Genomic DNA, 123,971 nt, shown 5'->3' on the forward strand with positions numbered 1-123,971 from the left:
ACGCTGTAGTTGGGCGTGGGGGAGCCGAGCGCCCCGCAGGAGGTACGCAACCTTCGCTGGTGGGCGGTGGTGGGACTCGGGCCGCCCTACGCAACCTTCGCTGGTGGGCGGTGGTGGGACTCGGGCCGCCCTAGTAGGTGGCTGCAGGAGGGGGACATGATGTGCTGCTCCCTGGGGCCAAGTCCTTCCCACGGCCACCCAGACCATTCGGAGGCTTTGCAGAAAAGGGGGTGAAGATGGGTGATATTTGGAAGAAAAAAAGTTAAATGTTGCTCTTACTTGGGCAAAGGCGGCTTCGTATTCACACCTGTGTCCTGGTCATCGGCAGGAAGGAGAAGACTGTCCGTGTCCCAGACAACGTGAAGGTAGCACCCTCCTCTCGCCCCGCTCAGGGCTGGGAGAGACCTTAAAAAAAAACCAAAAAAAACATTAAACCAACATTTGTGCTGGGTTACCTGATCCCAGTGCTGGGATGAATGTACGAACAGCCTGGATTCAGCCCCTCGCACTCCTGTTTTGGTCATTATCTCAAGAGGAGACACAATGCCCTCTTTTTCTTTCTATTACAGCTAGCTGAAAAATAACACTTAAAATTAATTTCATTCTCCCGGGGTCTTTAGATGAGCAACCACGAGGCGCAGACCTAGTCCTGCGCAGCGCCTGGCAATGAATCTGCTGTCCCCACTCAAAGCTTGTGACGCTGTAGTTATAAAGCCTCTAATAAACCCAGAAGTGATTCATTTTCCTCCAAAAGCCCAACGGCTGAAATCACCTGGGATCACCTTCCCATCTCCTCTAGGAGCCTGAGGGGCTTTCTTGGCTTTCCAAGGGAAGGAGACTGGCAGGGGCAGGCCGTCCGTCCGTCTGTCCCTCCCTCTGTCTTCTTGACCCCCATTGCTCAGCGCCCGCTCACGCACTTTGCTCATCCTCAGGCAAACATCAACAGCAACCCCCAAAATACTCATTTTCTACCAGTGAGCTGCAGGGGCTGGGGAGGAGACGACGCTGAGCTATGCCCCCACCCTGAGGAAGGGGCTCCCCTGAGCAGCCATGAGGGCACGGGAAGAGCCCCCAGAACTGCTTCTTATTACTCTCCCTCTACTAATTTCCATCAGACCAGGTTCAGGCAAGCTCCTGACCGTGGCTGCTCGCCGCAGCCCTACCGAGGGGTCAGCTCCACGCCAAAGGGCTTACCCTGGTCAGCCAACAAGGGCAGAGCAGCAGAGAACCAGAACCTCAGGAAGGGTGAGCGAGTGCCCCAGGATCAGTAGAGGGGAAAAAAAACCCATCGAACATCACAACAAAGAGAGCACAAGTCCCCTGATGGGGAAACCTCCCTTTCCACCAGCCCGTTTTATTTCTCGGTGGATCAGCTGCTGTCGCCTGCACGGCACAAACACCGTTGTCTCTTACTTCGGACGCCCGCGTCCCCAGATGCCGCTTGGCGAAGCGGCCGTGCCGTTTTCCCGGACCGCTTGCCGGGGCGCACCCGGCTGCGTGCAAGCCCTGGTCTCCCTTCTTCATCAACCGCTCCGTCACCTCTCGCCGTCGGCGTCGTCACCTCGAGGATGGACGCTTGCCAAGCTGGACGGGCGCGGGCAGGGGAGCAGGAGACGCGAGCCACCACGCCCACACCGCCGGCTTCTGCTGAACGTTAGCGGCGAGCAAATGCTGGTTTCGTAGGAAAGCGAGTCCCGAAGGGGATATCTTTCACCTCTTTGTGACTTCTTCCACAAATACATCATCCTTCAACACCTTTTTGTTGACAAAAGCCTCTGTCAACAGAGCCTGAACTTCAAACTTGATACCATCTCCGTACCAAGAGGAACCGGTTGCGCCAGAAGCGCTGCTGGAAGAGATGGAGGTGCGGACAGGCAGCCTGCTGCCCCCAGCCCCGCTAGCGGGGGGCTCGGCGCCGCGTCGCTCCGCGGAAGGGCGTTTCTCGCCGCGCACACGCGCAACTTCAACCAGCCTGGGCGCGGGGCGGCCGAGGCTCTCCGAAGCGGCGGGGGCTGTTGAGTCGCTCCGTGAGGGTATTTAACGCGAAACACCTTCCAAGCACCCCGTTTCTTCGATACGGCAGAGCTCGGAGAATAAGCCCGCGGCTTTGAAGGTCCTATTGCCACGGAGGTGCTTTGTATGGCCGCGGGACGGACGCTCGAGCCGTCAACGGCAGAGGCCAGCAGCGAGTTCAAATGCGTCCACGTAAAGGAGGAGGTAGCAGAAAGCTTATCCAGGGAAGAGCAGCCTTCGGTCCACCAAACGCACTGCAATACACTAAAAAAAAACAGGCTCTAACATGCTGCTTGAGACCGTTCCGGGACAAAAATACCCGTACACTGCAGCAGCTTCGTTCCCTGGACAAATCTGGGTAGTTTTAAGGGAGCCACAACCCAGGCAGTAGCAACAGGAGCCGGGAAAGTCACGGCTGACTGCAGCTACGTGCTACACGTCTGAAGTCTCGCACTGACCTCGGTGCACACCGCGGCCACGTACCCGTGGAGAAGGGCTTTCACCCAGCAAAGCGCATCCCTGTGCTGGATCCCAGCCTGTTTAGTCCAGTGGTGCGGGGGAAGCCTCGCTCATCACCCAGCCACAAGGTCGAACAGCCCTAGCTTGGTGCCCGGAGCCAAGATGACATTTTATGAACCATCGGACCCCAAGTTTCCCATCAAAGATTTGCCCAGGAAGCACCTCCAAGGAGCCGCGGGTGCTGTAAGAGGGACTTGCTCCCACCCTGCCCGCATTTTGTGGGAGGCAGAGCGCAGGCTGGAGGCAGCCGCGCGTCGCGGGGACCAGCTGACGGCGGCTGACCACCACAGCGAGCCCTCGAGGGACGGGAGCAGAGCCAAGGAAAAAGTCCACATGAGCAAAAAAAAAAAAAAAGTTGTTCGTTTCTTTAAACACTCAAAAATTTGATAAAAAAAAGCATATATATTTACATTAAAGCTTTTCTCTTTTTGGCAATGTTACTGGGTTTAAGGGGAAATGAAAAAAGCAGAGCCGAAGGAGGTACCTTATCTCGTCAGCCATCAGTTTTAGAAACGCAAGGGGCTGAAATTCAAAAAAAAGGAGATAAAACTCAGCGGGGTTTCTTTGGCAAAAATTAGAAACATTTACAGATTGTAAGCGCTACCTCCCCCACACACGTGCATTTTCAGCAAAGCTTTAAATTTTTAAAATAAGGGAGGGAACAGTAGTTTTTCTCAAAAAATAATTTCTCAGGTGGAAAAGTCTTGGGTCTGGGGGTTTTTGTTTGGGGAAGAGCCATTGGGATGGTACCAGCTCCGAGAGCTACGTTGTCTCTCCAAACACCTCCAGAGCAGGTCAGGGCACGCCGAGCGGGCTGTCAGAACTGGCTGGAATGTCTTCTGGACTGGGAAAGAGAGGGGAAAAAAATTAGAAAAAAGGAAGAAGTGGGCTCACAGCCTGGGCCGGGGCTCGCACAGCCCAGGGCTGTGCCAGCAGAGGCTCCCGCTAGTGCCGCTCCCCCAGAGGTGCCGGGCGGGCGCTGGGTACCGGGGATGCTCTCACCCGGCGTCTTGGAGCAGGAAAGCTTTCTTCAGGGGGGACTGTAAGCAGGCGTCACCCCGAGGCGCGTGCGGACACGACTGCTATTCCCTGCTGGTAACCTGCTCACGTCCACCCCGCAAAACTCCGTTTCATTGGCCCATTTCCAAGCTGGTGCAAGAAAAATCACCTGGACAAGACCCTGCAGGGCAGCCAGGGTCTTCCCCCGCTCCTCCCGATGACCCCAGGAAGCGACGGGCGGCATGGCTCGCGTCCAGCACCTACCTCCTGCCGTGGCCTGCGGCGATTCCAAGGAAGCGAGGGTGAAAAAAACCAGCCACAGGAAATGAGAGGTCCAAGCCCCGGGTTACGCACCGTGTTGCGTCCCCGTGTACTCGCCGGCGCACACAGACGCACTAGCTGTCGGATATTTGCCCAGGGAATCCGATCCAGTTCGTCTGCAAAGGGAGGCTGAAGCAAAGGAGAGGGGCTCACGCGTTGCAGTCGGCGCGAACCGCAGCCACCGCGAACCGCAGCCACCGCCTGCGCCGAAACGCAGGCAGCTCCGCTGATTTTCTTCTCCGAGACCCAAACCCAGCACAAGCAGAGTTCGTCGACGTCCCCCTCCCAGGGAGACTTTTACAGCCACCAAGAGCATCGTCTTGGAGCAAGGGACGGCCTGAGGTACCAAAGCACGAGCCCTCTAGACCACGGGCAAAAAGCATTTGTCCAGCAGGTCGGAGACGACCCCAGACCTTAAATCCGCTCCTCAGCCCCCCGAGATAAACACAACGGCGTCTGACCAGCGGGAAGAAGAAAATAAAGAACAACACGGGAGAGGGACGCCGAGGTCTCCCCGATGCCGCGGCAGCACCGTGCAGCTTCGCGGCGTGCCGGGAGATGGCAATCTTCATCTTCCCTCTCCCTCCGCACAGGAAGGGAGCTGCAGGCCTGCTACCGAAAACACGCAGGGAATAAAGCTCTTGAACTCCACAGCCCTGCGCAGGGAAACACCTCTTAAACGTTTTTTTAAATGAATGGGGATTTATTTTTGTATTTAAAGCAATAACGTGTATTTGCCTTGCGGCGCGTTATCTCCCTCTATGTTCCTGAATAAGCTACAGAAAATTAGAGTGTCTCCGTTATCTGTTTGCTATCTGCGGCGGGATTAGCGGCGTCATGAACTAAGCTTTGAATCAACAATGTTTTATTGGTTCATGTCACTGACGGCTGGTTACAGCCCAGCTAAATAAGACATCAAGCCTCCCTCCCTCCCGCAGGCAGCCCGGGCTGAAGCGCTGTGGACGCTCGCGCGGGCGGCCAAGGAGCCTCTTTTTGGGGAGGGGAGAGGGGAAAAGGGCTTTGCACCGTGATTCCCAGGATTGCCTCCTTCCCGCGGGGGCCGAAAGAGCGGACGGCGCTTCCTCTCCTTGCAACTGCCACGGCCAGGCTGGGAAAGCTCTCGTTCAATCACTGCTTCTCTATCACGTTTCTAGAAACAGACTTAAATACACACACACACACACACACAGAGGGACAAAACCAAGCGGCAACGTGGGAAGCCGCACGCCGCATCCCTCTCGCCTCTGGGAGACGGAGGAGAGGGAGACGTTGCGGACGCAACCGCTCCGCAGCGAAGCGGGAGGGCGAAGGGGTGGGTTTGGTGACCTCCGACCACGGGCAGCCGTCGGGGCCAAGTGCCAGGGCCGCGTGGCGAGCCCGTGTCCTCACCCTGCTCGAGTCAGAGCAAGCTTTGGCCATTTTGCTTACAGAGATGGCGAAAGGGTCGTCCCCGGGGCGGCAGCGGCCCCGAGCTGCCTTCAGCAGCCACAACTCCTAGGCGAGCTCCTCTTCTCCAGGCGACAAACTCCTGCTTGGTTTTAAATTACTGTTTCTAACCCCCCGGAAGCGGGGAGGTGGCCCCGAAGGAGGGGAAGAGGGAAAACTGAAGAGGGAGGAGACGTGCCCGACTACCCCGGTAACCCGGGCAGAGCTGCCGTGCCACCCTGGTCCCGCTTTCAGGCCAAAAGAGGACAAAGGACGCTCCCTTCCCAGCGGAACACCCCCCCTCGGCGAGACCCCAGCTCTCCCCTGCCCGTCCCCACGCCCCAGCCCTCGCAGCCGGAGGACCTCCCCCCCAGCAAAACGAGACCTACGGTGGTGGCAAGCGTCAGCTACACCTCCCTTCCCTGGCCGGTGAGGGGAAAGGGAGCACATTCCCAAAACCCTGGTCCCAAACGCCTTGGTGCGACTCTCTCTCCCTCCTTCCTGCTCTTTTTTCCCCCCCCCCCCCCTTTTAGTCGCAAAAACGCCGCTCCATCACCCCACAAGCCGCCCGGAGGGCAAACTCAACCGAGCGGCGAGAGTCACGCCCGAGAACCGCAGCGTTACAGCTTGGGCGTTTGCGCTCGGTGCGCGGCACTAGCCGGCGAGCCCGGCTTCGCGCTTAAATAACCTTTGCTTCTGTGCATATAAGAAATGCAGCCGGGCTGCTTCCTCAATAAGATGTCCTTACTTAGTTTTTCTATTACTGTTATCGGAGAGGATCAAAACAGACAGATGCATTTACTGTTTTCCATCAAAAGATAATAAAGAGAAACAGTTTATAAAATCAGATTATATGAAAAATTGCCTAATGATTATAATTTCTAAACCCATTGCTGAATAATGATGTATTCAAGAGTTGTCATCGAATGATGAAAGAAACCTAATATGAAAGATTTTCTCTCTGAAGAATGACTACAGATGAATTGCACAGAGATACAATCCTCTGATAAAGGACAATAAGAGCCTCTAGAACACTTAATAATAGACTACTCAGGATGAATTGAGTATTGCAATAAAAGCCCATAAATTAAAAAGTTTCAAAATGATTTCTGATAAAAGACATGCCAAGGTGAAATAAAAAAAAAATGCTTGAAATCAACAGATATACTGGCTACAGCACACTAGGGAATAGAAAATGCACTCTAGAAACTCAAAATAATTGGTTTTAAAGAGAACGCTATCGCACCTCATACACGGCAAGCTTTTCCTTGGAAAACCTGTGAAGTCAGATCGGGGTACGGTTGTACGGCGCTGACTGCCCGGGGGGTTCGGCCGCTCCCCTGGGTGGGAGCAGACGCATTTCTGCGGAGCTGCCGAGCCCCCGGCCCAGGCTGGGAGCTCCGGGTCCCTGCGAGGAAGAGCCCGAGGGCGAAGGTTAGATCTGCAAGCGAGGAGGAAAGCAGGGCTTAGGCACCTGCCAGCCCCTTCTCAGCCCAGGGCCCCCAGTACAGCTCTAACCTACCCTCAAATCACAGAGTCGTTAAGGTTGGAAGAGACTTTTAAGACCGGCGAGTCCAACCGCCAACCCAACACCGCCGTGCCCACCAACCCGCCGAAGCCCACGGGGCTTCTTCGGCTTTTAACGTCGAAGAGCATCCCCCACCGGCCATGGACCCTCCCGGCTGTGACGGCCACGCCGGGCGAGGAGGCAGAGCTGGGAGCCCACGCTCTTCGGTCTCGGAGGCAAAGAAACCCAAAGAACGGGACTGAATATTAACCCTTCCCTCGGGCATCTCCTGCCAGGCTGACGGGCTGAGCCCAGCACCGTGGGTCCGCGGGCACCCGGCCGCGACTCGGCTCACGCACCGCGCTCGGAGCCGGCGGGCCTGCCGGGAGGAAGGTAGAAAAAGGTTTTACGATGTTAGACGCGGTCTGTAATGCAGATGGCTGTACTTAAAATAGCCCTGCTCGCTCGCTGTTGCGCGGGGAAGCGAGATGATTTATTATAAGCTGTGCTGGCATATATTATTCATGTTGGAAGCAAGGAAAGGTCTTTGATATGTATCTGGAAAAGCTTCAAACCCATAAAAGAGATAAACTTGTATGAACAGTGTCACCCAGAGTAGATGAAACTCTCAGACACATCTTCATATCACGTAACGTGGTGTAGGACTACTATACTTATACAATCTGTGCATTAATTTCGCTTAGAAGGGAAATTCATTACCATATCTCCACAGAGGGAGAGCTGACCCAGCTGGGGTTTTCCAGCCATGTTATTAAGCCTTCGTTTGCTTTTGATGCACACCACAGCCCGTGTCGGTGTGCGCACCCCGGGAGCCTTGCTTACCGCAAACGCCCCTGTCAAACTCACCGTTTTTGGCACAAAATGACATCGGCCCGCCCCAGATCCCACGTCATTTAGACGGCGAGTGAGGGAATGACAGGATCTGTCGAGGAACCCCTTGCTCCAGACTGAGTAGCTGCGTTCCTGCAGGTCTCCTGCCAGCACTGGGATTAGACTGTGGCTAATTACGGCTTTATTTCCTTTAATAAAGAGACACCCAAGCGTTCAGCACAATCGCGGCAGAAAACAATCATCATAAAGTCTCCCGCTAAATGTCTGCAATTAGAGCATTCACTATTAATCGCGCTGATTAACCTCGCGCACAGAGCAGCTGGCGGCGCGGGCGCCGGGAAAAGCGGCTCCGGGGAGCTTCCCGGGCCGGCAGGAGCGCGGCGCACCGGGGCTGGCGGCGGCGCGTTCAATTAAAAGCAATTATTAGCAGGGGGGAAAAAAAAAAAACAGGCCTACAATACCTGAAAACGGGCTGGGGTCCTTACAGAAACCAAGCCCCAGAGGAAGAGGAGCAGGCCGGTGCATCTCCGTCCGGCACACCGCCACGTCAGACACCCTCCATCTTCCGCTGTCCCTTCTTAGCTTTGCTGTTGTTCAATTTTTGTTTGCTCGGGCTTTGTCAATTGCTCTCAAATTATTTCTATTTTTAACTTGCTAAGCTCCAGGAAAACCCTTTAACTTTCCTGTCGGCCCTCCAATTCTCACAGCTCATTCCCAGAGTACACAACGCAATAAAAAGACGACAAACGAAAGTCGGGGAGACCGAGAGCCTGAGCATCTCTCTCAGTGCTTCGAGTGAGGGCACAGCCCTGTTTCACCTGGCAGCCAGGGTCAGAATTAGAGGAAAAGGGAGCATTTCCTAATTTTTCCCGTCTCCAGAAGAGTCTAGCCTTATGTCACTTCGCTACTGCTCCCGCAAGAAACTGCTACAAAAAGCCCTCACGCTGAGCTGTAGGTGGGCAGAACAACACGGAAAGGGAACAAGAGAGCCCGTCGCATTTTCGTGCCAAACTTTCTGCCCTTGCTTGCACTGCCAGCCTTAATCCACCCACGGCACACGGCCACGGGATTTGCTCTAGCCAAACACTCTTGATCCAGGGGTGCCTGAGACATGGGTGCCCCCGCACCACCCAGCCCGCGGGCAACGGCGCTCTGCAAACAGTGCTGGGCACAGATTTCCCCTTTCCAGCCTGCGTCAAATCCACCACATCCCTCCCAAGCCCCCGATGCTCCAGGAGAGGGGCTGCCCCAGCTCTCCGGCTTTCGGTCGATCTCGGAGACATTTCTGGGAGAGGTTCAATCCCTTTCTGCTTGCCTTTCTCAGCCAGAATACTCATATTTTCCCATCTGTGACCTATTTTAAAGCCCTTTCTCTCCCTTCCTTCCTTTTTGACAGCAAATGTGATGCTTTTGTTCCCATTCTTTCTCTGGCCCTGATCCTGTGGAAAAAAAAAAATGCCACAGCATCTGAAGTGGCTGCACAGTGGGTGAAATCCTGGTTCCCTTGAAACCGAGAGTAAAACACCCATTCATTCCCCTCCGCCGTAGCACTCACCCCGTGACTTCAATGGGACAAACTCACAGGGCATAAAGTTGTTTGTTGTCCCTTAAATGGCTCCATTGTCTATTGTTGGGGCTCTTTCCTGAGCTCTAAATCTTCCTTTAGCTCTGCTCTCTGCCTGTCCGAGGGCCCTAAGAGGAGGGACACCCTCCCAACGCAGCAAGCGCCTTCGCAGGGTCCTGGCGTTGCTCTGAGCAAGAGGATATTTGTCCTCCTAAACGCAAGGGCCGTACAAAGGTCTCCCACCCTTTACTAATGGGGTTTTGTTGCAGCAATAATGACCGATTTATTTTTTTTCTTTTTGCCACCCCCCGCCAGAAGAACGAGGAGTCCATTTGGGCAGGCGGCGTGGCAGGAGGGCTGGCGGGGAACCGCTCTGCTCCTCAGCCCCCAAACCAGGCAGAGCTGAGCTTTACGGTGCCAAATCCTCGTGACTGGAAGGGGCTAAGGAGAAAGAGCCTTTTCTAAGAATACGTGTAGTTGAATACATTAGGCATGGTTCCTCTCCAGAGCCTCATGCCCGCTGAAATCAGAGATAAAAGGTCCCCGTCCATCAGGAATCAGCTTGTTTTTAAGAATGCGGCACTTGTGATTACTGCAAGATGGGGGAAGTAAAAATATCTCGGATCAGTGGAGGTGATCCAGGCAGGCCTTTCAGGGAAACGCCTGAATCCGATTCGTTTCGAGGGACCCGGCAATCTGGCAGGACCGTTTGCCGTCCAGCTGCAGGGGAGCGGGGAGAACGGGACCCGCACCCAGCACCGCACGCTCTGTCCCTCGGCTGGATGACACTTCGGAGTGGATTGAGTGACACCTGGAGAGGATTCGGGGTGGGGAGGGGGTTAAAGTCCCCGCTGCCGGGCCGCCGCGGAGATGCGGGGACCTGCCACACGGTGTCAGCGGAGATCGCCGCATCCGCCGGCCGCCCCGCACCGGCCTCCCCCGGAGCCCCGAGGGGCACCGTCGGCGGGTGCAAGAGGGTTTTCGCTTCTTTACCCTGCTCCCGATGAGCCTCCCGGCCCTATCGTGTCTCTTCACCGTCATTCCTTCAGCTTCATTCCGCCCGAGCTGAAAAATCCAGGCGTCCCACCCATGTCCCCCGCCGTGTCCGGAGGCAGGTGCTTCTGGCAGCCCAGGCAGCGCTCTGTCCCAAAACACAAAGGGTACGGCACCAGCAAGGCCGTCCCGGACACACAGAGGTTGTCGGTCCCAGCCTGTGCCACTGACAGGGGCCAACTGGCCCCAAATCGGGCAACAGGCAGGGAGCGATGCACAGGTAACCTCTGCCAGTATTGCCTCCCCTCTGGTGTTTCCCCCCTGCCTTCCCCTTTCTCTGCCCACTTTCTGTTCATCCCTTCTCCTCTGTGCTTCCTGTTCCACCCGCCTCCCGCTGCCGGCATCCCCAGAGCATCCCCGGCACCAAACAGGCTCCTCGGCGTGGGGACGCGGGCCACGCAGCGCGGCACAAGCTGTTTACTTGCCAGGCAGCCTTAATTCAGTGTTTCTGCTTTAATTCTTGGGTACTTACCTTTTTATCTGACCGGTCCCTTAGATCGAGCCAAACGATTTTAATGGTGCCGCACCAGCGCGGTGAAGTGCTGAAGATGTAGCCCTCTGTGTTTATATCACGACTGATTTACTCCGTGACGGCGTGGAGGTGCAGGCTGGAAACATAGCTTCCCAGTATTTGTCCTTGCCAGCCTCACGTTGAGAAACCACAAGAGACACTACCAAATCGACAGACCTCTTCAAGCAAAACGTTGCTTGATACCCTGGCTTTATTCTGGCACCACCGAGGCAGCGTTAAGAGAAAAAGATCAAATGGTACGCCGACACCTTTTTCTAGGCAGAAGAGACCACGCAGCTGGCAACGTGTGTTTCGGCGGATATTTCCATTAAATGAGATTTTTTAGTAGCACGGAGCGTTCACTACCACAAGCACTGACTCAAAGCAGCCCACCCAAAAACTCTGCCGATGCCTGCGGGATTCTGAAGATTCGCACCCGGTTTGAGCCTGGCTGGGCTGTCGGCGTGGTCTGACGCCCGCCGTCCAGCGCACTCACCCGGGTAGGTCAGGCTGCCGGCATGGTCTGACTCCCGTCGACCCACACCCTCACCGAGGTGGGTCGCGCTCACCGCCGAGCCCTGGGAACGATCCATGGAACACCCATGGAACATCCATCTCGGCCAAGGAGACAGCCTTGCTCCCGCCAGCAAAGTATTTCCCCTCGGCGGCCAGAAAGGGCTCCTCCCCAGGCTTCTGGTTTGTAACCGGCACCACGACCGAAACCACATTTTTCTCCCTCTTTAAGCCAGAGCAGAGATCGCACAAGAATGTAATAGCAAGAATCCAACAAATGAGGCTCTAAAACTAGATGTGTATTCTGGGGTTTCCAATAAAAGGGATCAATAAGCCCCAAGTATGATTTTATGGCCTTCTGGAGTATGAAACTGCTTGAGCTGGGGCATCTGAACCCTTTGCAATCATAGAGAGACAATTACTAAGAAGAGTTTGAGAGATTAAGTAAAGGCAATCGCTCCCTTCGGCCAGGACTGCTCCACTCCCAGCCCAGCAAGGTCCCACTTCATACCCGAGTTCTCAAGTATTGACAGATACAAAAGCCATCAGAGCAAACATGGTGACAAAGGGCAATCAGCAGCATCACCCTTCGCTTGCTATAATGAAGCGGCGTGATGCACACCAGGTAGTGTTTGGCGAACTTTTCTCAGAAGCTTGGAGTTTTCCTTCCATCCAAACTTCCCTTCCCCTGCGCTCCAGTCATTTTTGGAGGCTGGTATTGGCCAAAATGCTGTTTTTCCTGCAAAAGGAACCTGAACTGCCCTGTGAAAGAGTGCAATGCTGAGATCTCAGCCCACCCTTCATCAGCCTAGGAGAGACCAGGGCAGCACAGGCACTTGGAGAGTGCTGGGCACAAAACGTGCCGTACCGCATCAAACCTCACCAGCTCTTCCCCTCTCGTTACTGCTGTCCTGACCATCCTCTGGGGACCTCCCTTACGGAGGAAAGAAAAAGGTTGGTGTATCTTTCCAGAACAAGGAACAACTGTTTTGCAGAAAAACAATTCTGTTTCAACAAGAAAATATATTTTGGGGGGTTGGAAAAAGTTTTCTCCAGACAGAATTCCAGTGGGCTAAATTGGAATTTTCACCTTGGGGCAGACGAGCAGCTGGGATGGTGCGAAACGCCGCAAAGGGAAACGAGTGGAAAACCGGGCTAAGCCACGGCAGGATCATCTTTGCGTCTAAACGCTCTCAGAATCGAAATTGTTATAGCCCCACAAAAGCACCATCCAGAACATAATACCTGCTTATAGGGGGGCAAGAATTAAATGAAAGTGTGCTGCCTTTGCCTTGCAGAAAGCTGTTGAGATGCTGGAATTAAACCCACACGATCTCCCAGACAGCAAAACAGGATCTTCAGTTATTAAGGAAGAATACAGCTTTATAAAGCCTATATTTTGTACAACAGGGCACCGGGGCTAGGAGTGGGTCAGAGCCCACGGCAGGAGATTCATGCCATCTTCACGGACCCCGTACGGCTACTCACGGAGCCGTTACACAGGTAGTAAGGGGAAAAATTTAAACGTGCAGTAATTAACAGGCAGCAGGACTACCAGCGGTTTGCTCCCGTCTGAACGAGCAGGCTCCTGGTCGCATGCCACCCATCCTCTTCCTCCCACCCCAGCCCACATCTGAGCCCCCCACTGCCCCCCCCCTCCTTTTCCCCACCGCCGGGGACTTGCGGGGAACGCGTCAAAGCACGTTTCAGAGTAATACGGCTGGAGAGCCGCATTCAGATGGGCGCGTTGTAACGCGCCTGACAACTTTATATTCTGATCCAGCTCTTCACGTAACCTTCAATTTATTTCTAAGCCCCTGTGTTTATTTAACCGAATCTGCCTTCCGTCGTTGGGAGCGGTAGCACTCAACCTTTAAACAGCCCAAGAGCCACTTCAGCCTCGAACAGACGCGGAGAGCTCCCGAGTCAGGGAGTCACAAAAGAGCCCGGCGCATTGTGCCGCTGGCGCGCCGAGCCCCGGGTTATTCATCGTGCCGGCACCGGCACCTCGGCAGAGGTTGTGAACCGCACAGCTCCGCTCGGCGCGCGGGAAGGGAGCGGGCCTTTCAAGGCCGGGCGGCGCGCGGGGGCTCGGGTGGGCTCGGGCGCAGCGGCAGCCGGGCAGGGAGGTGCGGGACCCGGGCAGCCGGAGGGGTCTAAGGTTTGGGGCTTTGGTGCAGCGCCACGGGTCTCTCCCGCAGCCTCGGGGAAGCGACCCTCAGCGTTTCGGCACGCTAAGCCGTCCTTCGCGCGGTTACGGCTCCGGTCCCGCCGAGGCGCAGGCGACCGCCAGCACCGACCCGCAGGCAGCTTTTGCGGCGCTGAGCCTCAGCGGCGGGGAAAAAAAAAAAAAAAAAAAATCACTGCTTACTCAATTATTTGTGAGCATCATTGCATCCCTGCGACGCGTTCCTCTCCAGAAAGGTCCCCTTTCCCCAACCCTTTCCTTCTACTAGCCGGTACAGCCCAGCTACGAGGGTAACCCGAGTCTGAAGCCGGACCGGTGGGCGCAGCCCCAGGCGCGAGGGATGCCACGGCCTCAGCGCTGCCCCGACGTCCAGCAGCTCCCTCGTCCCACCGAGGCAGCCGGCACGGCCCCCGGCATCGGCACCCAGACCCAGCCCTTCAGGATTTGGCTCCTTTGCTGCTACGAAGGAGAGCACAGTCACCAAGAGGCCCCCAAAAGCTGGAAACCCTCCCCAAGTGCTTTCGAAAGCCAGCGGCTTCGGGCACCGGCACCAGCCCTTCCTTTGGCAGGGGACAGGAAAACTTCAGCTGTGACAAATCCGTCTGCCCCTGCCTGCACGCTTGTCACCCGGGGACCAAAAGCCCCGATGATGTCCTGCTGCTTTCTCTTTCAGTCCACTGGAGTTTTGTGCTGGCTTTGGGCTTGCCACCTATCATTTAGGAACCTAATGCAATTTATAGGGAAAAACCTTGGCTTGCTTCTCTGTTTACTGTACCGGAGCATAATGAAAATGTTAAAATGCTAAGTCACTTGACACTTGCTTTACTCTGTTGTACTTACAAGAGTTGGTGAATATATTTAAAGCTCTTCAATTTACTTAAGTCAAGAAAGACATGCTGCATATTCAATGAAATGCCACAGTTGTGACATGTTCCATACCCTCCGCTGTGTTAAGTCTCTTCATTTATTCTTTTACAGACAGTCACAGAACTTATCCTGTTATGAATAAAATTACCACCGATGTCCTTCAGAAAATAATGTAAGGCTTTTGACTGAATGCAGGAAGTTCAAGGAAAATATTCCAGGTGTCCAGGACACGAAGAACAAGTCATTGAACCTCTTTCATTGAGCTGTCATCTCTTCCTCTGGCTCGCACGCTGCACCCTTCTGCCTTAGTGAATAATGATTAACAGCACCAAAGCCTTTAGCGTGCCGAGTGCCAGCCCCGTGCACCACAGCGATGCGGGCTGTGCTAAAAAAAAACCCACAATAAAGTAATGCCTGGGGACCGAATTCTCCCCTGGTAGCACTGAAGCAAGTTGCAACCACAGGGATTTGCACAGGCAAAGCAAGCACCTCCGTTTGTTACCCCTGCACACGACGGCCAGCCTCTCGCACGAGCCCAGCGCTTTGGCTTGGCTCATTTCTCCTCCATCTTTTCAAGAGGCAGCCTGAGCTGCCTGCCCGCGGGTGGGAGCCGGCCACGCCGCGGCTTCACCCGACGTCTTCAGCTTTGGTTGGGCGCTGGCCAGGCTCCCCGAGGGCGATAGCCCCCGAGCTGCCGGCCTGCTCACCCAAAACCTAGGTCTTGCAAGAGGGAGGAGGCAGATTTGGGGTAGTTCTGCTTGGGTCAGCAGCTCTGGACCCTGCAAACCCGAACACAAGCGACTCGAGGCAGATAGGAACGGCGGTCTCCGCAGAGGGCGAGGGAAGCGATGGGTTTCCTCGGGGGGTTGGGGTTTTGATGGTGGGGGTTTTTTTAGGGGAGGGTGAAAGTGATGATTCTGATCCTGTTTGAGTTTGGTGACAGCCAGGAGGGTAGAGAAATTCCCCAACCAAGCACCTACACCCCCCAGGGTGTCCCCACTAGGGATGCGCTGGGTGAAACGGTGCCTAAATGTCTTTAAGCTTGGACCAGCTTTTTTAACGGGTACGTTTACCCTGATGACTACTGACCGCCCTCCACCTGCAGCTTCCGTTGAAGCCGCTGGCCACGCCAGCCTCTTGGAAGTCAGAGCAAGAGTGGCTGGAGAAATGGGAACCAAAGAGCCTGATTTTTCAGTCCTGTGCTTCAGAAACAGCGAGCATCTTTTGCCACTGCCTGAAGCATCCCCTTCTCCCAGATAGCTTCTGCTTTATACACTTGAAATCACACGCCCTCCTACCTGGGGTCACGAGTCCCACAGCGTTTCCAATTATTTAATGTGATTGCGTACTTCTGTCTTTTACAAAAATCTGAGCAAAAGTAGCCCAAGCAAAAGTTGATCATTGTATTAATTTGGAATACAGAGACATAGATGCTTTCTGAACAGCAGAATAAAGACGGGGATACGGACTCATTTTTCTGTGCCTCGCAATGTAATTTTTTTCCTCTATTGTCAGCGTCATTGTTGATCCTGAAATTATAGTGTCTGAGGAGTTATTCAACAGGGGATGTTTGACATGAGGAAGAGAGTCTCGGAAAATAACTGCAACGAGAACATTTAAATAAACCCAGAGATTACAGAGGCAAAATACAAAAATGACTCCAAGAAGCTCATTTGGTTTCATTCCACTACATTTGAGTGTTATCTGAGTGGGAGAAAAAAAAATCCCAAAGCGGCTAGGTACAATGAGAAAAAGCCCAGGCTTGCCGATGCCGCCCTCCTCCCAGCGGAGCCAAGCAACCAGCACCTCCGCACACCCGGCCAGCAGCATTTCAAAGGCACCCGGTTTTCTGAGGAACCCCTAAACCAAGGTCTCCAGCCTGGCCCATTTCTACCCAGCGGCGGTTTTGCTCCTCTCTGCCTCTCACTTGACGCAGGGTTTTTTTTTTTTTTTTTTAGACCGCAGAACACCCTCCGGTCTGCCACGGGGGAGGAAATCAGACTGCTGCTATTGGTGTGAATAATATTTAGTGATAAGTACATCTTTCAGGTTTACTTCCAATTTTTTTTTTTTTTAAACATCAGGCTTTTATCTGAAAAGGAATCAACATTTCTCTGCTTTTGAAGAGCAGAACCCTCCTGATATTCATTACTTGACTCAGCTGTTCACTCAGGTCTTTTCCTTTGATGAAAAACTTTGGTTTACAGGCAGCATTTAGCATCCTGATTAGTACATAATAATGTGACCTACTATTGGTATAAACAGGGCGTGTAGCACTCTCTCATAAGCAAAAGAGTTGACTTCGTTGTACTACGGGGAAACAAAGAAAACAAACCCTTGAGAATCGTCGTCTAAAATAATTACTTAAAAAAAAAAAGAGGAGGGAAAAAACTGCCAAAACTGGCACTTCCTCCTTCCCATGCTGCCTCAGAGAAACGGGGGATCACATCACAACTTATCCCCTGCCCAAGACCTGCCAGCTCGTGGCTTGTCCTACTTCCTCCTGGGCTTGCGGCCCCAGATACCTAAATCGGGGGGAGGAATGCAAATCAATAAAGACCTCTCTACAGCAAGAAAAGTCAGAAGCACCACCCAAAACGGGTTTTTAATTGTCGCTGTGGCAAACCCATGATCAGCGATAGCCGCAGCAACGCTCTTGGTTTCGCCGGGCGCAGAAGCGACAGCCAGGCAGCATCTCAAGCCTCCACCTTCATCCAGAGGAAGCAGCACAAGTTCCCCCCGCCGCTCCCAACTCCAGCGGCTCAGCGCCCGCCGCTCGCCCCAGGACGTGACCCCGCGGCCCAGGGCGGCCCAGCCGAGCACCAGTGTCTCGTCAGCCAGGTTTTAGCAGGAAAACAGAGCCGGTGCGAGCTGACGGCAGCACCCGAGCTCCCCGGGGATGCTTTATGCCCCCAAGGGAGCGTTTGGGGGTACTAGAAAACCATTTATCCATGCGGATTGCGAGCATCAAATACTCTCCCCGGCACATGCCACCTACCTCCACGGGCGCAGCCCTGGGCTGCCCTAGCTACTGGCACATCCTCGCGGAAGGGAGCAGCGAATACCCGGGATTACACATTAGCCAGAGCCGCCGCACCAAGGTCCCCGGTAATAGGAACGGTTAACGAGACAGAAGGAACAAGCAGTCGGTCACGCTGTTAATGTGTAACGTTCGTGCCGCCTTTACCTTGCCGTCCGCTCGCCAGCTTTTGGGTGTCAGCATCCGCCCGAAGCCCCAGGGAGAGAGCAGCCAAGCCTGAGGGAAGCCCCAGGCAGGGCTTATGTACCTCTGGGGGGTGTGTGGCTGGGCAGGGGCAGGGCAGGTGGTGAGGGAGGGGTGGGCGGCCTCGTTTGGCACCTGGCTGAGCCCCGCATGCAAGGAGGACCCTTTCCCCGGGCTCGGGAGGGGTCTTGATGAGGGAAACCTGGTGAAGTTTGCTCTCCGGAAAGGTCCTTCGGATGCTCTTCTCAGGACGGTCCTGACCGTGCAAACTCCTGCTGGGGCTGCCACAGGCCTCAGAGCCTCCTCTCTCCCTCTTCCCCCTGTTTGCAGACCCTTCTGCTCCCCGGCCCCTCCCCAGATCAGCTTTCCTAGTGTTGGGCTTCGAGGTGCAGAGCTGCAGGGAAGGGGGTTTGTCCGTCCCCCCGTCGGGGCAGCCCCCGCAAGAGCTGCACTGTTCCACCGGGGACAGAGCTCAACTTTTCCTATCTCTAGGTTTGTGTCCCGCTCCCACGGAAATGCAAGAAACCGGGCAGTAAGCCCCCTCCCAGCCCAGGGAAAACAACCTGAACAACCCTTTGAACAACCCTTTTTTGAAGGGGTTGAACAACCCTTTCTGAACAACCCTTGCAGTATTCTCTGTCCCGCTGTGGCTTCGGATGCGGCAGGTTTTTCCCAGGGAAGTCCTTGAAGCACGTGGCGCTGCTGACCTGCTCCGGCCGGGGAGCTGGACGTGCCCGGGAGGGTCGGCACTCGGCGCTTCCAGTGTCGCTGTGGGTTTGCGTCGGTAGCGTCGGTAGCGATGGGCAAGTTCATCTGAAAAGTGATGAAAACAGATCAAAAACGCGCTAAGCAGCACGGTATTTCGGCTCCCGGATCCTCCAGGGTAGCCCTGTCTCTTTGCCAGCGAGTCTCATCTCCATCACCATATTGAGGATAATTTCGGGTCGAATCCACCTCCGGGCACTTCCCGGGAAGCCGCTGAAATGGCGGATGCCACCCCCACCGTACCAGCCGCTCCTGCAATTTCTGGTTTGATGCCAGCCAGCACCGCAACCCGCGTCGGCAGCATCCCCACCAACAGCCTCCCTGATCCCCGCTGACAGTGACGCCGCAGCCGCGCTCCCGTCCGCTCCTGCCGCGCCGGGCTCCGGGCGCCTGGAGATGGACGAGTGATTGATGGGGCGCCCGCGATACGCCACGCTGCGCTCCTTATCTGTGGCTTCCCAGTAGGTTCCCACGTCGCTCGCGGGGTTTACGGCATCAATGTCACTTTCTTTTCCTTGGATTTCTTTTTTTTAAACCTGCTTTGGGTCTTTCACACCTATTCACACACCCGGGTGAATCTATTTCACCTCCAGGGTCAGTAAAATCGGGCAAACTATTCTAGGCCAGACCCATCTTTCCCGACTGTCAATGGGAAACATGAACAGACGGGTACCTATTTTTCATGGCAAGTCCGCTGAGAGCTGAATCCACCTAAAGCATCTTCCACAGGAATTCTGAGTCAAATTCTGATGGCAAATGTTGTAGAAAAACTTGGGTGCGCATAGAAAGACCAAGATCAGCCATAGAGGAAGCGGATGGATGGGCTTTTTTGAGAGGGGAGAGGAAAATCGGTCCCAGTGGAAGCACTATGGGTAGCACTGGGAGATCCCTCCCTCTCCCCCTTTTTGGGCTGGCAGCTCCTCCCCACCAGGGACATGGACCTTCACCTGAAAACACTGGGAAACTTCCCCCTCCAGGCGTGCTATGAACAGCACCGGCTTTGCCCACGGCATCCCCAGGGAGACCCCGGAGCTTGTGTAAAACCGCCGACGTTACGGGACGCCCCTGCTCCCCACCAGCCCCCCGGAACACCGTCTCCCATGGCTGAGGGCTGGTGTCTGAGCACAGACGTCACGACTTGAGGCTGCCGCGTCCCCACCAGCCTGCCAGCACCAGCCTCTGTGCCCCACCAGCTCCCACCGACGCTTGCTCCGGCTCCTCCCCGTTGCAACCCCCAGGAAAAAAAAAAAAAAAATAAAAAAAAAAAAAAGAAGAAAACGAAGAACGGATGCCCACTTCCAAATCAAACCTGGCCGAAAGGGGAGGCTCACATCTACCTCTCCACAGGCTTCGTCTTTCCCCTCCCTCTTCCAGCCAGCCAAGACGCCGTGAACGAGAGCCCCGGTCCCGGGGAGCGGGCTTGGCTGCTGCCAGACTGCGCTGTGTGCTCGGACCCGCAGGGACAACCCGCGGCCATCTGTTAACCCCGGGTGCGCGCACGCCGCGGCTCTGCCGGCAGAGACAGTCCTCTCCCGGCTCCTCAAACACAGCCGGCGCCGGACGCGGCGTGCGTGGGGGTTGTTAGAGCGCCGTGTGGGTGTGCTCCCCTCTCCCGTCTCCTCCGTCGCTGGCCCCGGCACCTTCAGGCTCTCTGGGGACTGGGGTTGAAGGCTTAGGTGGTGAACGGGTTGTCTTCATTACAAAAAACGGGTTGGAACAAGGGGAAACTCCAGACTTCATAGAAACTGTTCCTGCTCTTCACCAAGGGCTGATGTCTCCTAACACGCGGTGCCAAATGAGCACCTTCCCCCGGCTCTCGTCCTCTCCGGGGGGGGAAGGTCCTTCTGGTCGTTTTGAATTCCTCCACGTCTGTGAAAGGAGTGGCCGTGTGTGTGAGGAAAAGTGGAAATGTATTCCTTCAGCCAGGGAAGTCTCGGGTTTCTTTCACCCTACCACTCTGAGCATCCCAAGCCCCAGAACCAACCCTCAGCGTTTCCCTTTGATTTGCAAGGAAATATTTGTCCCCAGATTTAGGGCCCTCTTGGGAATGCTCGGGCTCACGTCTGCCCCGGCTTGTGCAGCCGGCCCAGGCTCCGCATCTGCTCTTAACCGGCACAGACGCCCTCACTCTCTGGAGACCGCAGCCTGAAGCTCGGCGCCCGCGAAGGGGTCTCCCCGGAGCCCGCAGGTTGCATGGCAGCAGCCCACGCGTCTTCAGGCCCCCTTGGCCATCCCTTGGCCCCTCCGTGTGCCATCGGACCAGTCTCCGGACAGTCCAAAGCAACATGGCCTGGCTCAGAAAGACTGGGAACGCGCCCGCAGGAGCACGAGTCCATCCTGCGTCTTGTGCCAGTGCCGTGCCCCAACTGCTTCAACCTAGCCTCCAGACGTTGCTTCCTGGGAAGCATCGGGATCGCGCACCTGAAATGCTGGGAGGGAGTTAGTAACAGGGCCAAGGTAGCCTGAACTGGCTCAAAATCAGCACCGGCAGTAGCCAAGGGTTGTCACCTTACCCTTTGAGGGGTGAGCAGGAGGGCAGGCAGCTCGGCCACCCCCTGCAGCTGGAAGAGCCTGCTGAGAAGTTGGCTAAGCCTTGAAACAGGAAAATCCCTTTTTCCTCCTCTGGGGGACAGGCAGACTGGTAACTCAGGGTCCCACGCAGAGCAGGGGCACAAAGAGGTGCCGGTGCCTCTGCACAAGAGAAGTGGAGGCTGCGACACCAGATACTTGGCAATAACCACCCTCTAACAAGGTGGAGCCCACCCCGACCTCTCCAAACCGGGGTCCAGACTGTCCACCTTGCTCCGCCACCTCTCTGAGAGACTCTGCGCAGGGTGTTTTTTAGGAGCCAGGTTTCCCACTCTCGATGATTCGAGATGGGCAGAGTATTGGGTGCTGGAAGGGAGGGTGACGGGGGTGGCTGGGGAAGCAGACATCTGCTGTCCCACAGAGCTGCCGAAGGAGGAGGAGGAGATGGGGAGGGCACCTGCCCACGGGTGCTGAGCAGCAGCTTTTCACCAGCTCGAGGTTATTTATTCTTTCCCTGGAGCTGGAAGGGATCCAGTAGCTCTTCCCAGTGCATCCTCACGGTTAGACAGTCCGTCCTGACAAAGCCATTACAATTATCGGAGCTGTTTAAGGAAGAGAGAACAAACCCATGTAGAAAAGGTACCCTGACCCCCCCTCTTCCACCTTTTTTCCTGAAGCAACATTTCCCGACGAACCTACAAACAAATAAATGTCTAAAAAGCCTCCCCCACCTGTGAAACATACCCTCCGATAAAACCTCCCACCCTGTTTTTACTCACCAACCCTCCAGACTTAAATTTCCACGACTGAGCGAAGCGAGGCCGTGGGGGTTTGGTGCGGACAGCCGCACCGTCCACTTGAATTGCGTCCCGGGCCCCGGCGGGCTGGCTCTCGGCAGTTCTCGGGGGCGGTGGGGCACACGCCGCAGGTCCCCAAGAAGCTTTCCGAAAAAGTTCACTTCCAGCAACGAATACAAAATGGGTTTATACACGAAATAGCAACTGCATGGTTTACAACACGGCCTGAGAAACGGCTTGTCACTGTCTCGGGGACACCGGCAGGACCCGGGCCCCTGCGGCCCATCAGGAGCCGCTTCGCCCCTGGGATGCCCCCGGTACAGCGGCTCCCGTGTCACCCAGCGCGGGGTGGGGGTCAGCGCCGCGTCTCGCCCGGAGCTTTGCCGTCAGCGACGGGGCAGGCTCAGCCGCCTGAAGGCACAGCTTGCTGCTCCTGTAGCTACGGACCGTCCTCGTCCTCTCCCCACCTCCAGCCCCATCTCTTCATCCCGCGGCTCCCAGCCTCACTCTCCCTCCTTCGGGCCCCAATATGCTCCCCTTTGACCCTCCCTCACCTGCCCCAAATCCAGCTGTTGCACCCTTGCCTTCCTTCCACACTCCTCCTCCTCCTGCTGTGCTGTGTGGATGCCGGGGAGGCAGGAGCCGCAGCTGGGGAGGTGGTGGGACCCGCTGCCGCAGCCCGGGGCACGGCAGGCGTCCTGCACAGGGTCCTGCATGCGTGGCGTGGCGGCAAGCGCTCGCCTCTCATACAGGTTTATAACCAAATGTATAGGAGTGCAAGCCCAGACCCCTCTGGGCAGCTTTACCTGGGGCTGTAGAAGACACGTCCCAGGCATCCAGACGGAGTTTCTTGCTGTGGAAGCTGAAGACTTGGCAGGTATGTAAATAAAGAGCTAACTATTTACGTTGGTATTTTTACATGGGCAACGGGAGATTTTTTTTTCCCTGTAATTTCACTCCTTCAGTCAGCAACCTGGGCCCTTTTTTATCCAAACGGAACAAGCTTGGCAAAGTTATTAATTGCTCAGAACAAGATCTTTATTGATTAGTATAAGGATCAATCACTTTATCTGCGGGCAGCTCTGTTAGAGCTGCCTGTGACCAGGGTATTTAGCTAAGAGATATCTGTCCTGGGCCCTGGGGAGTTTCACAAAGTCCAAGGTCTCTCCAGTGCTTTTAAAAATATGGCAGGTGGTGGAGAGGATTCGGATGAGGTGAGAGATGGAGAAGGGCCCCTGTGACCTTCCCTCTAGCCCCAGCAGTCCCCAGTGGTGCCCGTTCAAGAGGACTTCAGTGCTTTTTTGTGCTTCTTTGCAGAGAGGGATGGGGGGAGCTTCCCTGAGCACGTCCGAAGCATGCCTCAAGGGTCATGCCGTTGCAGACCCCGGCAGTTCCTCTGCGTGGGGCTTTGGGGAGCTGCCCTGACTTCACCCGGGGGGGCCCAGCGGCATGGATGGCTCCTCGGGCCGGGCAGTGGCCGCAGCAGGCCCACGGTGGTGGTGTTCGCCTTTGGGAGATGGGCGCCCAGGCTCAGAAAGCCCTCCTGGCCAGCTGTGGCCTGTTCATATTTCTGCCCCTGTTCGCAGGGGGTCGTACCTTTTGCAGCAGCCTCTTGCAACCAGGTACCACTTTCCATCCCCAGCTCCAGGGAAGTCAGACAGAGCCACCCTTCCGCCCCCAGACTCCATCACCTTTTCTTTGCCTCCCCTTAAAAAAAAAAAAAACAGAAAAAAAAAAACCACAACAACAACCCAAACATAAATAAATAAAATTACCACCAAAAAAAGAAAACCCAAAAGGGGCCGGGGAGGGGGACTGCAGCTGGAGCCGTCTCTGGCAACCCGGTTCTAATCTCTCGCAAGCCCCCGCTATCAAAGCTTGGATCAGCATATCTAATGTAAACGAGCTTTCACACATAAATAACGTGCCACATCTGGCTATTTGGGTTTTATAGCGTCTTAGCTACCGAGCGATTTATAGAGGGCGAGCTTGCTAAAGCGCAGCCGGGGCTGGGCCGGGGGAAGCTGCGGGGTGGGGGGGGCGAGGTGGGAGCGGGGGGCGAGGGGGGATTTGGGCAGCCCAGTGGGGGACGGAGTCCCCGCGCAGGCAGCGCGCGGCTCCTCCGCATCTTTGGGGAAGGGGGGCCAGGAGGAGGGCTCTGCCCCCCGAGGGGGGGGAAGAAGAGGGGCCGGCTCAACGGCGGGGCCGGAGCAGGCTTAAAAGAGCCATTCAGGAACCGGCGTGTTTGCGCTTATAACCAATTTATTGCCGCTGAACATATGGCCGGTATTTCTCCTGGCGTCACACGCCGGGGAGGAAAGCAAACAGGCGGCGCGATGTAAAGCCGGAGGAAGGAGCGGCCGCGCTGCGCACGGCGGAGACAATGTGAGAGGCGCGGAGCCGCCGCCGCGCTCCGCACCCCCCCGCCTAGGGACCCCGGCCCAGGTGAGCCCCGCTGGCGGCAGCGCGGGGAGGGCCCGCAGCAGAGCCGGAGCTGGGGGGAGCAGCAGGTGGGAAGGGGCTTGCGTGGCCTGGCGGAAGGGGGGGGGGCTCCGTGGGGGTCGCGGGTGGGTAGGAGTTGAGGCGGAGAGGCTGAGCGCTGCCCCCCGGCCCCGCCGTCGGGGCTCGGCTGGCCCGCCCACGCCCGCGGCCACGGGCGAGCGGCGGGGCCGGGGGCTGCGCTCCGCCCGCCGGCCCCGTGGAGGGGGGGCCGGGGCGCTGCCCCCCCGCCGCCCCGGCCGCGGGACACTTCTCGGCTGCGACGGCAGAGTCCGCCAGAGGACGGGGAATGCCGCGGCCCTGCCCGCCCCGCTCCCCCGCCCTGAGTCCTTCCCTTCGCCTCCCCCGCGTCGCCCACGCCGCGCGTGTGCGCCCCGACTCGGGCCCGAGCACCCGGGTCGAGTCCCTCCCCGGGTGGATCCTTCTCCATCCTTCTCCTGAAAACAGCCTGACACCCACCCCCCCCCGCCGCCGCCGCCCTGCGCGGGGCGTGCGGGCACCGGAGTCTTCCTCGGAGGCTCAGCGTGGACCCCCGGCACCCCCACTCGCGACACACGCTCACCAGGTACCTGCGCGCACAGCCGGGCTCCCCGCTAAGCCCTCCCCGTCGTGCGTGCGGGTGTGAGAAGTAAATCCAGATAAGAACGTGCTCGCAGCCGTAGACCCCGGGGGTCCCCACCCGAGGCGGACGCTCCTGCCCACGCGTAATCTCGCCGGGACACGTTTCACCATTAGAGAGACGGCGGCGGACAGAGCCGGGGGGCTCTCTGGGGCGGGGAGGGGGAGTTTTATTCGTCTGCCCGGCGAATAAAGCGGTTTCTAATAGACTGGAAGGGGAAGGGAGACCCCCGGGCCGAGCTCACGGCCCTCGCCGGGGGCGGAGAGGGGGGATTAAATAAAACAACCCCATAGCCGGGTCGGGGGGCTGCGGGGGGCTGCGGGCTCCCGGCTTTGTGCTCGCACGCACGGCCTTAACACCCTGCCTCCGCCACTATTGGCAATATTTTCAAAGATCTCATTAAAGTGCATTTATCAAAGCCCTAACATGTGCCCTCCGGCTCCGCCGTAACCCCGGTAGCCCCCGGGGAGGAAAGGGGAAAATCCCAATTTCTATTACAATTCGCCCCCTCGGGAGGCTGGTTGGAGGGCAGGCGAGATCGGGATCTACAGATTTATAAGGAATATCGGTGAATTGGAAGGATTTCTCCGCCTTTGAAGCTTCGGGGGGAAGGAGATAGAGTAATCGTGAGACTAGGAAAGCTCATTTAGATTCCTATGTCCTGGAGAAGATTTAATTGTCTCTGGGAGAAAGGCAGGGGTTTTGGGGGGGTGGCAGGGGCTTTCCCTTCACCCTCGCAGGGAAGGCTGGGGCCGGCTCCCTCCGTGTCTGCGGGGCAATCTTCCCCCTTTTTTTTTTCTTTTATTTTTTTCCCCAAAAAACGTCCTTAACGCCTTTGTTAATGCCATTTTTCCAGCCGTGAAAAGAGACCGGAATTTCACCCCGCAGAAACTCCGAGCCCCGCACGTTACAATTAAGTTCTTGAAGGCGACGGAGGGCGCAGAGGGCTCTGGTTCCCCCCGATTTCAGGAAATACGATTTAATTTTTATTTTTTTTAGGCTCCCCGCCCCGGCCAGGCTGCCGATGTGCAGGGTAATCCGACGGCGTGGGGTCCCCGTCCCCGCTCCCACGGCCTGGCGTGGCCGCATCTCTGCGAAGCTGCCGCTTTATGGCTGAAAAAAGCACTTTAAACCCCTCTGTGCGGGGCTGCCTGAGGGTATATTTCAAAGCGATAGGTTTTTTTTGGCTTTTGGCGGGGGTTGTTTTGTGGTTTCGTTTGGTTGTTTTTTTTTTTTAATCGCCGAGAAAAGATGTCTTCTTCAATGACGCGGCTCTCCTTTCCCCCGCCGCACCTTAAAACAAAGAGGGGGCTGCTTCCCGGGGGTGCTCCCCAGGGGAAACCCCAAAAGCAGGTACCCGCTCCCTTCTCCCTATTTTTTGCAAGCGCAGCTCGTTCTCAGAGATAAAATAAACCCGCCCGACAAAGGCTGAGCGCGGCCCCTTCAGCGGCGCGGTGCGGTCCTTCCTGCGGGTTTGTTTGCGGTCTGGAGGGAAGGAAAACAATAGCTCGGCCCTTGGGTCTAACCGAGCCATAAACTGACCCACCGGGCGGTGCGGGGCGGTGCGGACGGTGCGGGGCGGTTGCGGGGCCAGGGCGAGCCAACCGCACGGGGAGAGGGGGGTCGCCCTTTCCCTCCTTCATGTATACACGCTAGATGTCACGACATAGCAGCTATGTAGGCGATATTGCCCGGCAGAGAAGGGGATGAAGTCCGGTGGCTTGAAACAGAGAGGGGAGGCGCAGAGCTCGGCGGGGAGCGGAGAAACGCCACGGAACTCGCACCTCGCCGCCGATAAACGCAACCCACGGGCGCCCCGTGGCGTGGCGACACCCCTGCTCCGCCCGTCCTCGGGAACCTGATCGCTTTGCGGGTGCAGGACGGCGGGGCCGGGCCGCCCCTGCCACGCGCGACCGTGCGCCGCGGAGAGCCGCTCAGAAGGGCTCTTTCCTCTCGCACCTCCCCACCGAGTGCCTCTGCCCCGTCTTAAAAAAAAAAAAGGCAAAAAACAAACAAAAAAGGGGGAAAAAACCCAGTAAGCTTTAATGCCGCTAAAACCAGCACCCGCCGCCCGTGGGGTTGGGGGAGGGCTCCCCACGCAGCTCGGGGAGGGGGGGCGAGTGGCGGTTGTTTGAGCTGGCCCTGAAAGTAAACAGGTAAACGCTGCCCTGTTCGCAGCGGCGCTTCTCCTCCACTGCGGCCCCGCAGCCCGCGTACACGCACCGCGCCGCCGGCCCCCCGTGGGCTTCTGCCAATAGCCCCGCGGGACCGGGCTGAGAGGGCTCCCCCATGCCGCGCCAGCCCCTCGCCGTGGCGCTGGGGCATGCCCCCACACCCGGCTGGTCCCGCGCGTGTGGTGGGGGCAGCGCGGCCGTGGGTTCCCAGCGGGGTACTGGGAGGGGGACACAGCGGGGCAAAGGCACGAAGGGTGGTGGCAGCGGCAACCCCCTCCCCGCGGCTCTGCGCGATAGCCACCGGGTCGCTGTCGGCTTCCCCCGCCTCCACGCAGCGCGGCTGCGGGCACGGGTGGTGCGGGGCTGCGTCCTGGCCTCGCGACCCCCCCTGACGTCGAAGGGCCCGAGTGGCTCTCACGTCAACCCCCGCCAATGACGTCGCGGTGCGGAAAGAGAGCGGCCTCGCCCCGCAGCGTTGCCCGCGCCTGGGACCCCCCTGCCCGCGGCCGGGCGTGCGGAGGGGCCCCAAAAGGGACCATTGTTCCCCGTGGGCTAGTGGGTCGCCGGCTCGCCCCTGGGAGGGCCTTTGCCCGCGGCGACCCCCGTGGCCGTGGCCGTGGGCGTCCCGCCGCGGTCGGCCCCCACGCCGCGAGGGGTCTGCAGGGGACTCTGCCCGTCTTGTGGCGTCTGTTGGGGTTTGGGGGTTGGTATTTTATTATTGTTGTTGTTGTTGTTGTTGTTATTACTATTATCGTTGCTATTATTATTACTATTATTATTAACTGCTTATGGCAAGCCCGGCGGCTCAGCCCGGCCCGGGGAGCGGAGCTGGCACACGCCGCCCCGGCGATGCTCTGCCCGTCCCTCCCCGGCTCGGCTCCTGCTTTAAATCGGGACCCTGTCTCGTCGTCCTGCCGCTGTCGCGATTGTCGCGCTTATTACGGCTGGTTTTGGAGGTTGGTTTGGGTTTGTTTGGGGTTTTTTCCCTCTCTTGCCGCGGCGGGAAGGAATGAAAACCGCAGCCGGGGGGGGGAATAAATCAATGGCTAAACCCGAGATTTGCTGGAAATTAAAGCCCCGTCGCAAGCCCCTCCCCGGGGAAGGGGAGCGGGGCGGGGGGCGCCGGCCCGAGGGGGTTCCCTCGGTGTGGAGGAAGGACTCCGAAATGGATGAAGAGATAGGCATTGAGCGCGGCTGAATACCATGACAACTAGGAACAACCTCAGATTTATTCCCAACAGTTAGGACGCGTTGAAAGAGGGCGTCAATCACGTATTATTTCGCCACTGAAATAAATGCAAAAACTGCGCCCAGACAAAGGGTTCCAACAGAAGCCGGACATTTGTCTACATTGCGGACATTGTTTCCAGCTTAGCCATAGGGTTGTATTTGTGTTTGCGCCGGCCCGACCACCCAGGACGGGCTCAGGGGCTCGCTTAAAAATAAAAAAAAAGGGGGGGAAAAAAATCCCTGGGCATTGTCAGCCTCATCGCATACTTTATGGGAGGCAGGCGGGGGGCTGGGGGAGGAAAGATGGGGGCAGCGGAGAGGGAGAGGAGGGGAAGGTGCGAACGCGTTGGTCGGCGGACAGGAGGAAGACGGAGGGACCGTCTTCTTCCTCTCCCCGCCGCCGGCAGCCCCATTCCCGCTCCCTCCTCCTGGAAGAGGAACTCGGGCAACTTTCCGGGAAATAAAGGCGGTGGTGAGAAGCCCCTTCCCCGGTTGCAGCCCCCGCCGGGGCCCGACTGCAGCGGAAGGGGAAGAGGAAGAGGAAGGTGCGCACTGCCAAGGGTCCTCGGCGGGTGCAGGCAAGAGGAGGAAGGAGGATAATTGCAATAAAAGTCGGTGCCAGACAGAGAGAGAGGGCAGAAGTTGGGGATGGGGCCGGTCTGCGTCCCCGCGCCGGGCAGGGGGAGCCTCCGCGGCCGCGCAGCTCCGCGCCGCTCCCCCGGGACCCGCGGCCAGGGACGCTGCGGGGCTGCGCGGCCGCCGGCCCCGCTTGTCTTCCCAAACACCCTTTTGGGAAAACAACCCCCTTCCTTATCCGCCGCCCCCCCCTTCCCGGGTCCCGAGCAACCAAGAAAGAGGAAAAAAAAACACAAAAAAAGGCAAAGGCGGCGGTCACGTCCGAGAGCCCATGGGGCTCCGGCCCACGGAATCCACCGAACGCGCTGGGTTTTATTCCCCTGGAAGCAGGAGGCAAAATCAATGAGACCTCTTCAAATACACCCCCCCGCCCCCCTGGTAATCACGTCCCGGATCTCCCCGGGTCGTGACTGACGATCGCGTTTTGCCAGTTCGGTTAATTTCGGAGCAAACTAGAATCAATTACTTGCTGTTTAATTTCCAGCGTTCATCCCTAAGCCCCAACCAAAATATTGACCTAGGCGGTTTAGATAAGTTGGGCTCTTGCCATCTGAGCCGCCTCTCCTCTCGGCCCCGCGCAAAAAGCGCTGCCCCCGGCTTTGCGCGGGCGCGCAGGCTGCGCGGGAGGGGTGGGAAACCGCGCACGCAGCCTCCCTCCTTAGCGTGTTCCCCCCCGTAATTATATATATTTCCCGCCCCCCCCCCGCTTTCCAAGGCGATCGGTGGAAAAGTCGCTTCAGAGCGTGTGGAATATCGGGCTGGTGTGCGAGGCTCTTTGTATGTAAATACTGTGTTTAAAAAAAGAAAATCACACCCTCCCTCTCTCTCTCACACACACACACACACACACACGCGCGGAAGGGCCCTCCCCACGCCGGTAATTAACTGACACGTTATACCACTCATCACCAATGGTGGAAGCTCGGAGCTCGCCCAAAACCCGCAATTTCACATCTGCAAACACTGTCTTCATCCACTTGACTCCCAGGACCCGCCCACACGTGGCCAACCTTTCCCGGGTTTCATGGCTTTTTTTTCTCCCTCCTCTCGGCAGGTTCATGTGCGGGGACCAGCCTGACACGGACTCGTCGCTCCCGCAATGGCTCGCGTTTCTCAAGCGGCAGGCGCGGGCTCGGGGTGCTTAGGCAGGACCCAGAAGTGATTCTTTTTCCTTTTTTTTTCTTTTTTTTTTCTTTTTTTGCCTTTTTTTTTTTTTTTTTTTTTTTTTGGCGTGTCTTTCCCCCTTTCCCCTGGAGTTACAAACTATTTCCGAAGCCAGCTGCTGCTCCCGCTCGCTGAATTTCCCCCGTGGCAGAACGAGCCCGTGGAAACCACCGCCGCGGAGATCCAGCGCTGCGGCCGGGGCTCCGCTCCTCCTTTCGCACGAAACCCTTCGCTTCTTTTCCTAGAAATCCATATTACTCTATTTTTGGAGGGCTGGTTTTGGGGTTTTTTTTTTCCTCCCCCACGCGTGCCGCCGCCCCGCAGCCTCCCCCCACCCCCGCCCCGGGCTGCCGTGTGCGGTGTCGTTGTCGCCGTCCCGCGTGTGCGACACGGCGCCCGGACGAAGCCGCTCCTCCAACTTTCCTGCCTGAATTCAGCCGGAACATGTCCCTGACCAACACAAAGACGGGCTTTTCGGTGAAGGACATTTTGGACCTCCCCGACACCAACGATGAGGACGGCTCCGCCGCGGAGGGCGGCGAGGAGGAGAGCGAGGCGCCGGGGCCGCCCACGAAAGCGGGCGTTTTGGGGCAAAGCCCCGCGGACACTGTTCCCACGCTGCCTTTGAAGAACCCTTTCTACGATAATAGCGATAATCCCTACACGCGCTGGCTGGCGAGCGCCGAGGGCATCCAATACTCCCGTGAGTACCACGCAGCCCACGCGGGGACGGGGCAGCGCCCACGGGGGCTTCCCCCGCGGCGGGGCGGGGGGCGAGGGGGGGGGTCGACCGCTCGCCACGGCCGGCTGAGCCCCGGCCGGGGCCTCTGCCCCCCCCCGCCGCGGCGGGGGGTGCGCGGAGCGGCGGAGGGGCGCGGCGCGGAGCCCCGCACGCCGGCCCCGCTGACGGGGGTCTCTGGGCCGGGCTCTCCGCAGTGCACGGGCTGGCGGCGGGGGGAGGCGGCCCGGACCCCGCCGCCAAGTCGCCGGAGCCCTCGGCCGACGAGTCGCCCGACAACGAGAAAGAGACGGCGGGCGGCGGGGACGCGGGGAAGAAGAGGAAGAGGAGGGTGCTCTTCTCCAAGGCGCAGACCTACGAGCTGGAGCGGCGGTTCCGGCAGCAGCGGTACCTCTCGGCGCCGGAGCGGGAGCACCTGGCCAGCCTGATCCGCCTCACCCCCACGCAGGTGAAGATCTGGTTCCAGAACCACCGCTACAAGATGAAGCGGGCCCGGGCCGAGAAAGGTATGGAAGTGACTCCTCTTCCCTCCCCGCGGCGGGTGGCCGTGCCCGTCCTGGTTAGGGACGGCAAGCCCTGCCACACGCTCAAAGCCCAGGACTTGGCGGCCGCCACCTTCCAGACGGGAATCCCCTTCTCCGCCTATAGCGCCCAGTCCCTCCAGCATATGCAATACAACGCCCAGTACAGCGCTGCCAGCAACCCCCAGTACCCCACAGCACACCACTTGGTACAAGCTCAGCAGTGGACTTGGTGAAGGCTGGCGGGGAGCGCGCACGCACCGGCCCCGCGCACACACACACAACACACACACAAAAAAAAAGGAGGAAAAAAGAAAAATAATAAAGAGAGAGAGAGAAAGAGACAGACTGACGCTCCGAAAATAAAATCAAAACTGCGGAGGAAGGAATGGAGAGGGAAACGCTATTATTATTATTATTGCTATTATTATTATTATTGTTATTATTATTATTAATATTATTATGGTTCTTTTTCCCTCTCCCGTTTCTTTTCCCCTCCATTTTTTTTTTCCGGTGGGGGCTCGTTTTCATTTCGGGGGGAGGCGGGGGGGGGAAAGGGAGGGGAGGTGTTTTTGTGCGTCATTGTTTACAGAAATTTTTGCGCCATTCAGAGTGGTCCTGTCTACCTACAACTAAAATAAAAGGGAGTGGGGGGGGCGGGAAAGGAAATCGTCAGAATTAAAAAAAAAAAAGTTAAAAAAAAATAAAGGATAAACCCCCCCGCTGCTCCTGTGGTTTTGTGGGGAACGTGGGGAGCCCCACTGCTCCCCTTTCAATTTTCGGCCGCCTGTAGCCTCCGACAACGATTAGCGGGTGTATTTTTATATCTCGTTGCGATTATCGCTGCCGTCAGCCCCAGCCGGGGCTTTCAGTTTTGTTCTGCCGTGTTTGGGGGCTGCGCACGAGGAGCCCCGGCTACCGGCGAGCTGCCGAGAAAACAACGCGGGTTAAAGCCCCACTGCTCCCCGCCGCAGGGGAGCGGGAGCACCGGCCACAAACCCAGGCTTTCGGGGGTTTAATAAGGATTTTAATTAAAAAAAAAAAAAAAAAAAAGCTGTGTTTCGGCGAAAAAAAAAACAAACCAAACAAAAACAAACAAGAGAAGAGAAGGAACTGGTAACAACGACGAACCGGTTTTGTTTGACTTCTCGGCGATTCGGGGCCGTGGGGCCAGCGGGCCCCCACGGGTAGACACGGCCCAGCAGGGCCCTACGCCTCCCTGCCCCCCCGCAACTTCTTTTTTTCGGGGCAAAACGGCTTTTTTCGGGGCAACCGGCGCCGGCCCGGCTCCGCCGCAACACCCGGAGCTGGCGAAAAACGGCGCGGGGGGAAAAGAGAATTATTTTATACCTGTGATGGTGCTTTTATGCAGCCCACTGCCCCCCGTGCGGCCGGGCTCCCCCGGCTGCGGAGTTTTGGGTACCAGTATCATCTCCATGCCCCCCTCCCCGGGGGCTGGGGGCCGTTCGTCCGGGGGGGTAACGCGGAAACTCTGCGTTCAGCCCTCGGGGGTGCGCCGGTGGCTCAGGCGGGCCGGGGGGAAAGGGTTAACACCTGGGGCACCCCTCAAAAAAAAAAACAAACTGTGGGAAGGGAGGTGAGGGAGAGGAGAGGGGCGAGGCGGGGCTGGGGCGGGCGGGAGGCTCAGCCGGGGCCAAGCGGGCACCGAGGCCGGCCCGGATGAAGTGGCGGCCGGTTTCGGGCAGCCGTGTGGCTCCCTCGCCCTCCTCTGCGCTTTTTAGGCTGGTAAAGATGCTTTAAACTCCCCCCTCAAACGAAAGAAACGGGGGCTTGTCGGGTGGGATGGGCCCGCGGCCGCCCCGTCCCGCCGGGGCCGAGCCGGGCTCCGTCCAACGCCCGGGGCGAGGAGGCGATCGGCACCGGCCGGCGCACCGGGCACGGCCCCCGGCGGGGGTGTTTTCTTCCGTTTTCTTTCGTGGTTTTTTTTCCTTCCTTGTCCCTCCTTCCCCGCCTCCCCGCCGGGTGAGCCCTTGCCCGGGCCACCGCGGCTGGGGGCGGCTCGGCGGGGGCTGCGCACCGGCGGAGCCAGGCCGGCGGAGGCGGCGGCTTTCCAGCCTGTCGCGGGGGTGCGCGGACATGTGCAGGTTCTCCCCGGCGTGCGAGAAGGAAAATTGTCACTTATTTTCCCCCCCTTTTTTTTCCTTTTTCTTTTCTCCATTTTTTGTTCTTTTTTTCTCCACTCTTTTTTTCTCTCCCCCCTTTTTTTCCCCTTCCCTCCTCTTTTTTCCTTTTTTTTTTTAATTTCCCCCCCTTTTTTTTTTTATTTCCCCCTTTTTTTTTCCCCCCAGGCTCTGCTAAGTCTATAAAACCAGTTGTGTGGCCCTAACCCCCGCGGCCTTGCACCTCCCGTGCTGGCGGGCCGGCCCCGGGCAGTCTATCTTTGCACAATATACAGTAGACTTCAGAGAACAGCACAATGGGGGGGCAGGGAGGTGAGCATGTTAGAGGCGTGCATATTAAAGAGACGGAGGCAAAGGCAGCCCGGGCCGGGCCGGGGAAGGGGAGGCGGCTGCAGAAAAACCCACGAGAGACAGTTGGGGGGGGGGGGGTGAGCCCCCTCCCTGTGCCTTCCCTCGCTTCTTCTCCCCCTCCCCAACTTCTTTTTAGGGCCATTCAATTCATTTCTGGGAGGCAGTCCACCGCGGAGTCAGGGAGCAGTGTCCTCCGCGTTTTGTTAGGGCTGTCACTCGTGCTCATTGTTAGGCGTGTTCTACATGTTGTATCCCATATGGCCAGCTGGGCCGGGGGACCCCGCACAAAACCCAAATTGTGCCCAGCCTTCAAAACCAGCATTGTTGTCTGTGAAAGGAAGACGAATTAAAAATTCGTGCTATATCTATTCGGGGGAAAAAAAAAAGGAGGGGGGTGTAAACAAGGAAAAAGAAACCCTCTCTCTTTCTCTCCCTCTCCCCTCGCTCTCCCTCTCTCTTTGAAGACGAACAGGGGCCCTCCTCTTCTCCCAGTTCCCGCTGACAAGTTTCTCTCTCATTTCACAGGAAATTAGACTTCCCCCCCCCCCCCCCGCGCCCAAAGACCCAAGAGCATCTCCCCCGGTAAAACGCAAGGCGATGCCCGCTCCCGCGCCCCCGGCCCGCCAGCGGAGCTGCGCTGCCCGCGTTGCCCGCCCTGCCTGCCCTGCCCGCGCTGCGCGGAGGCTGCGGCGGGCAGCAGAACAAGGCTGCATTCAGCGCCGGTAATGTTATGCAGGCTGTCTCCCTGCGCGGCCCGGCCGTACCGCGCGGAGGGCTGGCACGTCCCGCTGCATCCCCGGAGAAACGGCTCTTTCTTGTCGTAGCTCCTCGTTGTGCAAGGCAGGCCGTCAGAGGGGGAGAGAAAGAGACAGGGAGGAGAAAATTAAAGAAAAAAAAAGAGAGAAAAAAGGCAAGAAGAAAAAGAAAAAAAGAAGAAAAAAGGAAAAAGGAAAAAAGGAAGAAAAAAGGAAAAAGAAAAAGAAGAGGAGAAGAAAGAGAAAAAGAAATAACGAAAAAGAAAAAAGAAATGAGGAAAAGAAAATACAAAAAAAAAGAAATAAGGAAAAAGAAAAAAGAAATAAAAAAGAAAGAAAGAAATAAGGAAAAAGAAAAAAGAAATGGCAAAAAGAAAAAGAAAAAGAAAAAAGAAATGGCAAAAAGAAATAAAGAAAAAAGAAATAACGAAAAAGAAAAAAGAAGACATAAAGAAAAATAAAAGAGAAAAAATAACGAAAAATAAAGAAAAAATAACGATAAAGACAAAACAACGAAAAAGACAAAACAGAAAAAGAAAAAAGAAAAGAGAAAAGGAAAAGAAAAAAAGGGGGCGACTCCCCCCCAACCCAGCCACCCTCGGCCTTTGCGGCACCCCAGCAGAGGCCGAGGGGATGCGCAGCGCTGCGCGGGCGCGCTGCTGTGCCCGGGAGCTGCTCGGTGTCGGAGAGGGGCCGCAGCGCAGCAACGAGGCTTCACCTGGGGGGGGGGCTCCGGCACCCCGCGTCCCCGCCCGCACCCCTCCTGCCCGCAGTTTGGGCAGTAGCCCCCCAGTTTGCCCCGGTGCTGCCCCCCCTCCCCGGCGCGCCCCTCTCCTCCGCCCCGGGAGCCGCACGCCGCCAAAGTCGCCCGTCGGGTTTGGATCGCGACAACGCTCGGCGGATCGCGATTTGGGGCGCAACCGGGCGCTTGCTCGGGGCGGGGGAGAAGCCGAGCCCGGCCTTCAGGCCCCTCCTCGCCCCGCTCCTGCGGCTCCGCTCCCTTTCCTGTTTATTTTTCCCCCATTTTTCCCCCCTTTCCTCCTTCCTCCGCCCTCTTGTCGGGAAGAGACTGTTCCGGCGCCTCAGATAACCTGATAATGGGCTGGAAGCCCCCTTAAGCCCTGGAAATAACTTACTTTCGTCACCTATTGACTGTTTGGCTTAGTTTGGAACCGGTGTGGGTTTTTCGGGTCTTCTCAAGAGAGCCGGTCAATGAAAAGCTAATCCAATATTTACAAAGTATAAGGGCAATTCTCGGCGGTGTTTCTGAAGGGGCCGGTGGGGAAGCGCTGCGGGGGCGGGGGGGGCTGCCCGGTGGGGCGAGGCCGGGCCCCGGGCGGTGTTTCAGGAAAGGTGCGGGAGGGGCGCGGGGCTTTCGCCGCCTCGGCGTCTCCTCCCGTTGTCCCGCAAATACACCCCCGCGCCCCCCCGCCCTAGCCAAGCGGCCCGCCGGTATCTCCCCACAACCGCAACGATTGAGGGAGTTTATTGCTTTTCTGCAGCGGGAGGAATTTATTTGATCCCCCCCATCTCCGCTCCCCGCCGTGCGGGGCCGGGCGGGCGGCCGCGGGGAGGCAGCAGAGCCCCGCGCAGCCCGGCGGAGGAGGGGGCGGTGGCCCGCAGCCCCTCCGCGCTCCCCCAGGGCCGGGGGGGAACCCGACGAGGGGGAGCCGAAGCGGTGGGCACCGGCTCCCGAGCCCCTCCGCCCCGTCGAGGCGGCCGCAGGGCGGCGCTACCGGATAAGGGACTCACCCCCGGGACACACACCACACACCCCGCCCCGGCGGGGGCCCGATCCCGACCGGGAGGCTGCTCACAGCCTCACCTCGGGGGAAGGGGCCCTCCCAGGCCCCCGGCGACACGGCAGCGGCCCCGAGAGGGCAGACGGAGCAGAGGGGCAGATGGGGGGCACTGCAGGGGTTAATGGGACCCTGCCCCTCGCCACTGTAGGAGGGGGTGTCTTGGGGCCTACAGGGATGGGACCCAAGCAATCGCTTTGAAACACGGTGCAGAGCCCAGGGTGTGAAAAGACCTGTCCTGTTATCCTTCTGTGGGGCAAGATCCGTGCAGAACGGGGCCTCCTGCTACCGAGGCTGGCGGCACTGCTGCTCCTTTTGTGCTCAGGTGGTCAAGCAGACCCTCAAGACCTAGGAACCCATTTTTGGGGCAAACGGTTTGTCTCCCCATCTTAGACAAGGTTTGGTGCAAAGCACTCGCCTTCTCTCAAAGACTTGTGAGCATCAACTGCGCCAGAAGAACAAACCAACCCAGCAGCAAGGGTAGAAGAACATTTTGGAGAGCCAAAGTGACACCACATGCCTGGGTCCCTCCCGGCACCCCATCTCCCCTCACCCTGCACAGAACATGGGCAGCAGCTGCCTTACTGCTTTTGAACACACTGAGGATGCTTACAGCTCGCACCCGCAAAGGCAGCGCAGCAGGTAGGTGCTTAAGGACATCCCTTTATTTTTTTTAATGTACTTTGGAAAAGACCAAATAAATAGTAGCCTCTGGCTCCCCTTGCTGTGCCTTTAGAAATTCCCCCCACCACCAGCACTGTGCAATAGCCACGGGGATGCTCAGCTGAGCTCTTCTCTTCCCTGTGCCATTCAGTTTGTATTAGCCAAAACAAGCTTTAAAAGAACGTTGATGCTCACATTTTGTGTCAAAAAACGAGAGTCCAAGCTATGGGTTTGTCCCCACTTCTGGCATTCAAAGAGTGTCCGAGCAGCAAGTTAAAGCTCATGGCAAGCAAGAATTCAATTCTGGGAAAGCGTCAGCTCTCGTTCCCGAGAGCCGCGTTGCGTGCTCACCTCTCCTTCCAGTGACCTCCCCAGGTTGACCCCATTAGGAAACGCTTCAGGAGAAACAGATACAGCCCTCACTAAGTTAAGCTGTGAGAACGAAGGCCTGGCACTGCTCACTCCCGTACGACAGCCCCGCCAAGGCACAGCCAGGGTTGGTCTGCCATTCTCTCTGGGGTGCAGCACAACGAGCGCTCTCCAAACCCAGAGGATCTCCATTCCTTCCCCAGGAAGATAACCCCTTTCCAGCCCCAGAAAGATCTGTTTTTCTTCACGGGCTTGTCCAGTCTGTGCTTATTTCTTCACCAGGTGATGCATCGCTAAATTTTGCGGTTAAATCAGTAAAGAGCAAGAATTTCATTCAGTCGATTCACTATCCAGCAATGCCAAATTTGCTGGGATTTGCAGAGTCTCATTAGTTAATGATAGTTTATATATATATATAAAGAGCCAATAATTCTGTGTCTTCATTTTTTTTTTGGATATGTATATATATACACCCACATATATAAGAGCACCTAGAAAAAAACTCAATGGTGCCAGATGGCTGGGGCCACTAGGGCAATGACCTCACGGTCCAGTCACCCACGGGAGGTGCACCCACCCACGCAGCACCGCTCCCACCTTGCACAGGCAGCCTGGCAGCCACTCCAGCATTTGTTCTCCTGCCGCTCCGGGGTGCTCGGACCTCACCTGAGGGGTGGCTGTCACCCCGCTTCCCAAGGCAAAAGGCTTCGGGGGCAGCTTCCAACGCCAGCTCGCCGCCCTGGGTTTCTTCCCTCTGTCCACACCAGCCGGCCCAGGGGGTTGGAGAAGAGGCACATCCCCTTCAGTTCCCCCACCTCCCTCCCTTCCCAGCCGTACTCATGGCTGGGATGGGTCAGTCCCCCCCAAAATGTTTGAAATGACCAGCAGGTTCAGAGCACCTGAGCGCAAAGGACAAGCATTTTGTTGGAAAAGAAAGGATTTAAGCCTGAAATGTCGGTCCTAGCTCTGCTGCAGCATCCTTCCCTCCTGCAGGCTGCCAGGCTGACCATACACTCCATGGTGCTCTGCAAGTCTGGCCAACCACAAAAATTAAAGTTTGTCCCATGGATAAAAAGTGAGCGTCAGTGTCCAAGTCCCTTGAGGCACCGCAGGGACATACAGGCATGCAAATCTGACAAAAAGTTATTTAAAAAAAAACTTTTTATGCATCAGGCAAAAAATAATTTAAAACATGAGTTACCACATCTGCATTTTAGCACTTAACGTATTTTATTATTTTACACAAATAAGAATTTGAGCAGTTTGAGGTAACTGGGGTGCATATAATTGGCCCTAGTTCCACTTACATATTTGGTACTTAATTGCTAGAAATCATGCCAATGCTATCAACAGATGACATTCGAAATGTGATGCAAAAATCCAGAAGTTCAGAGAAACTCGCCTTGAATTGTTGCAGATGCACTTAGAGTCCCTTGATTCTGCATAGAGAGCCGCTGTATTTCATGAGGTTTAGCACCATTTCAGGGAGAAAGTTATCCATGAGATAAAAACTACAAGCAAAGCTACTCAGAATAAATAGTGTAAAATCGTGTTATCACCAATCCGGTCAAACAGGCTGAACTATTTAAGGAAAGAAGAATTAAAAAAAAAAAAAGTATCTGTATTCTGATTGGGCATTTTTTGTGTGTGTGTGCAAAGAACACAAACTAAAAATATGCCAGTCTAACCCTAAGAAACAAACATACAAAGAATTCAAGCATCTTATCATACCGAAACCCACTGTGACCGCATGGAATATATAGGATGGGGAGCTTTGGGGGATTTAAAGCACAGGTTCCTCGCAGCGTCGAAGGTTGTATCTATACCAGTAAACTAAGCGGTACCGGCGCTCCGTCCTGGGAACAGGGTGCTCTACAGCACCCAGCTGGAGCCAGGAGAGTCCCTGCCTCTTTCCCCAGGTTACCAGAGCATGATTTTAGTGCCGCCCTCGATGCCGTGGCAGGAGCTGTCCCCCCAGCCCCCCGCCCCGCCGTCACGCTGCCGAAGTGAGCGCTCACCGAGGCTGGCGGAGACGCGCGGGTGGCAAACAGCGCCCCGGAGAGCTGCTCTCGCCCCGACACCTTCAGGATGCGTGGTACGCACCTTGCGGGAAAGAGCCCTTGGCAAGGTCGGGGGGGTGGGGGGGGAAAGAACTCATCTTCTGTTGTTCAAGACTGTCAAAAAAACCCCACTGAAAACCTGCCCCAGTCATGGAGCTTCCCAGCTATTTTCTTATTCAGGCATTTCCAGCGCCCCGGTTAAAGTCGTCCCACAAGAGTCTAAAGACCACTGACAACCCCTAAAAAAAAAAAAAAAGATAAACTACTCATGCCTTGCTAGCCGAGACCGGACTTCAATAATAATAGTAATTCAACTTCAATATACTTTCGATAAAAGTGGCCTTAACTCTCCCCATCCTCTATCCAAGACTCAGCCCCGCCTTCACCCTCTGCTGCACCGTGGAGAAGGACTTGGCACCGTATCTTGCAGCTTAAAACAAAGCTCCTGATCCTTCTTTGGTGCAGTTGTGACCTACCCCGCTCCGCGTTCAGCGAGAGGGGTACGGCGGGGTGCCGCTCCCAGCGGCGCGCGCGGAGCCGGGTAACGCGGCAGACGAGGGGGTGCGGCAGAAGCAGCGCCTGCGACGCACGCAACGGGAGAGCCGTGCCTTCTTCACACGCCTCGCCGCTGCCTGGGCACAGGGCAGACCCACTCCCAAGAGAAGCGTGGTGTCGGGGCGCGCGGCTCCGCGGTGCACCCGCCGTGACAACTCCCCCCGCTTCTCCGGCAAGGTGTCCTGCAGCGGCCGTCGCGTTCGCTTCTTCCTCTGCCTCCCCTTTACGTTTCTGCTTCCACACTGGTTCGGAAAGTCCGGTCCGTGGTGCTGCTTTCACTTCCACAACCTATGCACAAGCAGAAATATGCTTAGTTCAGAAAGCACGGCAGGAATCAGCCCGAAACATGTGCTTTCAAATAAAAGCTGCAGCAAAGCAACCCTTGAGGGTTTTTTTTCCCCCCAGGTATAGTCACACAAGTCAGCGACAGCTGTTAAGAACCCAGTTAAAAGCATGTTGTAGCCCTCTTGACTGAGCTGGGTGTAATTCACAGCCCGTGCAGTGACCCTAGAAGACTCATTTCTATACAAGTGACTTCTAACCTGACCTTATTTTGCCCTAGAAGCGAGAGGCGACCTTGCCTTCGCCGAGATGCACGCAGAGCTCAGCATGCACCACGCGTATCCAAAGATTTTTGGAATTCCCACGCCGCTGCCTCCCAGGTGGAGAAGGCGGTGGCTATGTGTCAGAGCCATCACCTTCGTGCTCGGGTACCATGATGACAAGCGAGGAAGGGAAGGGAATTACTGGTGGTTTCAGAGGTTGCCAGAGCCCAGACGAAGGGAATATCGTGCCAGCCCTTCCCTCTCTTGCACACCGCTTAGGCGTGCATGCCTGGTAACCACATCTTCAGCATCCCCCAGTAAACTGTTAGAGATGCTTGGGGGAAACCCTGGCTCTGCCAGAAACCAGCCCAAGTTTGGCAGAGTGGAGATCTCCTCCTTCCTTCAACCAATCTCCTGGGCATGTGTAACAGCTCGTGGAAAGAGGACGCTGGCTAGCACCGTCATCCTGCATCGCCACACTCAAGCTCATGTCACCAGCAGTGGCCCGAAGCCCCTGGAGAGCCAAACGCACCCTCCCAGGTAGGAGGTGGGAAAGGGCATCTTCAAACCCACGAAGTGGGCCAAGGGGAGAACGGTGGTGTGCGTTCACTGCCACCCATTCCACCCTCACAGGTCCTTTGCCCCACTGACGCTGCCTTCACGCACTCGTCCGTCATGACCACCAACAATCTAAATCAGCGTGCGCTTAAGTGTGCGGCACGCACAAGTTTACATGCGCATGTAAGGAAGGCAAGGAAAGTGGTGCTGGCAGCGCTAGGCATCTCAATAATTTACTCCTGCCACAGGGGCATTTCAGCCAGGAAAAAAATACGTTAGGTTCATGCAACTCTTACTGCTGATTTCCGAAGACAAAGTCTTTAAGGGTCAAAAGAAAGACTCACTCATGGCTTGTGGGATGCTTTTTGAAGTAATGGATAAATGTGAAACTTGCCTTTGATGGTCCCTTGCAGAGTTAGGCAACAGCTGGGTGAAAACCCACTACAAGAGAGAATTCAATGTTGTGATTAGCAGTGACTTTGGATAGCAGCTGTTTGCTGCGTTTTTCGGAAGACTACTTGATTTGTCCCTCTCAAGTGAGGCCACTTAAAACTCCCTGTTACAGACAAACCAGCAACTGAAACATCCCCAGCTTTTTGTATTTTGGCTCTCTTAAGGTAAGTGTTTCAGAATGAGGCAAAAATAAAACTCAGCCCAGCGTCAACAAAGAGCAGTCAAACCGGTTAAGATGAGGAGGGAAGGAGAAAGGAAGAAGGTATGGTCACCCAGTCAGTACCAGCAGGCATCCGACCGCTCTGTGCGCATTTCGTGCTGGGTACTGCCCACGTACACTAACTGTGCCTCCCCTGCCTTTCCAACATAAAGGTTCAACGAAAATTTAAAAAAAATTAAAAAAAATTCGATGATTACTAAATGGATGACAAAATTATTCTAAAATGACAGAGGAACGGTGATATTGAAAGTAATTTTGCCTTTTTGCAGTCCAGGACATTCAGGACTTCTTCTCCATTCTTCTTGAACCAAGTACTTGTGTTTGCAACCTGCGAATAACCCCCTGACTGTTAAACTGCAGCCTCAGTGCTGCGCGATCCAATTTGACAGAAACCTGGTCAAAATTTGGTCTGTCCAAACCCACTGTGGAACAAATTAGTAGCAGATTAGTGATTGCCAGCTGGTACGCATGACCGCAAAGTCATGATCTCATCATCTTCCATGTGAGCATAGGTTTTCAGAAGGGATTTAAAGAAGGAAAGGATTATGGCAGCGGTGTAGCAGCTCTGGGAAAACGCTTCAGCAAAGAGCGCATGAACGTCGAGCTCCATCTCCACCGATATGGATGGTCCATCTTCTGCTGATCCCAAACCCACCAAAGTCTGAAGACACCTCTTAACCTCATTAAAGAATGCTTTTGCCTTTGGAAGACTTAGACTTTGGAAAATATTTTTTCTGGACACCCCAGCATCTGTAAAGGAACAAATCAGCTCGATGGGATGTTTTAAGCCATCTGGCCTAACTTATCATCAGCTTTTTACCACTGTCACAAGAAACCTAAATTAGTCTAGACTTTCCATTCAGCTAAAACCATTGTGCAAGTATTCAAACAGGAACCTGAAAGCAACCACTGTTAAACTTCACCCCCCTTTTCAGCTCAAATGTAACGCTGAAGGCTCGGCAGTAAACAAGATGAGACTCTTTTTCCATAACCAGTCAATTTTGTTCGGCTTAAACTAAAATTCTAGGGCTGCCTTTTCATTTATCGCCACGCTTTGTATCTGGGTTAAGGACTTTAAAGTATGCTAAAGATGGGCTTTTGTTCTCCATCTACTTGCTTTTACCTCTCAGTAACTACTGAGGTCAGCTCTTCAGCTAGTGGAAACCAGCACCTCTCCGTTAGAGCCCATGGGGTGTAACGCGTGCTTCTGCTGAGAGCAAACTGCTACGCACGTGCTCTCTTCTTCACAAATCACCACAGGTCACAGCTCCAGAGGAGCTCCTGGACAACTTGCTGTATAATTCATGATCGCTTCCTGGAGTAAATAATGCTTTCTGCCCTCCCCACGTGCCTTCAGTTATCGTGCTCCTTCAAAGGCCCAGACAAATAAAAGTTTGACGTTTATTTTATTTTAAGAACGACTATTTACCCATCTTCCCTATTCTGCCTTTATCTTGTTTACCACCTCTTACAATAGCCAGAAGTCACTGCCAGGTAACCCCTTTCATCTCAGCCCTCTCCTTGGCGAGTGAGGACGCGTAGCCTTCGGTCGTGCCGTTTGCTCTGCAGCTGAGCTACGCGGTTTCACTGCAAGAAAAACGTGCCACGCTTGCTTCAATACTTCAGGCAGAGTGTTGACACCTGACCCTTGCCGTGTCTCCGGCTTTCCACCGGGTTGGGTCTGCCTTGAGTCGTATTCACTGCGTACACCAGTCAGGACTATTTGCCGAGCATCCTTCATCGGAGAGGGAGAACGTGGCTGGTCGTGGGCAGCAAGGATGCCGGGGCCAGCTTTGTGCTGGTGGTGGAGGTGACAGGCACCCGGGACACAGGGCTGGCTGCAGGTGCCAGCTGGGGAGCTGGGACCAGCTCACACCGAGAACAGTTCATCAGGTGAGGGCAGCTCCACCATCGCCGCTCACTCAACACGGGCATTATTTGGGTGCGTTTCGTGGGAGGTTAACATTAGCATAATTCAGAAACTGAAGCAAATGGGTCTTTGCATACATTTGAAACAAAGGTTTTGGAAACGCAAAGGACCTGGTTTTCAGTAGCACCACCAAAAAAAAAGTTTAAGCCGTTGCGTCTTCTGAAGAGACACTTGGCTGTGCAAAGCATGAGAAGTTTAGTCCCCAAGTCATCCTCGGCTCAACACTCTGGCTACATCAGGTAAACACAAACAGTGGTACCCACCTGGGTTTCCAGAGGTTCCTGTTCCATCTCGGAGATGAAGAACCTTGTTGTTCCTCCTCCGGAGCTAGGTCAGAGCCAAGCAGAGCTTGGGTTCACCCCCAAGGGCAGGTTTCTTGGCTGCCACTGTGACTTGTGGCTCTCACCCTGCCTCTTGGCATCACAAGAGCAGGATAAGCAACCTTGGCAGGATAAAGGCGATCTGCGTGTCTTTACAGCCCGCACCCAGACCCATCTTCAAAACATTTTTCTCAAAGCCTGTAGAACATATTAAAAAGCAATCAGGGAAAAAAACCAGCCCTTTCCTTGAGAGGAAGCACCCTAGTCAGCCCCACCGCAGAGGCGGACGGCGCTGTACCGTAACCCCTTGCTAGAAACGTGAGCGAAGCCGGTACGCAGCGGGAAGGGACCGGCAGTTTGTGCTGCCTTCTGAAGCGGAGGTCCTGGGGCTTCACAAGCTACCCAAGCCGCGAGGCGGGTCCCCCTGAGCGCGAGAGTCGGTTGTTTACAGAGCTTGGCTAGGCTGGGTGCGAGTATCCTTACCCAACTTGTGATAAGCCATTAACGGAGGGAGCCAGGCTGGGGGAGATCCCACATAGGCTCTTCCGTCAGCTCCTGCTGCCGGTCACCACCAGGGACAGTGGCAGGCTGTGGGGACCTCTGACGTGACTCGTGCAAACAGTAATTGTGCTCCTAAATACTCAGTCTCTACTTTCTTCAGCTTGATTTTAAAGGCAAACAACAGCTTTTCTAGTTTTCATCAATTATTCATGGACCACTTCAGATAGCCATCAAATATACAATCAAATTAAATTAACGTATCTTGAGTTTTGTAACCCAAGATTTCCTGTTTCAGCCCACAGGACGCCTGCTTCTGTTTGGGTTGCCACTTAATCATTGCATAATATTTGTTTTGGCTTGGTTGTGTGTGAGAAGAGATTTATACCATTCCATCTGGCTGCGGCATGTTAGTCAGAGGATAAAAGCTACCCTTAACTCCTCTACAGGCTGTGTTAGTGTAACACTCCGCTGCTTTATGAAGCTTTGGAAATGAACGCCAGAGCGGAGTAACTAGAAATACATACCGTTATCTAGTTCGCCACACTGTTTATCAACCTTATAGGTCTTTAACAAATACACGCCTCTTGAGTCTTCTCCCACCTCCTAAATTGCCTACACAAAAATACACACCTCAAAGAGGTAAGTTGCGGTTATAGCAATCCTAGTTTTGTCTATGTCCCTCCAAAAAAAAACCCCCAAAATATAAGATGGGGTGTGATACAAGGGTTTAATCTGAATTTATTTAGGATGACTTCACTGCCATTGTTAATATAGCTCTTCGAGGCCCCAAGATGAATACGGGTCCCATCGTACTAGGTGTACAACACTCAAAGCCGATTCAAAGACAGTGCCTGCCATCTCAGTCTAAAGAAGAGCTTGACTTGACATCCACTGGAATCAATGGAAAGACTCACATCGACTGCAGGAGACACTGAATCAGGCTCTCAAAGGAAGAGAAGCTACAAGTGACTGATGGGTATGGGCTTCACATCTATTGGCACTTGGAGATATAACAAGGAGTTCTGACAAGTCACAGATGTAAAAAAACCCCAAATCAACAATAAAACTCTACGACGTGATTTATAATCAAGTGTAAAATAAGTGGAAATAGCAGCACAAAGTACTTCCAGCGGTACTTGTTGCGGATCCGCTATCAACGCGCTGGGGTTACAAAGGATAAGAGCAGAGACATTCACACAGCAGCGCCGGATTTGCAATGATTCAGTCTTTGCAACAGCTCCTCGGGGAGGGGAAAAAAAAAAAAAAAATAAGAAGGAACGTGCCTTCCCGTTAATCCTACCTGCCACTCCTGACCGATGCCCTGCAGCCACCTCCCCAGCGTGACTGCCTTGCTACCAACACCACAACGGCCAGCTGGCACTCCTGTCGCCAAGGGGCTCTTCCGAAGACCCCCTCACGAGGTCCTTCAAACCCGGTGTGACCTGAGGGCGAGGGGTACACGTCCCTGGTTTCAGCAGGGTCGTTTTTCCTGCGTACCCATCATTAGCAGACGCCAGCCACGGCTGTGACACAAGGGAGAGGACGGACACCCATTAGCACGGCGTTCCTTCAAGCCAGTCCTCTTCTGACCGGTGGCAGCACTCCACCACCTCCCTGCTGTCAGCACAGAGCGCTTGCAGGACGCTTTCCCCCCCCACCACAACGCACACGTGGCCGCGGCTGCCCTACCCGTGACAGGACTCTGGTGTCACTTGAAGGCATCACGTCATCCTCGCCTGTTGCTGGCCAGAGAACCGTGGTGTTCGCCATCAGGTCTGGAGCAGCATGAACGTATTTTCCCTCCAGCTCCTGCCAAGGCAGGTCTGCAGGCACGCTCCTCCCGCCGATACCTGCTAGCGGCACGGTTGTGGAGTACTTTGGAGAGCATCTTCCTCCCAGCATCGGCTCTGCCTTCCCCCAGAGAGGCTCCTCAGATGTCAAGTCGAGCCCGGGAGCTTGCAGCCACCCGCAGAGGCCAGGACCTCCTCCTTCTAGCAGATCGCTGGCAGACTCCTGTAAGATAAACGTGTTCACTTTCCATGCAGCAAGCACCTGGAAAACCCTTTATCCTCAGTGTTCTTGCATGGGTCCTTCCAACCAGCACGTTACTTCCTGGGAGAGGAAAACAAGAAAGAGTCAATTTAAAATGTTATTTTAAAGACGGGGAAGTAGATACCATCAGGAGCCAATTCGCTGAGCTGAGCAACAGCTGAACAGGAGAAGCTGTTTTACTCATTGAGTGGCATTTTAGGCACAATGGTTTACATTTTAGATAATTCAGTGTATCAACTGTGCAACAAAAGTAATTCAATGATACCATTTCCAGCCTTTGAGCAGAACGGATCTTAATTGCCAAAGAGACGTTTTCCTTCATATCTGTGGATCTGTACTTCATGATTTTTGTACTTTGAGCCTCAGAAATTGCAGCTCTCTCCTGATTAAGTGCTTAATTGTGGTCAGTGCTTTTCAAAGTATTTTCAGCAGTTAGCTTAAGTTCCACTTCAGACACACACCGTTATCGACTTCTTTATCAACTTGCACAATTTCCCCCCATCAAATGCTCTCTGAAGCACACGCGGTGGGCCTTGATCACATCCCTGTTTCGCAGGGACTCAAGTGGAGAGCCAGCTGCCCGGAGAGCCGGATGGCACTCGCTAGCTTGGGCTCCAGCAAGACGTTCTCCTGCCTTCCTTCAAGGTCCTTTCTCACCTGAAGTGGCGGAGTCGCACTTCGCCCCGGGAAGCACAGGCGGAATTGGCAGGCAGCTGCCTGAAACGCTGCCTGCCCGGCACCCACCTCGCCTGCCCTCTGCACGCGCAGCGGCAGCAGCTGAATCCCAACTGTTTGGGATTCATCCCAAAAATGAATCCAAAAATCCCAAAAATCCATCCAATTTTCCTGGATTTGCCAGGAAACTAACGGAGTTTAACCGTGATTTTGAACTGGGAAGCACATGCTAACATGGGATGCGCTGGACCAGCAGCTGAAGTCCATGGGTGCAGCATTCCCCTCGTTTTAAGACCTTGCTCTACATTAGGAAGTAGAAGGGCTAAAACCCTTTTTTTCCCCTCAATGCCGAAGCAGGTGGCCAGTTAATACCGTCAGCTCCTCGCGGTGTGGGAGCTTTTGCAGATGCCCAGCGCGTCCACGCTCCAGCTGCCTGCTCCAAAAGGTCTACGCGGGCTCGGAGTGCCCTCGGGACAAAGGTATGGGTAACCCTCGCTTGAGGCACCCCCCTAAGATAAGCAGTGACTCTTTTTTCAGGGATCTCAGCTTCGGACCGAGGGAGGAGAGTAGGGCAGGTGGCATTTGTTTCAGTGTAAAAAGGTACCTACCCCTTTGGCCAGGGCTGCTCCCGGGGCCGTCCACCCCCTGCGATGAATACAGTCCTGCTGTCGCCGTCTTCGTTGTGACGGTAGACCACGGTAGACTGGGTTGCATCAATACTATCTCTATGGATGTCTTCTTCCACGGCAAAGATAAGCCACAGCCGCTTCCCGAACAGCGGCCAAGGACAGCTCGCGCTGCGCGCCCCGCGAGCGCCGACACGGGACCTCATCGCTGCTGAGCATCAGCAGGTGCCAACGAGGACCCACAACTTCATCCCTGCCTCTTCCCAGGCCGTGGGAAGGTGCTGGTGGGGGGTTTGAATGTCTGACTTCACAGCTCTAGGAAATGAAAGATGATGTTTGAAGTCTTTTCTAGAAACCTGGCATTAGGTCTCCACGGATCACTGTCACCTTTTAAAACTCCCATTGTGTGTTGTACCACTGTGAATATCAAGCGTAGGTTACCGTTGGGGTGTCACTCCCACACGATGTCCAGCCCTGTAGTTTTCACAGCTGTGTGGTAAAAAAAAAAAAAAAAAAATCACAGTGGCTGAAGCCAGGCCAGACCTTAAAACCAAAGAATATCTCAGCACAGTTTAGAAACACTTACGTTTGGGCAAGCGTATTACAAATTAGCCCAGATCCTCACCTCCGGACATGTGAGTAATCACCTTGCCACCGAGGGAAGTGAAAACAGCGCCTCATCTGCCCCGAATAATTCCCAGGAAACGGGACCTCTTCGGCGAGAAATTGTCCAGGTTATTTATTTATAATTTATTACAAATAAATTCGGTCATTTATTTTCACCACGAAAGCCAGTACTGGCATCTATTCCAAACACAGTATAAAGCCCGTCAGCTTTTTGCTCTCAAGCCGCGTGAAAGCCGTCGATGCGCAGGAACACACGACAGGGTCAAGCCTCGCACGGCCAGAACTTAAACCCCGCTTTAAGCTCAGTCCCGTGCCTCTGCTTTGCACGGGCAGCGGCTACGATTGCCGAGGTAAACTGATCGCTTGCCCATGCAAATGGCCAGCAAGGACCAGGGAGAGATTTTCTACTCGTTTAGATGGGCTTTGGCTCAGGAACGGCAGTGCCATTGACGTCTGGAAATACAACAGCTACTCACAGCCCCGGGCGAGACGTCGGGTCCCTGCAGCGTAGGGCTCATGCTGTAGCGGTGGCCGGCTGTACCCGAGCTCCACCTCGGCCAGGGACAGGTTGCTCCTCACGTCATCACGGGACCAACACCGTGCAGACAGGCACGCAACCGCCGGGAACGGCTCCAGTCCCGCCGCACGATTAATTGCCTTCTCTCCGTTTTATGTGAATCTGCAAGAAGGTCTTGAAAGGTTTAACGGCTCCTCTGCACTGCGGTTTTGAATTTAGTGGGTCAAGAAGCAGCCCCAGCTAAGATCAAGTCTCACTCCGGGCACCCTGGGGTGTCTCGAGGGTCTCAGTTCAACTGCACAGCCCTGAAGAGTTTTCCGTAAATTAGATGTCAGGAATGGAGTTAACCAGACCTCAGCTACATGTTCAGCCATGAAGTCTTGAAGAACCTCATCACTTCATGGACACTTCATTGTACTGGAGACAATTGTCACCTGCTAGGGAGAACTGTGCATCTCATACGTCGTGGTTCCTGAACGAGGACCACCCACAGCTCCCCAGAAAGTTTCCAGCTGTGGGAAAACTTGTGAGGTTTAAGTCTACAGAAGCAGCGGATGACGTTGCGAGTGGTGCCACCGGCCGACATTCAGACAATATTGCTGCTAACGGTTAATATAATAATATTTTCATTTCATCGTACATGAGAAAAGATAATTACTTTCCGGGTTTAAGAACCGAACGTGTTGATCCAAGTGTAATCTCTGTATTTTAGCATTTGATTATTACATTAGAAATACAAATGTCAATGGGCTATAGTAACCCAAGTTATCAGAAGAAAAAAAAAGAAAAAAGATGTGTTACTTAAACTACAGTACAGAGGGAAGAGCAGAAGCCAACAAGCAACTTGTAGCTTTTGTTAGTTTAAAAAAAAAAAAACCTACTTCAGAAAAGCATTTTGGGAGCTGAGAGGTTTTGTTTTTCCTAAATGATCCTTTTGCTACACCCAGAACAAATGGAAGCCAGGAGGATGCAACCAGAAGGGAGAACCGTGGATCATTTCCATTTCTTGATCACCCAGATCAGAGATGTGAAGACCTGAATGGCTCATCCTCCACAGCGAGGAAGATCCACGATTTATAGCCGTTTAGTGACAGCGTAGCCCTCGCCACCTATTCAGTTGTCCCGAGTTAATATGGGAATCCCAAAAAACACTCTTGGAGCTCAAGCTCTGAGCAATGCTTCATCCACACGAAGACTGAAGGTGCTTTTGTGTTTCCATTCCTTACCTTTCTTTGCAATCCAGCTGGCGTCTTGCTCTGGCATCTTCTTCCGTCTTTGTAAGCCCAGATGGGCTTGTTTGTCCCTCTTATCCTAAACCTGCTCTAATGAATCTGGCACGCAAAAAATTTTCTTTACACCCCAGGCTAATTCAACGCAAAACCGATGCAGAGTCTAACCAGCAGCCCCAGCAGAGCAAAGCCCATCTATTAAGCTAGTTTAGAAACGAATCGTTGTCCTCCAGGAAGGATCCCTATTCTGAACTTCTCGCTAAAAGCATCTAACACAAACGGGAAGCCAAGACTTTGTGTAATAGTTAATAACAGGCGTGCTGCCGAGAATTGATTCAAATTGTTATGATTTGCTGTTGAACAAGCTATTGCCTTGATTTCTCAGCAAAGTTCAAGTTTACAGCAGACTGATTAGTCCCGCTAACATTCCTGAAGCGCCTACGGTTGTATGAAATTTTATTAAATTGCGAGCACCGACGGCTGTTCAAAGTTTGTGTGCCTTATTGCAATTGATGACAGCAAAATAAGGAAATAAAGAAAGGGGGAGGGAGGGGAACTCTGTTTGTTAAGGTTTTTTCTTTTTCTTTTTCAATAAAATGTCAACTCCATTATATAGATGTCAACTCCATTACTGTAATGCTCCCTCTGTAACCTCAACATGTAACTATCTGCTAATAAAACAAGTTTCTCAAAGGGAGTGCTGAGGGCAAGCGCGCCTGCTGTAGGTTTCAATCTGTTTAAGAAAATGCCTGTTTATCCCCGTAGGCACAAAAGCCATTTTCATTTTTCTGTTTTCCCGGTCGTCTTTGTCGCCTGACAATAAAAACCTGCTCCTCATCCCGAGGAGCCTGCGGTGGTCACAGGTCTCTGCTTGTTACAGGAGAAGCCAGAAAGCCCGGAGGGCAGCGCCTGGCACGCCAGCGGGGCCGTAAGCAAGTGGCATTAGGCAGCAGCAGAGAGAGGAGAAGCAGAGGAGCGGCTGCCCCAGGGTCCCGCTCCAGGTAGGACACCCCCAATGCGCTCCCACACCCTCTGAGGGTTTTTTGGGGAGCAAGTGTCATCCGTGTCCCGTCCCCCCCCCGCCCAAAGCAGCAAGATCTGGAAGCCTGGGCTACCTTACGGGCAGGACGCAGCGTAGCCATCAGCCCACGAGCACTTTCGGCAAGGTGACCAAACCCCTCAAGGGGCTTAGACAGGTTTGGGTGTTCATGAGGTCAGGATGCGTTTGGGAAGAGAAGACGGGTGTGTGAAACCAGGGGCCGTTTGTAAGCACCGTTCCCCCAAATCTCCTTTTTTAAAAGATAAACAAACAAGAAGATGATGGGGAAGACCCTCACCCTTTCCCAGGCGATAGCTGGGAGAAGCCCGGAGGAGGACGGGTGGCCTCCTGCCGTCGCAGGTTTGTTGGCTGTACGCATCAATACCAAGACAAAGATGAGTACATATTTAGAAAAGAATAAAGAAATCCATTCCAGAAGGGGAGCTGTTTAGATAATTGATTTCCCTTGGACTTACAAGCACTAAATAACACCCACCGAGCCACATCTCCGAGATAACCTTTTCCTTCAAATCTCTCTTCCAAAGGATTGGCCTTTGACAGAGGCATCTTTCAAAGTGCAAATCTAGCAAGCTTTAAGCCAGCTCATAGGTAAGACCTTTCTGAAAGAACGCGATGATGATTCCTCAAGCAATTATTTTTCCTTAGTATCCTCTGCATAGAGAGAGCTAATTAACTGCCTGCCAGGTTCTGCAGATTCGCAGTGAAAAAATGAAGTAGTACAAATGTCATAATTAATTAGCAGTTTAATGCTAGAATGAACATAGCAAAGGTGCTTTAAATATTCAAGCGGCAGGACCTCCACACCAGCACGCGCTTGCTGTGCAAGCCTGCCCCGGCGGGGACGGTGTTGGGGATTTTTTGTGCGCCAGGACCAGGACCAGGACCAGGACCAGGACCAGGACCAGGACCAGGACCAGGACCAGGACCAGGACCACACAGCGGGGCCCAGACTGCCGTCCCTTGGCGGTGAGCTCAGCTGGAACCTCCCAGGCATGAGGAATAACTCGTCGTCTCCCACCTTTGTGCTGTCGGCCGCCTCGCACCCCTAAACCACCCCGGGCTCAGGCTGGCTTGCACAGCCCCCAGCCCCGCTGCTTTCCAGAGAGTAAGGTCAGTCCTACCTCTCCCCCCACCCTTCAGGACATTCTTCTTTTTCTGTGTTTGCGGTGAGCACTATCGCGACAGCCGACATCAGCCAGCTTCCCAGGGCCTCTTGCAACGCAGGTCCCACCTCGCATGGGGTAGATGTTTTTTTGCACGCAGACCTGCGACCCCCTCCTGCGGGTGGCAATCCCATCCCACAGATCGCAAAGGAGCGCATCGTCACGCAGCGTTGCCAGCTCCCCCGTGGGCCGACACGGCCAGCGGCTTTCAGACCTGGGTCGAACCCGTCGCCTTACACCCGACACGCAACGCGAATTAAAAAAAAAAAAAAAAAAAAATTTGAAATCATCAAGATCGGCTCTTGGCACGAGCAAAAAGCCAAGAACCCCCCCGGCCTCACCCTTGCCCCTTGAGCAGCTACGCCCAGAGCCTGGGGGCACTGGGGAGCCTACTCACCCGCAGCCGGAGCCCAGCACGGGACCCCTCTGCACGGGGCGCCCCGCGCCGGGCTCCGGACCAGCCCTCAAGCCTGCAAGGCACGCGGGAGCAGCCCAGGCACGGTTCTCACCCTAAAAATTAATGACCCTGGGGCTCAGGCTGACGGTTCCCACCCCGAATCGCCCAAGGGCTCTGGAGCCGAACAGGCTCCTGTAGAAAAAACAACAAAGCAAAACAAGAGGGGGATGACTTACGGGTGTCTGTGGCTCCTTTCACGTGCGGTGCCCGGGCACCCGCAGCTCCCCTCTCTTCCCCATCCACCTGCGGGAGATCCTCAGGGGCAAAGAGATAAATGAAGCCGCTCTGCCAGGCACCGCTCTCCGGCGCATCCCGGGCAGCCGCGCCGCCGCCGCCGGCTCCGCTTTGCTGGTGGCGGAGGCCAATGCTTCTTCTGAAGTCTTTCTTTTTTATTTTTGAATGCCGCCATCGCTTCGCAGGCTGCGACTCCATGGTGACAAGCGCCGCGGGGAAGCCGTGACACTCGCGGGTCGGAGCCCGCGCCGCGCGTGCGGCAGCGAGGGAAGAAAACAATGAACCGGAGCGGTAACCCAGGGTATGAAAAAAGAGGATAGCCTTGAGGAGGAGAAAACACGTAGCGGAGAAGAGAAGGCCCTTTTTTTAACACAGTCTGGAAGAGGCCAGCACCTCTTAAACATCTGCTTGGGTGCTTTGTTCAAGTATCAAACTTCTTTTTCTTTCGCCTCCACTGTTTTAACACGCCTGGCCTGTCAACGGCACATCTCAGCGCTTCAAAAATGTGACATTTCCAGGGGTTTTTTGTTTGTTTGTTTGTTTTTTCCCCCCCGCAAAGTGCTGCTTCCTGCAGGCGAGAGCCGTGAAATACTGGCTCGGTGACGTTCATCCCTCCTTGGGGTACCGCACACCGCGTGGCTCAGGCTGGGAACGCCACTCCTCGGGATGCGGCAGCCTATTCCGGGCGCTGGGAAGGCGTCAGCAGGGCACTCACCCCCTAACAGCCCTCCCAACCCCAAGGGCGATTTCCCAGTGCGACGTCTTTGGATCCAGGCAAAGGTGGCCACAGCGATGGGGATTTCTACGGAGGGAATCTGGGAGATGCCTTTCGCCACCGCTTCCTCGTTTGAGAGCGGAACTAGTCTCCTACAGGTTCCCATCATTCATAAAACCAGTTTAACCAGCTCCTCCGGTCTCAGTCTTGACCTGGGCCGTTACTCCCAGTAACTCCCAGTAACTCCCAGTGAGCTCCTGCTGCTCACCGCACCGCTCCGCTCGCCTGGATTGGGATCGCCCCCGTGACCAGGCTGCCCCGCAAACCTTCGTACGCATCGAGAGCCGCAAGACGCTAAACTACAGACTCGCTGGGTGTATAAATCAGATTTAAAGGCCCGCGTGGCCTTCGCCAGCCAGGGACAGCGTGGGGCGACCGCGCTGCCAGTCCTGGCTGAGCCGGGCAGGGCGGCGCAGCGGAGCGCGGCGAGACGGTAACGCGCCTGCCCGGCGCCCGAAGCAGAGCTGGCTTCACCCCGGTGGGATTTGTAAAGTTACTGCGGTACCTGGAGATGCTGAGGGGCACCCAGCAAGACAAAGGCGAGTCGGTACCCAACCGCAGAGCGCATGGGTGCCCTTGGGTGCGTCGGAGTGGCCCGGCAGCATGAGGTGGCAGCCCGAAGTGCCCGGTGCCCTCGCGGAAGCTACCTCCCGGTTCGGAGCACGAGCCCCGTTGGTTTTTTCACTAGGGTTTATGGTCCTTCGTGAGGTCTGAAAAACCCCGATCACATCACAACAAATTGTCGGGCAGCCTGGACACCCCCAGCAGGCACCAGGTAGCCTGAAGGGAAAGCCTCCCTCAGCACGAAAGGGCAGGGAAATGAGGGACCGGGGCACAGAGACCCCCTCTCCCAGCCCAAGACCGCCTCGCGCCCCACCACCGGCCCCCCGCTCCCACGCCAGCCCGGCTCCGCTCGGTCCCCGTGACAGCATTCGGACCCAGGCTCAGTTCAGTTAATTAATTTCGAGTGTTGCCTCTTGATTCCTGACAGCCAACACCCCAAGTCACCTTACACGCGTTGGCTTCCCCCGGGGTAAGCATTCTGTAATCTAATTAAAAGCAAAAGCTCGGACGTGATTTCTTCTTTAGAAAACTGTCTCGCTGGCGGCTGCGTTATCCCCTTCCGATTTGAGAGCGTTTGTTCTTCCGTGCTGCCTATCCCGGTCCTCCCGCCGCCGCAGGGAGCGTCACCGCTGGCCACTGCCCCACGCCAGCAGCCCCGGGGACCCAGGCGCAGCCGGCAGAGCTGGCTGGGGTGCCGGCGCGCCGGGCGCAAGCGCCCCGGCTGGAGGCGACCCAGCGGCAGAGCTGGCTGCCGCCTCCCCGCGAGGAAGCTCCGCCGTGCCGGCTCTCCGGCTCCGTCCGCAGCAGGGGAGAGGGCAGCGAGCCCCGAAGCTGCCGCGGGGGGGTACTGCTCCCCGGCGTGCAGACCCCGCCGCGTCCCGCCCCGTCCCCCCCAGGGCAGAGACGCACGGAGGGAGGGAAGAGAGAGGACAACAGTTGTCCCCTTTCACCCACTGCTTTTGGCAGTCAGTGATGACCCTGTTTGTAGCCCCCATCTCCCGTGGGGCAGCCCCACGGAACCGGCCACGTCCTCCTCAGCTCCCCTTCACCTCGTGGGGCCAGACGCGGTGAGCCTTCCCTTCGCAGGCACTTGGCAGGGCGATAAACAGCCCTCAAGCCCAGCGCCATCCAACACCCACGCCGCTGATGAACGAAGCCCCACGGAGCGGCTTCCCTCGCTCTCCGCATCACCGGGACACGAACCGTTTCCCCATGCCCCAGCCCGTGCCCGCTCCGGCACCCACGCGCCTACTCCACGGGGCTTGCACAGAAACTCTTCCGCCCACGCTCTCCCACCCAGGCTCGGTCTTTTCCATCAAGATTTGTTTTCTCCCCACTCTGGTCGCCACCACGCTCCGCTCAGCCTCCCGGAGCCAGGGCTCCAAGTAACTATGGTTACTTCTAATTGTAGAAGGAATATTCTTATGACTTCAAAGGTAACGGAGAGGATCCTTCAGGAGGTCTCTCTACTTTGTGGTTTCCTCACAGGGTGTCCAAATCTAACCTGAAGAGTCACCTTGACCACGCGCTGACATAAGGGTGCCAACAGACGAAATCAGGAAATGTCATCAAATGAGTATGGGAGCGGGTTTTTTTTTTTTAAACTTTGGTTTTTTAACCTTTCCAAGGAAAACCCATGTGTGGCTAAACGCTTACCTGGGGTTTTGGGTAGAGCCAACTCCGTGCCTGAAGACTAACTTCTCAAGCTACTGTCCAGGCTGGATACGGGCAGCCTTTGACTCTCTGAGCCTCCCTGTTAACACGGAGCCTTTTGTACGGTTTGCTAAATAAACCTTTTGCAACGGGGACTCCTGAGGGCACGTAGAGACCCGCATCTGAGGGCTTTCCTGCACTCCCGGAGAGCTTTGCCTCCTGAAGGCGAGGGCCCAGCAGGTCCAGCACACGCTGAGGGTCGGAGTTTCGCAAACCAGCAAGGCTGTCGGACCCGGCAAGGAGCTCAGTTCTCTGACCTGGGCACAGGAGCAAACGGGTCCAGGGAGACAAAAAATTGAACTAGTAACATACTTAAGGGGGCTTGGGGAAAACACGGAGCCTTCTTTAGCAGGGAGAAGCAGCCACGTGGATTTGGGCAGCCTCCACAGCTGCTGAAAGAGCTCTCCTGGATGAGAGAGCAGGACAGGAGAGGCACCATTAGAATTCACCCCAACGCCGGAGAAGCACGACAGAGCCCCGGCATCCCGTGCGCACATCTGCTCCAGCGGCCGGGGAGCACGACGACACTTGATAATCCCTCCGCCAGCGCCAAGCACAGCCCAGGCCCGGCGCCGTGCGGGGACAAAGAGGCACGTCCCGGGTGAAAGGGCTCTGCTTCCAAAGCCGGGGGCCCCGACGAGCCACGCACGTCGGGGAGAAATTTTAAACACTGACAGAAAACCACCTGAGCGGTAACTCGGGATTTCACCGGCGTCCCCTCGCAGAGAAGCCGCCGAGCCCCAGCGCTGCAGTAACAAGGAAAGCCAGCCTCGTTATTCAACCCTCCTAATTAAAAAGGAAGGGAAGACAATATGGAATAAAAGAACACTATATCAACAAAGAGAGGGGGGGAAGCTGGCCAGGAGGCTGTGGCACGGCACAAAGGAGCCAACGGCGGCACAAGCCCGCTGCTAGCCAGAAGCCGCGCAGGGTTCAGTGAACCTTGCAGAAAAGGCTGGGGTGCCAAATAAATGTTTACGTTCTGTTACCCGAGGAAAAGCTGGATGAGATGCCCCTGCCCCACAGCACTGCAATATTTTCTACTGCATCAATAATTCGGAAAAGGTTGAAAGCAGCTGTCGGATACGGCACTTAACTGGGAGGGCCGGTGCTCCCCACACCAGAGAGCCCCACAGGAGGCAGCTCCGTTCGCATCACCGCGCCCCACCACGTTTCTCCTGCCGGAAACATTTCCCGGCCAGACCCGAGGACACAACCCATTTACCTGGGATCTCTGCAGCTGGAAACATCCCTTCCCCAGGCAGGGGGAAAACCGGCTTATACTCCCACAGCCGCAGAAGCTGCCACCCAAGCCCCGCTCCAGGCGACGCAGAAGCGGGTCAGAGCCCACGGCAGCTCCTGGGGAGCACCTCACCCTCCCACGGGCCTTAATAAACTTGGGGGTCTCCACCCAGGAGTCAATCAAGGCTGCTAATTAGAGCCCACATCTGTGCGAGGCGCAAGCAGCCGGCTGCAGCCAACTCATCCCCGCGGGCTGCCGGCTCCACGGCAGGGCACGGGCCACTGGCAAGAAACGCGGGAATCGGGAGCTGGCAGCAGAGTCGGTGCCCGCTAACGCGCAAAACGCATCGGGGTGAGCGATCTCGTCATTATGTCAACGAGAGGAGGATGTGCTTGGCGGGAGGCAACTGCTGCTGTCACCTCACCCAGGCCCCGGGGGTTCAGGGAATACGGAAATACGTGAAATCAATGTAACCCTCGTTAACAGGATCAGGACCCGATCCCGGGCCGTAGCTGCATCTCCTGCCAACCTGCAGGGTGTTCCTGGAGGGGTCCTGTGCTGCTCAGCATCTTCTCCGGTGGCTCGGAAGAAAATCTGGAAGGACTGCTTAGTGTTTTCAGCTACCCGCACCCGGCACGGTGAACGGCCACAGGGGAGGGTTTACTCCCAAAGGGTGGCTGGGGCCGTGCGGCACCCAGCCGTGGCTGCGCACCGTGGGCTCACCGCACCCAGACGTGGCGTCCGCGTGCCGGGGCATCGAGGGCAGAGGAGGGGCGAACCCTCGGGGGCACGGCCAGCACCCACCCCGGCGACGGGGCAGGCGCTGCCCCAAGCCGTCGGCGAGGACGGGGCCGGCACAGCCAGCCAGATGCACACGTCCTGGCTCTGCGAGGCTGCGCCTCCGGGGAGCAGCGGGCGGTGGGGTGCATAGTCGGGGGCTCGGGAGGGGATTTCAGCCCGACACGCAGCATCTGAGAGGCACCGCGGACGCCCTGCCCGCTGCGGGTGCTGGGAAAGGTTCCGCAGGCAGAAAGCCCCAAGGGAAAAAACCCATCTAGCAAGCAGGACTGTCAGGGAAGGACTGGAGAAGTTCGATGTGTTTCGTGGGTTTTTTTCCCCGAAAAGTAACGCAAGGAGAACCTACAGTCAGAAAGAAAAATATTGTCAATGGTAACTGACGGTAACCGTCATGGCGTAAAGAGAGGCAGGATGAAAGGAACCCTGAGGGGGGAGAGATGTCAGGTGCAGTGAGAATAACACCCCCCCCCCGCCCCATAAGCCTGGTGTTGACTTTAGTGTAAGCAAAACCCCCGAATCTGCCGCAAGGTCTCCGCTGGCAATCACCCACCCTCCCGAACAAACACCCCCGCCATTAATTCCTGCCCACAATTACTTTTTAAGGGCTTGGTTTCCCCGGGAAAGGGAGACGCACGCCCACCCAGGCGCAGGCAGCGAGACCATCCTCTGCAGCAGGAGCAGAGATCTCTGTATGCCACATAAATATCTTTCTTTCCCTGCGAACAAGCCATTTAGTGACACTTAAAACTACTAAATCTGGGGTTTATGTGGAAATGATTTTAGAGTGCACTGGAAACCCCGGGTTCCTTTTTCAATCTAGCAACATCTTTAGAAAGCAATTCTTTAAGCCTCCATTTCCAAGACCCTTTTAATCTCTGCAAATTATTGGTAAGAGCTGAATCAAGGCAAACTGCCATCAACTGTGATCACAACACTGTAACTCCGCAATGAGCGACTATCGCTGATTATTTAGAAGAAACTATTGCTTTTAGGCAAGCTGCCACAGAAATAAATTAGCATTTATACTGGATTATTGAGAAACACCCCCCCCCCCCCCAAAAAAAAAAATCAGCCTCTATCTGTATGTCAATTGTGTCTTGCCAAGGTCAACATCTTTACTGTAACAGGCACGGTCTCAAATAGCAAGAGGAACTTATGTGTGGAAATGAGCACTGTACGGCCAGAATGTGTCATTATTATCAGAAAGACAAACTGATCTCTGAAATAACATCTGCACTCCCACAGCTTTAAATAGAGGTGACCTTCTGCGGAAGGTGTGCCATCGGGAAGCTAGGAAAACAATTCAAAAAAATTAAAACCTAATAGTTTGACTTCTAGGTAGGTTCTTTTCTATCACTGTCAGCCTTATTGCATTTGTTACCTCTTTTTTGAAAATCTCCTTTTGAAACTACTTTGCTTGAAATCTGCGGCTTGATCTTCCCGGGCTACGGAAGGCCACGGTCCGTCTTTGCATGGCACTTCCAGGTAACGACTGATTAAGTTAGAAAAACACACATCCTGTAAATGAGGAGGGGTTTAAGGGATTTTTTTGGGTCAAACATTTGCCATATCAATAGGATTTTCTTTACCCCCGGTCCAGCACGTCCTAACGAAATGAAACATCTTCTCCCCGTCAGAAAAGCCCGTCACTGAAGTTGAACTGGAACAAAGGAGCGCGTTGGGATCAAGAGGATCCCAAAAAGAGGGATCCTCTTGATCCCAAAAAAGAGCAAAGAGGAAGATCCCCTCAACACTTCATTTCAACGGGGACCAAGTATTTGATACCGTCCCTGCCAAAAGGCTCCGTTTCAGGAAAGTTAAAACACCCGGTTTAAGAAGCGACGAAAACCTTCGTTACAATGTCATGCCTTTCATTTAAAAAAAAAAAAAAAAAAAAAAGGTGCTACTGATGTGGGAAAAAATTCTGGGTTGTTTTCAGTGTCAAACAAACATGAGGGATTTTGCTGGCTGCATTTCTTCCAGCTCCCCCCGGGCTGTGCTTCCCTTTTGGCTCTGTAAGGGGATGCAGGGAGGAGCAGCCTCTGCCCCCGGGGAATCGGGGCGAGGGGTGTCCCCGGGCCTCTGGGGGAGCCAGCGGGCAGGAGACCGAGTCCGTCCCTGCTGCGCCCCAGGGGACCCGCCGCAGACCTCGAGAGCCCGTCCCAGCCCCGGCCACCGGTGAAACACCCCGCATCGCTCCTCATCCCGGCTCCTCTAACGGGGTTTTGGCCGCGGCTCTGGCCGTTGGGGTCGCTTTCCTACCGGCTGGGCCCTGCTGGGCTGCCCCTCCGCGCTGGGCAGACCCGTTGCGTTTCACTCCCCGTGCACAAGGTCCCCAGTTAAACGTCTCGGTGCGTAAGCGGAGGCCGCAGGTGCTGGAAACGCGCCCATAGCTCGGGTCCTTACGGACCACCTCGTTCCTGCCAGACCCCAAAAGCCCGGGTGACAGCTGCCAGGCTCACGTGCACGGGGCCAGTCCTGCTCATCCCCTCGCCTTATTCCCACCTGGTTTGTTACTGAGGCCTCAGCGAGATCCCAAACCTCCTCCCTGCCCCTGCGGCTCGCAGGGGATCATCCCCAGGACATCAGGAGCGGTCTCTCCCTCCCCAGAGAGGAGCAGGAACACGGATCACAACCTCTCCCCATCCATCCACCTCCTGGGGGTCCCACCTGCACGGAGCCGGGGCTGCTCTGGGGTCCTTGGTTTGCCAAGCCGCAGGTTGACCCCAGGGGTGTCCCCCTCCCTCCTCCTGCCTGGCCTGGGGGGGCTCAGGCCTGATCCCCATCGCCCGGGGAATGCCGCAACAGGGCAGCTCTACACGTGGGTGGATGGGGTTTCCAGCAGCTCCTTCCTGGAGTGTGACTCCCGGAGCCGAGGGGACGTGCTCCAACAGGGACAAAAAACCTCCCTTCAGGAAAATAAAATAAAAGTATAACTGTCAACCTTTCGAGGAAGACCCTGAGCTGAGCTCAGACGATGCCCAGCAGCGCGGAGCGCAGCGCAGCTGTAAGCGTCGGTGCCTGGAAATGCCGGGGTTGCCGGGCAAGGGCAGCGGGGGCTCTGCTGCAGGGCCCCGTCCCTCAGGGCGAGCGGGGAGAGCTGTGTGTCCCCCCCGGGGTGCCCTGATGGGCGGGTGGGTCTCACTGGTGGGTCACCTCCAGCCCCAGAGGGCTGGGGTGGCAGCAGCCCCCCCGTGCTGCTCCCAACGGCGGGCACCGACCGAGGCGGGGGCTAAAATGTAGGTTTGGCTTTTTTTTTTCAAGTGGGGAGGGGGAAACAGGGTCAGGAAAAAACAATGCAAGTGCCAGGCGTTCTGCCTGAACTGTGGGAAAATTGCAGCTGAATAAAGTGCTGCAGGTAAAATCGGTGGGCAGTGGGCATTTCGGGCAGACGAAGAGCAAGAGCGGTAACGCCCGTGGAGGTCTGGACACACTTACCTGCTGCCCTGCACCGGCAGTCTTCAGTTTAACGGGGGGAGCACAGCCGTTAGGAAGCAGAACTGTCCTCTCCCTGATTTTTTTACCCTTTATTTTTTCTTTGGTAATCCCCCCAGCGCTTTGGAGGTGCTTTGCCCAGCTGTTCTCACCGGAGGGATCAGGGGAGGATGGGTTTGGAGAGGGGATGGGACGGGAAGGGTCCGGTCCCGGGGTGCGGCGGCACCCCCGGCTCCCCAAAATGGGGCTCGGCCGCTCCCGGAGCGGGGCAGGGGAAGGCGGCGAGTGCCGGGGACACCGAGCTCGCCGCCCGCCGGCCCGCGCAGGCATATAGCGGTGCATAGGCGGAGCGCGCATATCCGCGCAGAGATGCGCGGAGCTCTGGCCGCCGCCCGCAGGTCGGCACCGCCCGGCCGCCCCGTCGCGTCGCGGTGGGGCAGAGCGAGCAGGGACCGCCTGCAGCACCCCACCGCCCCCCCCCCCCCCCCCACGGAGGGGGCAAGCACCCGGCCCGCCTGCGGAGCCCCGCAGCCTCGGCCCGGGGCGGGGCAGGGGAACGTTTGGCGGCGGGGTCTGACCGCGCCCCGTCCTTTCGGCCTGCAAAGGAGCGGTGGGGGACGAGCGGGAGGCAGCCCCGGCCGCTGCCCCTCGACGGCGCCGGGTCCCGCCGCGGGGGCCCCCGCAGCCGCAGCCCAGGGCGGGGGGAGCACGTCCCGCGACCGCCCCGGTCCCCATCGGGGGGCGCGGGTAGTCCCGAGGGAGCATTTCGTTGTCGCAAAACCAACGAACAAACGAGCAACGACCAAAGCCCAACCCGCAAACCAAGCTCCGTCCCTAACGGGGCGCCCGGCGCTGCGCGGGTCCCCGCCCGGCTCCGCACCCAGGCGGGAGCGGGGCCGAGCAGCAGAGGCCCCGGGGGCTCCGTCCCGCCGCCCCGAGGGGCCAGGGTCAGCCCGCTGCCTCGCCGCGGCTCGGAGCCCCCCGGCCGGGAGCCTCCCGGTAAACCGGGCCGGGAGAGGGGCTTCCCGGCTCCTGCCGTCGGGGCCGCGCCGCCGGGCTCGGAGCCGCGCCGCAGCCGTCCCACGGCCGCGGGTTCTTTTGGGACACACACACGCGTGGGGGAAGCGGGCAGGTACTTACGGGCGAGGGGCCGCTCGGAGCCGCTCCCGGCGCTGCCCCGGGGCCGCCGGGCTTAAGAGCCGTCCGTCGGGCGCAGGACAATGGCCGGGAGGAGGGGGCCAGGAGGGCGGCGGGAGGCGGGGAGGGGACGGGGCCGCCCGCCGCCGCTCTCCCCCGCCGGCCGCGCTCGCTCCGCCCCCCCGTGTCTGGCGTAAACCCGGCGCCGGGCTAAAAGAAACGGCGAGCTACCGGCGCCCGGGGCTGGTGGCCGCCGCGCCGCGCCTCGCCCGCGCACGGTTCGCCGGTGCCGGCGGCAGCGCCCGGCCCGGCCTGTCCCGTCCCGCCCCGCCGCGCCATGTCGCTGAGCCCCAAGCACACGACGCCCTTCTCGGTGACCGACATCCTCAGCCCGATGGAGGAGAGCTACAAGAAGTTCGGCGGCATGGACGGGGCGGGCGGGCTGGGCGCGCCCCTCGGGCCCTACCGCCAGCCACCGGGGTCCGCCGCCACCGCCGTGCCGCAGCACGTCGTGGCGGGCCCCACCGGGGCGGCCGCCTACCACATGCCCCACGGCGTCTCCCAGTTTCCGCACGGCGCCGTCGGGGGCTACTGCAACGGCGGGCTGGGCAACATGGGCGAGCTGCCCGCCTACCCCGAGGGGATGCGGAGCGGTGCGGCGGCGGGCGGCGGCTGGTACGGGGCCGGCGGCGACCCCCGCTACTCCAGCAGTAAGTGCGGGCGCGGGGCGGCTGGGGCGGCGGGGCGGCGGGCGGGGGGAGCCGCTTCCCCCGACGGGGCGGCCGCCGGCGCTGAGCCGCCTCTCCCGCTCAGTCTCCAGGTTCATGGGCCCGTCGGCGGGGATGAACGTGGCCGGGATGGGCGGCCTGAGCGGCATCGCCGAGGGCGCCAAGGCCATCGTGCCGCTCCACGCGGCCCCGCGGAGGAAGAGGAGGGTGCTCTTCTCCCAGGCGCAGGTCTACGAGCTGGAGCGGCGCTTCAAGCAGCAGAAATACCTCTCGGCGCCGGAGCGGGAGCACCTGGCCAGCCTGATCCACCTCACCCCCACGCAGGTGAAGATCTGGTTCCAGAACCACCGCTACAAGATGAAGCGCCAGGCCAAGGACAAGGCGGCCGCCCAGCAGCTGCACCCCGACGGCGGCGGCCTCTGCCAGCAGCACTCGCCGCGCCGCGTCGCCGTGCCGGTGCTGGTGAAGGACGGCAAGCCCTGCCCGCCGCCGGGCAGCGGCACCCCAGCCCCCGGGCAGCCCGCGCCCCCGGCCCCCGGCGCCGCCGCCCCCGCCGCCCACCCACACCCCGGCTCGCTGGGGCAGGCGGCCGACCTGGAGGAGCTCTCGCCCAGCCCGCCGGCGCTGCACGGCCAGGTGCCCGCCCTGGCCCCCCTGGACTCGGCCGGCGTCGACTACAACGGCGGCATGGTCAGCCCCAACCTGCTCTACGGCAGGACGTGGTAATGCCCCCCCTCCGCCCCCCACTCCCCCGCCCCTCCCCGGCACCGGGCCCTCCCGGCCCCGACGGCCGCCCCGGCGCGGCACCGGCCTGCGGGGAGGCCCGACGGCCGCCCGTGGGCTCCCGCCTCGCCCACGCCCCCCCTCCTGCCCGCCCCGGCCCTGCGACCCCGCGACCCCGCTTCGGCTTTTTCTAGACTTTCTGGGGTTTTGGAAACTTGGACCCGCGGGCAGAGCCGCAAAGCGGGGCGGGCGGCCGAGTGCGCGGACGCGCGTGGGCGCAGGGCTGCGGCCGCGTCTCTGCGCGGCTACTTGCGCGTGTGTGCGCGCCCGCGTGTGCGCGCCCGCGTGTTCGTGGCTCCGTGCCCCGCCGCCTTCGTGTCGGCGGGCGCGGCCGCCGCGGGCCCGCCCGGGAGAGCCGCCCCTACGGGGCGCCCGGCCGGAGGGGACAGTCGGGGGGCGACCGTGGGGGGCGCGGGGCTCCGCTCCCGGCCCGGCCCCGCTCTCCTGCGGCCGCGGACCGGTGGCCAAACCCGAGCGCACCCGGGAGCCCGTATATACTGGGAGCGCGTACATACCTTACAAGACCCACTGAACGCGAACAATAAATCTTCTGAAGTGCAACTTATCTCGGCAGAATTAATTTTATAAGGGTGCCCCTGAAGTGCAATTTCATTATTCTTTGATTGGAGGTAAATTGAATTGCAACCGGCCGTGGAGGAGGCGGCGGCAGCCGCTGCCGCTCGGAGACGGGCAGCGGCGGAGGGTGTCGTGGCAGCAGAGCTCGCCAACGCCGGGGCTCAGATTTGAGGGGGAAAAACGTTTTTTTGGTTTGTTTGTTTGTTTTCTGTTTTTTAATCGTTATTATTAATTATTGCTTAGTAAATGAATGTACGCGCGTGGAGCACGCTGCGCGTCCCGCGCAACCGCTGCGAAGACGGTGCCCGCAAACACACGCTGAGCTTCCGACGGGCTGCAGAAAATCACGGGGAGCTGCAGAAATAATCACGGGCAGCCCAGCAAAGCCCCGGGGGCGTCACGGCTGCCCCGCCGGGAGCGGCGGGGATCGGGCCCCGGCGGAGAGCGGCGCGACGGGTCGGGCGGCGGGGTTGTCCCCTCGCCTCTTCCCCGAGGAAGTCCAGCACACCGGGAAACACTTCTCGGAAGTTTCCGGCAATTTTGCTTTCTTTTATTTTTAATTTTTCAAATCTTTTTCTTTCTTTTTTTTTTTTTTTTTACTACAATAAAAAGAAACGTTGTTTTCAAGAGTTGGCTGCTTCCTTCTGGGTGTACGCACGGATGCGGTTTGACCGCCCCTCGACAATCCCTCCCACCTCCCCCCCAAAAAAACAACCCATTTTTCCTCCTCCGCGGCAGCCGCTGAGCGGATTTCGCCCCGCAGCCCCCGCCTCTGCGCGGGTCCGCCGAACCCCAGCCCCTCGGGGGCCGCGGCGTCGGGGACCGCCCCACGAGGGAGAGATTTCTGGGGCAGGAAAAAAACGGATTTTGGACCCCGCGAGCCCACGGACCGGCTCCCGGTCCCCCTCCCAAGAGAAGATCTCCCCCGGCAGCCGCTGCATGGGGACCCCCGCGGCTCTCCTTGCTTCCACGGCCGGGCTGCCACGGGGGACAGCTTGCAGGATGCGTCTCGGAGCGCCCTTGGGATGTGGGTGGGCCGGGTGGGGGGAGCCGGTCCTCCCCTCTGACCCTGCTAACGCGTCAGGCTCAGCTCTGCCTTGGAGAACACATGTATATATCTATACATATCCATCTATATGTACGTATGTATAGGTTGAGCAGGTCTAGGACGGCCACGGGGACCCCGCACCCCACGGCTGGCCCTGCACACAACCCAGCAGCTCTGGGTGCTGGAGAGCCCTGGGCTACAGCAAGGCCAAGCACCGGGGCAGGGTGCTGCCAAAGCAAACGGGGGGCTGCCACACAGCCAGGCCCTGCATCCCGTCCCTGCGGGTGGGCAATGCTTCTCCCAGGGCCAAGGGCAGGCTCCCCTTAGGAATGCCGACTCGTCAGCCCAGGGGCCAAAGAGCCGGGCAAGGGGCAACCTGTAGGGGTAAACCCTTCGCAAAGCAGCTCCCCAGAATGTTTACTCCAGCCTCATTTTTGTCTGTCCCCCCGCCATTCTCAGAGCAGACAAAAAGCCCACTTGCACCCCTGGCTCATCCTTGGGAGCAGGGCACTCCTTCGGCTGCTCCTCCCTCCAGCCTCACACTCCACCGCCGCATTTGCATGAAAATTCACATTGGCTGCCGGTTTTGTTCTGCTCGAAAAGCAAAATTACTTTTTTGAGACCCAAATATTTTCCCGGGAGAGGGAAAAGGCCCTTGGCAAGGGCTGATGGCGTTTCCCAGCTCCGGGCAGGATGGCAACTCTTTGCATTACAATGAAGGATTCTGCTCCACCCTCAATCACTTGAAAATAATGAATCCAGTTTCATGATTTCTTCCTCCCAAGGTTATTTCTTCCTCCCAAGGTTACAGCAGCCTGGTTCTTTTTCCTCGTTGCCGGTGATTAACATCTGGGCCCTCGAAGGAAGGGACTGAAAAAACTACTCCGGGGAGCGCCGTGCCTTGCAAGCTGGCATAGGGGCGACAGCAAAGAGTTGACGTTTACTGATGGATAGGATACGTGCATTTAACATCCAAGTCCAAGCATGGCACAAGGGAAAGGTGCGGTATCAGCATTAACACTGCTCATTTAACTTTAAATGGAGATTTTAAATGCTACTGTAGAGGCTGTGTGGAATTACTTGCCAAGAAATTAATATAAATGTGTGCACACAGGTAGAGATAAAAAGGTACAAATGCATTCTGGAGGGTGTTGGAAATAAACCACTCAATGCCACTTTATAACGCAAATAAAAATATTTACTGATTTGGTACACTCACACAGAAAATCCCTAGAAAGAGGGCTAAAAATGAATGGAAACTCTGTACTTTGCAGCTATTTTAAATTACATATCAAAACAGACAAATACACCTTCCGTGCTTCTTTATGTTACAATAACAAAGTCAAAAACAGGCACAAGTTGTAAAAGTTGAAATGTTTTACTTCAAAGTCCAAAAAAATCTCCTCTCTCTTGTGAGAAATTTGAGGAAGCATCTGACAAGGAATACTGACAGACGTGTCTTTAAACCCCGTGCTCCGCAGGCTGCCTGCTGGGTCTTCCCCGAGAGTTAATAAAATCCGATTTCTATGCATTCTTTAAAACTCCGTGTCCGTTTTCAGGCTCTTATGTGTGAAGTAAAGGATGTTTGGAGTTCAGATTGACAGGCACAGCTAAGCACAGCTTGTATATGTAATAAAGACAAAACAGCACTCCTCCCTCATCAAACGTCTCACAGGCAAATTAGCAAGTCTAGTTTACTCGTATTTTGCAATACGCTATTTCCAAGCGACATACCCCCCTCCCCCCCCAATTGGTTTGGTAAGAAATGTGTACATTTAAAACATAGTTTAAAAACTACAGGGATGTTTAAGGATTCCACCACACCCCCCCCCCCCCCAAATAATAAAAGAACAAAAACAAAAACCCCAGACATTTTCTATACTTAAAAAAAAAAAGTCGAGCTAATTCCAGCTGTATCTTCCCGAGGGAGGTGGTAGCGGGTAGGGCCTCCCGGGGCCGTATGCCTACAAACAAACAAACAAAAGCAAGCATTTATTTTTTGGATTAACATCACAGCAAACAAGTTAGCCAAGCTCCAGGCGCCATACAAAAATGAAACAATACATCCTTTGCCCAGAGAGGTACCGCGGGCAGAGCCGAACCTCTCTGAGTAGCGTTTACAGACTCTCTCCTGAAAACACGAGCTTCCACGTCCGCCCACGGAGCGCGGTTCTGTACAGCGCCGGCCCCAGCTGTACTGCGGGAGGGGCGATGCTTCCACATCAGAAATAAATTCGCCAAAAGGCAGCACTGAGGACAAGTCACTCCCAAGCTGTAACACCTCTGCGTGTTCTTTGCTTTCAGCAATGCGTAATAAATTGTATACGTAATAATGAATTGTATTCGTAATAAAATGGCTTTCAGCAATGCTGGAAGCAAAGAGGTACAAAATATTAAAGCCTCAGACACATTCACACACCTGAAGGGCAGATTCAAAATGCAAATTTTTAATTCCTACAGAAACGTGGGCTTTGCAGTATGTACGCTTATGCTTTTACACAGAGCAAAGATATAATTCTTGTGGGCTAACTAAAGTACCAGTTTGGGATGTGTGATGCTGTTTAACAGGATTTTTTTTTTTGTAGAAGAAAAAAAAATTTCCCTCAACTACCAGCTTTCTGTTCTAGTTGTAAGCAATCTTATGCCAAAGCAAGGCAGATATTTTTACAGATAAGTATTTTAAGGAAAAAAAAAAATCGTATTTGTTACAGAAACAGCATTTTTCAGCCCTCATTCATTTTAAATGCTGATGCCTAAATCCCACCTTGGAAACCACTGGAAATTAGATAGATTTTTGTATTTAAATTTAGATTATACATTCTGTACATTGACTATGCAGTGAAAAATCTGTCGGAGAGCTTCATAAAAAGTCCCTCTGAAACGTTTAAAATTATTTCAGAACCCGATATGCTGCAGAGACCAGAAAGTTAATTAACGTGATGCACTAACAACCGCTGTAGGGCTTTGTTTATTTGTTTCTTACTTGGAGGGTTTTTTGGTGGGTAGGGGAAGAGGGGCTTCCCTTCATTTCTTTAAATCCATCTTTACCCCATGCTCTGGGGGCTCAGAGAGAACCACAGGCACTGGAGATGGCGGGCAGACCTGGGACGTGGAGGTTTGCTTCAGCCTGCTTGCGTCAGGCGACCAAAACCGACTTTCTGCACAGAAACCCGTTTGTTACACCCCGTTTTTAAAGGCTCTGATAGAGGCGTGCAGAATACACTGTTTCCACCATCAGGAAGGCTTTATGTTTGCTTTTGGGTTTGATAGTAATCAATTAAAAAAAAAGGCACAAGCTGACCATATCGCTTGAAAAATCCTCCCACTTAGGTCAACAGCAGCAATCCCTGTACTGAACTACAATTTGGAGGTCTCCTAAGAACTGCACCAGACATTTATCTGGACATGCAGCTGTGTATTACTACAGACTAAAATAAAAACTGTCAAACACCTGCACAACACAATCAAGTTTATTCCTTGGTTTTCTGGAACAGCTGGAAGACACCAACAAATCCCCACTACCACAGAGCAACCCATATCCATGGCAGTTGCATTAATTTTGTAAGCACTTTGTAGCAGCGCGTTTATTAACCTCTTCAGCCCATGTTCTGTATGCTGTAAAAAAAGAATTCGGAGGTGAAAGGGACCAAAGATAATTATTTACACTGCTATGTGTCACCACTTCCACTTGAATCCCTTTTCAAGGCTTTAAAGCCTTGAAAATTTACAGGCAGCAATGTTAGATTCAATTATTGGTTTTGCACCCTAAACCCTTTAGCTTCTAATTTTACTGCAGTGCTGTCAGCCCTGAGGAAATAATGACATCTGAAGGTTCATTTAAAAATAACCAAAAAAGGAAAAAAAGAACTTTGGCAACAAAGATTTAAAAGGAGATTAAAAACAGCTGGAAAGAAACACAATTGCAAAGGAAATTTTTGAAGGAAGCAAATTTACTTGAGCTGAAAGATTTGTCCTTACTAACTGTCATGTATGTGAGTACAAACAAAACCGTTGCCACCACCCAGTTTTCACTTTGTTTCATGATCCAGCAGACATGTCCCGTGCTAGTGAGAAGCGAATTACGTTTCGGGCAAGACTGCAATATCACCAAACAGCCACGTGCCTCCCATTTAGTCATTCTGGGGGGCAAACAGCTGGACAGCTGCGAGGTTTTCTGTCACTGGCGGGCTGTAGATAGATGTCCACGATGCTCTGAGACCCCACGCTTAGAGACAGCTTTCCAAACGTCAACTAGCAAGGGATGCCCTCCCCCAGACCACACTGCAGCCGCTTCTGGAAGACAATTCCTGTTCACCTTTGTGATTCCAGCTGTAGCCGGTACACATGAAGATTTAAGGTCAGGAATGAACTAGTTTAAACACAGATTCCTTTTGCAAATATACCCACCTACACTACCCAGGATAAATGGTAGAGCAGAGAATGGCATAGCAGACAGACTTGTCAAGTATCTGTTTTCCAGCCCTAATTAAATACCACCCAGACTCCAGCAGCATCAAAATCTTCCACCGATTTTCCTACATTATTTCAGCAGCTCTGTTACGGATTAGTGCAATTACGCATTTATTCCTTCGTCTCCAAGTTTTTGCGTAACCCTCTGTAATACAAAATGAAAGGTTTTTGAAAACTGATCCTATCAATTTCACCTCATCCAAGTTTGAAATGTACTTAAAAAAAACACTGGGGACTAGTGGGGCAGCACAGCCAGGATTCAAGCCCCACTGTGTCCCCATTAAGTCTACTGTGGTCATAACCCACACTGGCTAGTTTTGCTTATAGCCAAAACCAGTCCTGGAAGGGTTTGTACTGGTGATGCCTCCCCCACTGTACTCGGAGCAAGCGTGCACGGCAGCTTGCTTGTCTCTCTTTTTCCCCTGCTTCTTGCTGTAACACCAATATGACAACTGAACAAGCTAAAGATAATTCTTCTCCAGTCTTAAAAGCCTCCTCCGCATTAAAAATGCTTCAGGGTAGGAGCTGGAGGGGGGAGAAGGGAGTCTCACTGCTGCTAACAAGGGTTCAGTGGAACAAGAGTTGAAGAGTTGGGAGCAGACTGCTTGGCTGGCTATAGATCTTTTCAGCAGTGCCGTGTAATCCCGCAGCCGGCAAACAATGCTGAGAACGGTATTAGCAGCTCACAGGCTGTTTCTGCTGGGCTTTGGTCCTGCGAGCTGAACCAGAGAAGCACACGGCACTCTGCAAAAAGCTTCCCTGGCAAAGGCCAAAGGCTCTTCTCTTACAAACTTGGTTTGACAGTATGTGCTTTTATTGCATGCGCTGCCTCAAAACCCCCACAAGCTAACAGTGTCACGGTGCAAAACTGGTTGTGATAAGATAGCGCTACCCGAGTCTCCCAACCACAACAGAAAAGAAAAATGTAAAGCAGACAAAGAATCAGAGAAGTGGTAAAAATGCTGTAAGAAGACATTCACATATGCTGTATGACATTACAATTTAAATGATTGTACTTGCAGTCCCTGCTGCATAAGCAAAGGAGACGGGGGTAATATCCAACACACACACACACACTGCAGGACAGAATTTATAGCTATGTGAAAAATGACTCTCATGCTGCCAATAGCACGGAGAAACAGTCCCAGAAACCAAGCACCAAGTTTGATTGTGTTGGTGCTGTACCGGGTAACACAAACGGTGTACTGGGGAGATGGGCAGACTGGGAAGAAGAAAAGAAAAACTAAGAGCGTACACAAAAAGTGATTTGTCTTGAGCACTTTTATGAGAAGTAGCTGAACCAGGTCCCGACAGAAGGCAAATTTCAAACAGTTTGTGCCTTGGTTTCCACATAAAGGACTGGGAAGTAGTGCTGTTACCAAGCAGCTGAGCGCTTTTCTTCCTTTTTCCCCATTACTGGTCAGTAACCTTCCCACAGCTGAGTAATAGTTCTGACTTACCAACACAGCAACAGAACTTAAACTTTAATATAGATATCTGAAATTTATTTTAAATTAGCATATAGCATTTTATACACTCAAATTTCTAGTACAAGAATACATGCAGATTATGTTTTTACTGGGAATGCGCACACACACACAGAAAAATCACATAAGCAAAATCACCTGCTGCTTTCAAGAAGCATTTTCATTCTGTGGCATTTTCATAACCCGATGACAAAGTCACCTATAACTTTGGATGAGGTTCTCCTGTCACGTTCACTTGTTTTCGTTTAACTCCACAGAGCTATTTTCACGTGTACTTTCAGAGACATCTTTATTCCTCTGGCTACTAGAATCTAACACTTGCATTAAAGCAGCCTTTCAGCTAAGAGAAAGCTGATAAACATTAGAGGGGGGGGAAAAATTTATGAAGTCACAAGAAACTACAGTTTAAAAACATGCTGGGAAGAAACCCTTCCATGCCTAAAGTGTGCAGCTGACAGACTTCCTTACAGAAGAGGAAGACTCTGGTTGAAATAATTGTTTTCAGCTTATGTTTTCTCAGGCTGCAAGAAGTGCGGGACTTGGTAGGATGCTTGATCTACTTTTAATGAAAAGCAGTGTCATGGCATGGGCCTTTTGCCAGGGGTGTACACAGAGGGGGCTGGACAAGGCAGGGAAGCTTACCTGTCGGTGCTGTCACTGGTGACACAGCTACCGGGCTAAAACCAGCGCAGGAATGCCTACCTATGCTGCCGTCAGTCTCCACAGCCACACATGAAGGAAGCCTCACGCAGGAGGAGCACAAAATGTGCAAAGTGGGGCCATGTTTTCATACCTGTCTTCCCCTGTCCATCCGATCTTCAGGTCTCTGTGGGTAACTCATTGGTCCGCCCAGCCCCTGGTACTGACTTGGCTGGTACTGATTTTGGGATTGCAGCATGCGGTTCCAGGCAAGAAGAGAAGCAGCCCCAGCAGTTCTGTGTAAAGAAGAAACACACCACAGCACAAACTTAGCTCCTAGAGAGAGCTTCACACCACAAAATCCGAATTTCTATAGTCTCCTATGATAAATGATCTGATTTGCCTCAGAGTTAAACAGTCACATCCAGCTATGCCTGCAGTGGTACTGCAGATGGCCAAGTGGTTAGAGATAAATCGAGGAGGGGGCAATATCTTCCAAGATTCTCCCACCAAAAGGCCACATTTGCTTACTGCTTCCTTCATCACAGCTTGAAAGCTACAGAACCAGGTACTGCCGCAAGCAGCAAATTCAATTTTACAAATCGGAGATTTTTCAAATTCCTTGGAAGGATTCTGTCCAATCTTTCTTTTTAGGGGCAAATTTGCCAGTTCACGCACTCTGATCTTGAACGTAGATTAAAACTCAGATATCACCAAGTTAGCTAAACGTAACACACCATCCAAAGAGTAAACATGTGCGATATAGGAGAATGAGGCTTTCTTTTCTAAACGTCCAGACTCTTTCTGGGAGTCCATTCTTTCTAGTTAATTGCAGGTTGCAAATGAATTCTTACTGCGAGTATTCTGAATCTAGGGTAGGGGCCTTGGCTGCTTTTTCCCATCCATTATTCTGCTCAATATGTCAGAAGGTCTGATCGGGAAGAAACCTTTTCAAGTTCTATTGATGCCGTTTTCAATTGACCACGGTGACCTAGCAACATAAGCACTAATTGGCATGGACTGACTGACATTTGGTGTACAGTTTATATGGGAACGCAAATTCAACATCCATTATAACCTAGTTTGCCATCCTAGATTACTAACAGCAAGAAATGTTTTAATTGCCTTCAAGTACCTATTCTAACATTACAATTATAAAGCAACAGGTGTAATACATCAAATCATTGTTTGATTAAAAATATTTAGAAAAATGATATAGCCGTGATACAGTCTTTAAAGCTGAGCACGGTTAAGGGTACAATTCCTTACAGAATTCATTGCAGCTGTGTTTTGCTGTACGATATATGGTTGTAAAGGAAAAACATTGGACGGTCGAGACAGTTAATCTTGTCTGACCCCGGCTTAAGAGTGAGTCAGCTGAAGAGTGCGCGGCCAGCCTGCTGAGAGACAGGAATAGCAGAGAGCACGAGCGCTGCGATTCATATTTACCTGCTGCACCGCTGAACTGAAAACTACTTTGTATGTTTTCAAAGAGCCTCTGCCTAGATTCGCTGGATTAAATTGGTGGGACTTCAGCCTTGGAGAAGTAACCCTACCCAGAGGCCGATCTATTCCTCCAAACAGACATGCAATTCAGGGAAGAGGTATGACTCTCATGACCAAGAGAGGATTCACAGCCAGCTGTACAATGTTAGGAAAAACTGAGCTTCGAGCAACCGAGGAAGCGATGCTGGGAGAAGAAGGACCTTTAAACATATTTTTCACCAGCAGGAACAGAGGCAAAGTTGGAATCAAGACAGGTAACCGTAAGATTAAAATGAATGAAAACAGGCATTTTGGACGTGAAGGCTTTCTGTTTTTGGACGCAAATTGTTTTTGGTTTCACACTGAAGCCTGCAGGACAGCTGCTCCACCGGGTCAGATTAAGACCTGCCTGAATTGCAGAAAGGCCAGAAAAACTCCTACCCTCTCTAGAAATGAAAGAATTTGATTCTTGTTTGCAAAAGTATGAGTCTTACCTGGTAAATATGCAGTTGTTAAATACAACGTGCAACATGTACTAAAAATGAACACGCACAAAAGCTAAGTGGTAATACTGAACTGTGTAGTTTTATTTTTAGCTTCAGAGGTATGTCTGGAAATGCACAATGTTACCTGAATAATTCAGTAGGAGGAGCAATACTATACTTGAAGTTAATAGCATGTTACACTTTCAGGGACCACACACTCAAAATCAGCATTTTAAGTACGATATTCCTTTTGATTAAGTATTTGGAGTACTAACCACCCCTCCACCCCCCCATTATTCCTAGAAAACAGCAGACTCTCCAGGAAGAATGCACTGCTCAGCCTTAAGGAAAACTGCAGGGAATTACCTATATAGCCCCAGCTCTAGGACTTTCATCAGTTCACTCTGTCTCTACAACTTTGCTAATGTGCTTGTGATAAATACCCTCAGTGACTGATGATCACAGGCCAACACTTGCTACATGCCTGGAACAGGAAGGTTTGACAAATTTCATTTGACCTTAGTACGTATTTGGCACAGAGTTTAAACTTATTTTTAGGAAGTGCTGCTTCGTGAAAAGTTGGGGTATTTAACAAATGAAACACACTAACGCTAGTATCACTACTATGTTGGGGAATTTTTGCTTCGAGGCCATCTGAAAGAGTGAAATTGGTGATTTTCAGTTAGAACCACTACATATTCTAGAGGATAAACCTAGTAGGAAACAAAACCAAAAAAGCTGCAATGCATTTTCTGACCTTAAAGCCAGAAAAGCAGCTTACACCTTTCTGCTGCTCTTAATTCATAGAGCTATGTACTATTTTTAAAGAACAAAATTTTAGATTTTCATCTGGTAAATGGAGATCAGCAAATTATAGTCCTCACAGCACTTGACTTCGTGTTCGTCTAGTGGATGTATTAATTGGTATTCAAATTACCTGAGGGTGGAGATTTGTACGCAGAAAAGCTGTGCCTCACAGGTAACAAAAAAAGACTTGTGCCACCCGGACTATCACAGCAGTACGCATTGGCAGAGTAACTCTGGACAGCGCATTTGAGTAATGTCAACTTACGATTAAACTAAAGCATATGCATACAGGATAGCTAAAATACAACTTCAGGAAACTTTATACAGTAAAACATTTCTGTGTTCCAACTTCAGCCTCTTTGGAAATCTATTCTATGAGCAGGTTAAGCAAAAGGGTTTGTACCACCAGATTACAAATTTCCATCAGCTAGGAAATGAGGTAGCAAATATATATATATATATATATAAAAAATATATATATATAAAAGAATATAAAAATAAATAACCTCTGAAACATATCAGATCACTAGGGCTGAAGGCAAGTGCATGAAAACAAATCTTCTGCAACCTCCAGTAACGCAGCCCAGTCAGACCAGGGACTGAACAGGACATGCTGAAAGGTGTCCTGTTCAACAGCAACGCCACAATTTTATTTTACTTACTGTGTGCTGAATTACATCACTAAATTTAAAATTAAGAAATTTTATGCAGGAGACGAGATCATCTAGATTATGAAGAAGCAGCTTTACGCTACCAGGTTTTTTTCCACCGAGGCCCATGAAGCAAGAGCTAGTTTAGCCCCCACTGCAATACTCTATATCCCTGAAGTAGCACAAAGGCTCAAAGCTTTCCCAGCAGGGACAGGGCTCATTGCTTGATGTCGCAAATCAAGGATATCGTAGGCTCCTGCCAACCCACTTCATCTGAAAAGGCTGGAGCAGGGGCTGGCCTCTCCCTCAATTACTTTCTTCCCAGGAGCAGAGGTGATGGAGAACAGCAATTCCTCGCTGCTCTCCCTGGTGACACCTTGTTGCTCCTGGAACACCTGAAGCCGCAGCAGCAAGCGGGGACAGCCTTGGGGGGAGTGGTATGGGAAACCGGCAGCTCCCAGGGAATGAACTGGGAAACTGAAAACCTCTGGAGGGGGTTTTAGTTCAACAGGTTCAGCCATTTTTTCCTGCACCAAGCCTATCTATCTTTTTCTTTCTTTTTAAACTTTTGCTTAAGTCTCCACGCTTATCACTGTACAGCAACTAACTCAACATCAGCCCTAGGCAACTGTTTGATTTGCTTCCCAAATCAAACACCTTCCAAGAACATGGCAAAATTACTTCTCCTCATCACTGAAACTGGCAAATTGGTGATTTTCATAAACCATCAGAGGTATAACAAAGCACCATCATCAAGGGAAAGCATTGTAAATATACTGTTGTCACTCACAAGCGAGAACAGCATTCTCTAAGCTTCTTTAAAGCTTATTTTCTAGGTGAAGAGGATACATCTTCAATTTAGAGTCACCTCAGGGAACAGCAGTTTCCTCAAGTTTGGGAACCGAGTAAGTGAGGTCAATACTGCAACACAAGAAGCACGCTGGCTGGGTCAGCGGATTGAATCACCAACACCATCTACCTGCAGAAATGCTCTGAAGTACTTGGGCAGTGTGTAGCCACTTCTAAAAATGTTAGCACAAACCAAGCACGGTAACCTGATGATAGGATTCTGATTAGAGACACAGTCTTTTATTACACTTGAAACGTGTATTTCAAGTGAGAAACAGAGACTTTCTGGCTGAAAGAAGTTAGTTATATGTGAGTTGAGAAACTCTTCCACTTTGCAAAGTGAACAATCTGGTAAAATGATAAAAAGCATAGCATTGTAAAAGTAATGACAAGTTGCAGACCTGTAGCAATTACTACATAAATTGGATTTAATTAAGGTGTGGGAGTAGCAACTCCCGTGGACAAAGTAATATTAAAGTTTGTAATGCAAGATTCATTTATAATGCAATATTCCACATTGACGTGGCACAGGACAAGGGAGCTGGACTTATTTCAATAGGGATCAAAATGGTTGCCATGGAAAGCGTGATTGCAGAGCGCTCAATAAGTTCTCCCAAAGCTGATATTTTCAATGGTTAACATTTGCAAATAAAACCATGGAAAAAAAAAAAGCATGCCTCAGAGCAGAAACTTCAAAGATCTCATATACGCTCTCATTCCTCCATAAATATAAATAAATATCATTATTCATAGCTTTCACAGGTACGCTGGAGTTTATAAAGTCCATCTGACTTAAGGACATACAACCTATCAATGAAGGAACGCATGTAAAACATCCCTTATTATCAAACCATGTCACATTCCTTCTATTCGATGGCACTTATTGGACTGCAGATTCCATAATCCTTCCCTGAGTCCCTTCTGCATTTAATTCAGTTCAGTCTTAAGTAGTTAAAGAAACTGTTTTCAGTGGCAACTAATAACTACTGACCTACAGTGACACTGCCCTACAATAGGCTTGTCAGGCCTGAAAAACTTGTACCAAAGAAGCTGATTAGGACTTCAAGAGGTTTGTAGCAAGAATCAATGGCTCGTCTGTACTAATGCTGCGGTTGCGGCACAGAAATGATAAGAGTGGAACACCATTAGTTATGCCTCATTAAGCTCCACAGCCCTCCTAAAAAGAAATTTGTTTAGCCTGTCCAAAATCTAATGCAGTTTTAAGCTCTCTGTGTTCAATTTCATAGTATCTCAAAAGCTTCAATAAGATAAAGGCCAAAGAACCAAGAACGGTACCAAAGCACCAACAGTAAAGTTAATTTTGAAGTCTGAGTTTTAATGGAAGGTGTTTTTGCCTGCTTTTTTTTTTAAATACAAAGTACTCAAGCCTTTTAAAGGATGAACACCATGTAGTGCACTCACAAAATATAAATAAATCATGGACATTCATTAACTTAAAAAAACCCAAAACAAACCCTGCTGTACAGCATGATTTCAACAAATGTAAGCAACAAAGTTCAAAAGAAAAGAGGGAAAAAAAGGTTGTGAAGCCTGGCAGAACCAAGTACATCCCTCTGGCCATATTTTACAAAACTTCAACCCCTCCTGCCTTACCTTTGTGGTGTCTGTTGAAACAAGGGCGTAGGACCTCGCCAAGACTCCTGGGGTCTAAGATCTAGAGGGTAAAACAAAACGTTAAAATAAAAAACAGCAAGTATACTTAAAGTTGAACTATGCTCCACTCACTCTTACACATGGCCGAGAACTTGTTTTAAAAAGTCAAACAGAAAAGCTCAAACTGGATAATACCACCAAATACATTTCACCAAGCTGTTGGTTACTATCACTAATTTTGATATAGCCCTTATGTCCATTGGTGGCAAGCTTAGTATTAATTAATAAAAGGCAACATATTTTTTTTTTTTATATGTCCAATGAAGTTTTTAGAAGAATGAACTTTAATTGCTAGAACTAGCATTGGTCAGTGCTTGGACATGTCACAGGTATCTTCTCTTGAATTTTTAAAAAAATGCAAAGCCATGTCTGCTACTGTAACAACCGAAGACCTCATTTAATTTTAACATTTCTTACAAGTACATCACTACGTTATACGAAAAAATATAGATACGTATATGCACATACACACCGCTGTGTCATCATCACAACACACCGTGTTTGTGAACTTCAAAATATGTGCACGTTTGTAGGCTACATTATTCTCTAAAGCAAACTAAAATGAGCAGAGCATGTACTAAAGTGAACAGTTCCACTTTATTCACGTTTAAATATGTGATATATGTAAAGATAATAAAAATATATTTAAAAGTTAACCTAGACAATGATAATTTAATAATAAAAATCTATTAATCACCTCTCAGATAATGTAATCAGACTGAATTAAACCTTTTTGGGTAAAAACTTGGCCAGAGACCTAGCACTACAGTTATAGGAAACCGCAGTGAAAAAGACCACCCACTTCTCAATTGTTTCTTCTACCCAAACTAACTCTTTACAAAAACGTAGCACTAACAACATTGCTTTAACAGGACCCGCAATTAAACGGTTGTTGTTCTTCTAAATAAACTGCTCAGTAAACAGGATAAAAGAAACAGCTAATCAATAGCTCCCCGGTCAGTTCACAACACTCAAATTGTGCATCAATCAAAAGCTTCAGTTTCAGTGACACCTTTGATTATTTTCAATGGTGTTTAAGTGTGACCTAATTTCAACAGCTGGTTCCAGAATTTGTCTAATGGACCTACTGCAAGGGGACAGTAACGCCCTGTTAAACTGCCAATATGCAAGTACACTAAAGCGTTGCAGTAATTTGAAAGAAAAGGAAAAAAAAAAAACCCCAAAACCACACACACGGACGGAGGAAAAATCTGTGCCTCTCTCCTAACTCTGGCTGGATTGTCTGCAGGCTGTAATGGTCCGACCCGGACAGAAACTTTTCACGGCAGCACTCGAGCGTGCAGGGGAGGGTGCAGCCCCCATTGAAGAGAACACCGTTTCGTCAGGGGAAATAAATTCTGATCCCCAGCGGCTCCGCTGCTCCGCCTGGGCCTCCTCTGGGCAGAGCTAATCCAGCCCACCAACAGCCTGAGCCGCAGAGGGGTACGCGCTGTGTTTTACTTATTTATGAAGCATTACATGTATACACCTCCCCCCCCCAAGCAATACATACACCTCTTTTTTAAATATATATGTTTTTACATATATTAAAAATATAAAACATATATGTGTTATACATATGTAAACACAAACTGACATATATATGGTTACCAACTGATGCTCATAATCAGGTATAACTAGTTATTTCATATACACTGTAGCCAAATCAGTCTAAAGCATCACGAGGACTTAAAGCTGGGTACGTAGCACTTCTATACTCATCAGCCTGTGAACTACAAGGGCTTTTACATGCATAAACAAGCTGTACTAACACGATGCTTTAGTGATGCTATGTTTGCTTTTGAATACAAGATTAGTGCAATGCAAGAAAACCCAGGTCCATAATGTTGCCTTCAGCTGCTTTGGGGGAAATGAGCGATTAAGACACAACGTTAAACCGAAGCTAAAAAAAAAAAGTACAAAGATGAAATTGCTAACAAAAAATAAAAATTAAAATTTGGTAAAGCCCAAGAATGTTACTATTTTCAGTCAAAAAATATCCTAAGATGACTTTATTTCTAATCAAAGTGTCACACTCACCAGCACCACAGAAATACATGCAATACAGGAGAAGTGTGTTCTGCTAAAAATGTTTTCAGATGCACAAAACCCTCCATCTGTCATTACTAACACCTGTAGTTCTCCACTTGCAGCCGCCAGGATGAAGGCTAGGTTTTGGCTCTGTCACCACAGCCGGACACCTGCAGGTCCCCTAGGCCTGGCTCAGTTCTCCTTTCGCTTGCTGGGAGACACGAAAGTCCAGGAAAAATTTAAAACAAAGCACCATATATTCCAGGAAGAATAATGGCCATGTTGCCCCCAGACCCTTCTCCTCTGTGCAGGCTGAGCTAAGCAAGAGACCCAAGTAGCTGGACCGATATACAGACTAATACAGTTTCTCCCTCCCCCTCCCTGGTCAGAACTTCACATTTTAATTGAAGTTTAACAACACGTTTCCCATTCCCCTGCCAGAGTCAAATGGTGCGCTAGTGAGAAACCCAGTGAGATGATGCTGGTACAGTGTTTCCCATTTATGCAGAGCCCTGCTTAAGGGCTAAAGACACGTGTCCTATTTAATCACGTTCTCTCCATCTGAAAAAGAAAGGACCCAGCTCTCCTGCTGTAACCACACCTTTTTGCAGCTCTAGGGAGCAGTTTAAGAAAGAGTATAATGAAATCATAATAAAAAACTTTAAAGCTACCTTATTATTATTCATTTGTGTGGCTCTGACAGAGAAAAAAAAAATCTTTGAGGGAAAAAGCTTGGAGCAGTGAATTGCACTTCAAAAAAGTACAAAATCGGAGAAGAAATGACAATTAATATTTTCTTTAGTCTTCAAAACTTAGGCATTTCCTAGAGCTATAAGGCCAAATAAACTGCCTTCTCTAGCAGCTCCTCAAGTAACAATTTATCTAATCAGTGCGGCAATCAAAGACAAGATTTTGTGTTTACTGATTGCACTAATCAAAATCACTTTTCAAATGCAGCTAATTGACAAGTTTACTGACTGAAATGAAAGTCATAAATCAGATACCCCGTGCTGCAGAAACCAAATATGCCATTCACAGAGTACCGCCATACTGCACTTGACTCCTCAAGTTATCAGCACAGACAATTATTCATCAAGTGAAAATTGGCACATCAAAGTCAAATCAGAGAACAACAGTAAGGAACACCCACAGAAGGCTCTTGAGGAAGAGACAGCACTTTGGTTGACCGCATTGCCCTTCTAGAGTCTAATTTTACTTCTTCATACATATAAAAACATAATACGTAAAATGAAAAGTTGCCCTGCATCAATCCACAAAATGGGGGAATTTTAACCACATCAGCTCTAGTTTTGCAGGAACGTGTGGGTTCCGGAACAACCCAATTATGCCACAACATACAGCTGTTCTCTCACAATTATATAGCTGATGAATGTGATTTTGACACAAGGGATAACCTGTCCTTTTAAAGAAAACTCCGCATATGCCTTCCCTTTCCTTCTAATTTGATTTTCTAGTTGAAGATATCTGTTGACAGAGACATTTGTGCTTGAATTGAAGGGAGTGACTGCAAAAACCAAGACGACAGCTGTGCTGCCCAACCTAGGAACACTTTCTAGTACTCCCTGACAGAACGCTGTCTGGGCGAAATCGAACCACGTGCTCAATTCTGACCACAGATTTCCATCGTAGCAAACGCACTGTCCACGCACGCTGTTCCTGTTCAGTAAGATGACCATCACCTCAACTGCAGCAAGGTTCAGAGAGTGGCTGACACAGTCTCATCTTGACAGGTTTGCTTCACACTCAACTCACACAATCCATAATCCAGTATGTGTTATGATGTCCAGGTGTGGTCCCATTTGCAACAGCATCCTTCAGTGTGTTGGAAAGACTGATTTCAGCTGAAATTTTGGGCTATGACACTTGGAGGTATTCTTCTAGCAAGGGTTTAAGCAAGAGTTTAACCCTTTTACCATGGTGCCTTCCTGGTAAATGAGGAGTTAATCGATACCAAGTGGCCACATGTCTTAAGTCAACCACTGCTGTAGTTAGCTGTATTAGTTGTAAAGACTTGACATTACAGTCAGTTTAAATCAGAAGTTCATTAGAGTTTAAGACTAATCTCCTAGGACAGCTTGGTAACATTAGTAGAAGAGGAGAAGAAACACAACAAAATTAACTGACAAAGAATACGTTTGCAGCATGTTGCACTGCGGTGTCCCACAAAAACAGAGTGTGCCAGGAACCAGCTTCTCGACTCTGGGATGAAGAGTCCCACAGACCAACAGTGGGCACACAACCCCTGCTTTGTGAAAAAGCTTTTGTACCATGACTGCTGGTGGCATGTGAAGCAGTGCGCTGCAACAGCAGCTGGAGGGACCAGCAGGTTGACCTGGCACCTCTTTTTGCTGCACAAACAGGAAAGCACAAGATCAACCTCTGCCTAATGGAAAAAGCAGCATTAAGTGAAGTGGCACAACAAGAGAAAGGAGGAAAAAACCCGAAAGCAAAAAAAAAAAAAAGCACCTTGCTTTCAGATTTGCCAGGCACACCTGCAGAACAGCAACTGGGGAGGCCTGAGGCAATTTGAGGGTGAGGAAGGGCAGAAGATGAGGGGAGGAAGAGATGCATGAAAGAAAGCCACCAGACAGTTTTTCTGAGGCCAACAGATGGACTGGGATTTCATATCGATCAGTGGATTCAAGCCTCCTCAATTTGAAAGAATGACGGCATTGGGGCGTATTTGCATGTGGAGTGCTTCCTATACAACATAAGGTGCTCAGATGCCATGAGGACGAGAGCTTTCCAAGTACCTAATTGGCAAGATCAGCTCCATGTACATAAGGCAGAGAAAACTGCTTTGAAATAAGTACTTCCCACAAAGCTTCAAGACTCGAGCTTCAGAAGACTTGAAAAGCAGTATAGGGACTGATGGGCTCGTGAATACCTTCTCGCTCCCCAAAACCACACAGACTTTCTTTTTCTGGAGATTAATTCAAAAATGTGATGCGCCTCTGGTAGTTCTGCCTTTCCCGTTCCCCACAATCTTCTTTTTAGATCATATTTCTTGTTTGTTTAAAAAACCCACATGTTTTCCTTTAATCAAAGTTAATAGCTCCAGGCTCTCATATTCAAGCCATCTCTCCACTTAAATCAGTCCGATTCCTCACACAAGAAAGCCTTTACACCCACTACTCAACTACGCTTCATCTACTTTGGGAATGGACAATAAGTTTAATTTAGAGTGGCCACTGATATTATTTATTTGCTGTTTCACATGCGGCAAAAGTGCAAGTCAAGTATAAAAAGGCTGACAGCTTCACTAGGTAGTGATCTGGTCTTCCATATGTGACAAAACGTTGGAGCTCAAACTTTATCTGTGTCAGCTGTTTAAACTTCAAACACTTGCATAATTCAATATTGCAAGAACTCACATGAACAGTGAGAACTTCTTACTTTAAAGCACCTTTTTAAGGCAGTTTGGCCAAGCTTCCTCCTGTCTCAATCCCACCATTACAGAAACGCAGCTCGTGATCACAGGCGAAGAGACAGGACTCTTAACTAGCGTCCTTTCTGGGAGCCCGTCGCACAATCAATTCCTTCCCAGGATGAAGCACTCCAGGATTTATCTTACCACTTCCAGTGACCCACTTGTTCACCAAGCCAACAGCAGTGGCATCCCTGACCTCCTGCCCATCTCCTTCCACCTCTTTGCCCGAAGTTGCAACACCTACCGCAGGCAGGAAAAGCCAATACAAGACGGTGAATTAGCAGTTTCGGTTCAGTCTGGCATCTCACCACCAACCACAGCTCTTCTGTCAGTCCTACAATATCTCCTGATCTGCCACCATGCCTTGTGCATTAATTATTTTCTGTGGCCAGCATCCTCCTCTTGTTCTCTTCAGACACAAAGCACCAAAGCTTCTATTAAGTCTGTTGATACTGGTGATGCTGAGATTCAGCCACATACTGAATACATTCCAGACAGACACCAGGAACCCTTAGTAGACAAAGTGCTATTTTTCCCACTGCATTTGAATACTGGGCACAGTATTTAAAATGGGATCCCACTTACAGGCACATAATTACATTTTAGTACATTTTACTCCATCAGTTCCATAAGCGAAGAGCAATAGACAAGAGCAACACAAGGTTAATGAAGATGTATTCCTGAACACACTTTTTATTTGTGATAGTGCACCAGACCAAAACAAAACCGTAATATTTTTCAAACTCTGCAATGTAGAGAGCAGAATCCACTTACTTGACAACAATTTAGGAATTTGCTGCTGCCCGCTCAGAAGCGGCCTGGTGTACGGGCTCCCATAAGTTCCGAGAGGTACTGCATTGGCATACATTCCTGGCATCCCTCTTTCCCTTGGCATCGTATGGCTATTATGTGTAGGAAATGGAAAGGAAAAAGAATAGGATGTTTTTACAAATGCCATCTTACAACACAGCTGCTACCCAGCCCATCAAACACCCCAGCTCTCTCCAGTGCATCAATGGAGACGTGCACAAGCACGACGCAGTGACTCGCTTACAGATCAGGGTCCCAGGCACACCACAAACAAAGCACGTGTTTTGTGAGCTGGTTCCAGCAAAAATTCTGAAGTCTCTATAGCAAGCCACGGTAAGCAGAAAAAACACCTATTTCCTGCAAGCTGTGTAAGAGTTCAGTAAAACTGAACTGCTGTCACATTTCCTAATAAGTGAGAGTTGACAGATGCGGGATCTGCAAATATTGATGTGTCAGCATTTGCCAGGCCTTTGCTGCTTTTCCTGTGCAGAGCTACATTCACATTAAGACTTTGATGCTTGTGGTGTCTGCCACCTGGGCAGCGATTTAATGAGACATCATATGCGATCAATAATGCATATATATAAAAAAAATATATCTCTATATCTATAACTATGACATGGAAGAACAGAAGATGGTTAAGTGTAGCACGGGAACAATTATGCTTTCCAACACATGAATGGAGGGAAGTGTGTTGCTTTTTCTTCTTCCAGCTCCTCCAGAGCTGTAAGATGAAGAAGAAGGTGTTTTCTCTTCCTAAAGAGACACTCGTGTTCACCTGCTCACAGACTTTAATTTTATTTGCTAGTATTACAGTCTCCTTTAAAACATTCTCTTTTCTGGATCTGATAAACATATAGCTCCTTGTACTCCCCAGTAAGGAAAAACATTTCATTTTATCTGTAATACATAATCCCGGCTCATTCTCTCACCCTGCACTCAGAACCACTCTCATAGTACACTGCAGCACCTAGGAAGGTTACTCAGGCTTTTGGAGAACTAATAAAAACTGACTGTGGCAATGCCTTGAAAAATTACAATCAAACAGACTGTATGGTGAACACGTGTGCTTCAAACAAGGGTTTATAAAACCCATTTTTAAAAGCATAAAAACCATTACTGTCTTCATAATAATCAATTATCACTTGTATGCAATATTCTCATTGTACCTTCTGTAATTCAAACAAGTATCTAGCAAACAAGTGGGAAAAACTTAACGGGAAAGTTAGTTAGAAATATTTAGTAGAAAAAACCAGCACACAAAACCAAAAAACAAAAATCAAGAAGAATGCAAGGCATTATGGTAAAATCATTGTAATATACAGCTTTAATCAAATACGGAATTTAAATATCACATGCCAAAGTTTCCAACATGGAACACCTGAACCTAATTTCTGACAGAACATCCCCACACCCTTTGGGTAGGTTTTTTTTGTTTTTAAATTAAAAAAGCAATAAAGTAGTACAGTCCTCTCAGCAAGACAGTCTGTAACAATGCTGCCAGTCTTACCCTAAAGTTCTGAACGCTGACTGGTCCAAATGGACTGGTTTTCTGTCTCGATTAAAACCAAGCTGTGGTCTCCAAGGCCTGCCATCATTGTTGGTTTTTTCCCAGTCTCCTGGCTTCAGAACGGGAGCAGGTTTCCTTAATATTAAAAATAGTTCCATGAATACTTATCAGAGCAAATACTCAGATTAATGAAAGAAAATGGAATTATTTGTAAGCTGACAATTGATACTTACTTAGCACCAGGTAACACTGTAGCTTTGAAAACAAAGTCTTCATCAAATTGTGGATCTTTGAAAGAGATACTAGGAGAAAAATATTTGAGGATTAGGTTTACATGATAATTAAGACAAGCAAGATTAAAAAGTAATTGCTGCTTTATTAACAGTGACATACATAACAGAAGAGGTAAGGTTCAAGAGCGACAATGACTCAAACTGCAAAGTGCATTTCTTGCACATGGATATACTGACTATATTGGACTTGAATGTCTCCATTTTCCACAGGGTGACCTTTTTCCTCCTCTGTATCAATAGCCAGTCCAAAAGAAAGTTCAATGTCTAGAAAACAGTTAGTCCTATGTATGGTAATGAAAGTATCTTCTGCAGATCCTTGAGAACAAATCCTCTAGTCAAAGCACTGATTGTACTTGATTAAGTTCAAAGGCTGCCACAGCACAGACAAGAAGGGTATCAGCTTGCTACGCAATCTTGTCAAAAGTGTACAAAACTTAGAAGTGTGATTTCCTGGGCCAGGGAGTTTTTATCCTGGAAGGCGGCTTTGCGGTTGCACGCAGCTCCCGTGGAGGGATATACACCTGTTTTCAGTGACAGCTCGCAGACTCTGCATTTTGAGCTGTCTAGTATTAGACAAACTAAATAGCAATAGAACAAAAAGTGGCTGAAAGCTTAATTTCTACTGGTTACAATGCATTCTGTAATAGTTTGCGTTTGCTCTAGGAAAATTAATCCACGCTCCTAGCAATTCCAGTCTTCTGGCGTAAGTATCCAGATCTCAAGGTAGGTCCCACCAGGGACATGTTTGAAGTGCAAGGCACCAACCTGCTCCCTGTTCTCTCACTACCTACCATTTGATAAAGAAGAATGCTTGGGATACCAAGAAACGGAAAAGCAAACTACTAAGCAGAATAATCTCACTCTTCCAGCTGAAATACATCTATTTTTCAGCAGAAAATGAATGAGACTTGAAGGAAAGAATAATGGTCCCTTGGAAAATTCAGCCAAAGTCACAAGAGCTGAAGAGCAGAATCATGACTGCTCATACTATCCCAAAAGACAGAAAGAAAAATCCTTGCAATAGAGAAATGGACAGAAGCATAAAACAATTCAAACCTCCTGACAGTGGCAGATGGAAAGCCAAAAGCTACCTTTAACTCATCGCTCAAAGTAACTAAATCCCCATTTCAGAACATCCTTTCTAAAATATCCTGACAAGTCACAAGTTAGCATTTCTTACTGCCTGTAGATAGTCGCTCTAGTTAAACTACATTATGCCTCCTTGGAGGAAAAACATATGCAGACAGATCACAAGTGATTTTCAATGTCTCAAGTATCTTTTGCGACTCAAGAAGTGAAAGGTTATCAGCTCAAGCATCGTATACTTAGTTTGGCACAGTATAATAGGTGAGAAGGACATTAAACACACTAGATCTAGAAAAATTTGCTGTCAAGTGCAAGAGTAATTAAAATCTTCTGTGGCCACAAGATTTACTCTTGGAAACTCTGCATTGTTTTTTATTCATGATGAATTTTCTTATTATTCTCCCAAACATCACATTCAGGCAAAGTTAGTGTTATTCCTTTACTTCTTAAGAACATGAAGCTTATATTCTCAGGCATCCTCTGGGAATTGCTAGGAATAAAAATGAATAAAAATCTAAGAGGCAAAAATCAAGAGCTGGGGGGCTTTCAATCAATACCCAGTTTTGTCTTGGAGGCTTGCTCTCATGAACGTTTGGTTTTCTTTCATTTAAAAGGCTTGATACAGAACTTGATCGTTTGTAGGTGTTGCTCTTTGCTTGCCAAAGAGACAGAAATCCCAACAGAAAGCAAGCAGAAAAGCAACAGCAGGAAAAGAGGTATTTCCAAAGGGATGAAACACTCTGGGTTTGATGCCCTGAGAAATGACCATTTCTGACATCTCTGCAGGGCATGCCACCACACGCTCTGCTTAACCACCCCAACCCAAGCCTGCTGTGTTACAGCCTAGTATCTTGGACTCAATTCTCACAGAAAACCAGAAACGTTTAAAGTAAAAGCTTCAATTTTATAAAGAGACAGATTCTGTTGCAAATTCAGCAACAAAAAACAACAGAATAAACCAAGTTTTGATTGCTGTATTTTGTACGCCATTGCATTAAAACCCAGAGTCTACTTACCTGACTGCAGAATTTTGTGCAAGATCACGCAGCATCGGAACAGGAGACTCCACTGTCCTGGTAAAGAGAAAAACCTCTGTCAAAATGTCATGTGACATATTTCTCACCACCTGCTCCGCTTTCTCTGTTGCTACCACTCATGTTCCTCTGTCAACTAAGTCTGTGACACATAAAATGGATTTCAAAATTAACTTGCCTTTCCCCTATATCAAGTACTTCTATAAGCAATGGAGTTACTGAACCCTTATTTTCTTAATGTCATTATTTTTGCAGCTGATCTGTTTGGATTCTCTAGTGTCTAACAGTGGGTTCACACACTTCCCACTACCCAGTGCTATTCTGCACCTTGGAGACTTCCAGGTACTGCCAGGGTTTGGTTATAACAAGCCAACAGGTTCTAGGAGGGCAGGGAGAAGACCAAAGACAGACACACGAGACACCGTGAAGATGCAAACCTGCTTCACTAGGAAGAAAAAGTCTTTGAAGTAAAAGAAAAAATAAAAATAATAATTTAGTAGCTCTTTTCCACAACACTTAAGGAGTCTCCTTTCTAACTGAAATTTAACAGGCTGAAATGCCGTTGCATTTTAACCCTTCCCTTCTTTCCTCCAGAAAACTTTACCCCTTCAATTCAAGCAGTCAAACAACACGCTCGAGAAAATTACTCTTATGAATCAGAAACCAGGTTTGTTTTGTCCCGCGCACAGCAGTCACATACTCATGTTACGCAGAGGTCACAAGCTATATGCATATTGGCTGAACTTGATCCAAACCTTTATAGCAAAGTAAGACTTATTTTGAAGTGGTGATATAAATACCTGCTCATCTTCACAGAATTCCTAGAAAACTACTTCTCTAGGTAAAAAGATACCCATTTCTCACACCATATCTAGGGAAGACAATACCAGAAGAGTTTTCTTTTTCCTGCCTTGCTATTCCCTCCAAGAACAGCTCTGACTTGCTCATACTCTGCGCAAGCCATGACAAGAATAGAGAAGTGTGTATTAGTGAGGGTGACCTAGGATACATTATCAGTCCAACAAAATCGGAGTGTTTGTGCATTTAATGCAAATGAGTTACTGAACACCTGCTTAGGCCTCTAAGCAAAGTTAGATAAATGAATGCATATCCTACAATGTGAAGATTACACTGATAATTTCTCAAACTAAATGCATTATCTAGAAAACAAAAAAATATTAGCATTCGTATGTGTAGCTGGTAACAGTCCTGAATTTAGTGCTATAGTCTAAATGGAAAATGGCAAAATACATCTCTATCTGGGTTTTTTTCTTTAATGCAATTAAGATTAGCATATAAAATGTAGAGTTACTGATTTTGTTTTTTTTCAAACAGCATACACTATTGGAAGTTACAGATTGCATTAAATTAACATCCACACAAAAGCACAGAGGCCAAAACAACATGACCTTATGGAATAAGGCTACTGTTGAGTACTACTTTTATTATATAGTGCCTGTTTACCAATTAAAAAGTTCAAGCATTACTAAATACATAAAAATCAGTCTTCCATAGACGAAATGCCAAACAAACAAAAAAAGGACTGACCAGCAATTAAATACAGACATTAGAGCTCTTTAAAGATTCCTGATGCTGCTTTAAAAGCCTAGCTCTGAAATAACAAAAAAAAAAATAGGATCATAGAATGAAAGTTTTACTTGCCTTTTTACATACACTGATAATAATAGACACCTACTATGAAACCTCACAGAAAGCATGTTTAGCCTCAGAACTAAATGCATTGCCTTGTCAGGAATTTTAGGTTTCTCATTGTGGGCACAAAAAGATTTTTATTTAAACCGCAGACTTAACTGAAGGACATATCCTTTAGCATCAAACAACCCATACCAAAAGCTATACTCACTGATCTGGAAGAACAGCATTTTCATTCAGTGTAAGTTTTCCCTGGATTCCATGGCATAGCTCTGGGGGTATATCCACTGGCTACGGAAAAAGTAATTTTTCAGCTGAAGCACTTTGTTAGACCTCCACCCTCACCATTTATACAATCCCTTAAGAACAAGTACAACCTACCTCTGTATTTTTGGTCTTGTACTGTTCTACAATAAAGTCACAAAGTGGATGGTGTTTTCCAACAAAGAGAACATCACCACCAAGGCTATTTCTTCTACCTAGAAAAGATGAAGTGAATGGCATAAGAGTTCAGAGCAAAGAGGGAAGGAAGAATGGAAGGAAGGAATACAGCAGACCAGTGTATCGTCCTGTTGACATCTCCACAAAAGGAAAGCATCGATGTGATTTTAGGAGAAAGCTCAGAACGTTCCTTGGGAGTGTTGGAAAGACAGTGTCTCTGTCCAGAACAGGGTATCTCTGGTCACAAGGGTAGCTGGCAGACAGTAAAACAATAGGAATCTTGTGTTCAGTGAGAAGAATGTTGAATTTAGAACAGAATAATGCTGAAGATACAGATAGGCTGGGGAAAACAACCCAAGCCCCAAAACCACACACCTCCCAAGCAGCTTACCTACAAGAACTAGCTATTGATTTTGTACAATGGAGAATGTAACTCATACATTTGCCTATATAAGCTGAGCACGAAGCTTCATGTATCATAACTGGACACAGCCAGCCTACGGTTCAGAGAACAGCCAATACACCTATCAAATTTTACCACCAACTCTAACCTTGGAGACAGAATTTATTCTTTTGACTGCAACATGTTCATCTAACAAGTACTTTGACAGTGTATACTGCTGATGCTTTTCATACAATTAAGCTGCCACCTAACTTTCAGGTTAAGTCTTATGCAGGTCTACTTCAGCAAAATAAAAGTGAAAGCTACAAAATCAAACCCATTGAGGATCATTCTAATATCCAGCACCATCCATGAAGAGGCTACAGCCAATCCAAGCAAACATCTATTATACCTTGCTCATTTAGGGTGAAACACAGTAATAATAACAAGTTGTAATTGTTATTACATTACAATTAAATATCACAATTCTTACTTTCTTCAGGAGTGAGGTCAGGGTAGACTTCCTCCAGGGCAGCTCTAAGGCGTCGCTCATCAACAAATGGCAATAATGCAACACCTAGTAAAAGCAAAACATTTTTTCTTCCACACTCGTCAAGGGAGACAGACACTAGCATGGAAAGCTCCAATAGATTATTTACCCAAGAAACAACTGTTGCATTAGTCACAGAAAAGAAAACCCTACATTTTCAGAGGTTGTGACTCTGCAGGCTGCTTAGAGAAAAATAGTTTAGTGGTAGTGCAGCTTGAAAAGGCAACCTTATCTCCAAGCTCCTCTCCATCCTCATCCTCCTCCCCAGTCCTGGGTAGGCACTGGGAAGTAGTAACTGCTACCCACACCTGCCTCATTTAGGAACAAGACGAGCTCAGTAAGACAGTCATTATTTGTCTCATTTGCTACAGATACTCCCCTGACAGGACTCAATGCCAACTTTATTCAAATTCATTTATTAAGAGACAACAATGGAAGAAATCACTCCAAGTTCGGCAGTGAGGTGATACACGTATTATCCATTAGGGACTATTCACACCAGCTATTAATTTTACTCTGAGATAACATGGAGGCTCCTCTCAGGAGGAGCCTCACTAAAATCCCTCACTAAGCAGCACATCTCAGAGACCACTCTTAATCATATTGGATGAAGCTGGAGAATAGCCTTCCCTGGTATGCTCCAGTATATGTTTTCTTCTACTATAAAACCTGAAAAAAACACTAAGAAATTTACTATGAAAATTCTTCAAAGATTTGCTTCTGTTACCCTTATAATTGGTTGGAATCTGAAGTAATTATTTTAGCTTTAATTTTATTTCCTTTACCAAGAACACTAGACTAGCTTTTCCCAACTAAGATGACAGCAAAGGCTTTCTACAAAACTGATGTTTGTAGTTTCGTATTTGTGCCTGTACCATGTCTACTGGCAGGCAGATATTGGACACGTTTGTCGTCATTCCAAAGGTACAACATTCACAGACACTTTGGAATTCCACGGAGTTAGATTCCCAATCTGAAACTTGGTCTTGTCTCAAACACTTTTCCTTCAGAAGTAGGATCTTTATGTGGCTTTATTAAAAGAAATACTATTGTCCTGGACCTGAAGGGGACAACCTAAAACTTTACCCGTAGTGTAATTACACCAGAAGCCCTCTCCTAACAAAACCAGTTTGGAATAAGCCACAAATAAAGTGCTAAATATGTCAGAAATTTAACTGAATCAGAATATTATTTAGCCTACTGTAAAACAATGAGGAGCAGAGCTGTACAGCTTGCTGTTGCCAACCACACCAAAAAAGAAATCTGCACTGTCCCTGCTTATGAAGTATGAAGATAATCTCCATGCAGACTGACTACTGCTTTATCAAAAGACAGCACCAGACCTCAGCCATGTTCAAATTTCAGCTGGAACATAACTACTTGTGAGGGGAAATGGTGATAAGTCTACCCAGGAAAACAAGCGATTTATTTTCAGCTTCACAACCCACTGGTGGAATGACAACAAAATGGGAAGCGTTCATAACCCAGGAGATTGCAAAAAGGATCAATGTCAAGCTTTCAGAAGCATAATCTTGTCTCTAAAATAAAGATCTTCAAACATTTCATTAGAAGGACAAGGTATACGAGATGCTTTTTAAGAGAGAGAGTCTGTACTTCCAGCTTAGAAAGTATTTCTTGTTTCACAACTACCTTTTAAGGAGGAGAATTCCAGGTGTTAATCCAGAACCAAGAATTTATAATGCAATTATACATTAAAATTAATCAAAAGTAATGTTACAGGCTGCTGAAAGCATGTGGGAGCTACCTAAACCATTACCACTTTAGACTGTGGCTTTGATAACTGGACAAAAGAACCATGGAAAGTTGCCAGAATTACAACAGAGGTTAGAAAGGGTTACAGAGAGAAAAGCCTGCTATGCAACACTTCTTATAATAGCTAGGAATATTCTCTTTGATTTTGGAACACTGTCCTGAGACTTGTGTGTCTAACTGTGGCTATTTCAAAACACAGGTGAGTGGGGGAACATAGCCTTGGGGGAAGAATCACAGAACCGCTGATGTCAGCGGGAACCTCTGGAGATCATCTATTCCACCCCCTCTGCTCCAGCATGGTCGTGGGCTGCTCAGGTTGCCCAGGACCATGTCCAGCTGGGTTTGGAATATCTCCAAGGATGGGAAATCCACAACCTCTCTGGGTAACATGTTGCAGTGTCTGACCACCCTCACGGTAAAAATGGGCTTTCTTATGCTCAGATGGAATTTCATGAGATTCATTTTGTGCCCAAGTAATTATTTATACCTATAATTGAGATGTTACATTATTGGCTGAATACTGGATACAAAATTTAGCAGAGCTTTAAAATTAATACTCTCTAAAGAAAGAAGCAGCTGCATTAAATACTGTATCTGTTTTTTCATTCTTTGTAAGCATCCAAATATTTCTATATTCCCCAAAGCATTTTTCACAAGGTACTAATGAGCCACTGATTGAACAGAACAAGATCCATTAATTAAATGCAAAAGAGACAAATGACAATTATACAGTAAGGCTGATAAAAACAGAAAAGTGATTAATCTAGTGCAGGACAAATTAACAAATCTAGAATGACTGCTGAAATTAGTAGTAATCATCGCCAATCCTAAATCAGTTACTGAACCATAATTTGTTCTTCATATGAATTTCTTTTCAAAAATATACCTTCTGCAAAATACTTCTCCCCAACACCAAATCACACAAGTTACTTGTGTGACTTGGTGCGTCATTATCTCACTAAGATAATTTTCCATTTTCTCTCTGTTTTTAAATAGATTCCTAAGACTTAGGTCAGTATACTATAGCTCAAAAAAAGAAAGTTAAAATTTCACCTTGCCAAGCGTATTTCTTCCCATTTAAATCAATAGCGAAATCTTCAGGGTAGAAGTCAATTATGCTCGATTCCTGTATTTGAGAAAATTACAAAAAATCATTAAAGCCAATTATGAAATTGATTCAGACTGCCATGTAGTACTGTACTTCACAGAAGGCAAGCAAACACAAACCTAAGGAGGATGCAAAGAACTTGGACTAATAGAAGCATCTTTTATTAGATGCCATTTTAACACAAAGTGTGGTAGGGCACTTCCATTACTTTGAGTATCAAAAGAAGAAATTAAGCAGGACAGAATAATTTCAGATAACTGGATTAAGGTATCTGCTCTGCAATTAAGCTTTGCAAGGTTTCTATAAGAAAGTAAACAATGTTATTAAAGCGTAAAAGAGTCAGGAAATAATTTTTCTCTTTGAAACACCTGAATTCAAAGAATCCCTTTTAAGGGTCTTTGAAAAATCTCTGCAATCGACCAAAAATGTTCCCTCCTGGTCTCCATTATTTTTCTGTCTGAAGCAAGAAGCAGCAAGTCATGCTTCTAATAAAACAAGGATTCTTACCGGATCTGTCATGAGCTTCCTCCACGTTGGTGGCAGGAAATTTCCACTTGCAGCTGGAAATACTCCCATAAGTTGTTCAAGAGGCTTAAACTGTTGAAATTAAACAAGCAGATGTAGGACACTTCTAATGAGCTCTTAAATCATAAATAAATAAATAAATAAATAAATAAATGAATGAATGAATGAATATGTCCTACCGGCTTTGAGCCCTTCTCAAAATCTGAAGGCATGTCTGCAATACCTTCAAAGTCAGAAGCAAACGGAGCATAGTGAAAAGGGTAATACCAGTTCCAGGATGCACAGCCCTAGGACAGAGAAACAAAAGAAATAAAATCAGAGAAATCAGAAAAGTAAAACAAAACATAACATCACGTAGCCCAGTCACTAAAGATGACAAAAATTTAGCCCAGCATCAACCGGGAGAAGGAGGAGTCCCCATGATTAGAAAAGAAAGAGCTCTTGCCTCTAAAGGTACTCTGGACTTCAGGTTGGGACTTAACTTTTCAGAGCCAGACTAGAGCGAGTGAGTTCACTGGACAGTGAATGGAGACCTCGGGCATTTCCTCGGCAGCACAGAACAGCAGATAGACTTCTATGCCAAAGTACTCTTGCTATGTGCTAGGTTTGAGTCACTAAGGGAGACAGCCAAAGAGACAGGACCTAGCACCAGAACGACACAAAAGACCTTACAGCAGAATCTTAACCTTAGCTTCAGGACACTGTAACGTACCTCATGCCTTTTTCCTCCCCCTCAAGAAAAAAAAACAACACACATAACCAAACACACACCAGCATGTGCATGAAGTCCAATAAAACCAAGCACAAAAGTTTCTTGCAAAGAGTAGGAAATCACAGTCTAGCCATACAGTTAACCGGTCCCTAGGGCTGAGGAGCCTGTAACAACTGGACACATTTTCAACTTGTGTAGAGTCGCTACCACATCGCGAACAGGGAAGTACACACAGATGACACAGAGGGGGAATTCCAAGTTCTCCGTAATTGTATAAATGGCAGAATCGTGCCAGTCTGAAAGCCATTACAGAGGTCTGAATCGGAACAGAAGAAGTATTTTTCTGGCAGCACACAGTTTGCTCTACTGTTTTTCAATGCAAAATCCCATCACTAACTTGGGACCAGAGAACCCTGATATGATACACTCTACAAGGTGTGAAAATGTGAACAATATTTGTTGCAGGCTGAAAAGTATTCCGGTTTTAACTGTTACTCTTCTATTCAGTACAAGCACTAATACACACTTTGAGTAACATTTTGCTTTTCTCCTCTTATTCTTGTCTTGAATATTGGGAAATACAAAGTGCATTCACTTGAAAGAGGCAAAATAATTCTCAAAAAGGAAAAAGTAAAGTAAACTCAAACACATCAGAACACAATGCACCCTGTAAAGGAAACGTGGCTCTAGAAGGTCCAAGTCAAGTTTTCACCTCCTCAGCTATTTTTCTTCGCAGTACCACTTGAAACAAAAGCCTACTATTTTGACTTCAAATTCTGAATAAGTAAATGTCAATGAGGCTCCTCCAGCAATATTTTTGGTATAAAATTAGAGACCATAATTATTAGATGCAATTCTTCAGCTGGTTTCAGTACATTTCAAAAACCAGGTGGATTGGTTTCTTTCTTTTCCCCTTTTTTTTTTTTTGGTCTTTCCTCTCCAAACAGATGTTCCCACTAGTGGGACATGTTCTGCCTTATTAGCTTTTTATAAGAATAGAAAAACCCATAATATATTCTGTCAAAAGTTTTATGGACAATGAACAGTAGTTACTGGAAGCACTTCTTACTATGGTAAAAAAAACCCAAACAACAAAACAACCACAAACCAAACAAACCAAAAACCCTCTAGCAAACCTATTTTGAAATTCTCCCAGTCCAACAGCTTCCTCATCTAACTTTTATATACGGGCAGAAAGCGATTTGACAGCTGCTCCATACCCATACCACAGACTGCCCATGTAGAGCGGGTTACAGTATCTGGCCTACACATAGTTCTGTTACGCACGTACTAACAGCAGTACGTGCAAGTATTTCATTGCTGCGCTATTAGATCCACAGTGTAATTTTTATAAGGTCTAGAGAGAGACTTGCTTTCTTATAGAGTAATCTAAATATGAAGCAAAATGGCAAAAACAAAGCCCTAAACATTTGGGTACTTTCATCAAGCTTTCCTTCGGAACATCCCAAGCCAGAAAACATTTTCTCTAGTCATTTTTTCTTAAGGTCTTGTTGGCATTCCTCAATTTTCTTGAGAGCACTATGGTCCTGCCTGAAGCTGTCATCAACCTCACCAACTTATTTTCTTTGCAGCTGTAACCATCTATCACTTCTATATGCAGTCACTGCGGCCATACCATCTACAAACTCAGAAGGACAAGGAGTTACCTACATACATCTCAATGACTAGATTGGTTGTATAAGCTAAACTAGCGAGCACTGCATAGGGACTTGCCCATATTGTTCAAAGTTTGGTACATGCCCGTCTTCCAGCTCCTATACATTTAAAGCCACAAATCTCTCAACAGTGCACGTCCAAATGCAACCCTGGTCTGAACAGCTATGAAAGCACATCATGTCATCTGCACAAGGCCATGGCCACTGATCACAAAGCAATGAACGCGCACCCCATGCACACTTCTTTGAATAAAACAAATTTAATTTTACAGTCTTTAAATGAGTATAAAGATTTTGGACACCTTGTAAATATAATCTCAGTTTTGCCATATACTTCCTTCCTCTAAGCCCTTCAGTTTCCCTCAAAACCCAGACTACCTTTTGCAGTGGCTTTGTACTACTGCATCACTGAAGGTCACGCTGATACCTTTCCAGTAAGCAGATACCTACAGCTAGCTTGAAGATTTATTTACATGCTTTAGAGACATATAGGAACGCATAGAGTCCTAGGAATCTATCTTGCCACGGTTACCAAGATCACAGTTTGCTTTCAGCAGACCTTAACTGTGCGCAGGATCATGGGAGTTTCCACTTGTAAAGGTGTCCAGGTGACCTTTCTCCTTTGCAAAAGGAGCTACTCCAGGGTGTAGAGAGCTCAGCTCTCCTGCAGATGAACTGCAACAGACTTGCAAGCCTAACCTGTATGATTTTCATCCACCATAACATGCAAGTCAGAGTACAAACTCAACTAATTAATACAGTGGAAGGGAAAGGAACACACTCCCTTTTTGTTCCAAGGGGGGGAAAGGAAAAAAGGAGCACACGTTAAAATAAACTAACTTTAAGACGGCATAGTTTTTTGCAGGCATGTGGGCTATCGCCCTTGCCTGTGCTATAACTTGAACAAGTGTTAGCCAACTATGAAAAATGTGCAGTTTTATCACCATGGCACTGTGTTTGGGCTACAAAGCCCTGCTGAGATGGACAAACTTCATCGGCTCACACACATTCTGTTCCCAGGTCACACACAAAATATAACTTAGTCTTCGGGGCACGAAGCTAGTTATTAACCATGGGTGCAACAAACTCCAATATGTCTAACTAATCTCTTGCCAATCTGACATCTCAATTATCAAAAGATTTGAATCAGATACAGATACTTTAATCACAATGCACTTCATAGAACATCATTACAATCTATGGAGGAGACTGACAACTCTGTGCCTTTCAAATTCTTACTAGCATTTCACAGGCTTTGTCCTTTGTTCACTCATTTAGTCATTTGCAATTTCACTATGCATGGCTATGTATTGCAAAGGAAAAAATATGCATCAGTTCTTAATAAACTAACAAACCCCATTACTGTATGGGAGAAACAAAAACTGCATTCAAATCTCAAGTATCAAATAGAACGGGCACCCATTTATCTTATATCTTCGAAAAAGCACTGCTTTTCCAAAATGAGCAATGGATAATTATTTCCTGAAAAGAAATATGGTGTAGATACAAAAGACTGAGGTTTCAAAGAATTTAAGTACCTGATAATAGTATCTGAGAACCCAGCAAAGACCTTCCACGTAGGACTGTACAACTTTACGACGGAATTTCTCATCAGACGCGTCAACATCAAATTTGTTTTTATAGTAGCGCTGTTTCCAACCAGTTTCCCATAACCTGCATAACAAACACGAACAGATGTCAATACATGTTAATATAGGCACATTTTCAGATCTGAATCAAAACGTAGGCCAAAGTAACTTGCTACTTTAATTCCCATTTTAATACAATTTAAATAAAAGCATAAAACCTGATACCTAACAGCAAGAGAATAAAATTTGATGGTTGGCATCATAGAAAATCCACATGAAATTCTGAAGCTACCATCCTGATAAATAAGTTTTCAAAGTACTCATTAGGAGCAGGGTAGATTTTCAATTATGTGCTTGCCACTGTCAGGATTTTTCAAAACAGTATTGTTCCTAGTCGGCAATTTCATCTTTCTCATCAGGAGTGTACTATCAAGACTGCCATTTGAACGTCATTCTTTAACTCTTCCAACCACTAGAAAGAGAACAAACTCTCCCCCTTCCTTATTTTGTTTAATCTACCCTAGGCCAAAATCTTTCTCTTACTGGAACATCTTCTCACATCAAGTTCATTCCTCTATTCTTAATATCCCTCTCAAGCAGAAAAGCAATGTCGTTTCCAGGCTACTCAAATATAAAACCTAAGCAAATACGTAATAAGCAGAAGCTTGATTTCTATATTCTATTGCTGTGCAGACAAGCTATGATTACCAGCAGAACTATCTGCAACTCAGGAATCCCATGCTTGCTGACTCACATCAGGTGAGCCCTCTTTTAGACAGGGATTTTCAATCTTTCACAGCAGACGTGGATATTGGAGTCAAAAGAGCAGTCTCAGACACCATTTATCCTTACTTCACACAGCTCCCCCTTATGTCTGTCTACAGATGGGACACAGGAAAACAACCACTTGCTCATCTTTGATAGACAAGCACCTGAATCCCTCAGTTCTAATGTATAATGTTAGGAAAAAAGTGGATAGTGTGCTACTGTGCCACATTCCAAGCAAGAATATTCTGTGAAGATTAGCAGTAAACACAGACTATAGGCTCCTCTAAACACTTAAAAGGCAGGGGGAATACAGCAGGGATGGGCATGGGCAGCAACGGGAATCACTGCCTACGGACTCCAGAGCTTTTCCTCCTTGGCCATTGCATCTGCTGTGTTCCCTGTCATTCATTAGCTGACACGTCAGTTTTGAGAGAACGGTTGTGCCACAGGCAAGGAGCTCTTAATATGCACACAAAATTTCCAAGTTGTTAGTCCTAACAGACACGACATAACCTTGGGGGAAACTCCAGTTCAATTCAGAGACTGTCATCTAAAAAGGTAGTTTAACTAACAGAAAGGTTAAGCACGACTTAATATTTGGTTCAATCATGATATCATGCTTCAGAACTGGCCTCCCTCACAAAACTATCTGGGTTGCTTTTTTGGGGGTTTTCTTGTTTGTTTTGCTCTTTGGGTTTTGATTTTGTGGGGGTTGGTTTTTTTTTAATTCAAACCTATTATTCATCATAGTTCATGCATTTTCCACACTCGGATCTCGAGTTCATGTGAATTTTGGTATTCAAGTGAACTAGAGTAAAGCAAATTACAAAGCTGATTTAGAAATTGGCTAAATCAGATAATCTCTTAATATATATTTTTTTAAAACAGAATTTTATTCTCAACAATTCAAAACTCGTCATTGATTGTCACATCTGAAAGTCATTGTGCAAGATCCCTTTCCACAAAGGCTGTGACCACTTCAAATCACATACAGGATCTGAAGCACACAAGTAACCTGCAAGGTCAGCTCAAACTTACGCTTGTCAGAATCTCGTAGTGCAATAAATATAGGGTATGAAGCCTTTAAGACAGAGCAAAGATCTATTTCTGCTTTTTTTTTTACATGACACTTATCCTTTTGGTTTTGCAAAAAGGATCTTTCCTTGCTTCTGTGCAAGTTGGTTGACTTTTAAAATCTAACCTGAGCTCGTTCAAAGATGATTCAGACTGATGAAGAGGTGGAGAAATCAAGAGATGTTTTCAAGAGTTTAAGAAAACCAGGTGAGCAAAACCAGCACTACTTGCGCTGAAGTCCTGAAGGACAGAGTCAAGAACATCTGCAGTCCACGAGCGTCTGATCCTAGGAGCTCCCTGGCAGCTAGACACTTGCATAAATTTAAAAAAAAAATCTTTTCCATAAGATAACAAAAGCCAATCTGCTAGCTGATTATAACTATTTGTTCTACTTTTAAAGTAATTCTAAATACAAAATATATTTTGTATATAAACAACTTAGTGGCCACTAGTCCATTTACACAGTTGTTTTTACTTACTTTGAAAAGCAAACAAATATTCTGAGCTACGAAAGAGCTTAAATAACTGTACACAAATGTAGTATATCCTTTTGCTTGACAGTACCAACCTTGCCAAAACTATTGGTACTTGTAAATCACCATAGTTCATTCACATTAGTTGCTATGAAACTGTTAAAGCTTCTTTTAGAATCTCCACTAAAATTCAAATGGAAAGCAACATTAAAATTTATCCTGATTTTAGATAGAAATTTTGCTCGCTTGATTTAAAAAAAATTTTTAAAAAAATCAATCCATTCAGATCTGCACATACAGCAAAGAAAGTAAGAACAAGACCTAAAATATCTGATATTGCAAGATCTAATGGGTTAAATGTCACAAGTATGTCATGACAAAAGTGCTGGACACTAGCTATCAGTACTTTACAATGAAGTAACCCTTTTTGCTTTCCCATGACTACCTATATCCCCTGACTCTACCGAAACCAAAAACCTACTGGTTGCATTTATCAGGAAAGAACCTTCAACAAAAAAAATTATAAAGGGCCTTCACCCTTGATCTGAAGGGTGATAGCTTGATTTAAACCTTTGATAAATGCACACTCACTGGTAATTCACTGTCAGTTAATTCTCAAAATATCCCTATCCCTTAATCATCTAGGGATCAGCTGTCCCAAGACATTTAAAGAACTCATCATAGACAAAACAGGGCCTGCTACAAATCAAAGAGGAAGAAAACATATTGTCGTAGTCAAGATAAATAATACCGCACACGCAAACGTAACTGAATTTTATGAGTTAAATAGCTCAAAAATTCAACTACAAAACAGTGGCATTCAGCTCACATAATCAAAGCTGACAGTGAATGTCTAGCCAATCTAGTGCTTGGTCTCAAAGGGAGCAGTGGCTTGGAGGATGAAAACCTGCACGCATACTAATCTAGATACTTAGATTTAACAGCTATAGCTTACACATCTCACTGGAATTTACTGAATATTCTAACCCTCCACATTAATTACAGGTGGATAAAAAGATCATAGAAAAGCATCTGAAGGCACTGCTGCTCTAAGCTAAATGGCATTAATTAGACTGCATCTATTTCAGCAATTTGCTAACAAAGTGCTACAAAAAATGGCTTCACCTGATATTATCCTCTGGCTCAGGTTCACTGTCACTATCTTCAGCTTTTCGCTTAATTCCTCCTGCCAGGGATGGGCTGCCTTCAGAAGTGAGGCTGGTATTTGGAGATGGTGTTGTCTAGGGTCAGAATTATTACAGATAAATAGTGGGGGAGAAAGGATTGATTAGGCATTTTAAAGTCAAGTTAAAACTAACAGCTTTGTCATAATCATGTGCTATTTTTAGTTCCCAAAAAAATCAAGGCAAAAGCTACACAATCCTTAAACTATTAAGTCAAGTAGCAAAAGAAAACAAGAACACATCTTTGTATTAAAAGAGGCAGGCATTGATACATACAGGCAAAAAAGTTAATTGTATTTGAGAAAGAAAAAGATGCAATAAACAAGAGAGTATAAATTGATAAAACATGCCCTTTTTTATATATTCCAATTCTGGAATACAACTGTTGTCTCTAGTCCTACAGCTTATGTTACAACTTCATTTTACAGCAACAGTGAAAAATATATAGACATATACAGACTACTGTAAAAATGCTGCTTGTGATTCAGAATTGGCAGAAATACTCTTATGTTTCTTCACAACTGATCTTTTAAACTCCTTTCAAATTTATCTATTTTAATATTACAGAGTCTAAAAGAAACTTCTCCCACTCCATAAAAGAAACTATTTGCTTAACCCATGTGCAAAAGTTTCGAGATTAAAAGGGAAAATTTGCAGAAATTATACTTTGAAAAAGCATGTTTTATTTATTTCGACTTAAGAGACAGAACACGTATCTCTGATGAAGAGCCTTTAATCAAAAATTTGTTCACTGTTTGGATAAAAATTTATACCCAGAAAGAAAACGTGTTGCACTTGTTGTTTAAAGTTAACAACCAAGACTTCTAACAGAGCACTCCACTTATCTCCAATTTTCCCCTCACTTTCCAATACCTTTCAAAAAATTTCATCTAAGTTTCTCCTTTTCCCATTGAAAAGAAATGCTTTGGCAAGTAAAAGCAGCCTATAAACATGTAGATATGCAAATCACAAATTTCCAAAATACAGGTATATGTGTGTGTGTATACAAATTCCAGAAAGAATATTAGAAGACTTCCAGCTCAAGTATTCAGTCTGTCTCTCACAAACCTACTGAGGAAGTTCCTAAACCTGTACTCACAAGGAGGTTTGACTCCACAAGTGCCAAACAAGTCTGGGGAGAAGAGGCACCGTATTTGACTCGGATGCATTCACCTCACACTTGCCTTCCCAGACCTATTTAACAAGCGGTATCACACCAAACATTAAAATAAAAGGCGGCAGTTTTATTCAAGTAGTCTCACAAAAATTGGTTATTAAAAGCCACTTCTTTGAGAAGTAATTTTTTTGGTGTCTTTTCAAGAAAGCTTGATGAGGTAGATAAAAAGGTGTCCAGAGTAACACAGGATGTGATTATTTCCCCTTCTGTGTGTAAATACCTTTGAATATCTACTTACAGAATTCTGTCTGTCATGCATTCTCATCTCAAAGGCAGCTTGTCTAGGGTTACTGATTGCCTGAGGACTAGATCGATTTCCCAGAGCTTGAGGAGAAAACTGTCCACCAGGAATAAAAGAAGGCTGATCCCTCTGAAAGATAAACATATACAGGTATACTGAAAAAGATGTGTCATCGCCACAGCAGTGTGATGATGCCCTCTCACAATTTTCAGATTAACATGTTATCTAAAACCAGCATAATTTACTCATTCACTCAGTCCAGCTTAAATTAGTTATGTTTAACAAACTCAACCAGACATACGATGACACTTACAGGCGAGACCCTTATATGCCTATAATTTATTAAGCTCCTTCAAAAAAACCCCAAACAAACCCTGCATTTTGTGCCCATGTTCTTTCTACAGGGTCTTAAAGACAGTTTTTTGGAGAGGCGAGACTTATCTAACTTGCTGGGAAGAACGTACTCTTTGTAAGCAAAGTGAATAATCTCTTCCACTCCAATAGGGATAGTCAGAAAATACACAATTTAAAAAATAAACACAAGATCTACTCAGAGTGGGGATATCACGTGCCTTGAAAGTTTTGGAAGCTATATTTATCTGAATGTCCTAACCAAGAACGAAGCTATGTTAAAATGAACACACAAGAACCCATTTTTAAAATATCAGAACATTTTGTGAATAGAAGAAAACTCAACATCCTTCCAATAAAATAATTTTAAGAATTCAGCTTACGTGGGTCAGAAAGGGCAACCATGTTCCCACAACTAATGCTCCTCTACTGCAGTCGAGAGATATTTGGGAACACTGACTTGGTTGCAGGCAGCTTGTGTGATAACTAAGGTTTGTGGTAAGACTCCCTTGCTTTATTGGAAACTTGCCTCTAATCAAGCCAACCCATTTAATGCAAACTGGTATATGTATTATGCTAAAGTCCACTGCCCTCAGCAATACAATTGCCGAGAAGACTTGTGTCAATGCATGGAAAAGCAATTCCTGTACAGTGACCACGCTGAAACATCACTAAATAATGATGAGACTGCATATTTGCATAGATTTGAAGGACACAGACAGATATTACCCAACACATTCAACTCCCTCCTTCCTTTGCCTTTTATGAAGCCTTTAATATGCAATTCCTTCTGTCAAAGCTCCTGCCTACAAAAAGCCATGAAAATCACCTTTAAAATGGTTTACCCCCAGGCCAGAAAATGCCGTGATTATGACTGCAGCTTCAATCAACACATCTGCTGAAAGTTATAGTACACACAGTACACACTAGTTCTTGCACTGTGAAAGGAAGACGTTTACCTTCATTCTTTTTCTTTTTTCTTTTTGCCGTCTTTTAAAGTTATCCTAGAGAATAAAGAGAAATAAATTCAGTCAAGCATATGGATTTCTTGGAAAAGTATTTCATTATAATCCTCTACTGACCAGAAGGCCGTAAGGTTTTTACGTAATGTTCTGAATAAGACATAGGTTAATTCTAGTGTCTGTAAATCCAACAGAAATGGGATAGAAATTTCTACACTAGCCTGAAAACCTATGGGGAAAAAAGAAAAGTAGCCGTGTATTCAAAGCCCCACAATTTTTGTAACGGTCTATATCATTTACTAAGTTTAGCGATAGCCTTACTTCAAAGTAACATCAGTGTCAAAGGACACAAGCTCCTTGCCTGCTGTGGAACAGCTGCCAAAAACCAAAACCTCCAAAACATTAAAGTCCTAGAAACAGGAAACTAAGAGGCTTAAGGAAAGATATTTCTTACTCTTGGGCTGAGGAAACTGAAAAGTTTGACATCAAATTGTCATTCCCACTTCAAGAGAAGCGTACGCTGGGGCAATTACAAAAAACCAGTTTTGCCAGCACTGGCACGCTATTTTTTGACTGGAAAAAAGATACAATTCTGCTCTTTCATTCACAAGGCGTTTTATCCCAATAAACTGGAATATGTCTGCAAAAACTGCACGAACTGTAGAAACAGACCAGAAGAACAGCTATTTATGGATACATTTTAAATGGCAGGAGGTACTGCAAGGCAAGAATGCACTCGGAATTTAAATTTAGTATTCCACCCCTGCTCACGGCTTGCACTTCCACACATTGCAGCAAATTACAAACCAATTCCTTCTTCAGTTTTCACAGCAGCTATTCAAAAAGCTGTAGGCAGTAACAGCACTCACATACAGTTTTCATTTTGCTGTTACCTGGGATAACAATCAGAAAAACAGGCCTTGCAGTCCAGGGAAAGAAATTCAACTGGAAGCACTCAATTCCTTTTTGAATACAGATGAATTCACTAGAGCTTATAATAAAAGAACACAAAGTTTGGATTTTTTCTTCTTCTACTAAAGGAGTGTCAGTGTCCAACAGTAACACAAGTGATTAAAACCAAGAATGTAACAAAAAAATTACATCGTCATCTTTTCTCTTTTTGAAAATACTATCTTCAACTTCTCCAACAGCTAACATGATCATCTGGACTCGCTGCAGGTTGACAAAACCACTTTCTGTGAGGTAGCCCTGCAAATTAGAAAATTAGAAAACAGTATCATTGAAAAAAAAGCTTCTTTTTGTAGTAAACACTCAGCTATTTTTAAGGAAAAAGCAAAAAAAATTTACCCCTGTTTTGTGCACCACATTTTTATATATGTTAACCAAGCGATCAATTGCTCCCTCCCTAAAAACAAACAAACAAAAGCATGAGATTCTTATAAATTAAAACCACAGTAGGTATACTTGTGGGAAAAGAAAACATAATATTCTCATCTACCTGATCTCCAAAGATGGCAGATGAGGAAGAAAGTCATTTCCCACAAAGAAGCACATAAAGACCCAGTCATCAACACTTCTTTCAAAATCGAAAGTGAAAGGCAAACTGGCCATAGTGAGTTCTCTTTCCAAATACTGCAACAGACACACAAGAAAGAGGACATTAGAAGACAGTGTGCATGGAGTTTAAAAATATTATTTATATAACTCACATGCAGTAATTGCTTCAACATACCTCTCGCAAAACACATAATCGGATGAAGATAAATTCTTGTTCAGCAATAGGAAGACTGTCTGCAAACTGATCGTGCTAAAATAAAACGAAAGAGGTGCATTACATCCAAGCTTACCTTGAAGTTTCTCCAGCTCAATTTTAAAGGCTTACTTTGAGAGGAGCTAAGAGGTAACACCAGTACAGTTTCTCAAGTTCTTATGCCGAGCATGCATTTTGCTACTTTGCATGTCTGTTAAATTACTGATCATTTTCTCTCACCAGTGAAAAACACACAAACAACAAAACATCACAACTGGGGACGTTAGGTTTGGCATATTTTTGTGCTACAGAAATACAATTTTTCCTTACTACTGTAAGAGGAAAGCTAGGTAATTCCCGTAATATAATTTGCATTCTATCAGCCAAAACCAACCGCAAGAACAATTTGGAGATCTCATTAAAACATATTACTGATAAAAAGAATTTCTAGAAATAGCAAAATTCTTACCTTGCCTTGTTTTTCTCTGGGCAAGCCTTGGCAATCCTTAACCTCATGACCCATCTGGTTACAAAGAGCACATGGCTTGGGTTTATTTGGTTTAAACTCTTCCCTAATTATAGTGAAGTTGGGTTCATGTGTAGCTAACCCAAGCATAATTAGATCAGCTATCAATCAAAAGAGAAAAATAAAAGATAATGACAGATAAACATTATTAAGCTTTTTTTAGAAAAAAGTTAAAACGCAAAGTACATTCTACCTTAAGCAAGTATGAACACATAGATGTGCTTATCCACAAACTACCTAGATAGTACAACTATGTGAAAATCAGCCCTTCAGCTATGGACAGTGCTAGATCCTTCCCCAAATATTACAAAGGGCTTCTAAAAACTAACAAAATACACTGGATTATTTACACAAATACAAGTGTAAGCCTAAAAACTACAGCCCAACTCAATGATAAAACAGTGTAAGAAAGCTTCACAGACACACTGCTAGCAAAAGAGAACTTACCATCAGCCCCACACAGACAGTGATGAGTGTTTGGGTCATGGTTTGGTTGAGCTACACAAAAGAAAATTACATTTAGTCAAGGTCATGTAAAATAAATTATTACTGACCATACCTTAAAACCAAATGTTCACATTTATTCGAATTTTACCTCTTTGTCTTCTAATGTAATCCATGATTTTATGTTCACCTTCACCAGGAGCACTAGCATCAGACAAAATAACCTGTGAAACATTTAAATCATGTAAACAATTTATGATGCCACAGTAAAAAAAAAAAACAAACTTATGTAGTTCATATACTGAATACTGAATCTGACTTATGAATACTTGAAATCCTAATTTGCAGTTTCAGCTAAAATAATTATGATTCAAAATGAAATTATTTAGGAGTTTGGAGCCAATGAATAGACCTTCATTTTTCTCTACTAATTCTAGGATGAAGTTGACATATTGATTCAAATACCACTGAAATGTTCACATCATTAACATATTTTAAGTTTCCTGATAAATTATCAGAGCAATCGAAATACACAATAAAGAACTAACAGATAAAGCAGACATACGCCCACTTCCCTTTGGATCTTCTAAACTTGTAGATACGCAGATACATGATCACATTGTACACTTCCCTACACCGATGTCCAGATGAGCATTAGCCTTTATAAAACTCATGTCTGGTGGAGGGAATTAAACAGAGTCAACTGCCCTCCAATTAGACCACTTTAACAGTCAACTTATGGAAAATAAACCAGACAGCTGCATCTGAGAAGACTGACTATTATGCCCTCTTGTACAGAGTAAATACAGGCTTGCCATAAACAAAATTCAGTGGGAGCAGAGTGGCTGAGGAACAGGAGGAGAGAATTTCAAAGTCCAGAAAGGCAAGAAAGCTGATATGTATCATTTTCGTTGCCTGTGATCTACTGCCATCCACCATTAGAATAAAGGAGAAAGTGCAGCCTACCTGAGGTAGCAAACGAGTTAAAAAAAGAAATAGTGAAAAGAATACATATACTATGTATCTTGACACTTTTCCCAAAAGAAGTATTCCTAAAACCCTGTCTCCCATTATATCAAATTGTAGCTTCTCCTATTAAGTCTTTTCATTGCTCTTAAATGAAATCAAAACAAACGGTGCTATTAGATTGTGTTATTAGGATGAAATGTACCTCTGAAGTCCCAGCAGAATGTGCAAGCTGGTCCATTATTAAGAACAGCACAGTGCCAGAAGGTGAGAGAAATCTGTTAAATTTATACTCTTCAATCATATCCCAACCCAGCCTAATAGATCACCTTAATTTTCCTGAAGTATGAAACTGTGAAACTTACCGTCAAATTTTTCCACCCTGGGTCACTGTTCAAACGGTCAGCAATGTAATAGCGGAGACATTTAGCAAGATTGTCCATAAACTCAGTTCCCTAAAAAGTGACGGAAGAAAAATTAAACCTTCATTCAGACATTGGCAATTGCTGGTTAAAGTGCAAGATTACTTACCGGGGTAATACAGTTGCTGTCAAATCTCTCTTTCACTTCTTCTGGAGGAAGAATGCCACCTAGAGCAATAAAAACATTGCACAAAAGTAAATCCATATGGAACATTAAAAACATTTTTACATGATACAAAACCCAGATGGCTCCCCTGTTAACAATTAACACTTACTGAAAGTTAGTTTGTTAAAACAAAACAAAAACAAACAAAAACCCAACAAAACTGAAACAGTTCTTACCATTATATTATCTCCATCTTAAAATAAGGTATTAGTACATGTACAAACGTTACTTCAGAAAAGTGATTTCACTACCTATTCTGTCAAAAGACTGTGAAAGAAATCTCAAAGGAACTAAGCTTGCTAAATGAGATAAAACATTAGGAAATAATTATTTTCTTACATATTCTCCCCTATGTTTCCACTATCTATTCACTTGGGCTCACAAAGAGGGTTACACCAACTTCTCTCATCTCTGAGCTTCATAAAGGGTCTTCATAGTCTAGAAATGCTACAGGAAGAAATGTTAAAAACGTCTTTGTCCTCCCTTTTTAATCTCTACCTAGGTTACACAATGGCCCTCTCACTTGGGCTACAGCATTCATTCCTCCTACACAGCCACCTGAATTAACTGCTCCAGCCCAGACAGCATGCTTCAGCTCCACACACTCCTTTCACCCGAGCCATGTTGCTGTCACCCTTAGAAAGTTGCACTGATGTCGTTTCCTCACTGAGTTTAGAGTTTCCACTGCCAAATAACTACCCTTGCTTGCAGTTCATTATTCCTCTGCAGCAATATTTTCATTTGATTCCTGCTTTTAAGCCTCAGCTCTCCTTTTATCAAGCCCTACAAATTTGTACTTCCTTCCATAAGAGTTTTGATTAGTTTCCCACTACTACATTTATCCCTGCTCTTATGTTGGAATTTTTTTCTAAAGGAATTAAGAGTACTCAACACAAATCTACTTCAAGCAGAATAAAAAAAGTGACATTTTGTTTTAGCTTAGCTCTTAACTTTAGAAAACACAGATCTGTCCTTCTGTAGGCTTGCTACCCTTCCTTCTAGTAACACACAGACAAGTACCCACTAAGCAAGACATCCCTTTTCTGAACCTTACTGAGGCGTTCAAAAAAAACCAAGGTGACTCTCACTGGAAAAACCTCAGATAGGTTCACAGTTCTACCTTTCGCCAGAATTTCTTGTCTTATTTTTTGCTTCTCTTCAGCAGCTTCCATGCCCTCTTTTGATGCTCTGAATCTTCTTGACCGCTGTTGATTCATTTTTGCACGTGGAGCCTAAAAAAAGGTATAATAATGCTTGGTTCAGTTATTGCATCTGGACAATCGCTTCCTTTCTGTTAGTTGTTTTCGGTAGCCAAGACAAGTCTTTTGAAATTGGCCAGTCTGTAATTATACCAGCTTTTAACAAGACATCAATCTGAACTGGAACAGGGATTTCTGTTGTCCCTCCCTCACATCACCACTAGCTCTCATATGGCAGCACAGGGAGCGGGGCGTGTTTCTGAATAGGTCTCTTAAGCTTCTCGGTGAGGTAAGCTGGCAGTGTGCACAGCTGTATCCCCATCTCAGAAATCAGAAATCCACAATGCTCAAGGACTCAAAGTTTCCCTTACAAAATAAATGAAATATACAGTGACGTGTATCAGAGACTTATTTATCACATGCCCTTTCTCCAACAAGAAACTCCTACAATTGTATTCCTCACTCTCTTGAAAATAAAAAGAATATGGCAGACAGTAGTTAGCTATTACTTATAGCAGGTATTTTGGGGTTTTTAAAAGGCTATATCAACATCTGGTTGGGATTACTTCTACATACACTCATATGTTAGGAACTCCTGCACTTGAATTCAAGTTAAAAATCTTTTTACTTAATGATACTCATTTTATCTTTAAGGAACTCAAAAGCCTGAAGAAATAGCCAAAACTCAAAAGGCCTACCAGCAGCCTCTGCTAGGCTGTTTTGGCATCTCTCAGTGAGACTATGCAATCTGCACAGAAAAATACTCAGTAAAGCTTATTAAAGTTATTAAGAAAAGGTAGCATCTTTCATTAGACCAACTGATGCGAGGTAAGGATTGGGTATGGAGAAAGACAATCTTTCAGCCTCAAATGTCCCTTAAGGCTAGCCTGTAAAATATTCTGCAGAACAACTAAGTCACTGCCCATTTTAAGTGCATCTGCTTAAACGGTTTTCTGATTTTTCCCAGCCTGCGGCATAAATTATTACTAAAGCCACAGAACAGAGGAACATGAGTTGTTTCAGAGTGTTACTGTCTTACAGACTTTCCTGCTTTTCAGAAGCAAAGTTCAGACTGCAGTAAGATACATTAGCCAGCTCATACAACCCTGTGGACACCAAGACCCATGAATATTTTGAATTTCCCTCACCAAAATTAAATTAACAGTATATTTTACTTGTAGTTTTTCATGTTAGAAAGCTATTTCCCAAAGGATCTTACAAGAGCAGGCAGCATCTACCTTAATTTCACAAACAGCCATTACTGGGAACTAAATATATCAATACTTACTACTCCGTCTATAGCCATGTAAAGAAGTCGCCTTGGTCTTACAATGTTGAAGATCCTGTCAATATACTCAAAAATCGCAACCATCATTTCATCTTCATTTTTGGGCGCTGGCCTAAAATGTAAACCATTCAATTTAACATCTGAAATGTTATCAATAAATCTTATTTGTAAAGGGACAAAAAACTGCCTTACTTGTCTTCTGGGTGTGTACAAGGGTGAATTATACCATTCATATCCAAATACAGGTTATCGAACTCCACCTCATTAGGGTTAGGTTTGCTCGTATCAATCGGAGCCTTGACGCCATTGCACTCTTTAGCCTGTGAACGCAGTTGAAACAAACATTTGAGTACTTGATTAGCAAAGTATTACAAATAACCAACAGAGGTATTAATGCACAGGCTCATTTTCTAAAAAAAAAAAAGTTTATAAACTAGCACAGCTAGAAGACATTATGATGTGTTACGGCAGAGTTGTTTCATTTCTGTTGATTGACATTATAAACAAGAAGTTTCCATATTATTATTAAGTTTCGTACTATTCAAGAAAGCAATTCCTTTTACTGCCAGGAACATACTGACTCCCTCAAAATTTAGCAAAGGGACTTCAAAGTTTATGATATGATGCTGTAACTTTAACATGGTAACCAAGAAGGATTAAAATCCTTCTACTTTAAACACTTAGGTCCCCAGGCTGACACATCCAAACAAACTTGCACCTCTGCCTTTTCTCACTGCAATCTGATATTTAAGTCCCATACACAACTCGGGGAGGCAGGGCAGTAAAAGTGATTCGCCGACAGCTGATGACATGATAAGCTTCCCAAAGTATATCAGCACATCCTGGTGAGCAAAAGATGAGAGGTTTAACTAGAAAGAAGACTCTTCCCAGATTCCTCTATACAAAGAAAGAAGATCCTTTCGGATCCCACCAGCCAAATCTCCACTTTGGGTATATAGGTCCTACTTTTCCTCACGACTATCCAATGCACAGAGATGCTCAAACCCCTGAACTCTTCAACTCCTGCCCCTGAGTTTGCCTGGGGATACATTTGAAATGCTAAATAAGATCCAGTCCTTACCCTCCACTTCAGAAAATAAGTAAACATCCGACTCTAATGCTTCACTTCCTCTACGTCACTGCTTTTTCTGCTGCCAGGCTGCTGCCTAATGAACATGAAACTCAGGCCACAGTGCAGATGGTAAACTCGATGCGAACTTATAATCCCCCTAAATCACCTATGTTCCTGTACTATGCCGGTGTTCTTGAACGCTTACAACAGGCTATACAAGGTAAACCCAGAAGTGCAACAAAACCAAATCTCAGCTGAATTGGAAGTAATAATTAATGCCACATTATTCTGCGTATGCTGTCATGTCAATGACAAGTAACTATCCAGGTGAAGAGAACAGTCTCTCTCATCAGCTCCAGAGCAGAGACTGGAGTTTGGCACTATAACACCTACATAAAAAACTCACCCCTTCTCTCGAGCTGTCAAAAAACGCAGCTTTGAAACACTGGTGAGTGTTTCAGAGAGTAGCTCCTTTACAAGGTGTATTAGCAACCATGTTCAATTTTGTTTCCTCACCAAACATTTGGGTTTTGTTGTTTGTTTTATTTGGGGTTTTGTTGTTGGTTTTGGTTTGTGTTTTTTTGTGGGGTTTTTGTTTTGTTTTGGTCAAAAGGCAATTGGCAACACTCCCACAGAGACTGTGAGCAACTCGGCATTCTCCCTTTCCAAGCAATACCACCAAAGCCAAACATGGAAACCACTGAATTAAAGACCAATAGCATCAATGACGGAAGAGACATGAGCTGATCAAGAAAAAGTCAAATGATTTTCAGAGAAATTATGACTGGAAAGGGTTACAACATATGGTAAAGTTTGAATAAAGTGTACCATTGAATAGCTAGGCACAAAGTGAAATAAATAAAAAAAGTCATGTTATGTAAAGGTTATGACCACAGGATTGCATGAGACAGGAGGGAAAAATGTGATATGGCTGGTTCTCGCATTCACATGAAACTTACTGTAGCTGATGAGCCAACACCAAGCACTTCCTCCGAACTTCTGTTTGCAGATTTGCTGCCTGCTACTCATTTAATGAGTTTCCCACATCCCTAATACAGACCTCAAAACTATCAGATTCAGGGGGGGCGCGGAACAAAAAACAGCTTACAGATTGTACCATCGACTTTCTTACCATTTTTCTGCTTAGAGTAGTAGCAGAACTAGCTGAACTTATCCCACTCATAAAAGGCAAAAATTAAAACCTCCAAAAAAAGTCTTTATTTGGTATTTACATTTTTCACAGTTATAGGTATATGAAATTCTTTCAGGGCAACTTTGTGAAGTCATTTTAAAATAACTGAACATTAAGTCCCTCTATTTCACTTCTTTAAAACAGATAAAATTTGTGCTAATTCACATCTTTCTTATGCTCTTCATCCAAACTAGTCAAATCCTGACAGATGAAATCTTGGCCACTGTTTGCTTCCTCTACTGAACTTTCTAGACCACACACACAAACATCACATGGTTTTAGCAGAAACTAATCGTCAGGTGCAAACACTGCACTGGAGCTTGCAGTTCTAATAAAGTTACTCTGGGTAACCAACACACACAATTTTAAATGAAGAGTATTCGTTCCGGTTTACATCAGATAATGGGCTGAGAAGCTTGCCTTGTGTTCTACTTGATCATTCATCAAACCTCTTGCCAGAGCTAACTGTGACTCGGAAGATATCAAAGGCTTACAACTGTGTGATATGGAAAATAAAATTGCCCCTGTCACAGACCTTATTTTCAGTCTTGAAGGTAAAGCAAAATAAGTATGATCTCCTTTAGATGGCTTCGAAAGCCATTCAGTTTTCATCTGCATACCACTATGTCAGCAACTTCACCATTACATTCTCATAAACCTATTAGATTTTTAATATAACAGCCTTGTAAAAGGTTTAAGTATCTGGGAGTGATATCTCTTGTGATATAACTAAACTGTTCACTTTTAATCTACAGCCTCTTTTGAAACCATTGAAAAATAGATCTTCAAATATGATACTTTAGTTGCAGCTGTATTAACTCGTATGATTTGATTAAGAATATTCTCTCCTGGATTTTATATTATCTTCAAGATCTTCCTCTTATTCTTCCTGCTCAGCTTAAGAAGAAGATTAATCAGATTTAAGAAACAGAAATAATCTAGCAAGGTAAGAGAACAAGGATCAACTTTTTAATATTTCAAAGAGACAAGCTACCAGGAGATAGAAAATTTCTGATTAGAGAGATTTATAGCAATCCTAAAATACACACAGAGCTGATTACATCATGAGAGAAGTTTAAATTCATCTACAGTAAGACAAACTACAGCTTCTCACTACTGTTCTAGTCCACTCAAATTTATGACCAGATTTGAATATAAAAAAAATTAATTATTATGATTTACCCATGTGCTGTCCTTACTGTAATTGCAACGTGTTCTCAAGTTGGAACAAAGCAACATGGATGAGGACATCAGGATCTGACATTTCAGTTACGGTAAATCTAACTTGACCCAATGGAATTTGTCATCTCTTTCAATTTATTTTAATAAGAAACATACACTGTTACAAGCTTAATTATTAAAGACAAAAAAAAGGATATACAATCATAAACTCAGTAAAACCAAGACTATACAAGCCTTTATTTAGCTAAATATTAGAGCAGTTTTGATTACATAAAGATTAATCTAAATGTTTACAAATGTGATGAAAAAGATAAGTCTTCCACTCTTAGAGAAAACTGTACTGAATTGTTACAGATTGCAGACATATTTGCTGTTTAAATTGTGACTGCTTTTAAATAGACAGATTTTAAAACATTATCCAGAAGCAGCTGGACAAGCTTGTAAGACAAAAATATGAAACACCCATTCATAGTAAAGACAAACCTGTAAAAGAATCTACTTTATATTGTCAAAACTCTATCTGCATCCTTTTGATCAGAAGGACACTGCTTCAAAACATCACAACTAAACTTCACCTAGTGGTTACTGAGCGCCAAGGCTATCTTGCCAGCATGGTTATAAATATGACAGATAACTATTAAGATGCTCTCTCCACAGTCTAACTTTATTGCCGAAATGGATGTTCATTCATGCAAGTGAAGTTCTGACATAACGAAGATGAGCGGAAGGCTTGGACCCTACAGCCAGATAGGATGCTGACTATAAGCAAAAGAACAAACTATTCACCTTTTTGACTTCCCCCTTTTTGGTGAAAAGGGCTTAAAGCAAATGAACCAGTTTGAGTTGAAGATGACAGGCAGGATACACACACACGTTCAGATGTTAGTATTCCGAAAACCCACAGCCCCAGCTGGGAGACGGTGAATGCCATGTCAACAGTCATATGCTCAAGGGGTGTAGCTGGTAGAGACACAACGTTCTCCAATTCCCCCCGAATACCCTTGCCACCCACTTTTCTCTGGCAGACATGAACATGACACATGCACCTGACAGCCCTCTAAACTGAGGGTTACCCAGATCCTCAGAACAGATCACATCAGAGATGACACAAACCCCAAGAGTTTAGTAGAGCGACTAGAACAAGCACTGCTAGCTGCCAACAGCTTATTCTGCAGCAAGCGCTCATATGAGCGGCTATTAAACTACACTTGTAAACCCAAAACCTGCCTTTTTCTGTAATAGTTCCCTCAGGCAGACAAATCCTCAAATCTTATCTAGCCACTGTGTAAGAAATTCACTTCTTGCGGCTACAGGTAAAATAAATATCACACATCATGCTGAAAGAGGCTAACAAACCACAGCTGTAATAAAAATAAGAGTAACTCACAGTTTCAACTGTACAACATTTAATTAATCCAAACTTATGATTCTGTTTCACTGCCTGAATCTGAAATACAAAACACCCTGACTGTAACAAGAACTGAATATTAAAACTGATCTGCCTACCATTAGCATATACTGAAGTCTTGCTGAAAGCAGGCAGGTAATACACGCCGTCAAAAAACCCCAGTGTCAATACATAATTCAATCACTTTACTCTCTTTTCCCTTATCTTCTCTCCCTTGCCCACACATTCCTATCTCCTTCACAGTACAGTGTTTCTCAAATGTGAGGCACATCTCTCCCAGGGCAGAACAGGAGGCAGCAAAAAGGGAGAAGCCACAGCACGTGCTCGGCAGCAGGGATGTGAACTTTCAAAAACAGTATTACGATGAAGAGCAGAATGCAGCTAGTACAACCTGACAAAAGATGATACAAATTATTTGGAAAAGCATACAGGAAAAACAGTTTGGGAAGCATGAACTCAAGAAAAAACTTTGGCTAAGGTAGCCCTGAAGAGAATAACTTGCCGTGTTCACTGCCCTGTAAAGCTACCACAGTGCAACTATTTGAATCCAATGCAAGTCCATGCTGTCGCTGAAGGGAGACAACCCCACCCTCTCTGTCACCTTCCACCTCCTACCATGTCCCTCAGGGTGGCATAAGCATTCATGTGGCTGCAGCAATGTGCACAAAGAAACCAGCCTATCTGAGAACATGCCCAGCAAAAACATATAACCAAACATTACTTCAGCTGTGTTACTTCCTAGAAAGGGTTCCCCAGATAACCACACCAACCTCAGTGCTGATGGAAGGGAGAGGATAAACAGAAGTCACCAGCTGAAGGCAGTGACCAGCCAGCTTAAAGCAATCAACAAATTGTACCTCCTATGAGTTGCCAGTTAGTGAAGACCACCTGAGGAGTCCAGCAGCTAGGCTGGGACTAAGTCTTCTCCAAAAAGCATCTTCTCTTGCTATGAAAAGACAGATTTTAGAGGCTACCATTGGAAAAATCAGCTCCCTGTTTGGGCAGGAGATATTTCTCCTATACTAGAAAATACCAGCAATGAGACCAAAAAAAAAAAAAAAGCTGAAGCTACTCAAGGTTAAAGAGTACAACTACAGACTTGTTTTAAATCTTGGATTCAAGCATGATATCCCGTGATGGTGGACACAAAAAAAAAATCAGAGTAAAGTAGGAAACTGCAGAAAGACTAATACGTGAAAGAAAAGACCGACAAAAATAGTAAGAACTGAAAATAATACAATTGTAAGGTATTCAAATGCTAGAAGAATGAGAGCCTAAGGAAGCGTCTGACTATATGTACGCCAAGATATCATTTCAATCTTACATAAACCCCATGCAGCTATGAAGGACAGCCCAGTTTCTTCTCAAATATCTCAGTCCTGCCCTCACTCCTGCACTGGCACCAGCTTTCCTGTGAGCCCACATCATAAGCAGGATGATGGAACTGATCCTCCTGAAATCAGGGTGGTCTCACAGAGACAAGCGTGTTTTCAGACCCACAATTTGTTTTTAACCATTTACACTTGCATTTCCTTACTCTTTTCAAGACAGGCAGCCTCACTTTTGCTTTCAACAAGTCCTAAAGTGTGCTTCAGCTTGTAATTTACAAAAAAGTTGTTGAAAAGCAAGGACTACAAAGAACATAGAGACAAAACAAGAAACAGCAAAAAGTATCCTCGCTAGTCTCTGTTCACCGTAAGTTTTGCCAAACACGTTCACACAACCTACTTTTTTTGCCCAAAGCAACACAGCGGCAGAGGCCACTACACTGGGAAGGGTTCGCGTTTCAACCAATCGGCTGAAAACTAGAAAACTGTACGAGAAATCCGATTCCCTGCTCCAAAACCCCATTCCTCCCAAACCGCTGAACCGCTCACGCACGCCGGCGAAAACCAAGCAGGCACGTCAACTTCTCCTCGGCACCGGCCGCCTCCACAGAGTTTGAAAGCACCCAGTCAAAAAAAACCAAACCCAAAACCAAAAACCAAACCCAAAACCTCCCCCCGCCAAAACCAACAACAAAACAAAACAAGACTCCCAAAGAAACAAAACTCCTTGAAAAGGCACACGGAGCGCCCGAGAGAGCAAAGAGGGAGCTGGAGGCGGCACAGTACGGGCAGACACTAAACATCACCAGGTAATGCTTCCTAAACTGCCCTGACACCACCACCACCACCACCACCCCCTCCCCCCCGCCTTCCCCCGCCCCACAGCACTACTGTAGCCCCATGGAGTCACAGGACGGCCATCAGCAGGCCCGACCCGGGACACGGGGCCCAACTCGGGACAGGAGGCCCGGCGGACGGCCCGCCTCACCTTCTCCTCCACACAGTTGACGATGATGGAAGGGTACTTGCGGCTGAGCCAGCGGAAGAAGGCCGGGACTCCCATGGCGGGCCGGAGCGCGGAGGCGGCCGGACCGCGGCTCTCGGCAACGGCGGCGGCGCCGGGCGAGGCGGCGAGCAGCGCTTCCGGGGGCAGAGGGCAGCGCGGGGCACCATGGGGGAGCGCGCGCGCCCGCGGCGGGAGGGAGGGAGCGGTCACGTGAGGTTCACGCGCCGAGCCCGCCATTTTAGAGGCGGGGCGGCAGAGTGCGCAGGCGCGGAGTTGAGGGCGCCATGGCGACGTGAGGTGATTGGTGGTAGCGCCGCGGTCTGGGCTCGCCCCTGGCCTGTCGTGGGGGGTCCGTGGTGTCACCTCGCCCCTAAATCTGTAGGGGGGCTCCTTAGGCACAAAGGTGACAGCCTAAAGGCAAGCAGAGGCAGAAGGGAAAAGCCTGAGACCAGACTGACAACTGAGGCAGCACTACATACCCTCCTTACTCCAGCAAGGCTCTGTGTGAAAACTTTACTTCGATTAACAAAAAACCTTGTGGAAAAAAAGCGGCTTGCCAATGTGGGATGGTATTCCACTTCTGTGGGACGGTTTAGGCAGAAGGCACATGACAAAAGTGATGTGGGGCATGGCTGTCAAATCTGTCAAATGCTGTGGGCCTGCTTTCTGTTCAGTGCGCCTGCCTCCACAGTAAGGAAATCGGACTGAAGGGCGAGGCTCTGGAACAGGCCTTTTCCCCTTAGGAAGGAGAGAGGGGCTGTTGGTAGCTGTTTAAAAGGAGCGCAGGGGTGCTCCAGGAGGGCAGCAGAAGCTGAGGGGACGTTGTCAGAAGCAGCGAGCGTAAAATCGCTTGGTGTGATGCGTGACGGTCACAAGAGGCAGCGGAAAGAAGTCCTGTCCCGTCGCTTTGCCTGTTGCATAAGCAAATACTATTAAGTTAGCCGTTTGACGATGTTCAAATGGAATTAAACCTTCAGGTATTAAATGGGATTAACACGAGGAAGATTTTGTGCTCTGCTGTGTCCCGTTGCTATACACCAACTTCATTAGGAGGGCAGTGACGGGAGTGAGGACATGAAAAAGCTGCCTGGGAATCATTAACAAAAATAACAAAACCTCAGCAGTGCTTATTGAGTCAATGCCGCTTATTTGGGGAGGGGAGGGGAGCCTTTCTACCTTGCTAATTTGCTGTAGAACAAATTAACCCAATATTGTATTTCTCATTATTCTTAGCCTCACTTGGCTGTTGTTAAGCCATTTTCTGTTGTCACTCCTCTTAATAAAATCTGTGACTTGAATAAATTTCCCCAGCAACTTTGTGTTAGCACCACATCTGTAGTATCAGCCAACGATTGTCTATTATCTGTTCCTTACAAAATGTACACTGATTGAAGTTTCCTATTGTAGTGCTTCTCCTCCTGGAATTTTGTATAGAGTAAGACAGCTTAGTATTAACATTTTGTTTGTATTGATGGGCAATCAGTTGTTTTTCTGATAATGCTAAAAAAAAACAGAAGACGGCAGCACTAGCAAATGCAAATGAAACATGAACATCTTATCTTATAATTACTTGCGTAAACAAGCACTGAAAAAATTAATACTGCAACAAACATTTCCTTGAAAAGTCAATCTATGTTTTGCTAAAAAAAAAAAAACAAACCCCGAAACCTTACAAATATTTCTAAAGCAAAAGTCATGCTGTAGAAACTTGTGACCTGGCGTCCTCACTGGAGCAGCATCCCTGGTACTTGCTAGATGAAAGCACAGCTTTTTAAGAACAAGACGGGCACGGCAGAGGCAGCTGAGCGGGAGGGTTTTGCTCTTGTGCCAGGTGTGCACCAGGGAACTGAAAAGTACGGAGTCTTCTCTTGTGCAGGAAGCAGCAGCAGAAGTCTGCCACTGGAGAAAAATAATCTCGCTGACAAGCAGCAGTAACAGTTTCTGCCTAATGTCTGATTCAGAGTGGGGATGAGCTCTTTTCCCAGCGCAACCTCCTTTCCTGGGAAGCAACCGCCAGCTCCATCAGCTTCCCCGTTGGCGTCTGAAGACAGCAGCGATTCTCCACTCCCCAAGCTCTCCCGAGTACAGCCACCGCCTCTGCGTGTTGCGCCTCTGTCTGCAGGGTCTCGGAGTCAGGGCTGCGTGCCCACACAGACCCCATTTCGGCTCACCAGATAACGGCACTCATCCGGCATTTTTTCATCAGCTCCTACGTGCTAACTTGTTTTTGTGCGCAGACATACAGGGGCATGAGCCGAAGTTGTGCCTCACGACTGTGTGCATATGACGTATGAAAAAAGAACATAGCACCAAGTTGTTGCACGTACACAGCAGGAATACGGGAATACTTTTCGTTACAGCATTTCCCGTAGGTGAGTGGCATGCTGATTTAAATCTGCTAAGGCTGTATTGATTACAGTCCCCCTGTCCATCACCATCACCTGTCATCGGCATCGGGCTGTCAGTATGACAGCTGTGAAGGAGCAGAATAAAGTTGACTGGCAGAATGTTTTGCATCTAATGAGTCTGTGCACAATAAGAGTATAATAAATAATGCTCTAGAGGAACTCGGCTATCGCTTAAACACCAAAAGAGAGATACTGCCTTAGCAGAAGCTCCCAAAGCCATCTGTCATCTGTCATGAGTTGCATGTCTGTGGCTGAGCTGGACTGAGGAAATGGAAAGCGCCTAAGACTGGTGATGGGTGCCTTGTATCGTGCAAGGAGATATAAAGTGGGCTGACATCAAGAACCCGGAATCACTCAGGAAGAGCTTAAAACTACAAAGGCACCGCGGATTTGATGCAATGTTACTTAGCAGCGCGGGCTGCTAGAGGGGCTTTTTCCAGATGAACCTTGGTCTGACATTCACTGAAAAATCACACAGCAATAGTCTGTCTGTGGTGTGATGTACTGGCGAGCTCACATTTAGCAGATGGCTAGGACCATCAGGAACGAATTATCACAGCTTAGGGATGATCAGAAAAAAGCAGCAAGGAGCAAGGGCCCAGGCACCAGCCCTTGGATGGTGGGTTCAGAGACTGGTTCTGAGACAGGTCTCCTGGGTGACATTGAGCCTGCCGTACACAAAGGCAAATAAGCTTCCAACATGTTGCTAGGAGGAGACTACTGAGGAGCCCCTGAACCTACCTCATGGTCCAAGAGCAGCAGCAGGACAACAGGCGCCGGCCCTTCTGGTCGTAGTGCCATCAAACTGCAGAATTTGTTTTCAAGTGTCACAATTTGCAGGACGGTCCTGCGATTCCCCCCACCTTGCTGAGACTTTGATATCCAGGTGTTGACTGAGGTCGGCCATCGCAATGAAGAGTTGGGAGCTGTGCCACCCTCTCCAGCAGCCTGGCACAGCCCCTGCCAGCGCCTGCCACGTGAGAATTGCTGCTTTGGGAAGCAAGAGACCTCCTGGTGGTCCCCAGGGGCTGCCTTCTCCACTCTGTGTACCTCCAATCCCTTGACCGACTTGCTCATCACACAGCACAAGGTCCCAAACAGGACGTGGGGAGCCAGCGAGGTAAAAACTGGGAAGGACAGAGGGTTCTTTGCTGGGTAGCTGATACAGCCTCTGAAGGGAGGGATCACAGGAGCCTTAATCCCAAATAGCCTGTGGTCACACGGGCACGGGAACCCCAGCACAGTGGGGGAGGACATGAAATCCTTCAGTAAAGTCCAGCTTTAGTCCTGTAGTCAAGTCCAGCTGTCTCACATGACATCAGCCCCAGTCATACACTCACCCAGCTCCATCCTTCATGCAGCTGGTTTTCCAGTTGTTGGAACACTCGGCACTGCACCATTGCCAATGTCAGACTGAAAACCACGAGATGAAGCAAGCCAGCAGCCATCTGCACTGTTTCTCCTCGTTTTCAAGGCTTCTGTGAGCCTTTATTTCATATTCTCAAGCTTGTCTCACAGTACATGCTCTTTTTATTAAATTGAATATTGTTACCATTTTAAAATTGGTTTTGATGGACTGGGCCCAAAGATTGGTGCCTGTATTCAAAGACGCAGTACTGCTTTGCAGCAGAGTTTAATTGGGGTGCTGTTTTTTGCTTTTGAACTTATTGTAATTATGAACAGATTTTTTTTTTAATATGTCCCCTGGTTTCTCCCTTCGAAAGAAAATCTCATGTTTAATGAACTTAATTTTAGATAAAAGGAATTAAAAGAAGAAAATTAAAAATGCATGAAGCTCCTAGAGTCATCCAATTACTGTGATGTCCGTAACAGCAACACCAGCATGGATTTTACAAAGCAAGTGAAAGCAGAAAATCACTGCGGCTTGCCACATGTAAATGCAGCTCTATTCCAAAATGTGCCGAATTAGAAATGTACATTTTATGCATTTCTTCTTCTTGATCTGTTGCAGAAGAAGATAAAGATCAAACATGCCAGCCCACCCTGAGTAGCATATGTATGCATACCCAGAATGCTCGCTTTCTTTTTTCAAAACCACATCTAGCTCTGCAGTCAAAACACTAGCACACATACAAGCATCAGAAGAGGCCGGTCTTTGCATTCACAGCGCAACAAAAGCAGCGGCCAGGCTGGTCGGAGGAAGTGACACTACTGAGCAGCTTCCAGCGAAACGGAGGCGAGGCCGATGCGGTCACCGAACACTGCTGCCAGCTCCAGAATGCTACTGATGCACTCCTCGCCTGCGACGGCCTCTTCATTGCTGCTGCCCAGGAGGGGCTGGTTACCTGCCACCCACCCACGTCCTGCTCCTTTCCTGCACCCAGCGGGAGATGCTCGCTGTGAG

General features: G+C 49.2%; 3 protein-coding genes across 3 annotated transcripts; 2 read left to right on the forward strand and 1 right to left on the reverse strand.

Moving 5' to 3' along the window:
* Window positions 1-30,114: 30,114 nt before the first annotated feature.
* NKX2-2 (NK2 homeobox 2) lies at window positions 30,115-33,885 on the forward strand. Its single transcript, XM_081997928.1, has 2 exons — window positions 30,115-30,671; window positions 30,905-33,885. The coding sequence occupies exons 1-2, from the start codon at window positions 30,413-30,415 to the stop codon at window positions 31,462-31,464; spliced, it is 819 nt and encodes a 272-aa protein (XP_081854054.1). The 5' UTR covers window positions 30,115-30,412; the 3' UTR covers window positions 31,465-33,885.
* Window positions 33,886-62,962: 29,077 nt separating this feature from the next.
* NKX2-4 (NK2 homeobox 4) lies at window positions 62,963-64,207 on the forward strand (the record flags this gene model as incomplete). The annotated part of the gene is made up of 2 exons (XM_081998638.1): window positions 62,963-63,463; window positions 63,567-64,207. The coding sequence occupies exons 1-2, from the start codon at window positions 63,091-63,093 to the stop codon at window positions 64,205-64,207; spliced, it is 1,014 nt and encodes a 337-aa protein (XP_081854764.1). The 5' UTR covers window positions 62,963-63,090.
* A 3,099-nt stretch (window positions 64,208-67,306) lies between these two features.
* XRN2 (5'-3' exoribonuclease 2) lies at window positions 67,307-119,255 on the reverse strand (the record flags this gene model as incomplete). The annotated part of the gene is made up of 30 exons (XM_081998042.1): window positions 67,307-67,852; window positions 72,639-72,780; window positions 78,375-78,435; window positions 84,691-84,818; window positions 86,237-86,371; window positions 86,470-86,538; window positions 88,632-88,688; window positions 90,514-90,593; window positions 90,684-90,781; window positions 91,619-91,702; window positions 94,502-94,574; window positions 95,064-95,153; window positions 95,261-95,368; window positions 99,008-99,143; window positions 102,499-102,614; window positions 103,973-104,104; window positions 105,286-105,330; window positions 106,390-106,497; window positions 106,597-106,654; window positions 106,748-106,881; window positions 106,982-107,056; window positions 107,469-107,626; window positions 107,973-108,023; window positions 108,121-108,193; window positions 109,301-109,390; window positions 109,467-109,525; window positions 110,644-110,755; window positions 112,011-112,122; window positions 112,203-112,330; window positions 119,181-119,255. The coding sequence occupies 30 exons, from the start codon at window positions 119,253-119,255 to the stop codon at window positions 67,790-67,792; spliced, it is 2,850 nt and encodes a 949-aa protein (XP_081854168.1). The 3' UTR covers window positions 67,307-67,789.
* Between the last annotated feature and the right edge of the window lie 4,716 nt (window positions 119,256-123,971).

This window comes from Phaethon aethereus (genome assembly GCF_964289735.1).
Source record: "Phaethon aethereus genome assembly, chromosome: 3".
Classification (NCBI taxonomy): domain Eukaryota; kingdom Metazoa; phylum Chordata; class Aves; order Phaethontiformes; family Phaethontidae; genus Phaethon; species Phaethon aethereus.

Bases quoted from the DNA above. Each gene is read 5' to 3' on its own strand.
- NKX2-2 (XM_081997928.1), top strand. From the start codon at position 30,413: ATGTCCCTGACCAACACAAAGACGGGCTTTTCGGTGAAGGACATTTTG. The intron at 30,672-30,904 runs GTGAGTACCACG...GGCTCTCCGCAG, and splicing joins CGAGGGCATCCAATACTCCC to TGCACGGGCTGGCGGCGGGG.